The 108,603-nt window shown below is 39.3% G+C and overlaps 11 protein-coding genes across 17 annotated transcripts; 8 read left to right on the plus strand and 3 right to left on the minus strand.

The window, feature by feature from the left end:
• The first annotated feature begins 7,344 nt into the window (after positions 1-7,344).
• On the plus strand, positions 7,345-14,064 carry LOC140943139 (uncharacterized). Of its 4 annotated transcripts, none has more exons than XM_073392195.1 (2): positions 7,345-7,410; positions 12,461-14,064. In XM_073392195.1, exon 2 carries the CDS (start codon positions 12,493-12,495, stop codon positions 13,030-13,032), a length of 540 nt encoding a protein of 179 aa, XP_073248296.1. In that variant the 5' UTR covers positions 7,345-7,410; positions 12,461-12,492; the 3' UTR covers positions 13,033-14,064. The 4 variants fall into 4 exon arrangements, with proteins under 4 accessions (XP_073248296.1, XP_073248297.1, XP_073248295.1 ...); XM_073392196.1 differs by lacking the exon at positions 7,345-7,410 and adding an exon at positions 11,666-11,814; XM_073392194.1 differs by lacking the exon at positions 7,345-7,410 and adding an exon at positions 11,977-12,333.
• A 10,018-nt stretch (positions 14,065-24,082) lies between these two features.
• On the minus strand, positions 24,083-27,408 carry LOC140943277 (uncharacterized). Its single transcript, XM_073392350.1, has one exon. The coding sequence runs from the start codon at positions 25,982-25,984 to the stop codon at positions 24,932-24,934; it is 1,053 nt and encodes a 350-aa protein (XP_073248451.1). The 5' UTR covers positions 25,985-27,408; the 3' UTR covers positions 24,083-24,931.
• Positions 27,409-35,053: 7,645 nt separating this feature from the next.
• On the minus strand, positions 35,054-43,417 carry LOC140942681 (regulator of microtubule dynamics protein 1-like). Its single transcript, XM_073391635.1, has 10 exons — positions 43,030-43,417; positions 42,719-42,836; positions 42,411-42,522; positions 41,399-41,459; positions 41,023-41,098; positions 39,504-39,581; positions 38,890-38,988; positions 38,286-38,339; positions 36,220-36,300; positions 35,054-35,711 (listed from the first exon to the last, which is right to left on the minus strand). Exons 1-10 carry the CDS (start codon positions 43,383-43,385, stop codon positions 35,664-35,666), a joined length of 1,083 nt encoding a protein of 360 aa, XP_073247736.1. The 5' UTR covers positions 43,386-43,417; the 3' UTR covers positions 35,054-35,663.
• Positions 43,418-43,447: 30 nt separating this feature from the next.
• LOC140942683 (GTP cyclohydrolase 1 feedback regulatory protein-like) lies at positions 43,448-46,407 on the plus strand. 3 transcript variants are annotated; one of them, XM_073391638.1, is made up of 5 exons: positions 43,448-43,585; positions 43,713-43,807; positions 44,514-44,672; positions 46,053-46,093; positions 46,211-46,407. In XM_073391638.1, the coding sequence occupies exons 1-4, from the start codon at positions 43,550-43,552 to the stop codon at positions 46,054-46,056; spliced, it is 294 nt and encodes a 97-aa protein (XP_073247739.1). In that variant the 5' UTR covers positions 43,448-43,549; the 3' UTR covers positions 46,057-46,093; positions 46,211-46,407. The 3 variants fall into 3 exon arrangements, with proteins under 3 accessions (XP_073247739.1, XP_073247740.1, XP_073247741.1); XM_073391639.1 differs by having other exon boundaries at positions 46,053-46,089; XM_073391640.1 differs by lacking the exon at positions 46,053-46,093.
• A 1,688-nt stretch (positions 46,408-48,095) lies between these two features.
• On the minus strand, positions 48,096-54,180 carry LOC140942682 (dnaJ homolog subfamily C member 17-like). 2 transcript variants are annotated; one of them, XM_073391636.1, is made up of 8 exons: positions 54,096-54,180; positions 53,377-53,593; positions 52,786-52,862; positions 51,584-51,715; positions 51,089-51,166; positions 50,060-50,140; positions 48,944-49,093; positions 48,097-48,275 (listed from the first exon to the last, which is right to left on the minus strand). In XM_073391636.1, exons 1-8 carry the CDS (start codon positions 54,156-54,158, stop codon positions 48,141-48,143), a joined length of 933 nt encoding a protein of 310 aa, XP_073247737.1. In that variant the 5' UTR covers positions 54,159-54,180; the 3' UTR covers positions 48,097-48,140. The 2 variants fall into 2 exon arrangements, with proteins under 2 accessions (XP_073247738.1, XP_073247737.1); XM_073391637.1 differs by lacking the exon at positions 51,089-51,166 and having other exon boundaries at positions 48,096-48,275.
• Positions 54,181-54,299: 119 nt separating this feature from the next.
• Positions 54,300-56,496, plus strand: LOC140943163 (glucose-6-phosphatase 2-like). The gene is made up of 3 exons (XM_073392224.1): positions 54,300-54,523; positions 55,041-55,141; positions 55,691-56,496. Exons 1-3 carry the CDS (start codon positions 54,306-54,308, stop codon positions 56,434-56,436), a joined length of 1,065 nt encoding a protein of 354 aa, XP_073248325.1. The 5' UTR covers positions 54,300-54,305; the 3' UTR covers positions 56,437-56,496.
• Positions 56,497-57,585: 1,089 nt separating this feature from the next.
• On the plus strand, positions 57,586-63,204 carry LOC140943156 (disks large homolog 4-like). Its single transcript, XM_073392215.1, has 5 exons — positions 57,586-57,653; positions 57,733-57,835; positions 58,743-58,879; positions 59,873-59,986; positions 60,339-63,204. Exons 1-5 carry the CDS (start codon positions 57,648-57,650, stop codon positions 60,552-60,554), a joined length of 576 nt encoding a protein of 191 aa, XP_073248316.1. The 5' UTR covers positions 57,586-57,647; the 3' UTR covers positions 60,555-63,204.
• A 2,771-nt stretch (positions 63,205-65,975) lies between these two features.
• LOC140944562 (alpha-N-acetylglucosaminidase-like) lies at positions 65,976-73,106 on the plus strand. Its single transcript, XM_073393686.1, has 7 exons — positions 65,976-66,403; positions 67,898-68,116; positions 68,978-69,242; positions 69,575-69,818; positions 70,080-70,241; positions 70,921-71,320; positions 72,195-73,106. Exons 1-7 carry the CDS (start codon positions 65,976-65,978, stop codon positions 72,775-72,777), a joined length of 2,301 nt encoding a protein of 766 aa, XP_073249787.1. The 3' UTR covers positions 72,778-73,106.
• Positions 73,107-74,833: 1,727 nt separating this feature from the next.
• LOC140942949 (alpha-N-acetylglucosaminidase-like) lies at positions 74,834-81,781 on the plus strand. Its single transcript, XM_073391971.1, has 7 exons — positions 74,834-75,375; positions 76,324-76,542; positions 77,077-77,341; positions 77,861-78,104; positions 78,952-79,113; positions 79,417-79,816; positions 80,422-81,781. The coding sequence occupies exons 1-7, from the start codon at positions 74,894-74,896 to the stop codon at positions 81,002-81,004; spliced, it is 2,355 nt and encodes a 784-aa protein (XP_073248072.1). The 5' UTR covers positions 74,834-74,893; the 3' UTR covers positions 81,005-81,781.
• A 6,281-nt stretch (positions 81,782-88,062) lies between these two features.
• Positions 88,063-90,549, plus strand: LOC140944563 (uncharacterized). The gene is made up of 2 exons (XM_073393687.1): positions 88,063-88,515; positions 89,251-90,549. The coding sequence occupies exons 1-2, from the start codon at positions 88,063-88,065 to the stop codon at positions 90,547-90,549; spliced, it is 1,752 nt and encodes a 583-aa protein (XP_073249788.1).
• A 4,785-nt stretch (positions 90,550-95,334) lies between these two features.
• Positions 95,335-97,871, plus strand: LOC140944564 (alpha-N-acetylglucosaminidase-like). The gene is made up of 3 exons (XM_073393688.1): positions 95,335-95,520; positions 95,828-96,227; positions 97,289-97,871. The coding sequence occupies exons 1-3, from the start codon at positions 95,343-95,345 to the stop codon at positions 97,869-97,871; spliced, it is 1,161 nt and encodes a 386-aa protein (XP_073249789.1). The 5' UTR covers positions 95,335-95,342.
• Positions 97,872-108,603: the final 10,732 nt, after the last annotated feature.

The following is a 108,603-nucleotide window of genomic DNA, read 5'->3' on the forward strand; positions in this document are numbered from 1 at the left end:
AAAAAATGATACGTCCAATCAGAATCGCGAACGATGTTTTTTCACGTGTGAGGAAAATGATACGTCCAATCAGAAGCCACAGAGGTGTGTGAGTTTCGCGCCAAAATTCCCGCCTTTTATTGCAGCTTGCAACGCTGCTTCGCACACATTCAACGAGAAAAGTTTTACTCAAAGAGTTTTTCTCGCTAAAAAAGTGAAAAACATTTCGGAAATGGAGTGGAATAGTTTCGTTTGTTTCACTGTCGATAAAGAAAACGGTAGAGAGCCGGCGAAACAACAGCGGAAAGGGAAAAACAGAACGAGACTTTTGTTGTGCTTTTTGTCGGAGCTAGTTTGCCTTTCATTTAAGCTTAAGCTTATATTGAAATTTGCCATTTTACTTAAATTCACTCATTTTCAATTGTGCACTGAGAACAAACAGTTAAGATTACTTATAGTTCTTGGATTACCTCATATCCTTACCGTCATTTATGTTTTTAACAAACGTTTTTACTAAAAAAGCTGATGCTTCGTTTTCGTTGTCGTTTTGCGTTAAGTGCGTAGCGGCAAATTTTAGCATTTTTGAACGATTTAAAATAAAACGGCCGCCAAAATGATGAATGTCTCAGTATGTATATAATAAGCACAATACCACATGGAAAGTGCTTTGTACGGTATTTACGCTCTCGTTGTTTTTGTATCAGAAATCTTACTCGTTCGCTGCGCTCACTCGTTCGATTTCTGATACGTCAACAACTCGTGCGTAAATACCGTACGCCAGCACTTTCCATGAAGTATTCTCTATATACGCGGCAGTTTATGATACATAAACCACAGCATCATGGTCAGTTTGTAACTTCCATTTTTTATCATTTTTTCATTCCTTTTTTTACCCTCTAACGCATTTATTGATACGCCTTGAGCAGCACATGTAATGATGAATGGATAATTATTAAGTTTCCCTATCACTTGTGTTTTACTGTTGTTTATCTCTACCCCTAAAAAGCACAATGTAGTTTCATGTTAGCTTTATCTACAAGAATTGTTTATTTATTTATTACAGCTATCATTTGTTTATTTCCTAACTTGAGAAATTGTCACCTTAAATCTGACGTTTGTTGTTTGTCGTAAACGTTATTCTTTAATTGCATTCCAACCACCCCCGTTCTTTGGGGTGAATAAGGACTGCGTGGTAAAGTAAATTCCCAAAGGTCAAACAACCTCTAGGCATGTTGCGTCCATAGCAACATTTATGTTACCTTGGATATTCATTTTGGAAATTAATAGCAAAAGGTTGTTTTCAACATATATAAATACTTCATTAATTCAAGACAAAGAACATTTCCTGACTTTGCCTTAGGTAAAATGAACAAACACTGAGGCACCTGTTCACGATCGTCTGTAATGATTGAACAGTTCGAAACCAACGCCGTATATCAATAAGGCGTTAGGGTTAGGGATAAAAGAAGGAACAAAAATCGTGACGGTGTTTTCTGTTAATATCTGGATTGGCACCTAGGGATTGGTAACTCCACAAATGAACAAGCAACAACGAAAATCGCCTTTAAAAGGTACCGGTTCATAATAATATAATTTATTTCAACCTTATTGAAAAGAAGGGGAAAATGAAAGTGGTTTGCTTCAAAAATCGATGGAAATCATTTTGTATAATTGTGTATATACAACGAGCTGTTGAGGAACGATCCAGTTTGACAGAATAATTAAAAGAGTGCAAATTCAGGACTCCCTTTTAAAATCTTACAAGATGTAAGCCAATTGATTTATGTTGTTACTCATACTTGCCCTATATGACGTTTTCTTAATAATGACTAAACCGAGGAGTTGTGGGCATAAGTTTCCGCATTTGAAAACGTATCGCTAATGTAGTTTATACCTATTCAAATTAACTCAAGCTGTAACCTGCGGCTGATGAAATCAATATGTTATAGATCATTAACATGTAAGCAGCTATGCAGTAATTTTCTGTTGGAAAATGAATCAATGTAAGATGTTTTTAAGAGGTTATGACAGAGAATCAAATACGAATTTGAACTGAACTTAGTCTGTTTCAAGCAATGTATTTCTGACAAAGCCGTCAGGCCTTACCAAACGGCACACGTAAACCTTATTCCAAATACTTCGAGACTGCCCTTATTGTTACTGAAAAATCTTGTCCTAAACGCCACCCTCGGCTAAAAGATCCTGAATCCACTACCAATCATTTAGTTGTTGAACTTTCAATAACGACGCTACTCCTTGCTGCTCTTGCACGCTGTCATGGAATAACAAACTAAATCTTACAGTGGAACTCCAGAATTCTGAAACTCAGTGTCCAAATTCAGCTCAGTGACGTGTTTAACTTTAAACGTAAAGTGAAACGAGACTCAGATCGCACTTTTTTTTGGATCGAATATTCTTTTGAGACAGAACTGATGGAGGAGACTCATTGATATTGAATAGCTTAAGCTTACAGCCTCACAGTCCTGAAAAATCGTTTTCCTACTCGACTTATACCGATCGCATTTCAATCTAAAGGTCCCTAGTCTATGGAAATAGGCTCGGAAAGCAAGTATACAACGGGTTCAAACTGGAGGCATATTATTTATTTACTTAAATGTTTTTTTTTTTCCCGAAGAGAGTCACGCTAAAAGACAGCCTAGTTAATGGTGGTCATTGGAGAATAGGAAATAATTCGCTCCTATTCGTCGGTCACATTTATTTGCAACTGCATTAATTTCCAGTTTGCCTACATTTACGTACGGCTCGTTTCGCAGGAGCGGCATAAATGCTCAGTCACATCTAAATCTTGGAAAATTTTTTCCTCTATGATAACGACAGTGTTACAGAACCGTCGCCCTAAGGAGGTTTTGAGGTTTCTTTCGACAATTAAAATTACTGCAAGAAAAGCAAGAAAAGGTATCTTTTCAAGTCATGAATTAAAAGGATGAAAGGCGTTGACTCAAGTTAACAGTGACGCTGTTAAACGTAAAATTATAACGGCGATCGAGTAGTGGTTAGTGTACCAAAACTAAACAGCTCTTGGGTCCGTTTCTACAGTACATCCTGCGTTGCAGTCGGCCCACGTATTGTATAAACCACTGGTATTGTCGGTGGTTTATTCATGCTGTTGCAGAGGAGTCTGTGATCGACGCAGGCTAGCCCGTTTCAAACGTTGTGCTACTGCCGTTGTAAGCTGGCTCGACTACAGCACGACTCTAGCATGACTGTAGTTGGTTTCAGACGTTGAATTTAAATCAGGAGAACAAAATATACTGCAGCTGTTACCCAAAACAACGACCTAAGTTTGAACAACGTTTAAAATGTATGGTCATGCATTATGAATTGAGTTCGGCATGAAACCAAATCATGCCACAGACATGATTAAGTCGAATATGATGATTCGATCGATTGATTTTGGCACGGCAATAGTTAGCGACATTTTTTAAACAGACCAGGGCCTATATCAACGATCATTCAGCTCCACTTCCGTTATTCTTGGAGAGTCATTAAGACGCATGAGCAGGAAGATTTTATTCTTATTCTTAAATCTTTAATCATTAAACTTAATTAATGAGTTTGTCTAGCTAGTCAGAAAATGACTACGCTAAAACGATGTTCTTAGACACGTTGATTTTATGTGACGTCAAAATCACGCAATGATTTTAAATCGCCGCCATCTTTGACCAAAATTATTTCACAAATCAGCTGACAAATTAAAATGTTCATAACAAATACGGTATTAAAAAATTCTAAATGTTTGCAAAAGTTACCGAAGCCACGAACTATTTGTTCCACTGGCCTCCTGCTAAGGAAGGCAAAAATCTGGGACAAAATGTGCAGATTATTGGTTGTCATTTCCAAACATCAAAGATTAAACACTTAATGACTGGTCCAGGCGAGAGGAAACAGTTAATTTTGTTTCCTGAGAATCTCAACATTGAGGTTCGAGGGAAACAAAACTAACTGTTTCCCAAGGGACCAGTATTTTTAAATACTGATCCCTATATAACAAATTAATTTGTTATATAGCTTGGAATTTAGAAGCTGGAAATTCATTAAACCTCGCTGTAACGGCGGTCGTCGGTCAACATTCGTGCTGTTACTTTCTGACGTCATAGATTTTGCAATGTTGCTCGCTCAGTTATTTTGGCGGGAAACAGTTTCATTGTCAGATCCGAGTCACGTGACCTTGAAGTAACCAATGAAAGCCCGCGCTGTTGGAAAAAATTTCAAGCTATATAACAACATAAATTGTTATATTCCTAGACTTTCACTGAACTAAACAGGGAATCCCATTGGTTGATTCTTGGTCACGTGGCCTTGACTAAAATCAAATGTATCCCGTTCGTGATACATTAAGCAATGTACCCCACTCGCGATACATTATAGCACGTGATCAAAGCATGGTGGAAAGTGGCGTGACGGAAGGCCGGAAAAACACTGCCAGTTTTCTTTTTCGTGAATGAACACAACAACACAACCAGGAAGTCTCAAGCTAAAAACGATTTTCAAAGTTATCCTAGAAGAGAAACAGCTGCTAGTGCTGGAAAAAGATGCAGATAATATAAGGAGAGTACTATGCAAATCATTCATTCAGTGGTTTTGACAATTAAATTTGTGTTCTTGAAAGTGCCGAGTCGACTGGTTCGCTCCGGTTATTCTTTTGCTGCTGTTGAAGTGAAAGTCCAGAAATATAACAAAACACTTAATGTCAGGTCCTTTGGGAAACCAGTTAGTTTTGTTTTCCCTCGGGATCTGACATTAAGTGTATAATATTAACTGTCACTCGAACAAATATCTTGATAAATTTTAAAATAACCCTTGAAAGTTGATTTTGGCGCAAAATTTACAGTTAAGATCAAAGTTACAAGTTTAACGCATGTGGTTCCATTCCTCTCTTAAATGCATCTTTTATTATCAAATATCCTCAAGGTCAAAAAAACCTAAGGCAGAGAAATAAATAAATTCACTGCAACTTTTATCAAGCTTTAAAAAGGATTATTCCAATTCTTCCCTCCAAAAAAAAGGACTCAAAAAAATTCTCCAATACGGTAAATAAGTTCACTGATGCTACTTGAGTAAAACAAATTTATGCAAATAAAAGTTTCTTCAAGATCTACAGAACCCCTTCTCACCAGCTCTTCAGCTCTTTGCCTCGGCTTTATTGACAATATATTCAATCTACTCCTACACCACTTTGTCCTTACCGCTAGCAGGCGCGGATCTAGGATAAATACTGAGTGATTTCCTAAACGAGCGCCGAAGGCGCAAGCTTCTAGAGGGTCCAGTGACAGGCTCCCCAAGGGGAGTTTTTGGATTTTTAACTCCTTTAAGTCCTCTTTCCTGCATCGGTTTCCGAGTCATTTGGACGGGATATTGGCCAGAGTTCAATTTGGAAAGTGTTTTATTTAATTTTTGTTGAAAATATATTTATTATGAAAAATCTGACCGATTTCCGTAAAACGCTGGAAGCCGGTGTGGATCCGCGCCTGGCTAGACACTATCTATATAGTTGCAAACTACGAAATACCTTTCCTAATATGCTACAAATGTACACTCAGTAAGTTATACGCTTCATGGAAATTGAGAAACCGATTGCTTTCAATAATAATGACTTAGCCTCCTTTAGGAAGAAATGGGCCACTCTCAAACAATGCCTCTCAGAAAAAAATTTAATCTAAACAACTAAACAAAGTGCAAGTAAGAGACGGGCAGATGGGGGAGGGAGGACCAAAAGGCAGGCAACCTTCTTGTGATTGTCATTGTAGTCCTTTTGTGGACTTTGTCTTTCTTTTAGTTTTATTTTTTGCCTTTTGTTAAAATTGTTATATGTTTAAATGTAAAGTAAAATTAGTTACCGATAATTTGACTTAATTGTAACGAACTGCGACAGTATGTATAAAAGAAAAAAAAGAAGAAAGGATCTACAGCACCCAGTTGTCTGCGTCATGATTGGTGAATTTCCGCAGTATTGAGTGCTTTAAAGTAATACTACTAACTCCGTACAGAATAATTGATCAATAATGGAAAATTCGTGTGGGAAAGTTACATTTGAAAGCCCATATCGTCCCTCCTACAGCAATATCGCTGACCACGAGATAATGTCTTAAAAAGCTGAAAATGACTGATGTATACCCATACCCATAATTATGATTTAATGTGGGAAGCAGCCAAATCAAGTCAGCGGTATTTCTGATCATATTGTGTTGCCTTTTATATGAAGGCTGCTATTTCTAGAACATTTATTAAGATCAAATATGAAAAGGAAAATTTCTGAGCTCTTCAATGCATGATTTATATTTTCTTTTACCTCAAGAGAGGATGACTAACAACTTCTGAGAAATACTAAAAATAAGCCCAACTAGCGTCGTCACTAATGTTCATGGAGCAAATCTAGTGTGCGGACACTAGCAAATCAGCGAGGAGAAGGGAAAGATAGAAATATCATTACAGGATTTAAACAACTCCCAAATATGCAGTTAAGTTTCAAACTTGACACATTTTTTCCTATCTTGATTCGATCTCTCGTTAAATGTAAACATAATAAAAGGTGTTGGCCAACAGAGTTTTTTTCCTGATGTATTATCCTTACATCTCCTCCTTCTTCTACAGTTTTTTTATTTTATTTTTCTTTTATTTTCGACTTCGCAATCCAGCAATGTGTTTAAGCAGCCGCTTTTGAGTCACATGACGGAGACAGTCGAGAATCCTGAGCGTATGACAGTGCACTAAGTTTTCCGGAGTTTCTACAACTGTAGATCGTTATAATACACCAAGGACCAAAGAACTTTCTCATTTTCCGAGGTCATTTTGAAGGTATGCTTTTTTTTTTAACTATATTCTGCTTACCCATTTTCGTTACAAGTGCCGTGTGCTTTTCGCCACAAGTGATGCATTTTCTACAAGAGCCATCACTTACGAAGATTTTATTACCATAACCCTTCGTATCCGCGGGCTCTTTAATTTAATGGAAAATACCCCTTTAATCGCAAATTCAGTTAATCTATAGGGTGCCCCAAAGTCCTTATTGGTGCATGTCGTTTTTAACATCTTAAAAGCCATGACAAAGCGTTTTTGAAGTACAGGACCGTTGGCGTATTCAACTGAAATGTTTTTATTGGGAAATTGCGGAGACATTAATTAACGTTATTTGAATCCAAACATCGACTTCACATTATTGAGTGAGTTTCATTGGCTAGTGGTCACCACAGTTACCAATTAATGTTGAGCACGTAGACTAACATAAATATTCGCCGAATCACGAATCCTTTTCTTAAAGCTTTTTATACGTGTAACCTTAACATATAAGGCACTCCACGCGGACTTTGATGTTAAACGCAGCTTCGCAGAAAGTTCGAGTACAAGAAACTATATTTTTTACAAGTCAGTCAATCAGCGAACTTTGAGCTCCTTAAAACTTTAACCGACAAGGTAAGCCGTAATTTTTATTCCACTGATTGCAACTACAGTTTGATGAATCCAAAAGTCCCAAAAATCATGTTGAAGACCCTGACCACAACTGCGCATGCTCTTGAAAATGCATGTTATTTCCACGATTTCGTGTTGTCGCCTTGAAAATAAAAACAATATCAATATGAATAGAGTCACGCGCATCAATCTCTACCAACTCCAAAAGGTCTTAAAGCACTGAGGAGGAAGAAATATTAAAAAATAAGCGATTAATCCTACTTTTGACGATAAAAACAAAATGGTGAGAAGTAAAGAATTAAAGAGGAATGATGGAACTGGGCGAGATATAATGAAAAACTGTCAAGCACGTCCAACACTATAATTTGATTTCTACGGTTGAGCTTATTTGCATAAAAATAGCGATTAGTTAAAACCTTGGCCAAACTGCTGCGAAATGCTCCTTGTTTGTCTTCTAGTAGAAAGATTCTTACTTCAGAATCTAAAACAAAAATATTTCCACTATACGTAAAACAAATGTAACTAGCCATCTGAAAAAAAAATGGAAGAAAGAAGAAAACTGAAAACAACGGTGAAAACAAAAAGATTATTATTTCTTATGACTGAAATTTCTTTTGTAATTGGAGGAAATGTTATGCTGAAGTTATGAATACGAGGACTGATTTTGCTTTTATGACATGCAAATATACACCGTGGATAAAAACTTATAATTGCTTCAGTAGGACTGCCTCTAGGCATAAATCTCCTTAGAAGATCAAGAAAACATAATTTAAAAATGCTTAAAAAGTAATCCAGATGTTTGCAGTATTCCAGGGTTAGGTATATCAAGCTAAGTCGAGTTAGGTTTCACGAGAGTAACTTTCTTGCTTTAGTTTTTAAATGATCGAATGGAAAATCGCTCATAACCAAAATTACTCTGATGTTGCTAACAACAATTTTTTAAGATCTCAAAAAATTAAACCGCTTCGGGCTATGCATTGTCATGGTTATTATGAATAAATACTATTACAACTTAAACTGCAGCAGATGGAACAACCTTTCCTTTTGAGGTGAATCGTGGAATACATGTACAAACACATAATCTGTTGCTAACAACAGAAATAATTATAAAAAAAACAAGCCGAAAACAGCTTTATCATTTGCGAAAAAAAAACCTAGTATATGATATAACTTTGCTTGAAATCCTCTAATAGGATTAAGATTTATTCGTTTCACACAGTTATTTTAGTGGATTAAAACAGGAAAAATCGCTGACGAAAGATCTATATTCTTGCACCTAGCAGCATGCGGAATCCTTACAAAACATTTAACATCTCAGCTCTTTTCCCATATGGAAAAACTTAGTTCTTCCATAAATATCCTATTCAATCAAACTAAAAAAAATCGTGACTCCGAAATATAAAATAATAATAATACTTCTAATAAAAAAAACACAAAGATAGTTACTATACTGACTAAGAAATATTCTGTAACAACGTAAAAAAGTTACTCAAGTAACGGTCAGCACCAATCCAGGGTTAAAATGGGTTATGAAATCAGTTTACTTCAACAAGTTTAACATTGTTTTACATTATCAAATGTTAACCCTTTCGCTGTTAATAGCGAGCAAAAGAAAATTTTCAAAAAAAAAATATTCAAAATTGTAAAAACTTAAGATTTAAACAGTAGCACGCAAAAGTTCTGTCAAAGTGGTTTTCGATTAGAATGGTAACACCATGGGATTTCATATTTTATAGATGCAACAGTTAGAACTCAGTTCCAGTTACATATTCGAACACACACTAGGTTTAACTACTATCGTTTGAACAACTCGGAGCCTAGTTAGAAGAAACCAAAGCCAAACGCTTCACTATTTTTGTTTTTAACACACGCGACAATAATGTTCTAGAAACAAATATTAAGTAACTTTTACTTGAAGTTATAGTTCATGACGGCTTGGCTTTAGCGTTCGCTGCAAGCAGCCAAATTAAATGAGTGAATTAAACTCAGTGGTTTTTATTTCAATATTTTTCATTCATTTAGAAAGCTTAAAGCTTTATTCCCTCCGGGGGACGTTAATTATATTACAAGGTTAGAGACTCCTAGTTCGTGATTAACTGCCTCGAGCAGCATTTGACTGATTTCTCCGCGTGCATGCTACAGCTAGAGCACGTGTGTATTTGCTGATAAATCACGTATCACCAACACAAGTACATAACACTCTTCAATCGCCCAATGAACTTCTAGAATTTCGTATAACGTAAGAAGCTGAAAGATTTAAAGACAGGTTAAAAACTTCCTCAGATGTTAAAAAGTGATTTTTCCCCACTGGCTTGCTCCAGCTATTGATCGTTATTGGAAACTAACAGATATTCTTCATCTGAGGTACTTTAAGTACTTATAGCGTTTTTCTTCTAGAACTGTATTAAAGTTCTTTTTTAAGAACGTTATGAACATTTTGCAGTTTTTAAAAGGGCCGTCATTTAAAAGAAGTCTTACTACGTGACAGCGTTGGCTAAAGACATGATACTGTTGACTTCCATAACAGTGTTTATAAAGAAGTTATAGCCTGCTTGCCCCCTGCCCCCATACAGTCATACTACTCACAACAAGCAGTCTTTAAATGCTACGGCTAGAAAACTGAAAATGAATGGAACAGCATTTGTTTAAGTCTAGTTATACTCCTGAGCATTTCGATATTTCGTGACATCTATCATTATCTGGACGATCAGGCCTATTATACAAAACATTTTTTTACCCCAAATATATTCAACTGCAGTGTTTAGAATCTTCGATTTCTTTTTTGGTTGTTACGGCAAAACGTCCTTCAACTGAAACCTATAGCGACAATTTGAACCAGTTTAAAAACACAGAAACGTCTTTAATTCATAAAATCAATTTCATGTGGAATAGTTTTACGTCAAGAACAACTCCTCAAATAATCCTGTGTAAATTCTGTACATTTTCGCGAATAGTCGTGTACTATAAATTCTGTAAATTTTCCCCGAGCATGCAAATGGCTCGCAAATGTGAATATTTATCATTTGTTATATGCAAATCTAATTCGAACGATTGCGTGTTATTACCGCAGACAAGCCATATTGTCACATTGGTGGGCTTGTCAACATGGTTTTTGGAGTGGCTTGAAAACGTGCTAGACAAACATGCCGTTTGTATGACTGAAAAGAAAAGGAAAATTTTTCCGCTTTTAATTCTTTCAATTCATTATTTGACTTATGTTAATTCAGAAAAACTGATAACATTCCCTAGATTAAGTCAGCAAAAAGATTACTGTTCAGAAAATCTCCTTCACCACCAATGTCTATATTTGAGCTTGAATGCTAGAATACTTTTATACCTGCTTCCAGAAACTTTTTTCGAATCAAAAGTTAATGTAAACGTTTTATAATATTTATTTCATGACTATGCATGCAAACGGCTGGTATTGAAACTCGAAAATCGCCACCGTCAAAATTAAAATGTGAATACCATATCAGTCAAATTCTGGACTCGCGTTTTCGTCAAACAAAATAAGAAACGAAAATGGTACTTGCATATCCCTAAGCCCAACAAAGATCAATTAAACACGCCTAAAATTGTTTGAAAAATTTTTTGCGCAAGACGTGGTCCTGTAAGAGTTTGAATTTTCTAAAAACCTTGTCCTTTTAAACACGAGATATTGCTTCATATTCAAAGAATCAATCTTCGAAAAGAAAACTCGAGCCATCTTTTCAACTGTTAAGAGAAACACGACAGGGGTGTAGAGGTAAATTTTCGCGCAGGTGCGCGAGATTAGAACGTGGTCCATCTGTTACCTGACGCTCAGCTCTCGCTAAAAGAGCGATTTATCAAGCGTTTAAAGCAGTGTTAAGGGCCACCAGCACGGTGCCGTTTTAAGGTCGGTACACACTAGGCGACAAGTTGTTGCAACACGTCGCGGCGACACATCACTCCATGTGTACAGGTCGGGCGACTAGTTGCAGCAACAAGGTGAGGCGACACGTCGCAGCGACAAATCGCTTCGTGTGTACTGGAGAATTTTTGTGAAAATCTTTGTCTCCGCAACAGAATTTTGTCGCTGCAACAAGTCGCAAAAAATCAAATCAGACTGAATCTGTGCGACTTGTTGCGGCGACAAATTCTGTTGCAGCGACAAAGATTTTCACAAAAATTCTCCAGCACACACGAAGCGATTTGTCGCTGCAACGTGTCGCCGCGACATATTGCTGCAACTTGTCGCCTAGTGTGTACCGACCTTTAGTTTTCAGCAATGTTTGTAAACAAAACTCGCGTTGCTAACGAACAGGAACTTTAAAATATTGATGCGACAATTATTGGCGACAGTGTTTTTCTGTAGATTCGTGAAAAATATACATTTGTGATAAATGTGTCAGACGCAACACAGAGAAAAATCATCCTTGGCTTAAGGCAAGTGATGCGAGATTTTTTTTGTTGGGTTTTAATAATAAATAAGCGGAGGAGGCAGAAATTTTGATATAATGATATTTCAAGAGGGTGTCAAAGTTCTCTGACTTTTAATCCTTACTAATTCTTCTATTGAGAAGTTAGCAAGCTAAAACAGTTCAGTATACAGAAGCTGCAGCCAGACCGCGTGGCGGCTTCAACTTAAAATTATCATTTTCCTCTCGTGTGGCCTTTCTTGCATAGAACAATAATACGGAAGAGTCTTTGTCATAGTTATTCTAATTTACACGTGTTTAAGGCCATGCTACGATAGCGGGAGACCGAAAATAGATGTATTTAGCCTCTCTTTGATAAAACGCAATTACGTTACTCCATCGTATTGACCGTAGTTGTATTCGTTTAAGTTTTGCGGTTGAAGCAACGTGCTTTAACAAACTGACCAAAAGGGAAATAACATAACAGGAAAATTGTTACAAGTAAAATAGAGCTTAGGTTGAATTTACTCAACGAGAAAATATTCTGGTAAGTTCTTTTCCCCTACGGACCAAACTGTTCGATGAAAGGTTTTATTTTTTACAGGCTGTTTTCGATAACGTCTCGATTTTTGATGTTACTATAACTACAATGGTTTATTTGTTACGCTCCGCAGGCAAGGCACAAAGTCTTCTAGACTCATCTCCAATGAAGCAAATTGAGAACAGCGACAACCACGAAAGCGTGAATGGCGCAATGGAGGCAGCGACGCAGATTTACCCCCGCGTTCCAAGAAAGAAAACGTCGGAGCAGCAAGCCGTGGTTGATGAAATCATGGAGGTTGTTGCCGATCAAGGCCGGCGACTTTCGCTTTCAAGGACTGACTATAGAGTTCAAAAGCGAATCGAGATTGGCTTAAGGCGCCAAAAAAGAGTAACAAGCGACGGATCAAGCTTTGATGACTCAAGCTCCTGTGCAAGTTCATCGGATCTTTCAACCTCGCCTCCTCCTTCTCGACAGAGCAGTGTTTCAAGCTTTTCAGACGAAGGCGGAAAAATATTCGAGTTCAGTAGCCGTCCACGGACTCTTCCTCCCTTAAACCGGAGTAGAACACATCGGCCTTGTCGGCCAATGCCACCTAAATTTGATTTTGATGAAGAAAGAGAAATTAATTGTACAAGCAGATTGTCAAGACCAATGTCAGCTATGGGGCACCGCACACGCCCCCAACGAGGTTTTACACTTTAATTCAGGCCAAAGACTTTTGGTTTATTGAGATACATTTAGCATTTAAAACAGATGCATGTTGTTAATACCACAACTAACCGTCAGCTGATCAGCTGAACTGTAGCTTGGTTTTGACTGCAATTTCTGTTTTCTCCATCATCAAAACGTTTTTCAGAAACACACCACGGCAAAAGGAACAGCAATATAAATGGTGTCGCAGTGACGAAGTTAGGCGATATTGCCAAACGGTTGATCCCTGGACGAAATATTTACTTAAACATCGAACTTGCTTGATGGCATTTCTATTGAAAGTTAGAATAGCGGATAAAAAAGTAACAAGGGGGCATTATTAGAAGCAAAAAAGGAGTATTGTTAAAGAAAAGGAAAGCTGAGGGGGAAAGACGATGTCAACGTCTGATATTTAATAAGCCGCCAATTTAAATATGGCAAGCCAATATCAGAAATTACTGAGCGAATGTTGTGAAAGAGTTACTCCAACAAGAGCCAATCTTGGATGTTTGTTAACAAACGTTAATTTTTTAGTCGGTGTTAAATTAAAGACTTTAGGCTAACGACAGAAAAAAAAGAAAGAAAAACAGAGAATAAAAAATTTTCAATCAGGAAAATTTGGCACTCACTTTTCAACTCGTATTGTGATGCTGAAAAGAACTAGAAAGGAATTAACTACAGGATATTAATTTAACTAAATCCGCTGCGCTACCTTTATTAAAATAACTCCAACCGTACGTGACAGCTCACAGTTTTTTTTTTTGAAAGAATAGTACCAGGGAGGCAAAAACAGATCATTCTCAACGCAAAACAAAAACTGTCGAAATGTAAATTTGTTCTGATATTACATTTATTAGCTTTCCTGAATATATTGTCAAAACAATAAATATGTATATTATATCACAGCTAAAAAAGAAGTGGAATAGATTCGCGTCTTAGAGTATTAAAATCAAGGGGGTTATGAAATGAAAGAATTGTCAATACTCAATAGAATATTTGTTTATAGTAAGTTATTTCCCTAAAATAAAAGTAAGCGAAGCAGCATCGTTTGTATTTACTGGACGAACCATGATGTGAATGCTAAACAGTCGGTTAGACAAATAGTACACAATAGTCTGTTATGTGTGTTCTGTTAGAGATAACGTCGGTTTTTCTAATTTTTGTGCGAAAACTGAAGAAAATTTTCAGTCTCGAAGGAAAGTCTACTCATCGGTGGAAAATTAGGGAACTAAAAACATTACATAGACAAGCCACTTGATCAAAATGCTGGAGTTATCGTTCTATTGACACTAGCGTGGTCCTTGTTCCGTCACTACGTGTTAGAGCGAAAATTAACAAAATACAGCTGGTGATGTTTATCGACCCAAATGCTTTAATTGACTCGTAATAAGGCCGCAGTACTCGAGACAATTCACCTTCCACCGATTTTTTTCTCTTCTAGAACGTTAATACGAGAATGTTGTTGTTGTTGTTTCTTTTTTAACGGCGACTCGGCGAAAACAAAATCCATGCTCATTTAGATCCCCTTTCCATGAAGCTACACAGGCAGCACCCAACGACGTCTTCCTCCTAAATACATTGAAAACACTTTTTAGGCTACCCAGATTACTTTTAGATCTCTAGAAATGCATTCTAAGCGGCGGTATAAAATTTGTATCTAGTCGGTCATCCAAGGGCAACTGAAGTCTTTTCGAAATTATTAGGGCTTCAGTATAACTTTCCCGAAAATTTTGGATGAAATGTGACGTTTTACGAGAGTGAGAATTTTCGTAATTCCTACCTTCATCGGATTGTTGAATTCGAAAATTTTAGGTTTCCTTTTTACTACGAAAAATAGTCAAACCTGGGGGGTGAAATGTAAAAAAAAATTAAACTTCAGAAAATCGTAGGGAACTTATTAGATAAGTTTCGAAAATTGCAAAAGAAGGAACGGATACCTAGAAATTTTTAGCCATCCTAATAAGTAATAGAAAATTCTAGGCAATATTTGCTTCTCCGAACAGATATTTAACAGAAATAGTCGCTGGGTCCCCCTGGCTACACGCGATTTGGTCGATTGTAGACACAACTGATGTGGCAGTTGCCCGTCATGCATTTTCGCTATGTAAAACACTTGTTGAGGTTTTCTATTCAAACACAAATTTCTCTTTTGTCTGCCAGCAACGATTTATATTATTCACTCAATATTTTTAACATGAAAGAAATTCATTATACATTTTCACTATTGTCGCTGCCAATCGACCGACAAACCCAGAGGGCCCAAAGCATTTGTCAATCATTTTTGTACGTACGGGGTCGATAGAGCCAACACATGCGCATGCTTAAAAATTATTTAGATAAGGAGTAAACGTAAGCGAACTCTTTTGCTTTAATTAACAAATAGTGCTTGCTGTCACCTTATTATGACTGTTCTAGTACATGATCAGCAAACAAATAAATATTTCAATGCCCCATTCACAACAAAGCTGTTTAGTTTAACACGGTTTAATATTTTTTCCTGACAAGTTTGTCGACTGCAGGTTGAGCGGGAATTGAATAACAAGTTTTAGTAAAATCCAACCAGTGGTCTATTATCAATGCTACGTTCTGATTGGCTGAGCTACTACTAGGCTATATGTTATAGCCCACTAGTAGCGAAAGGCGCGAGCTTTTTGGCGGCAAAAAAGGATTAAAGTCTAGCTTTAACTAGCTAAAAGTATTTTATTCCCTTCGGCCTCATGGGCTATTGACTCAGAGCCCATTCGGGCTCTAGGAATAACTGTTAAAAAGTAGCTTAAAGTACAGTTGAAATATGCATGGATTCATATTGAATATAATTTAAAGACTATAGCCAAAGATCGTCCTTTTACTGAGCGTTCGATGTTTCTGCGGCCCTTTATGCTATCTAATAAACGATTCCGCTAACATTTTTTGCACTTAAATGAACGTTATGGAGCAGAGCAGAGAGCAGAGCTTGGTGCTGTCTTTATGAAAACCCTGCAATGGCAAAATGACTCGTGAAGTTGAGTGGTTTGATGGGTTGGCAACTCACCACTGGACTTGAGGGTTTTAAAAAAGAATGTAAAATTGACATAGTTTAGAGGTAGGTCAGTAGACAACTCGCCAGTCTCCTGGAAGTTTTTAGAAAAGAGGAAGGAATATAGTTTAGGGGCTTAGCAGTTTGCCTGCTAGCAACCTCAGTAGGTCTGCCATCACGCTGTATTATACAGCTATTTCGAGAAAGGTTGTCGGAAAAAGTGCAAGCGACAATCCCGAAAAGTATTCTGGGTAGTTTTGAGTTCACTGTTCTTCAAAGAAATTTGAAAGAATGGCACGAGAGGCCACGGACATATGTTTGCGAGTGCTAAAAGAAAGCAGCAAAAGTAGGTTCGACAGCTACAGTGTCAGGAGCAGTGTATTGATCATATCCCATATTACCTTTCGGGATTGTCGCGTGCACTTTTTTTTCCGACAACCTTTCTCGAAGCTAGTTGTACACATGTAGTAACATATCTCTTTTATTAAGCACAACACAAGCTGAGCTCCCTCAAATCATGCATGCTGTACTGAAGCCCAGCCGGGAAGGGTTCCGCCTATTTTTTAATTTCATATTTGCCTTTTTTTATATTACGACGGTTTTGTAACTGATAGCTAGAATCTGAACTCTTCATTATAAATGTAGTTTTTAACTTAAATATCATCCAAAGTTAAACAGATGATATTTCTGAGGCGTTTCCAGCCATGCAACAAGACCCTCGTGACAATGTAAGTGGCTATAGAGTAAAACCCAGCACACAAAGAGTCGAGGCTGTTAAAGAAAAAGACAGGCGTGAAGTTAACATCTTTTAATTTCCACATTATTTGTTTTCAACCTTGGATTCTTTTACCGGAAAGAAGGGCAGGATAATTTAACCTCGAGACGTGTTACAATTTAAGAGGAAATGGTGTCAATCGCGTTCCCAAATTTAATCTTAATTTTTATGAGGAACTCTTTTACATACAAGTGCGCCCAACTATGGAATAAACTTCCAAAAGATGTCAAGCTGGCCGATAATGTTAATATTTTTAAGTCTAAGCTAAGGTCGACTCAGCTGTAATTTTTTTATTCCTAATTTTTTGGGGGGAATTTTTATAATTTTTATATTCATGTGTACATAGATTATAGATTGTATGTATATATATATATATATATATATACACCCGTTTTCAAAAAGGTTTTCATACAGAGAGATATATAGATAGATATAGATAGATATATACTTTTGTTCTCTTGCACGTGCGCCCGTGTGTATTTTTCACTTGTTATTGTCCAACTTGTGAAAAACTCGGTTCGACGATAAATTTTTTCGTCGTCGGGGTTTTTGTTCCAATTTGAAATGTCGTTTTGATTTTTTTTTTTTTTAGAAAAATACATGCCCCCCTGCGATACAAACTTGCAATGGCGAATTATATAGCTGATTTTGGGAATGAGGAAAACATCCCGCGAAGCAGCCGATCCGCGAGTTATACGGCGTCACCAAATTGGTAGGCCAAATACCATGGCATCTGTAGCAAGTGACGAAGCATTTTTATTGATGGAGTGTATTAAAAAATGCGCTGTCCATGGGCATGCTTAAGAGAAACTGTAAACTAACTTGAAAGCATTTGTGGCCGAGAGTTTATTCTGTCTTCCATGAGACGTTGCCTTACAGGCCGCGATTTTACACGAAAAAAGGTGAGACATTAATATATATGACCCGCTCATCATGGTTATGATAAAATCTACGTCTATGAACCTAGTCAACGTCTTGCTCCGTTTTAATCAACTGCTATAATATTGTTGCTCCTTCCCACATATTCAATATCGATATTCCCCGTCACATCTTCCTTCTCAGCGGTTTCGAAAACACTTTTTTTTTTTCATTTCATCTGCGTTTTTCCCCTTATCCTGTAACGACAACAATGATATGACCTACAAGTGACCGAATTCCTCATTCTTTAATTTTCAAGAGAATGCAAATCAAGAGAATTGCAGACAATATTCGTGTATTATTTTTTTTAATTGACAAATTGCAACAAAGAACCTGACGAAAAGAAAAATTATTGTTGAACCAAGTTTTTTCACAAGTTAGACAATAACAAGCGTAAATGCACACGGGCGCACGTGCAAGAAAACAAAAGTATATATCTATCTATATATCTCTCTATATGAAAACCTTTTTGAAAACGGGTGTATATATATATATATATATATATATATATATATATATATTATTATTATTATTATTTTTTTTTTTTAACACTAGATTTTTATTATAACTATAGTTTTAATGCACGTGCGTATTTTGAACGAGCACTTGTGCTCTTAGGTGTTAACGTGGGTAAATAAATTATTGATATTGATTGATTGATTGATTGAACCTGTTCTATTATGATATTCCCGGACATAAGGGGCCAAAAGAGTTCGGAATTGTATAATGGACCTATCAAATTGAAGAATTGGCTCCACTTCTCGTAAGGGGTTGAAGCGTGTAACTCGCGTTTAATGCTCGTGAATATTCACCTTTCTAAGTATTATATTTGGAAACCCTCGCTGCGGCCTCCAAAAAAGCAATGGGTGCAAAAAAAACTTTGCAAGTGCATCAAGCTTTTTTGTACATTTCTTTGCCGTCACTGCACGACTTCGACTAGAAAGTGCCTAGTTTTTCATTCTGAACTTCGCTACTTTAACAGTCTACAATTCAGCTCCAGAAAACAGCTAACATTTGACGAACTGAACGAGATGGGAAAAGCGCGATAAAGTTTGAAGCTGCGAGCATTCACTTTTTTTAAGTGACGTTTTCGTAGCCGTCGCCGTAGTTGTAAGGGAAGGTGGAGTAAAATTACGTCACGTCGTTTACGACCTTTGATTGGTCAGTTGTCTTTTCTTCTCGTTCCAGATATAGTATCTGCGAACTCAAGATGAATATTCACGAGCATCGGATAAAGCCAACATATGAGAGTTACACGTTTCAACCCCTTATGAGTTTCTGGTTTGACATAACTTCACTGCATAATAAACCCCATTAGCAGGCGGGAACTCTTTGGGAGATCCTCTACAGCTTCTTCACCCTGCGGAATAATGTTTGTAATTGCGCAATTTTTATATTTTCATCTTCATTTGCCTGAACAATTAATAACAACACTGAAAATTAAAAAGACCTGTTTCAACCCCAAAGTGCCAATTCTGCCCTGCAGGCCAAAGCATGATTCAGCCCCAATCAAAAGGCTATTCCAGCCCACGCCGGGGCCCATTTCAGCCCTTCGGTCCAAATCAGCGCTAGGTAATTGGACTGCATTGGTCCTGATTATGGGAGCCAAATTGGACCCAAAAATAGGACTGTGCTTTACTCATCGAAACGGGCCCATTTTTAGGGCTAAAACAGATCTTTCTGATTTACATGCACTGAGGCCCTAATGTAACAGTAATATGTTGACTCTGCATCAGAAAAGGGGCCTCGACGAAGAAAGAATTTGAATGAAGGCAAAATATTCAACGCTCGTATCATGGGATATCCATAGCTAAATATGGATACATTTCTTGTGAAATGGCATTCGTTTTGTTACTATTTATAATTTGGTTCATAACGTGAGAAATCTAAATGGTTCTGAAACTTAATTTCCTTCCGCAAAGGAATCAATTTCCTGACCCTCATTGACTTTATGCCCACGATTATGGCCGGAGGGTAGAATTGATTCAGCTATTCAAATATTGCTCAAGAGTTTCAAAGTCCATTTTGCGCAGAAAAAATACAACTTTGCACTTTTTGCAATTTGAAAAATACAACAGAGCGTTTTCAACGCGGTTTAATTTAGGTCTCCCTAGACTTTCAATCCAGTTACAAATAACATATTGGAATTTGAAGCATGAAGAGCTATGAAGCAAGCAGAATAGGCTAAAACGGTAACAGCACAAGTGCATGCGGATATTAGAATTCTCTTTTATTTCAAAGTACTCAATACAAGTTTGATAGACTGGAACATGTGCGGTGTTCCTTAACCAAGTCAGGACGTCACGTATTAGATAACTAAGCCGCAGGGGTTTTTCACATTTGTATAATTTTACTACTTTTTATTGTTACAAAAACACGTTAAGTGCATGTTTAATGTTTAGCTCACAGTTGGGTGTAGAGCTCGAGAAGTCCGCTTACTTTGTCAGTTTTGTGCATACATTTTAAAAACAAAGTCTTTACATGTTATGGTTCAGCGTTATGCTCATTATTGTGGGTTCTTCAGTTAATGATTGTTGCGGAAGGCTATGGCCATTTTAACGAGAATGTCACTGATTTCATTGACAAAGAAATGTCGGAAAGGACCCGCGGGAAAGGAGAGCTTAGAGAGACCGGCATTTCGTCAACGAGCTCATTTTATCAGCTGATTGTCAAGCAGCTGACAGGAGCTAATAACAGAAAAAAATTGAATTGAACGATACTAAGAAGACTAAGCATACAGTGAAACGACCAACATACCGGTGATACAGGAAGCCTAAATTAATGTATAGAAGTTTCCAGAAGAGATGTGCATGAGTTAGAAAACTTAAAAATAGAAAAAAAGATAAAGATCTTAAGACATAAATAGCTAGCAACATAAACAGCACATGGCTGTACATTTGTAGCTATGGAGATGTATAAACACGCAACACAAAGTCAAGTACCCGCGAGTTATACCAGCATCAACAGTCCCATTCTCGGTTGTTCGTTGGTATCTGTTATATAACAATGGAATTTCGACTATGCCGACAATATTATCAGATTTACTGAAACAAATTCATTAATTATTGATCGACAATCCGAGAAAAAGTGAAATGTCTTTTAAAAAAAGGAGAAGTTCAAAGTTTGAAAAATTGCAGTTTTAAATAAAAAGTCAAAACGCCTAACATTACACATTTTACATTGAAGCAGCAAAAATGACATACTTGAATAGATGGATTACGAATGGATTAATGATAACCACAAGTATTTACTAAAATGTTGCTTTGTAGTATGGTTTCGTGTGTTTCTAGAAAAGCGGAAACTTTTTGTTTCTAGAAAAGCGGAGACAAAAGTTTCTAAACTTTTGTCTCCGCTTTTCTAGAAACACACGAAACCATACTGAAACAAAGCGCTCAAGTGCCGCGGTTTATTATGGTTTTACTTGCTGTGGCCCGTGGTAACCTGTGCGCACGTGCTGCCTGCCGCTCGACTCTATTGCGAGAACGTTAACTACAACAAGTCTGCACGTGCATCACACTCTTATCGTCAATGAGCTACTACGGCGTTAAACTTCCTTATTTCATGCAAAACGTAAACACATGACGACGAATGTTTTTTCTTTTTCCTAACTAGGATAAGGTCCCTACGGATTTAATTCCAGAAAAATTCGACTTTATTCTAATGCAAATTTTTACTGAGTGAACTAATCGGAATGAAGTTTCCAAACGCGAGAGTTTCAAAAGATCGACTTGCAGCTAAGTCTAGAAATATCCGTTAGCTAGAAGTATGGCGAACAACTCATTCTGGTAAGGTTAATCTCAACACACGCCTCAAAAGAGTTGTCACCTCATTGTTGTGGCTGGAAAACAGAAGTCAGCTATTTCATGTGCATGCAGCTAGTACTGATTTTAGGTAAACCTAGACTGCTTAATGTCCCGTACTACAGGTTAAAACCACGCATTGCTGAAGCGAAAACCTTTTGGGCGGTTAATTGCAGTGATGACCATTCAGTAATAAGAACAATAACAAAAAAAGTAACGACAGCAACAACGAATAGGGACCATAAGCAAGGATGACGACGTCGATAAAAAAATGAATCTGCGTTCTTTTAAACTTAATCTCGTCTATTTGGACCCGCTCAATATGTCAAATGCAGGCGACTTTTCCTGGAGTTGAATTCTTAAGGATTTTATTCAGGTTCAAAAAGAAGACGGAAAATTCGTCGTCGTATGTCCACATCAGGCTCCATAAAACGTGAAATTAGGAGGTTCATGTCGTAGTCGTGCAGTGGACGTCAAAGAAATGAACTAAAAAGCGTGATGCACGTGCAGAGTTGTTGTTTTGATCATTAAACCTATTGTTTTTTTTTGAAGTCGTCCTTGTGGTCGTCGTCGTAGTTGCTGAAGCTCCCTAATGACAACGACGACGACGACGAGGAGGAGGAGGAGGAGGAGGAGGAGGAGGAGGAGGAGGATGATGATGATGATGATGATGATGATGATGATAAGGGGTTTTCCAGATTTAGACATTGCCCACAGACTAATTGTTATGCAACCGTTGTGGCTACTATTTCAGTCTAGGGCATTAAAAAGTTTTCCTGTCATAATATAATAATAACACTATGCAATCATTTCTATTTCTTTATTCTCACAGAGTTATGCTCGGTATATATTAAACTTCCAACGAATGTCCATCTTATTTTTGTATTTTAACTTTACAAAATACCAATGCCCAAAAAAGGAACAAACACCTTTTACCTCAAATACCCTTGATCCCTGTGATCATTTTCGTTATTCTCATAACTTTTATGTTTGATTAAGCGGTGCATATTTCAAGGGGAAATTAGATGCTGGTTAAACAGGGTTTGAGTTTACTCTGCGACACTAGACTCTTTAAAGTGCCCGATTGTTGCGTAAGTTCGTCGAGATTTAGCACTTACGCATTAATACCATAACGAGAGGCCATCGTGGGGCGCTTTCCATTCAACCAAAACTTTCAACAGTTTGAAAACACAGGCAAATGGTGGGGGAGGTAATATCATTATAAATGATTCCTACAAACATTTCCCGGAAAAAAATTCTAGAAATTCTGGGAGCAAAGTTGAATGGAAAGAAAACTTCCGAGAAACTTTGTTGGAAAATTGGGGTATACCTCGCGAGGTTGTCCTCTTTTTTTGGAAATTTTGGACAATTCTGTTCCATTCGCTACTGGAAGTTGCCGAAAATTTAACCGGGCGTTTAGGTTGAATGGAAAGTGCTTCTGGTTTCCGAAGTGGTTTGGACGTTCCACCCGGGATTTGAAGCTATTACGGCCGCCGGTTATAGCAAGCGCTTGATTTCGACTAACCTGCGATCAGACTTTTAAAAGTTATTACAGCAAAACTGTATTTTAGTTTCTAACTATAGAGAGTACTAGGGAGGGCATGATCACAGGCTAGACCTCGATGATCTTACAGACTAACGAATTCACAGGGTTACCAGTGAGATATCACAAAGTTATCCCAACGTAATATCATAAAAGGTGGATGAAGACCGCTCGCTCAAACTGAGATCAACAAATGAGATACCAAACAAAACGTATTTGTCCCCTTTTCGACAAACTCAAGTATATAAAAATAATTACAAATAAAACACACACTTGACTAGTGTGATCATTTTGCAAGTGCTATTCATCTTGCCTGTTTGGCTTCGTTTTAAACCAGTGAATTATGTACAACAATTCCATATTTTTTGCCCTCTAACTCATCAGGTTTCCCCCTTCAAAAAAGCTTATAAATTATTATCATTTTAACAAATTCATGAAGTTATCCTTTACTTAAGCCCACTCATTTAAAAACATAAAAATATTTAATAGCTGCATGTATAAAAAATTAAAAGTCGAAAAGAAAGAGAACTTTGCAAATAAAAGAAAGAGTTTTATAATTAATATATTTTTAAAAAAATTAGAGTTTATCCAGTCTTACATTGGAGCAATCAGCTTTTAGTTTGTGTAATAACAAAAAGACGATTCTAGGAAATGAAAACCATCACATTGAGATGATAAAAAATACATGGGTAATGACTGAAATATATTAAATACATTACACCACATGACATTTGATTTTTCCACTCCTATAACAATACTTTAGATCTTGTGTCAATAATGATTTCTAGTAAAATTTCTGCAATGTGCAACATGTCAGATGAAATCGAGGAAGGCCACCGAACAGTAGTTATCTCTCAGTGATAATATTATTTTACTATTCTACTGATTGGCTCTGTGTATGGAAGAATAAGCACGACTAGTCTGTCTCAAAAATACAAATGTGACCATTCAGATGAAATCTTTGTCTGCTACTACTAGCAGAAACTTTTTCATTTCTTTCGTAGGTACCAGAGGCCCCTGGTCAGCGCTTGGCTGGCATTGTTGTAACTGATTCACACGTAGATTTTGGGGTGCGTTTGCGCTTGCGTCGCTCGTATGGACCAGCTCTAAGCTATACAATTGGACGAGTGTGGTACAAGCTGGTTCTAGCTTTCGAATCTGTGGATGAATGTGAACTTGTAGAGGACATCTATAGAGCTTAATAATATTCTGTTGTTAAGTAGTACAGAAGGGTACAAGTGAGTTTCGAGCAGTACTTTCCTGTGGTTTTGTATATTACGTCGTCAAAACAATAGAGAAACAGGGAATAAATTAGTTCCAAGTTTTACCTTCTTGAGGAAGAGTGAAACCGTCAGCCTGCCCTGATGTGTGAGGACAGAGCCTCACATGGTAGATGGTCCATTTTTCAGTATTTCTGCAGAATTTTCGCTAAGACACTGAATAACAGACAGGCGATTTTCTAAAAGTTTGAAGACATTTGTATGACGGCAGACATTTTTGCACCTGAAGTGTAGAACTTGTGTACTAGAATACATGACTCAAAATTTTTACTTAGCTAAATCCACGATCAAATATACGTGACTTTCCAACTGAGTTAAAATTTCTCTCTCAGATTGTATCTATCCAAACTAAGTCAAACAATTAACCGCCGGGGCATAGTTTATTTAGGTACTTTACAAAGCTACCCCTTATAAGGCAATTGTTTTAGTAAATGAATCCCTTGTCTGACCATTCGCATCAACCCTACTGAGCGGGCAGCACGACCCCGCGCGCTTTTTGTGGTTGCCATTTTTTCGAGTTACAAGTAAGACATTTCTTATTAATACCTTGGTTCATTTAAAAATTCCTCATCCTTTTCATTAACTGCTTGAAGGCGCGGGGCCCTCGCATCCAATGGGCGGCACATGTACTAAGGCGTACGGTGCACTTGAAGATGCCGCCGAGTTGCTTCTATAAAGCGGTAACTCAGACGGATGGACTTGTTCCAGCTCAAGCGGCCCCTCCAAGGCGATCTGCGCGTCCAGTCTGTTGAAATTAATATAAGTTCTGCGCCGCGAGTTCCGGTGCACTTTATTGGCGTACGAGGGCGGCCTTGTGAGCGACGAGGCATCGCAGGAGATTCGCTCGCACTCGCTGGCCGATGAAATTCTGGCGGTCAATATTTCACCCGCTCGTACGCGCTGAAAACTTTGGCTTGATCGAGGACGAAGAGCTTCCGAATGATTATCGATTCCCGAAAAGTTTTCCAAAGGAGTGTTGTAATAATACGGAGTCTCTCCAGTCGCATAGACGGACTTTTTCCGGAAAGGGATGAAGAGTTTTCTGGATCCGCGTGGCCAGGAAGCGTTTAAATTCACATCCGAACACGAACTATCGGCGGTGCTCGGCAAAGTATTATCCATTTCGGTTCTTGCTATAGATTCCTGAGCGATCAAATTACCGGTGTTAAAATGCGATTGTTCTTCTTTTACGCCTCTAGGAGTAATGTTATCCACCGAAGACTGACGGGATAAATTTCTCGATACTGATCGCTTACGGCTGCCAAGGCTTCGTGTACGAGGTCGTCCCGATGGCGGACGCGGGACAATTATACTGTCTGGACCACTAGATTTTCCCGCGTCCAGAGTCAAAGCTGATGTTTGTCCTAATAGAGATCGGGGATCATTCTGTTTAAGCTTTGCGCTGTTATCAGAGCTTGTTAGTTTTGGTTCCTCTCCCTTGACAACGAGAGCTGAATCTATTAAATCGATGGTTTCGTCGTCAACGATTTTCAAAACCACTTGCGAAGTTTGCAGAGATTCTTGATCTTTCACGAAACGCAAGACCATATCACGCTTCGCACTGGCTACACTCTCTGTAAAATCAACATCTACGCCAGGATCACTTGATCCACCGGCGTCTTTTGTAGTCATGCTCAAAATACGGTCGGCGAGAATTGTGTAGGGAAGTTTCGCTCATTAAAATACATGAATATAAACCATCAACACTTCACTCTCTTCGCAAAGGATGTCACAGATGAACACATATTAATCTCCGCTCTTGTAACAAAACGATAAAAGACCAACTTGTAGAGTTTCAATACAATCGGTTGTTGTATTTCGTCGTACACTTGTCATCCAATAAACAGTAAACTTGATTTCGTCTCTGTCTGGCTGCAGTGCAAGTTCTCCGTAAACACAACGAAAGTTTTCAGTGGTTAAAAAAAAATCAAAATTTCACCTTCAACGTCACTTCAGAAATTCGTATACTCTGTACTCCGTCCACATGAACACATAAATGATCCTTAGTACTGAGCTAGGAAATACGGCCTACAATTTCAGTAATATTCCACGATGTATTTCAGTGTTTGTTCCTTTGTGCCCGTAGCTAACAAATACGAACGAAAGACGGTCGGCTATTGGCTCTAAGCAGTAAACAAATGCTTATAAATATTCATCGATCTAGGATAAGATCAATTCCAAATGCAAACTAATTAACAAGTGTAACTACTCGCAAAACACTGATCCAAGTCGAGGTAATTTTGTAAATATGATGAGAAATTTTGAGGACATTTCAATAAATTCTTATAAAAAGAGTTCCGGATTATTTCGACTGGGTAATTCAAAGCAACCCAAGCATGCCACAGTGTAAGCAAGTAATTAGCTCTTTTAATTTAACTTTCAGAAATGTACACATTTTGCATCGATCCTTTGTTCCACTGAGTACACTCACGAATTGACTGGCAATCGAACTCAAAAGCCAAGCCACACTTCTGAAGTCCTTAACAAGACGCAAATTGTTTATAACGTGTGTAAGCACTCAAACTCTTTGGGTGCCTATTTTAGAACTGGTTGTCATTTCATCGAGGGTCCGAGCCCACTTCGTTTTCCGATTAAAACCAGCTTTAAGTGCCACCATATTGAGCTAGCTTGGTCCCAGGTGGTTTTCCAAACGCGCAATTACCGATTCAGACACACTGATTGAACGAGGCCTAAGGTATTGACGTCATAACACATTGTGAAGTTAATCCTCTTGAATGAGAGTTTAAGCCCGCATTGTGAACAGCAGATAATACAATCAAACAGTTATGTATTCTATGACAATTCAGTTTGGCAGCCAAAGTGATAATTAATTATGAGACATAAAATATAGCAAAGAATAACTCTAAACACACGAGTTTTGAGTGTTAAAAGCGTGTGATACCCAAACTTACGAACCAAGTTTCCAAAGGTTGATGTTAAACGACAAACAACCCTCAAAAGACGCAGAAGTATTTTTTTGTAAAGGTTATCCACCTCGATAAAAATGACACAAAAACCTTTCAAGGAATATTCTGCGCGAGTTCTGTCTGGAGCAAATGATATTCGCAAAAGTATAGTTCAAGCATCCAAAACTACACTTGTTAATAATTAACTACTTCACTTCAGCTTTTCTCATCGTACGATTCTGACTCAAGTTTGATCTCGTCATGACAAACAAAACAAGGAGAAACCACTTTGAATCATAAAATTTGCAAATGACCTCACCGTCGGCATTCAGAGAAAAAACTTTACACTTACTGCTTCCAGTTAATAACAGCTGGAATAAACCCTTTACTGAGTGAATATTTTTTCGCAAAATATTAGTTCCAAGTTCAAAGGTTTTTGATTTACAACCTATGAGAAAGGCAACCATCTCGAGAGCAATGAGGACTGGGGGCACCCCAATCATCTTTAGTCTGAGTAGGCTAATCGGCTCCTGGTCTGAGGTGGTATTTTTATTAGGCCTTGAACTTTGCAAACATCAGAAATTAACTTGTTTCATCGAAGGAAAGTCATATATATCGACATATAATAGGTAACGTCACAAAAACAGGTTTTCTTGGAAATGGGTACATTTGTAGCATAAAATTTACAGCTTTTTCCCAATTAAAATGATTAACAGGTAACAACAGCTTTAAACGCGGTCGCAATATATGCTGTCAGTTATGTTGATACTTATTACGTAATGTGACCAATTGTCTTAATTTGAAGCTTCCGTGAATAAACTGAAATCAGGGGCACCCAACGTCAATCTTCGAAAAATATCTGTTCGGAGGACGATTTGAGATGTAGAATTTTCGGAACATTTGTTGTAAGATTTCTTGCTTGCCTGCCTCTCCTAGGATTTTCGAACATCTAAAAAAATGGTATAATTGACCATTTTTAATAGATTTTTGCCCTAAAAAGGTCACCTAGCATTTTCGGGAGCCTTTTTCTGGCTGAAATTTTCGAAAAGGTAAGTTTTGATCGCTATAATTTTCAGATTATTAGACTTTCAGCTAGGAAATCCGAACAGTTAAAAAATTTTTAGGGGATAAAAATATGCCTATATCTACCGTTTAAATACTAAAATACGTTTAACAATGCTATTTTTAACTGGTTTTGAACTATATTCTCGTTGGGTGCCTCTGTGAAATGGTCTATTAAAATCCTTAATAAGAGCCTTGAAAAAATAATGATAAATAAATACATAAATAAATAAATAAACAATGATTTTATCACTTGATTTTGTTTTCCTCATTTCCTTTGAAAGATTGTAGCTGTTTTTAGACAAGAGCAAGCCACGTGACATAGAGTATTAAGGAAGTTAGTCATATTGATGCATGTCAATAGTAAAATGCTTGCTAGGTTTCTCAAGGATCCGAGAAAAGCTTGTCGAAAAATTTCATCGGGTCTCACGGGTGTTACAGTCAGGGGCACCGAACAACTGTTTTCTGTAAAGTATCTATTCGGAGAAGCAAATATTGCCTAGAATTTTCTGTTACTTGAGGACAACTTAAAATTTCTACATGTCACTGTTCCATTCATGTACAAATTTCGAAGCTTTTGTAGCAAATTCCCTAAGACTTTCTGATTAATATTAATTTTTCACATTTCACTGCCCAGGTTAGGCTATTTTTCGTTCAAAAAAGGAAACCTAACATTCTCGGATTCAGAAATGTGATAGAGAGAAGAATGAGTAAAATTATCACTTTCGTGATACATTAAATTGCATCTAAAATTTTCCGGAAAAAAGCCCTAGTAATTTCGAAAAGACTTAAGTTCCCCTGTGATGTCCGACAGGCACAAATTTCATAGCGCTGCTTAGAATGCATCTCTAGAGGTCTAAAATACTCTGGATGGCCTAAAAAGTTTTTTTTTGTATTAAGGAGGAAACAGTCGTTGGGTGCCCTGTGCAGTGGTGAAAGCACCAGCCTCCCAACAATGTAGCTTGGGTTCGAATCCCGAAGACGACGTCATATTTGGTTTGACAGTGTTTAAGTTCGCTGCTGGTTGTTGCACTGGCTAATAGAGGTTTTTCTGCGGATATTACGCGGTTTCGCCCTGTACATTAAAAATTAAGACTTCTAAAGTTCGATAGGCCCATTGCAGCTCGGATCATGTCAAAATTGCAGGATACAACCCTAAAAAAACACAGATCGAAAAAGCGTAAAAAATTTAGTGGGTCTGCCAAGTATAAGGTTTTATCAACCCTTATAGAGCGATATTATGGTGGTTTGAATAACGGAGAAAATACTCTATGCAAAAATGGAATAAGTTGGCGGGCGGTCACGAATGTGTTGCCATATTGTAAACCCCTACTGCGCTTTTCAATAACACGCCCACGCTGAACTTTAAAAACCAGCTTACAATGCCGTCAATCATAATTACGATCACAAGCAACGAACCTTGAAACACAGAATCACACAAAATCGATCGAAATCCACCAATCACAAATCACAGACCATGAACTTTTGTACGTGTTGAAGTTAGCTTCGGTTTTCTAAGAGGTCCGCTAATATGATTGACGGTAGCGAAGAACGCAAACGTTAGTTGGCTTTTGAACTTACAAAATTTTAGTCTTTTGGTCAATTACCTCAAATTGGCTCTCCAGCGACTAACCTTTCTGTTCCTTCCATCCATCATGGTTAAAGTAGGTCACGTGACTGCGAGTTGCAAAGGGCCTTTTCGATCCGGAAATGCGCGAATGCTTTCAAACGAGATCATGGGGGACCCTATAAGTGTTTCGATACATTTCTAGTTGCGGACCTCTTCTTCAACGATTTTTCTCACGTCTTTTTTTTTTTGGCGCCAGTCATTATCATGATAATGACTGGCGCCAAAAAAAAAAGACGTGAGAAAAATCGTTGAAGAAGAGGTTCGCAACTAGAAATGTATCGAAACACTTATAGGGTCCCCCATGATCTCGTTTGAAAGCATTCGCGCATTTCCGGATCGAAAAGGCCCTTGAGGAAAAATGACACACAGGACCTTGTTCCAAATTTTAGTAGAACTGATGGTTTTAAATATAGTTTTTTTAACCGTGTTGTAGATGAATGGAATGGTTTACCCAATCATATTAGAGAATCAAACAGTATTGCAACTTTTAAAAGAAATTTGTTAAGCTTTATTAAGGATAACTAGAACATTTATATTTCTATTTGTACATATTTTTCTTATATGTTAATTAGTGGGGGCATCCCTAGTATGGCGCATTGGTGCTTTTGGTTGTCTCCTTCTCCACAAATTTTTTGTTTGTTTGTTTGTTTGTTTGTTAAAGTAGTGTTAGCTTATTTCATTTCATTATTTGCTTGTTATGCAGTGGAGTGAATCTGTAATAAATAAATAAAACCTGACAGCAGAAATTTAAGCCAACGAATAACAGCAAAATTTTTCACTGGACGCGATATTCTACAAAAAGTAGGGTCTTCATTAGCTTTGAATTCGCAACAAATCTTTATGACATCGGTCAATTTTTTTTTCATATTACTAATTAAAGAGAGTTAGAGGTTTTCTCAAAGTATCGTAGCCGTCGCGTTGAAACCGAAAAAGTTAGTAGCAAAATTTTGTCAAAGATCACCGCCCCTGGAATAACAATTCGGCTACCGGCATTTTGACTGCAAACTAGCATAAAACAAGCCTTCATATTACTGAGAGTCTCGCTTTCCATCAACCATACACACTTTCCTGCAAATTCTGACTACATATGACATGAAAGAACAAGTTCCTAGAGTGCTCCACTTTACAGGGGAAATAACTACATAGTTCTTGACTTCAGAGGTAGTTCATCGCTTTATTGCGGGAATATTGTTTCGTATGGTCAAACATGACCACACTCATCAGGCTTTGAATACAAGCTACAGGCTGTTGCTAGGTAGTAGTTGTGACACCTAATTCTTAACGTTTCGGACTACATCTTACTCATGTTTCTGAGGGGGCACGAATTTGCTAATTCATTGCGCTTATCTAGGGTGCACAGATCTTTTCTGTAGTTAATTACAAACCTTTCATACAGACATAGCCTATGTCTCTATGAGAAGTGTGATCATTTAAAATATATATGTACTTTCCCGTATGTATTCATGCGGCTTCAGGGAGGACCATTTGTGGTCGAGTTGTAATAAGCACGTGAAGACCCAACTTTTCACAAAGTTTAAAACACTCTTGGGAACACTAACATTTGTTTGAAAATCTAAGGTGGCTCAGAACGCACCGCTTTGAATTTTGTTTAATTTTTATGACAAGTCCAATCTTAACATGCTAATTCCCATTAAAAAGTAAGACTAGTGCTGACCGGACTAGTTTTTTTTAGTTAAGATCTATTCAAAAATTCTTAGCCATTTGTTTTTAGCATCATTGCTCTGGTAAAGCAGTGATCCATCGATGCTTTAAGTGCATCTAGTAAACCAAGCAACGAACTGAGTCTAAACGAACGACGCAGCAATAGTTGCAGAGATGGTCTTTGGAAAAACATATCCCCCAATTCACTTTAGTTTAGCAAGCAAACACATAAACGCAAAAGCACTTGCATTTTCAAGAAGCCTGCAGTTTTTAAGTCCTGTTTCCATCGCCCAATATCTTAATCATGATACTTACAGCGTTCAGTTAAATATATTGAGGCCGACCAAATGTAAATCGAAAATGGCAAATTAACCGACAGTCTCGAAAAAATTATCTTTCACAAGAAAATTAATTTTCGTTTTAGCCATCTTTAAAGCAAATATTGTAACTGCTTCTTTGCACAATCAACAGCAACAAACATAAACTCAATCTTTCACTTTTAAATGGATGCTTTTTTCAGGTGCGAATTTTAATTTTCTCTACAGAAGCCACAGAATATTTTAACGCGCAAAACAGAGTAATATCTACATTTAAAGTGGGTGTTATTTTATGCTTAAGTAACCCAAAATACTTTGAAAGTGCGCCAAAAAGACGCCTGTTTTATTACAAACCCCATTTTCGTTACCTATATTTTAACTAAATATAGCCGGAATTCGATGTGACACATTTACTTGAGCAAAGAAATAAGGAGCTCCTACTATGCGGTACCTGTTTTAAACGTACAATCGGATGTCAGTATTTTTTATTATGTAGCTGTCAAAGTCTTAAATGCGCAGACAACAGAATTCTATTAACGAGCCGACAGCTGCTGGGTTCAGACAAAATTATGTCAACTCTCTGTTGAGTTAGGAGAGTAGAGAAGCCGCTTGACTAATCCGGAAGGAAGATTATTCGGGTTCGAGGATTTGTAAATTATTGAAAACAAACTCGTCACACAAACCGATAATTCAAAGGCGGTGGGAAATGTACGCTATAAATGAAGAGGACAGCTTTCTTCCCGCCATTCTGAGCAACAACCCGACGAAACAACTCGCGCAAGTTCGAGGATTTTACGAGCGCCAACGAGAGCGTAGTTTGACGCTCGACCGAAATTTGGAAGACATAAGAATGGCGTATTGCACAAGGCTTTGCGCGGAGAAACAGCGACTTAGTAAGTCTTTGTGGGAGCTGGAAATGCGAAAAAGAAGGTTGCTGCATCAGGTCATGGAGCCGCAAACAAAACGAACTTCATCATGGAAACGGAAGAGTGTATCAGAGGCAAAAAAGCAACGCTTTAAACAAAAAGAAAAAGCAAAACGCAAATCGGAAAGCAAATTGACTTCCCCGAAAGATGAACACTCAAACAGGCAAGAAGGGAATACCAGACAAAACAAGGAAGATGACAAACAGGAAATCGAAAAACTAGAGATACCAACATTTCTTTTACGCTGAGTTCTAAATATTTATAGTGCATCCAGTGGGGTTGCTAAGACACGGCGACAGACAATTTTACATAAGACAATCGGATAAATAAGGAACTTGTAATTACTTGAATACTTTCCCTTAAGGAAAGATACTTCAACAAAGCGGGTCATGATCAACGGCTTTATACGTTTTAGCACAAGAAACCGAGTAACGTTTGCAAAGGTAAAACCTTAGGTCGATATTTATCAACAAACTGCTTCAATATGAATTTGCTTTCGTTGTTAAACAGCTGGGTACTCAAAAAGTTTAAAATATTCGTAACGTGCTGTTGCTAAAACTGATCGTAGAAAAAGGCGTTAAAGACATATGCGTCGGCTTAACTATTTTTCATTAAACTAGGTTTTAATGTAGAATTTAGAGAGGTTAAATTCATCCAGTTTTGTTTACAAACTAAAATGAGTTTTATGCCAAAAGTAAACATCTTCTACATATTTAACAGTCATATTAGCCCGATTCATCTTTCACTATACTTTCGATTCATAAATTCCGACATAAAGTCAACAATAAGAAAAAAAGTAGTGCCACCCTGTCGAACTATGACATTAACTTGGCTGAGAGAAAATGAAGTGTATAAAAACATTGAAGAAGAAAATGATGATTCAAAGGCCAAAACAAAAAACGCGTGTATAATACCAACCCCAGCTGAGAGGGATGGGTGAATGAAAATGACGACTTTTAGTATTCGTGATGCTAAATATCCCAGTGTTAAAAACTTAATTGACAAAGGGTTTTCAATGACAAAATCACGTTTTTTGCCATTGTGAGTTGACCCAGCTCCTCTGCGTTCACGCTGTGTAGTTTGAACAATGCGAAGAAAAGGAAACAGCGCAGAGCAGAAATACATTGTACAATTACCTACTTCAACGTTACTTTAAATAATACATTAGAATAAATAGACAAAGAGATCTAATTATTACTTTTTAAAAACTGCATTGAAGATATAATTTACAATAAATTCAGAAGATGGTAAGGTCACAGTAAATGTTTCAATTTAATCATTTCTTACTAGAATCGAAGATTAACGTGTTTTAAGCAGCGCCAAGAAGGCACAGAATAGGAGGAAAACAAATAACTTAAAACAGAAAGAATATTCCATGCTTGAAAAACCAACAACATAAAGATCTGTAATTGATTTTTATCCATGCTATTATTAGGCGTTGTAAAAACTTGCAATTTCTAGCTTTTAGTTCTTTTCGTGGTCCAATATTCACTAATTTAGCTTGCGTGCAAGAGGGTCTCTTAAGAACGTTACGCACAACAGATTAAAAAGGTTAGAAGGCAATACTCGGAAAACGAGAAAATACTAAAATCTAAGTATTATTACATCAGAAGATCTGACACAATAATACTAATCTAACCCGCTTTTTACAATAAATGCTATCTGTATTAAAACATTCCGTAACAGCGCAAAAAGTAGTGCAGCTACAATCAACATTTTTCAAAGTCACCTTTTCAGATTTCTGGGAAACTCCCCACCTACCCCTCCCCTAAGCCAACATTTTGCCCTAAGTGAGGAGTAAGTGATAATGTTGGTTTAGGGGAGGGGTAGGTGGGCAGTTTCCCAGACACCTAAATTGCTTCGAATATTTCATGCAAAGCCTTATCGTGCCTTAGCTTTAGAAAGACCACTGACTCAACTAATTAAAGCACACTACCCTGAGTGCATGATCACCGATCGACATATTCGGGCAAAAGAGAGGCGTTCAAGTTGATAGTTGAGCATTTTTTAAACAAAAATAAATGTAAAAACCACTCGAGCCATTTACCCAAATAAGCGCGAACAACTTGTCCCCATTGTCCCTCCGGGGCCAATATTCTTCAAAAGAAGGGACCTGGTAAGGACATTTTAGTGGCACATTTAACATTTTACCTCAAATATATAGTTCGAAATTCATTTCAAAGTGTTCGTTTTTATTAGTGAACTCGACTGATCCACACATGTTTTAAAAATGGTGTCTTTAAGACTGTTAACTTTTATTTTTATACGATTAATGATGATCAATGAAGACCAACAACATTAAGGACAGAATATTTCGTCTCAATAAATAATTTTTTGTCAAACAATTTGACAAATTCATTTCAGAATGTAGCGATAAAACGCTCGAAAAGAAATTTATGTCGTTAAACTGTTTATATAATTTTACAGTATAAAATAATATTGACTACATAACAAAAAAATAGAGCAAACTAAAAATGTGTAAGTTACATTGTACCTATAGGATAAAGAATAAAAGTTAAAAATATTTTAAGACAAAACCACTTACTCTTCCTAAACAACAGAGGAGTCGAAAGGCCAAATAAGACAAAGTTCGTGGTTTAAAGTCCCTTTTTGCAAAAGCGTTAGTGTTGCGTCATCCTCCAGATGGTGACCAAAATGGAGAGTACTGGTAACCAGATCAGGTGAGATATGTGGGCAAAACAGGTGACGTAAACAGTGTAGCCAATAGAAGGATCTGTTATAATGTGCTAAGTAGCCGAACACGTGAGATAATCAGTCGCAGCCAATTGGAGGACCTGTTATAAGGATCTATAAGGTACTAAGAAGCTGCTGTGCTTGGTCGTAAGATTCTTTGTCCTAATTTTGGGTTAAAAAAGAGAACGACCGTGATGTCAATTTTTCAGGTGAGAGACCGAAGAAAAGAAGGGAGGAGAAAGGAAGGGAAATGGAAAGAAATTCATCTGCAGTGTGACGAATATTTTGAGTTTCCTTTGGCCAAACCGAAAACAACTAAGGAAAATATTGGGATGGGAAATAACCTCACAATCCTCGGCCAGACTGCCGTTTTTATTGCGCGGTTTTGTACCGTACCATTAATGAAATTTGACGTCTTTAGACAGTCGAAACGCGAGGAAGAAAAATGGATATCGAACAAATTTCGCTCTTTTATCACGAAACTATGTAGGTTCAAACAGATTTTCAGTTGGTCCATCCTTAATGATAGCAATAATAAACCGCCTGGTAAACTCTGTTTAGTAGAGAAATTTTTCTACTAAACGAGGCTTAGCTTAGCTTAGCTGTCTTAAAAGACAGCTACCTAATTTATTTACTTCACTATAATTCATGTAAAAGTAATTTCACTCACATCTTCCGAGGTTACAGGGAGAGATATTGCTTTCTTCAGCCACTCTGATGCTTTTGCTACATCGCCATTTTGCTTGTAACACTACAAAAGAAAGCAAAAAAAAAAATCAAAGGCAGGTCGTGGGCGACTACTATGTCGTACTCCCCACGATCATTATTTTATTGAAAAAAATTAAGAAATCCTGCTCTTAAGGTGAATCGACCCAGTTTTTTTGGGGGGGTACCATCCTACTTTGAAGCTCTCTGGTATCCCCACCTTTACTTTTATCGTAAGTCTAACACATAGAATGGATAACATATAGATCAATTTACAATATAACATAAAATTTTTGACGATCGGAGTAAATGTCACGTGGTTATAATGCCACGCCCCTTTGAGGTCTGAGTCGAAAATCTGCTGTTGCCGGCATTTTTTCGTGAAAATCTCTCGGCTACACATAGTGCGCATTAGTGCCTTACGCTGAACAGAGTTTCACTAAAATCGCAAAGACCCAATTCGAGAAATTCAGCGATTTCCAAATTTAGGTCATAATTTATGCGAAAATGATAAGCAAACTTTACACGGATTATATCTAATAAACTATGAGATTCATATCTTTATTTTGGGCATCGTTATAACAGATGGGTCCTTGCAAGTCAGCAAAACGCTTTAGGGCCTTGTAAATGCGCGCGATTTTGAGCAAAGCAAACATATAAAAATTATAGTTTACGCTATTTGTTGACATTTGTCGTTTTTTCTCAGCCAAAACGTTAAAAATCTTCAATGTTTACTCAAGTTTGGGCTTATAGAAGATAATGTCACAGTTTTTCAATCACCATGAAATTCAGAGTCCGGGTAGTTAGTTAATCAATTGTGGCCCTGAAAAAATTTGAAGGAAAAAAAACTACGAATTTTTAAGAAAATGCTTTTTTCGTGAGAAGGACTCTTAAACGCTGACAAACGTCAACAAATAGCGTAAACTATAATTTTTATATGTTTGCTTTGCTCGAAATCGCGCGCATTTACAAGGCCCTAAAGCGTTTTGCTGACTTGCAAGGACCCATCTGTTATAACGATGCCCAAAATAAAGATATGAATCTCATAGTTTATTAGATATAATCCGTGTAAAGTTTGCTTATCATTTTCGCATAAATTATGACCTAAATTTGGAAACCGCTGAATTTCTCGAATTGGGTCTTTGCGATTTTAGTGAAACTCTGTTCAGCGTAAGGCACTAATGCGCACTATGTGTAGCCGAGAAATTTTCACGAAAAAATGCCGGCAACAGCAGATTTTCGACTCAGACCTCAAAGGGGCGTGGCATTATGACCACGTGACATTTACTCCGATCGCCAAAAATTTTATGTTATATTGTAGATTAATCTATATGTTATCCATTCTATGTGTTAGACTTACGATAAAAGTAAAGGTGGGGATACCAGAGAGCTTCAAAGTAGGATGGTACCCCCCCAAAAAAAACTGGGTCGAGTCACCTTAAAGTATCCCAGCAAGTGACTTGGGTTGCCTGTGCAAGTCGAGGCACTCACCTGTACGCACAACGACGTTCAGACTATTATCAATGCGAATGAATAGCCACTAGTCTGCCAAGCAGGGCGCATAAGAGCAACATATTGATGCAGCTTTAAGTTGCCAGACTTGACGAGTTTTCTTCACAAGTACGTGTAAGGTGAAGGTAACAAGTAAGCAAGAAACGGCTTTTAGTGATAATAAAAATAAAGGAATAAAAAAGTAAAGATATTTACCCTTTAAATCCTAAGAATGGCCTAAGGAATTTAATAAACAAGATTTTTTTAAATTCCTTTTTGTTTAATCCTAAGAAATAAATAGGACCATGAAAAACGTCTGCCAAAAAGGTGTAATCTGATTGCTAACATCAGAGCATTTCGCTCACAGATTTTTACAAAGTTAGAGTGGCAAGTCGTCCCGCCATAACTTGGTTGAAGAGTGATGTATATGTATCTTCAATACTGAACAAGATAATAGTGAGCAATAACACTTTTGAATAAGTTTTGCCGTGGATTGACTGGTATCGGTCTATGCAAAGTGCAAACTATCCTTCCTCTTGCCTTTGCTATCCAGTATGAGTTTGAAAGCCAGAATCCTGGTTTGATTTCCTCGGCCTGTAGGAAGAAGTCACTTGGTCAGGGAAAAAAACTGTCCAGAACAATTCTTGTGGATAAAACTGGAGTGAAACCACTCATTTTTGTGTAGAAGTAATTAACAGTAAACAACTTACAATTAAAACTTGGTCACGGGGTACAAATTCGCGTTTGCCGTTTGACGTCCTCCCTTCTTGAGGCAAGAGAGAACTCTGGTTGCAAACGTGAAAAATGGCGGGAAAATTTATCACCAAGTCACCTCTGCCGTTTGCAGCAAACGTTCTCTAATGTCAGCAACTGTCTAACGATAAATTTGACTCCTTTCCTACCGTCGAAACTCCTCTCGTAAGCTACCATGCACCTTTCCAAAACACCAGAATTTTTCTATCGAATTCACCGTAGTTGGGGGAATTTCCATCGTTCAAATAACCTACTGTACGCGACCACTGGACACAATCTGATTATTTACTACGCAACTCTGACAGAAGAGGAACTTCCTCGTTGAACAAAGATACGTTTGAAAGAATTTAAAGTTACCGATAGCAACTGAAATGAGAAATGGTTAACTTACCTTTAGAAAATTATTTAGCGCTTCTTCTACTGTAGATGACGGTGGTGCTGCCACGAACGCTGAAGCAGCTTTCCTTTGCCACCACGAAAGCATAGAAATCTAAGTTTACCGAAACAATACATACGGACGAGTTACAAAGAAAGTTACTCCAACTGACCGTGAGAGACACAAAATCAGATATCACAATCTATCACAATCAAATGAAAAATGAACAAAAAAATACCTTTTCAATACCAACAAAGCTCAAGTTCAAGTTTATTTATTCAGTATTTTAGAGGCGAATTTACAAGCTGCTCTTCCCACCGATAGCAGGGCTAATCTACGCAGGTAGGGCAAATCAGCTAGTTTTAATACATGATCAGATAGTTTTAGACCACGAAGTGACCGAGTTAGTTTGAAAATGGAATTGGTTCGTTATGCTCGCACAATTGACGGAAATTTTTTTCTATCCATTACTTCCAGAGTTGAGGGAGTACAAAGCACAGCCTATTCTGCTGAACTTGCGACGGAAATTTGGAAAATTTTCAACTACAGGAATTGACCATGTTCTACGGGTGTAACGATCATCGAAATTGAGCTTTCGCAGCCCCATTGTGCACAACTCGTGCCATTACCTCATAGCACCACCTTCCTAGGAGATGATAGCTTGATGGATCATTCTCATCAAGGTTAATAGCTTGTTCAATGTGCTCCTATGAAAGAAAAAAAAAAGAGAAAGAAAGAAAGAAATACTGTGTTAAGGACTCGCTTTCTCAAGACTCAATTCTCTTACAGAGAGAGCAAACGGTGCAAGAATAAGGCTCAGTAAAGAGCTTAGAGACTGGTTATCCACTTCAAATATTATAGAGATCTTCAGGCTGACAAAAAAGACCATCAACGCAACATAACTTCGAACACACTGTGGTAAGTAACTGGAGTACTCTACTGGGCCCCCTTTTATGGAGAAAATGAGAAGGGTCACCCACCTACCCACCCTGGGCAAGCCAACTTTTACTACAGTCATTTTCTTATACATATGTAAATTACCATTTACATGAGAAACTAAAACTTATGGCCTGAGAGGGGTGACCCGCATAGCCAGGTTACCCTGTCATGATGATAGGGTCACCCTCTCAGCCGGGTTAACTTTTCTCCAAATTCACCATTTGCGCATCTCCCATAATATACCTTGTTTGCCCCGTACCCACCCCCCCCCCCCCAAATTTTGCATACCCTTTGTTTTTTATTTCTCCTGGATATTACAGCCTTCCCAAGGGAAAATGAAATCAATGCTTACGCAAAATTTTTAGGGCCAAACAAGGTGCAATTTGGGGGATGCGCAAGTGGAGAATAAACACTTTAGCTTGGGACCACGACCAAGTTTAAAAAGAGAAAGAAAAATTTGTTATCACATGTCTAAGTCCTACATACAACTTCACAAAAGGAAATTTCATGTCGTGGTCAAGCAGAGATGGCAAAGAGATATACCACTGAAAAAGTGTGCTGCACGTGTACGTCTTGCGAGAAGCGAGTAAAGATGGTTGTATTTGCTTGCCCCATGTTCAGTACCATACAGTTAAAATCCTCCAGACGCTAAACCTGTTACCATAGAGTTGCACTGGCGACTACACAGTCGACCAGTGCAGCGAAACCACTCTTATCCTGTGTAGACCTCTTTGCCTGCTCAATGGAGACATTTAATAATTTAGCAATATTAATTTTATCCAAGGGTGCCATTTGTATGGATGCCTAGACTTAGCAAACAGCATCTTCTTTGTCAGCGTAGTGTTTGGACAATTGCAAACATGACCAATATATTTTAAATTTATTGGCTCCTGATCACATTTCTGAGACTGTTATGTTTTGTTATGTGTAGAATGTCTGTAAGGTAATCCAGAATCCTGGGCTTTGGAATCTGGAATTCAGCTCAAGGAATCTGGAATTCTTCAAATGAATCCTGAATCTGGATTCCATATCCAAGTTCCACTGACGAGAAAAAGATTCCAGAATCTACAGCATGGAATGCACAATTTAAGACTGTCTTGGATTAACTTACAGGGATGAATTCACAGGCTTAAACCTCCCTTACAGTTACAGAAAAAACAACCCTGGAAATGAGGGCAAGTGGTCAAGAGAAAGTTTGGTACACCGTACCTTGTATTTAAATCCAAGCAATATTTGATTTTGTAAACTTTCATAGTCCGTTGTACTTCCAAGAATTATAGCATACCTGAAAAATGGGAATAACTTGAAATTGTAACAAACTGTTATAGTAGACATTACTGTCGTTTTTATTTTTCAAATTTGTCACTCGAGTGAAACACACGAATGCGCTCCTGGTTGGTACATTATTCCCCTTACACAAGTTACCAGTAGGTGTCAAAGTTTTCTGTGAACATTTAAACTCATGATGTCACAAGCGATACAAGGGATGCCGATCCCCACGGATGGTAACAGACATTTCATAAGTGAATGGATTAAGTCACTTCTTTCTTTGGGAACACTTTTTATATTAAAACCATATATTTACCATTTATGTGCAATTGCACTATTTCTGTCCCATTCAATTGCTTTCTCTGCTTTTGCTACACCTACAAAAATTAATGGATTATTCACCATCATTAGTCTACATAACAAACAGATCCAAATACTAAAATGTATCAATAAACTACCTGGTATTATCATTGTTAAGCCCGGTCCTCACTAGTGATACAAGTACAATTAACAAACATAAGACAGTATGAGAACAAGAAGCTTGTGCGCAAGTAAGGACGGGCTTAACACAAAGAGGAATAATTTGAGCGCAAAGTTTTGATATTCTTGTCTTCATGCTCACGTTGTTTATTTATGTTAAGGCCATCCTCACTGTCAAGTACATATTAAGCTTCTTATGCACATGCTTATGCTTACGCTTGCGTTATGCTTACTCCTATGCTTAGTGCTTGGGTCGATAGTGAGAATCAAGTGTAATAATGATAACAATACCTGTGACTAACTACTACACTATCTAACCTACTAATCTACTCATCAAGTGTTACATGTAATACGTGATCATTTTTGGTGTTTAAAACATATAAAACATGTTAATATTGGTGCATGTGTTACTTTTGCTGAACTAACTAACTAATCAGTACTGGTACTAGATCACAGAGATATGCATGCCAATTTCTGGAGCTCTCAAATCTAGAGACTCTTTTTTTGCAGACGTAGCCCTTCCAGATACCCCTCCATCTATTAGTACCCCTTCCATATCAAATACCCCTCTGTATCCCTCCCTTCTGTTTTCACCAGAAGGGAGGGTACTTGATACAGAAGGCAGACGAGAGAGTCACCACATTTTAGACCAGCATTTGTGAGTGCTGGTTAGCCATGTGCCCACTTCCATGTGCCACATGTTTTTTTAGTTATGTGTACTTTGTTATTATTATGTGCATGTACAGCAGCTGTAACTAAAAAAATAAGAGAATATATGTACACGCTTTCTTTAGGTGAGTAAAAATTAATCCACATCCAATTCTGAATGAACAGTGTATTTTGGGTACCTTCATACAATAAACTCTTTTTGCCCTCGGCATCTCCACTCTTTCCTTTCAACAAAGCAATGTCATAACATGATCTTGCATATCTCCAGAATAGCTCACAACTTTGTTGGTGCTGTGTTGTCAAAGAGTTTACAAATCAGTCACTCAGGAACATGAAGGTAATGACGTGATAAATCATAGAACGACCATGTTCCAAGGCAGTGCACGAGTTTTAAACTCAAATAATAATATAAAATTATAGAAACTGTTTGGACCTTGAAATTCAGTGCAACCAGAATAACTGTGCAACGTACTATTAAAATGCTTACCATTTGCGATGATTCCTCTAAGATTTTATGTATTTTATACTTGTCTTCAGTATTGTTACTTGAGTGAAGTCCATCCACTTCATCAATGACTTCTTTGAGCTGGTCGACTACTGGAGCACTAGTTAATAAACAAAAATTAACTATCATAAGCAAACATTTTAAACTCATTTTAAATTTAAGAAAGAAAAGTGCACATGGCAAAATGGCTAAAAACTTAGAGTCTGGCCACTGATAAAAGCTTACTAACCTGTCTACTGGTATTGAAGAAAAATCAAAACAAAAACATATTAAAGATTAAACTTGAAACAGACCTTGATAAAGGCTCAGATTCTCCAGACATCTCATAAAACTCATCTTCTTCTGTCTCCTCTTCGTCACTTTGTAGAGCAGATAACTCGCCTTTCAGCGGTACTATTCGTGTTGTTCTGGTCTCAGTGAAGCAAACTTCAAGCCTCACCATAACGCCACGAAGTTCTTTGATCTCGTTGGTCAGCTCCGCAAAGTGAATCACAAGTTTTTGATCTTGTGTTTGCAAAGGGAACACTTTTCTTGACGCAGCTATTCCTGCACCTATTCCAATCCCTATACCTAATCCAATGGAGACTCCGACGAGCACATTTTTCCCCAAGGAAAAGGAGAAATCAAGAGATGAGAACCAAGACGCCATCTTGGTTTCTTGCGTGACAAGAGAGTGGTCTGGGAACAAGATTGAAAACCGCTGGAATCGGAGGAAATCACGGGCGCATTAGAATAATTTTACTTCTCTTCTGCTCTGAGTTTGTTTTTGATCGGGAACTTCATTTCGAAAACAAGCTATAAACGGCGATCAACATGCCGTACGTCTTAATTAGTGCGCAAATTAGGCTGGTAAGAACTTCCTTGGTGAACAAAATAGCCAGTGATTCGGCACTCAAATCACTAGAGTTAATCATGCTTTTTTAATTTTATTTTTGACGTAGTCACGTTCACTGGTTATATTTGTGTTGCCATTCAGGCCATTGGACCAACAATGTGTGGTGACGAATGGGCAGATCCAGAAGTGATGAAGTATTTGAATGCAGAGCTAATACACACTTTTGGGAATAATTTGTAAGTTTACAACCCTATGCGGCACGGGTGGGGGGAGGGCGTTAGAAATTTTTCGGTTAGGATGTGCAGTTGTCGTGGTTCAGGTGAATTTTGCAATCCCTGGACTGAACCCCAAATTGCTCCCCATCCTAGAGCCGCTTTTTTATAGAAACTTCCGAGGTTGACGCTTTCTTTGCTATTATTTTTTAGTTGTGTGTAATTTTGCCAATTTCATATTTTTGAGTGTGGACAAAACAATAATCTTGTTTTCTGCAGAGTTTGTATCCAAACTAGCCTGCAGAACAGGTGTTGTTATTGTTATTATTATTATTATTATTATTATTATTATTATTATTATTGGGGGGGGGGGGGTCAGGCAAACAAAGGCAAGTGCCAAGCAAGTGAGGAGCACTAGTCATGTGTGACAGGAGAAGTTGCAGAAAAACTGTAGACCCGCCTTCCCCTGTTGTGTGTGTCTGGCACTCCTTGCTCGTTTCACACCTGATTTTGTTCCTCTTAAAACCCAAAAAGAAAATTCCATGTTCTACAGGCTACATGGAAACAAGAGTTTAGTTCACAGCACATGGAAACACTTTGTTCATTTGAACCAGCATGGTGGTTGAGACATCAACTGAAAACCAGCAATATTTGCTCAGCTATTTGCTTGGCCTCACTTTTCCTTGTGCTCTACATACCAAGGGTAAATAAAGATTTTATTCTTTTGTAGCAAAGAGTACATATGTTCAGACCCCCCTCGAGTTGTGCTTGACAAGATGGAAAAGATAGGTTATAAAGTCATTGCCAGCACTGGTGTTGGGCAGACAATTATCTGGACACTCTTCAAACCAGATGGAGATGCTCAAAATGGTGAAACTGCATCTGACAGGTAAACAATATGGCTGCAGAGCTGTAACTCCAATTGTGAATCAATACCATTGACTGCCGCTTATAAGCCCTGAGATAGCTTATACATCTTCATAAGGGGTTTTAGAAGGGCTCTAATAAAGGGGCGTATATCTGGGGGGGGGGGGGGGGGGGTAATGTAACCTGAATAGAAAATGCAATTTCAGATATAAGCATTAAATACATTTTGCATTTTAGTGGTTTTTGATTAACCCATTCGCCCCTGAACCGCCCGTAACCGCCCGTGCGGATCCAGGTCCTTTCTACCCATTGTGACGTCATCAGTTTTAACGTTCAAGGACAACTTTCTTCACTAACTTGTGCAGAGTGAAGAGATCTTTCAAACCATACCAGAATGAGCACAATTCAGTCAAGGACACCGGAGAAACAAGCAAAAAACCACGTGACATTGACCTGAAAATCTCCATGAAAATCTTGTCCCATTACCCACCTACCTTTCCTTTCGCCTAATCCTAAGATCCTAAAAGCTTTCCTAAAAACTCTTCCCACCAAAATCAAGCCTACTAAATGCCCAGCAAGAGAAAAAAAAAATGAGGCAAGAAAAGCAAAAAAAGAAGGGAGGAGAGAAAGCGAAAAGTAAAAGTCAAGACTGCTGTGTCACTTTTAAACCCAAAAACTATGTCGAAATTTTGCTTTCTGCGCATGCCCGAACTTCGCAAGCTGATATTTTGCATCTGGATCGGAAGACCGCGAAGTGTTCGACCTGTAAACCAGTTTGTGGTAAGTTTTAGCTCTTTATAGCACGACAGTGACCAGAAAACCACTCGACTAGCGTCAAAACGCGTTTTTCGGCAAAATCTCTAGGAGCGAATGGGTTAAACTTCAAAATGTCATAATAAATCAAATTCATCAGAATACAACCTAGACTAGAGGGGGCCCTCATATCTGGTGGAGTTTTATAGCAGAGCTCCATGCACTTGCGAAGTGGAGCCAAATTACTACATTGCTTAGAAAAATTGGTAATCTATCCATCCAAGAAATTTTGGTTATGATGTCAGCATATAACCTTCCATCCTTACAGATGCTGGGGGAGGGGGAAGGGAGTCTGACATCAGCCCGACTGGAGGTAGCCTCCCACGCAGGCTTTTTTAGGGGAGCTCGAGGATGAGCTCCCCTAAAAACGTCTGCGTGGGAGGCTAGACTGGAGGAGGATATGTCGTGTTTTCTTGGGGGGAAAACGTGCTTTTGGGCAACCTGCATTTTTCTATCTCCCCTAAAGTTAACTGATTTGTCCAGACTACACGTTTATTGTTTGATTTAAATTATGAATTTGGTAGCAGGAGCTTTGCTTTTACCCCTGGCTAAATCTATATATTAATTGGATGCATTTTTTTGTTTACAGGTAATGGGGCCTATAACTTGTGGGACTTATATAAGTGGCAGGTTACAGTATTTTCTTTTGTTGCCTACATTGTGTGATCTGCACATGTATAAGAAAATAATGTTTTGTTACTTAACTATAAAAGTGACTTAATCACTGTTTTCTTCCTTTATCTGCAGATAAACAGAAGAATATGAGCAGATCAAGTGAATGGAACAAGAAAATAATAATTATTATATTTTTATAATAGTGACTTGTAACAGTATTTAAATGAATGACCTCAAAATAGTATTTATTACCACTTAAGCAAGGGAGGTCAAAGTCCATTCTAACTTATCTGCAGTATTGCTGGTTGTTAAAAAAATAAAGAAAGAAAAGGAAAAAGGACTTGTTGCCATTCACTTTGCTTACACTTGGCCATGTCACAAAAAAACACACGAGTTTAAAGTTAATACCATTATTATCAGCACTTCCATGACACCAAGACTTTTGTCATGATGATCGCTTTTACTGCCAATAGATCATTAAATCACTTCATACTGCAGCTGTACTGTACCTAAACCAAAACAACAGCTCTGATCATCACCATTGTTACAGCTTGAAAAAAGAGGCGACATTTCATCATGCCAACATTGGTTTCCCTGCGAAATGACATCTGATGAACTACTCAAGAAATTCCATACTGATGACATGTCACTCTGAGACCCAGATCCTGGTAGCGCTTCTGATTAGGGTTGACTATTGGGTAAATTTAAATTATTGCATTATTTTGTCTCGCAATAGGTCACATGGATATTGTGATAGTATTGGTATAGTGGAGGTACTACCCAGATTGTGTAATCTGGATTTCAAGTGACAGGGATCATCGAATGGGGGCAAAAATCAAAACCAAAAAAACTCCCTAGGGCTTCAAACAAAACCCCCAAAAAATCCTTCAAACCCCCAAAAATCGGCCGAATTTCTGAGCCATAAAAATTTATTGACGGAATTACGCCACCGAGACATGTAGTAACTTTCACAAATCTTTAGATTGCTTTGAATACCCAAAAAAATATTGCCAAAATTTTTCAACCCAAAAATATCCTGAAATTGAAAATTTCAAACCCACAAAAATCCTTTGATTATTCCTGTCACTTGAAATCCAGAAGCATTGTGGCATGACCAGTCAGAAGCACTACCCAGATGTGGGTAGTGACAGGTCATCAGTATGGAATTTCTGCGCTCATTTCTTAGATGTCATTTCAATGAGAAACCAGTAGTGGCATTGCAGTGTCATCTCTTTTCTCAGGCTGCCATTGTTACCATCACTAATATCACCATCCAACAGCGTTGCCTTCATTGCCATCATCATCATCATCATCATCATCACATCACCATTATAGCACCATCTCCAGCCACATCACGACACCACCATCATCATCATCTTGCCATCATTGGTGCCAATATCACCACCATTACCATTATACCATACACAGCTACAATAAAAAATGATCAACTTCGTTCCCTTTGTCTTGGCCAAAAGCCCAACCATCACCACACCAACAACAGCAAAGCCATTATTATCATGATTATAAATAATATTACCCATCCCTGTCCCCTCCAACAACACCATTACATGGAAAAATATTGCATTTTGACTGTCTTAGTTTCATCTTCATTAATTGAGTCACTTTTCTTCTGCACCACTGTCACTGTCATTATCACTGCTGCCCCAATCACCTTCTTCCCATGACTCCCATCATCATCACATACACAGCCCCCTTTAACCTTCCTCATCCCCCATGACATGCTCGTCCATCTCAAGGTTTACATCCTCTGGACCAATGATGATTTTATTGTCTGGGAAACTCATATGATGCAAAAACCATGATTGAACTGCTGTAACAATCCTGAGACTAACATTCCAGCATGTTAGCCAATCAGTTCTTCAGTCCTGCTTCTTCCTGGCTCAGCTACGTCAGCTGGCACACTTCACGAACAGCAAGGACGGCTGGTGACTGTCAGTGGACCATTATCAGATGTTACCAAAGCAATCTGTCTACAAACAGTGAAACTTTTCAGCTGTGGGACTAACAGATTTTTCTCCATGGCTTAACACCTTCTGGAGTTTTATGATTCATCTTCTTCCTGCATTTCTTTTATCAGTCTTTTTCTTTCCTCAAACTGTCGAAGTTTCATCAGCACAATACTTTCATAATCTTTGTCTGATATGGTGCTCTCTGATGGACAGGGTGGCTCATTAAGCTGAAAAGTATGTGCAAAGTGCTGGTCAGTGACAGTTCAAAGAATAAGGGAAATAAAATCCCTATTAATTAAATATGCGTGTATTTTGTGAACAAGAAAAGTAGCCTGTTGCTTTCAGTTGGTAGTTATCTCAACTCTTGTCCACCTTCTGTAGAGGTGAGTGTCTGGGACAAAGGCCTTAGCTATGTGTAGGTTGGCATTACCCTGGCCTGCTAGCAGGAGGTTTCCTTCCAGCCTTCAACTACCATAAAGTTCCAAAAGTGACAAAAAAACCCTTGTTACTTTCAGATTTAGCAGTCTTCTTCTATCACTACTTTTAGAGGGTCATTACCTTCAGGTGGTCACTACTTTCAGATAGCTAAAACATGTACTGTACATGGGCCATACGAAGCTAAGGTAATAATATGGTGACAAATGTGACAACATCCCAACTTTTTATTTGGAGAGTTCTATTTCAGGTTACTGATCTTTACATAAAAATTTGAAAGAGTTGTTTGATTATGGTATTCACCGACGAAAGGATGACATTTTGAAAAAAAGATGTACCTTACAATGTACCTTAAAAAGTTACAAAAAGAACTGTTTTCCATAAACATGATTTTAAATCATACTATTACCTAACAGTTTACAGGGATTATAATTTCACTGACATTAATGTTACACTGTACCTTAGATTCAACCATGGCTTCTTTTGCAGAATTTGATGCTTCAGGGACAGTTTCAGAGTTTGCTTTGTCAGTTGCTGATGTTGGCACCTCCAACCATGAGATTTTCAGAGGGTTGTCAGAGGTGCCTTGCTCATTCTCCAATGCAACTTTCTGCAACAGATATATCCATGTTATTGACTGTCTCATGCTACAACACAGGGGTGGATCTGGGGGGGCCACCACCCCCTCTTATTTTTAGATTAAAAAAAAGTCCAGAAGGGCCGGAAAAATTATTTTTGAGACTGTCCCCCTGCTTATCTCAGGGTCTGGATGACCCCCCCCCCCCCCCCCCACCCCGTATCTGAAGGCCTGGATCCACCACTGCAACATATACACCTACACGTCATTGAAATTATGTTGTCATAAAAAAAAACAACAACAACAACAAAGAAAGAAGCAAAATAGGAATTAATTTGCCATGCATATTACTTGATATTGTAATTTTTGATAACCTGTGACAATAAACTATTGCAGTTTATAATACTCCAAATTTATTTGAGTTGAGAGATGAGAAATTGTAGATGTTTTCTGCTTCATTTTTTCTTCAGACCAGATCTGTGAATGTGGTGTGACTGCCTAATTTATTTTTATCCAGCTTTCTTCAATTCCCTCTCTCTCTCTCTCTTTTTCTTGTTTTCCAATGACAATGTTTTTGCAATTAGGTGTAAATGGCAGATGTCAAAATCATGTCTGTTTTTTTTTTCTGAGCATTAATTTTTTGTGCTTTCCTAGTAAAGTTTGGATTGCGTCCTTTTCTTTATCCATTTAGCCTGGAACCCAACTCCATAGTAAGGGAAAAAGATGTGCAAAGCGAGCTGAGTGGTAGTCTAGGTAGGGAAAGGATGGCAGATAGAGCCTTGACTCTGCAGCCCGGCCATCCCCCTTTGCAGTCCATCACTTGGCTCGTTTTGCTCACTGATCAATATTTGTTTTTTGCTGTTTCACAAAGTTTTTTTTGCATTTTTTACCCCTTGCGAGCCTGGTCCTAGTATAGGGACTTGTATATTTTCGTAAAGAATAGGTTGGAGGTTCAACTCCAGGGGAGACTATTGCTATAAAAGAATTGTATCAACTTACTGCACTGGACAATGACTTGAATTCCACAATTGCACTTCCTTTCTTTTTAGATGAGACAATCACATAACTTACTTCACCATACTATAAAGTTAACAGAAAGCAAACATGATTGTATTATTACATAAAAAAGTAATGTACATCTACTAGTTAGTTAACAATTAATTTTTGTGGTATAAGCTTTGAAGAGCTACACTGTAGATGAATGTAAATATTGTATCAATGGTGAACATTATAGTGTTGGAGAAAAATGGGAAACCATAGAGAGAAAAATAATAAATTAATAATTATTATTAATTTATGGTTAATGGAGGAGGTTGAGCATGATAGCAAGAATTATTAAGGCCGGGGGTATAATAGATTTTTCTAATAATAATAATTATAATAAAAATTAAAGTGCCAAAAATAAATGTTTCTATTAGAGGTCAAACGCCTGATCAGATCAGCACCGAGATCAAATTCTTTGAACTGTACTTCTTGCAATTCTGTATTAGGTGGTCACCCTGTATTAAGCGGACACTTAGCCATTTCCCGAGGGTCACCGCTTAATACAGGTTCAACCCTACATGTAGTGCCTGGCAGAATTGTTAGCCAGTCAAAATTAAGATAGTAATGGTGCATAGTAATAAACAATTATTGGATGAGGCTTTTGTGATATCCGCAATAATCAAGGTCGAAGTAAGCTTATCAGCAGATCGGAAGGCCAAGGCTGATAACACCTACCGAGACCTTGATTATTCCGGATATCACAAAAACTGAATCTAATAATTGTTTTATTATACATTGTTTTGAAATAATTAAGGACAAATACACCATCGCACAGAACCTTGCTCTTGGAAATCATGCATTGCGTGTGCAACCTACAGATTATCAGTTATCTGCTAGCAGATAACTAACTAATCTGTAGAGTGCACTGATTTCCAAAATTAACTGTAGGATCTTAGCTAATAAGAAGATAGATAGAGTGTACAAAGCACAATAACAAAAATTATCAGTTATTTCAATTATCAGGTAGTATTATATGACTGGCACCTTTTCAAACAATGACTGGAGAAGCTCTTGTGAGTATCCTCCGTTTAGAAGATCAGATTTCTTGCTTTTCCACCTCACCTAACAATAAGTCAATATTTATCGTCAGTGCTCACATTATTTGATAATTATTATTCGCACCATTTTAATTAACTATACTTAATGTTATCATTTTCTATAATGGTCATATAAAAACAGTAATTCTGATCTTCTTAGTACTGTAAGTACACGTACATTGTTGATTCAAATTAATACAATACACATTTTTTCATAGTAATAATTATCATAATAAACATTGAATCATTCTTTCCAAATCAAGAATTTTGTCTGCTTTGACAAAATGACAAAAAATTTCATATTCAAAATGAAGACTGTCGGATAAACTGTCTGAACAGTATTTTTATTTTGCTATTTTTTAAATATCAAATCAGACAAAATAACAAAATTGAAATGTAGTTACTACTAGGAACATGTAAGATGAACATGAGGGTCACATACCTTCAATTTTGGGGCAACATCTTGATTGGAGGTCTTGTCTAAACTACCTTCCTTCTCTTTGTTTAACTGTTGTTTAAGAAGTTCTTGCTGTTCTTGTAGAAACTTTGATCCCTCCTCTCTGAGCCTCTCAATCTAATGCAAATCAATAACATGAGTTGATTGACATTCCATATGTACACAGTTCTGTCAACTCTCCCAGATAATCCAGGAGACTTCAGATTTTGGACCATATCTCCCAGTCTCCAGATTATGGTATGAAATTTCCCGGATAATCATCGAAGTTTACCATTTTTTGTAGACTCAACATTCCGACTATAAAATTTCAAATATTTTGCATTATGTGTGCTAAAATAATGTTATCATCGAACGTTTCCTCATAAACTCTGGTATACTATTGTGATATAATAATAATGTGATTGGTGGTAAGTAAACCAATCAGGTCAAATGTTACAGTGCCAACAACATCTTTTTCACACATTTTGTGACAGTCATTGCAAATTCGGGACAATCAGAGTCAACAAGTATTTTTGGAAGAGATGACGCCATGTCCCGTGCGCTATGACATCATCTATCATCCCCTCCCTACCAATTGTCAATATTTCAAGACATAGGGGGGTTGACAGCCCCAGTACAGTACAAATGACATATAAGCAACAAAAAAACATTCAGACATGTTGATACACTGTAGGTTGTAATCACTGAAAAAAAAATAGGGGCATATGCCTGTTGTGCAAACGTGATTACCCCATTTACTTGTCATATTAAATGCATAAAAAAAATTGAACCAAGAGCAAAATAAATTGAATCACAACACACTAATAAAACTGTACAAGTGTGAGTTGCAGTATTACAGATGTAGGAACGTAATATTTTTATGTGTCTCAAAAAGGATGAAATTAACTTGGGGTTAAATTTTACCTTAGGTAGATTCTCTGTTTCCTAATGGTTGATCCTATGTTTAGCAGACAAAGGAAACTGAGAATCCAACTAGGTTTAAATATTTTAACGTGAATTAATATTTACTATGACCTATAATAACATTAAACAGTGACATTTGTCATGGCCATGCCATTTAAAGTCTAAGTGGAATTCCAGGCCTCTTTTTTATACTTAGCAAGTTCATTAGAAGCATAATTTCAGTGGAGAAGAGAAGTGTGTTATGGTTGCAGCACTATGCATGTATATCATATTATTCAGCTCACCTCAGCCTGTAAATTTTTGGCAGCCATTTCATCATTTTCTTTATTAACTCTTGCAGCATCCTCTCTTTGTTCTAGATCTACAAAACACAAAACATTAAGTTTGTAAGAATGGCGTAGAAAACAAACGTTTTAAAAAATTAAAATAAAACTCTGGTTCATTGCAAGGGTGGAGAGGCATGGGGGTGTCTGGATTCCAATATATCCAGTATGTGCCTAGTCTGAAATTCAAATATAGGCGTTTCACATTTTGAGGAGTAGGCCATGTCTCTGTCTAGATTTAACCCAACTTTATGTTGCCTTTTCACCTAGTCCTATGTTGCTGTTTCAAGACCATGTCACTTGTCAGAATTTTTTCCTAACAGGGCCTCATTTATCTATTCATTCATTTACGCTGGTCTAATGCAAAAGATGTAATACTTTGTTTGAACTTCTTTCTCTTAGCACCGGCCTAGCACCTCATATATCTATTCATTCATTTATGCTGGTCTTATGCAAAAGATGTAATACCCTGTTTTAACTTCTTTCTCTTAGCACCTAGGCCTCACTTATCTATTCATTCATTAGGCTGGTCTAATACAAAAGGTGTAATACCCTGCTTGAACTTCTTTCTCTTAGCATCTAGCGCCTGTGTGCGTAATCTTGCTCGTTCTTTCGCCTTGAGAACAGCATCATAAGCAGCCTTAGCTTTTAGATCAGTGAGCACCTCCAAAGCCTTGGACAGTTCATGAAACAGTTCAACTGCTGCTGGATCATCTGGATTCTTATCCGGATGGCATTTTAGAGCCTTTTTGCGATAAGCTTTCGTGATCTGTACAAAAATACAAAAAAAAGTGAAATGAAGTGCAATAAATCCATTTTAGCGCCTTTTTCCGATAAGCTTTAATTCTGTGATCTGTACAAAAACAAAGGTAAAAAGAAATGAACTCTTAAAACGTAATTAAATTCGAGCTTATGGAAAGTTTATTTCCACAATTTTATACATTGGCCTGGTCAATCATGGGAGCCAGGAAGTTGACAGTCAGAAATTTTAATAAAGACAGAGAAAAGGATTATTTAGTTTATTGTGTCTTAGTAAATTAGGTATTTTCGCGGATGCCTCAGTGGACACAATCGTCCCTTAGACTTAAACATGTCCATGGTAAATGCTTGTTTAAAAACATTAGAGTTGCGCTACGTTCATGGAACGCTTACCTAAAATTGTAATAGGCTCAGATTGATCAACAGGGACCGAAATTTGCCCTACCTCGCATCAAAAATGTATCTCTGCACTTAAAAAGACCCACAAAGGAATCATAACTAGCCAAACATACCTCCTTTTCGCTGCTGTCTCGCGACACACCAAGAATTTCATAGTAGGTAAGTTTGTCTGCCATGTTGAATATTCTTTATTTACATTTCGTGTACCGTTATATGAAGAATCCAAAATTACTTCCAATGGTCCTTCCGCTGACAATTTCTAGTACTCAGTTCACCCAGTTCGTACCCAGTACTTTATCGTGAGTGATTTGGTCAAAAACAAAATGGAGATTGTTCTCGACGAAGGGGTCCGATTTATTTTGACATTGCAGAAGTCTTGGGATGGATGGGAAAAAGAGATGCTTTTCCTTTCAAAAGTTGGAGACCCTAGGAATTCCTTCCTGATCTATTTTCCTCTTGCGTACCATTTCAATCACAATTTAGGGGTTAGCGTTTTGTGGACAACAATCATCTCGGAGTGGCTGAATCTTATTTTGAAATGGTAAGATTATGGACACATTGGTGTTTTGCTCTTTTAAATCTACAGGTTGTTAAGAATTTCCAGTAAATTCATTAAAATCTTCCGGGTAAACATGACTGAAACATTTTAGGTTTAACTACGTCAATAAGCCAGTAGGCCTTTTGCATTAGTTGATCACGTGATCAACTTTCGTTAAACACGAAAAAAGTTCGCTTTTGAAAAATTTTGTTAGCACGAGCTGAAAGAGCATATTAAACTTAGGTTACCTGCAAATTTTCAGCTCGTACTAACAAAATTTGTCGACAGGGATCTGTTTTTGTGTTTACCGAAAGTTGATCACATGATCAACTAACCTAAAAGGCCTATTATGAGTAATCTAGCCTTTTAATGAAAGCTAGGCTCCTGGTTTCTTTGGTTTTATGAAATTTTTGTCAAAATGAGGTCACCTCCAGCTGTGTTTCCACTCAGGGCAAGAATGCTCAGTACACAACTGTAAAATAGCCTGTTACCTGAATAGTGCATGTGCCTTGTATTACAGGGTATTAAGAGGAGATAGGCCATATTGGTGGGTGTATGAGTCTGCTAAGTGGCAAAATGTGACCATTCAACAGTATGAACTGACTTGTGAGACTGGACCAGGTAAAGAATAAATTAACAAGAACTGAAACTAATTTGCATGCGTTCATGTTGTTCTCAACCATTATCTTCTTGTCTTGTGACTTAAGATGAACAAGTGATCTTATTACATGACTTGCCGAGCAAGAAAATCAGCTTGTCTTGGAAGACCGAACCATTACAACCATTTATTCCGAGAAAATTTTTGCTGTGAGGTCCAGACATCTGTCCTCTTCACATGTCAGAAGGGACATCCTCTCAATAGTTGTGTATGCATTCAAAATAATGATCCTCTCCGCAGACCATCTGAAAAAAACATGTCATAATAGTAAATAATAATATTTTTGGTTGATTAGCCTTTGATTAAGTGATCTTTTTGCCTGAACAAAAATGAATTCAAATGTACCCTGTGCTAGGTTTAAGAATCCCAGTTGCTGCTGAATGTTTGTTAATCTTCAGCTTTATGTAACATAACAGAGAATGTAATATCTAGTCCTAGTTTTGTTTCCCTGCGGGCATATATCATTATTTGATAATAATATTACCAGTAATTTCCTATTTTTTTTTTTTCAGGATCCCCATCAGGCCATTCCATGATCACATCTGCTGTTCTCTGTTTGTTAGTTTCCTGGCTATTAAATTCACTAAGAGAAAACCTTTTATGCAACATGAGTATTTTAGGCAGATTGATTGTTACGCTGTCATTGTGGGCTGTCTTAATGATAGTTCTTATATTTGTCTCAGTGTCTAGAGTCTTCATAGCCACTCACTTTCCTCATCAAGTCATAATGGGCACAGTAATTGGACTTATTGTTGCCTTAGTAGTGAAGAATTATAAGACAGTTCTTATAAACATGTCTGGTTCAGTGAGATATTGTGCCCTTTGTTCGTTGACACTAGTTATAACAACCTTGGCATCTTATCTCTTTCTCTCATTTCTTGTCTACGACCCATCCATTTCAGTCACTAAAGCTCAGAAATGGTGCATAAAGCCATCTTACATCCACCTGGATACAACTCCATTCTATGCCATGGTTCGTGATTCAGGAGCGACTTTGGGATTAGGAATTTCTGTAGGAATTGTATCGTCAGCTGTAAGGGGAGGGAATTGGAGAGGTTTACGTGTAGGTGTTGGTCAATTATCGCTTCTTTCAGCAAGCCTCAAAGTCATGCTATCAATTTTGCTATTACAGCTATTAGAGGTCATATCTTTGCCAAAATCAAGTGCTTTGCTATTTTATGTGGCTGGCTATGTTCGATGTGCATTCATTCCCATCATTGTCATTCTTATTGTCCCAATAATTGCAGTGTGGCAGTGAAGTAATGTAATGATAATTTATATTTTTGAAATAATGGAACGTTAAGTAATAAAATTTTATGAATTTGAAGAATTAAGTAGTATTTTTTTTTATGATTTTCCTTTATTTCAGTATTCACTCTTGTCCCTTAACCCATTCCTTCTTTGCACATTGGATTCTTCCTAAGAGTCAAGCCAGCTACCTTCTTGGCCTGGGGGCTGGGAGAGGTGACTCCCAAATGGATGGAGTAAGGAATGAGAAAATTAGATTAGACACCGATTTGGGTGGGGTTCAGGCTTTATTTTAGCTCTAACAGAGTCATAAAAAAACTCCATAATAGCAAGATGTTGACATTGAATGCTGTCTTTGACATGTCAAGGAATAAGTGCGTTTGGTTTGTTTTACATAGATATTATACTCAAAACCTTAAGGGTACAGGAGCTGATTACCCATACAGTGCCGTAGCCAGACCAAACGGCCAACCGAGGCAGGCGGGAGTTGCTAGGGGGGTTCGGGGGCATGCCCCCCCCCCCCCCCCAAGAAATTTTGAACTTTAGTCTCTCGGAAATGCGATTTGCAGCATTTTCTGGGCCTTTCGGTAACTTTTTTTCGAGTTAATTTAAGTGGAATTTAAAAAGCAATAATCAGAAACAAGCTACATAATCTGGGTGACCGTTAACCTCGCCAATGGTTTTGATCAGTATTTGTTCAAAAAAAATTTGAGTTAACGTACGTAGCCCCTTGAGATCGATGATATGGTAATTTTTTCATAGTATATTGACTGAATTACTGAATTCTTTGTAATATCATGATGCGTTAAAAATATCCGATGATCGCTTATGTAAAATAAAAATGATCGGCGAAATTCGTCAAAATTTTACCGAGGCGAGTGCCTCGGTTGGCCTCATACTAGCTACGGCGCTGCCATACCCCTCCTGAGGGTAAAAATATTGCCTTTCTGTCCCATCTAAGCGAGACTAAAAATTAATGTGCAATTTGCACTCTCTTCCCCTAAGCAAGACGACAAACACACTGCCATCTCCTCCAGGCTTCTGGATAGCCTAAAACTAGTACTTAACGATCGCCCACCCAAAACGTCCGTATTATTGAGTGACATTGTGTGCGTGACATCGTGCTTGCGCGGGAGGCTTGGATCGGAATGCTGTAATTTCGATCCAGTGCCTCGAGACGCCTTGAATGGTGTGTCGGTGCTCGTGAAATACACGCAAGCGATGGATGTAAGTAGCCCAAAAGCTTTCTTCATATCCATAGAAACCCTGCTCGAGAATTCACTGCTGTTTGTTTATACTGACACAGGGCCACACGGGTGATAATGAGCGTAAAAAACTGTGGGATGAATTAAGTAGAGGCATAGAACATTCGCGTTTGGTGGTTGTACATTTGACGAAAGGCAACGAAGGTGAGCTTGGACACGTTTTAAAGCTTTCGTTCCCTGACTGTTAGTAATTAACTCTGATGAGTTTGGCAAAGAGAACTAAAATCCATCTATTATCCAGATCGTAGTCTCTTTTCCATTCATTCGCGAGGGTAGCGCTTTGTTTTACACATGTGCGTGTTTTTGCGGTTTCAGAGAATGAAGTTCTATTTATAGAACTTATCTCTCATTAGAAGGCAAAAGCTTTGCATTGAAATGAACAGGTCAGCTTGCGATGATCTGATCTGACTGTCAGCGATATATATTCTGCGTAAATTAAGGTTTCGATTTGATAATATTGGTGAATAGACTATTAAGTCTTTTTGTTTAGAGTCTCAAAATGACTACACTTTTAATCCACTTAGATAATAATATTTTGCAATCCAAACAATCAGCATTTTTTACTAAAATTTATTGCGGAAGCTTTTAAATCATGCATTTGTAAACAGAAATGAAAAATGATTTGTAAGTTAGGAATAGCTAATATATCATTGTCACGACTCATTCCAAACCTCAGTCAAAATCATTAAAAACTCATTAAATCATTTTTGTGGTGAAAATTGTTGGGCTCTTAATTTTTAACTGTTTGCTGCCATTTGAATTTTGTGGCAAGTACATAGCCTGAGTTTCAGCCATCTTTGCGAGTCGCAAACTCTCTTGGGAGTTTGGGACTCATTAAGAGTAGAAAGGTGGTGCCATAGACCTTTGCCGCATTCTCGTAAACAAAGGCACCATCTCAAGACTTGGGTTGACAGATTATGGTGGTTTGTAGTTTAGTACCCAGGTGTTGACCTTGTTTCATTGTGTTTGCTCGGTGGAGCAGAATGTGTGATCAACTAACAGTAAACCATAAAATGGCAAAAAGCAATAACTTGTTGTGTTTCATTGTCAGGCTTCGGTTTTAACATTCGTGGTGGAGTGGATCACCCTCACGTTGGCTCAGACCCAGGTATTTTCATAACCACAGTCAAGGCTGACAGTGTAGCAGGCCGAGATGGGAGACTGGATCCTGGTGACAGGATATTGGCAGTAAGCAACAATTTTTTTATACTTTTAAATCAGTTGTAGTTATAGGTACCATAAATGATCTAATGGATGCCCACTCTCAAATAAATGCCTCTTGTATGTTTAATCCCTCCTGTACAATCTTAGGTTTATATTGGACACCCCGAGCTCTGATAAATGCCCCCTCAGGGTGCAAAGAAAGTCAGTTTTACAGCTTGCCATTTAGGCAAGCTGTAGCTAGCATGTACTAGCCTAAGGGGCATTTTAACTGTCCCAAAAAATCTTTTTGACAAGCAGGATCAATTACAATAATTTAATTTAAATTCCCCAATAAAACTTTACTTACCCATTGGGCAAGTTAAGAACAAAATCTACTAACCCAAGCAAAATCCACTAGCCCTGGACTATCAGACACTACTTTCTTTGCATGCTGCCCTGTCTAATAGACACCCCCTATGGCAATTACTCCAAAATACTAGGAGTTAGCAAAAAGGAGCAAAATCATTCAATTTATTCAGTTTTTTGACTGATTAACAAGGGGTCGCATAATTATTATATCTTGTTCAATGTCAAGTTCAGAGTAAGGAAAGGCCAACGATGACAACACAATAACACTGAATGATGATTGTGACATTTTGAGATTTGAAAGAGCGATATGGATCTCTAGACATCCTAGAGATAGATAGATAGACTGGATATTCCTCTATTTTTAAGCTGTCTTGATATTTTGGCCGAAAGCATATAAGTTTTGTTGAGCTTCTAACAGTTACGAGAATAAATGTCTCGCTCTATTAAATTCTCCCTATCTATTAAACGCCCCCTTTTGGACCCCTAAAATTGAAAAAAAATGCCCCAGCGTCTATTAGATTAGCTATTATTCAGCCATCTTGACGCAACAAGGGGGCAATTCAACAATGCTAAACAGATTGACCATCCACCACAAACAGTGAATGTAAGTGGACAAAGCAGGCTGGGCTAATGTGGCCTTTTATAAAAAAATTTTTTGCTCTTTCACAGCTAAACGATGTTAGACTGGATTATGTGACGCATGATGTGGCTGTCAATGAATTTCGCAAAGCAGATGAAACTGTCTCCTTACTGGTGGAAAAGAATGCTGAGGCTGTACTACTGGTCAGTAAAGAAATCATGTAGTAGTTTTAAGTTTTTTTGGCCTTTTTTTGTTTTGTTTTGTTTGTGTTTGTGTTTGTCTTTTTCACTTCTATATGCATATATTTCTAAAAGAATGTGTGCATCAAACTTCAGTTTAAAAGGTAATATAAGGGCCTCTTTACATGGAGGTGGAGTCTTCAGGCATTTGAGGTAACCTGCTCTAGTGGGGTACAGGTGTACATATGTAAAAAAGTAATCTAATCAATTTTTCTACCCTACTAACTCGAAATCCATGGGATAGTTAGTCTTTGAGGTATTTCCAATCAACGTAAATAAATTTCTAAATTGGACAAATTGGTTCTTTACTCCACAGTCACCACGAAGCTCAGGACTTGACTCACCAGATGTATCCTGGGAAGATGGGCCCATTAGGCTTAATCCTGTGAATGAAGAATCAGCTAAAAATGAACTCTTTGGTCTTTTAAGACGGTTTTATGAATCAGAACTAGGAGCTTTATCAATTGGGTTAGCTATTGGTGGTCTAGCTGTGTTCGTTGCCCTTAGAATATATAAAGCCAGTAAATTGTGACCGTAATGACTAGTCAAAGGCTGTGCTTTAGCAGAGCCCGGTGGCCCATGGCGCCTAACTTTTGTTCTCGGGCGACTAGAAAATCTTTGCTTTTTCATAGAAATCATATGCTGGGCACACTGGATTTCACAAGATCAGAGCACTGGGCTCCCTTTAATTTTTCTTAGAGCACAGCCCTGTAGACTGTCTGTACAAATATTATGCAAGGCCAGAAAGACAGGGCAAAGTCGAGGTTGTTATAAAAATCATACAGTTGAACCTCTCCACAACAGCCACCAAAGGTCAATGTATGGATTATTTGTTCACCAAGACAGAAGAAATGGTCATTGTAGGGAGGAGGAGGATGTGGAGAGATACCTGTTAGTGGAGGTTCAACTGTATTTCTTAGTTTACACCAACTTGTGATAGATATATTTAGGAGAGAGAAAACTTTTTATTGACATGCATTACCATCTCAGGCAGTTCAAATCAGGTTTGTGTAAGACTGAGGCTATAAGTGAAGGAGTGTGTGGATTAAGTTAGTGATTCCTCTTCCTACTAGGTTTAACTACTCCCTTTGATTTTTAAGGTCATACAGACCCTGTTAATACGGACACTGAGGGGGCCATATAAAGTGTCTGTATTAAGGGGGTTGAATTAATTTAGAGAGAAAAATGAAAGATTTATAACACGACATCTCGGGCCTCATCACTCCCTTATTAAGTAAGATGTGAATAATATTACAATCGCACAAATGCAAGAAAATGGATAATCGAGTCATTAACAGTCTGAAACGTTGTGTTATAAATCTTTCATTTTTCTTCTTGGTTGCTTGTTTTAACAAAACTCTGCTTATAAAATTATTATTATTATTATTATTATTATTATTATTATTATTATTATTATTATTATTATCTTTATTAGAATGGGGTATGGTTTTCCAGGAACTGATCAATTGGTTGAAGATTTTAGTCTAGACTAGAGGAACCTGAAATTTACACTTGAGAATAAAAATTGAAACCCACAGATTAAATTTTGCCTGCAATAACTTTGATAGCGAAGAAAGCATTGACTTTAGTAGTTTCAGGAAACCAGCGACTCTTGGATAGGGATGGAGTTTAGAAGTTAGTTTAAGCTAGTATAGGATGGCAAAATTCAGCTATTAGGTCTGCTATAGGCTAAGGGTTCTAAGGTCCCAGCAGCACATCCCCACCCAAAAATTCCTCATTATCCATCAGCTCATAGGTAGTAACTAGAAGAAAACCCTTTCCTGGCCATCATCATCATCAGTCCCTTTTATTTCTGATGGAACATAGGTCCTCCACTAATGCTCACCATCTGGCTCTATTTTGAGTAGTGATGTTTACTGTGTACTTCACACCACATAAGTCCTCTCGGCTCAAATCATAGCATCCTTGTACATCTGCAAGTGTGTTGGGGTCTCCCCTGTCGGTTCCATTCAAGAGCTCTCTTGGCCACATGCTTGTCAAGTTTCTTGGCCAACAAGTACAAAAAAAATCGCCAACAAGTTTTCTCTTTGCCGAACTGTAAACTTTATGGTAGACTTGAGACTACATGTAAGACTGTTTATTGAAAGAACGTGTGAGTGTTATTGTTATTTTATTTTAAGTTTCTGTTGTACTTCACCATTTTATCCGAAGAGTTGAGTGCAGTGGTATGTTGTGGAGTTCTAACATTTGAGTCTGTGTTCCCAAACCTTATCAGCAGGCTGATTGTAGCATTCAAATTCATGAAACTTCTGTTGGATTTGGATTTGGATTTTCTTAAGGTGCTGGGAGAAAACGGTTCAACTTAGAGTAGATTTTTTTCCGTGCGTCAAAACTTGTTCTTTTCTCATTCTCTTGTAAGGAACTGTATTTTTAATTCAAATTTTGTTTTAGAATTTACTCCCAAATCCATGATTCCCTGTTGGTATAAACACTTCACCAGAAAGCACCATCCTAGTTCTGATTTTTTGTAAATAACGTGACACCTAGATATTGTTTCATGCACAATGCAGGGGCACCCATTACGACTGTTCTCTCTAAAATATCTCTTCGGAGAAGCAAATATTGCCTTGCATTTTCTATTACTTAAGGACGGCTAAAAATTTCTAGATGACTGTTCCATTCGTGTACAATTTTCGAAGGTTATGTAGTAAGTTAATTTTTTACATTTCACTGCCAAGGTTAGGCTGTTTTTCGTAAAAAAGGAAACCTAAAGGAATAAGAAAAATTCTTTCTTTAGTAATACGTTAAATTGCTGTTTGTAATTTCGAAAAGACTCGAGTTCCCCTGGATGACCGAACAGGTACAATTTTTGTAGCACTCCTTAGAATGCATTTCTAGAGATGTAAATTAAGTACCTAGCCTAAAAAGTGTTTTTAATGTATTTAGGAAGAAATTGTAGTTGGGTGCCCCTGACAATGTTTGATAGCCTGCAAATACAGCCATCTCCCCTTTTTTTCCTCGCCCTTAAGACATTTCGCAGGAGAGATGTTTGCGCCTCAACCACAGAAATTCCACACTGAACGGTGAAACGTGCCTAGCGGTGAGGAGAGATGGCTGTATTCGCAGACTAAATGTTCAATATTTGTAAAACAGACAACAGATTCCATAGAATTTAAGAACATTCATAATATTTTGAGAATAAAGAGGCAGACACTTATCATTGTCTTGTGTTCTTAATTTTTCCTTCACAGAAACTAAACTATATGAACATCGATTCGTCTTTTCCCTCTTACAGCAGTTGGATGATCTCTTTTAATTATTTTTTTTCTTCAGGCGCGGATCCACACCGCGTTTCCACCGTTTTACGGAAATCGGCCAGACTTTTCGTAATAGTTAAATTTTAAATCAATTAAAAAAATTCTCCAAGTTGCAAGGCTTCATTCAAGGTGAATTATCCTGTCTGAAGGCTTGAAACCCAGGAAAGGGGAATTAGGGAGTTAAAATCTGAAAAAATTTCCCGGGGGAGCATGACCCCGGACCCCCCTAGAAGCTTGCGCCCTCGGCGCTCGTTTAGAAAATCGCTCAGTATTTATCCTAGATCCGCGCCTGTTCTTTGCTTATTTTGTGGTGAGACGGGGACGTTTTCTTTCCTGGAAAAAAAAATGATAATGTTTATTTCAACCAAGAGAGGAAAATGGAACAGGGAGGCATTCTTCGGGCGCTTGCCGCGATATGTAAATTTAGGTAAAGTTATTTTCAGAGGTTGTAATTAAGTGACGTCAGCACATTTGTACCGATTGTTTAAAACGTCATCAAGTCCACGCACGACTGCCTCAAAGCAAACAATGAAGAATATTGTAATTTTGAATGTTGAATTCTCTCTTGACAAAACTGATTAAAAGTTTGTGGACCTCTCGGGAAATCAACTTCCGATTAATTTCAAGACTTGGTCTAAAAATACGTTTGGTGAAATTCACATGACCCAAGGGCTAGACTGGGCGCATCCTTCTCTGTCACATCATTCTCTCTTGTTAAAGAATGCATGACATAACTTCAAGGTTTAAGTTGTAAGCTGGGGCTAAAGCCAAATTTACGCCAGTAACCTTTTCCTATGAAACGCTCATCGTTGATAACGAACTTGCTCTCTCATCGATGGGAAAACTCGACAGGTAGAGCATTTTTGCCATTTCCATTTTTTTAAAAAGCCATTTTCAATTTTTCCGACTTATAGATCCTTATACAGAAAAAAGCAAAACGGTCCACGAAAATCTTTCTCATATCAATGCAGAGTTAGGCTTTAGTACGACCTTTTTTGTCTTTTCTTATCAAGAAAGCTGTCACGAGTTGCCCTATTTTTCGGAATAGTCTGTTGTCACTTATGCAACCAATCACTTCGACTCCCCTAGTTCAGACTTTCGACCTGAAGAAAAACTGCCCGCACTCGGTCTAAGGGTACAGTAAAAACCCGCCACTAAGTACCTGGTATTTAAGAACCTGTTAGGCTAAAATTTGCCAGTTAAGCCCCCTCTATACATGAACCTGTGTCGCCTAAAATTCATTGAAACAGGTTCATAATTTTTATAAAATCCATATAAGAATTCTGTACAATTGGGAAAATATAAGATAAGTCAACATACAGGATCCTCTTTGGAGACATAAGTGCCTTGTCACTGCAAGGAATGTAATGGTATGCAGATTTTGTATATGGAAATAAGCTGAATACCACTGAATGCTCTTACATAGCTACAATGTATTTTTTTTCTTCTGAAATTAAGAACCTAGATAAACTAAATTTATGCTCAGAATTACCATTTACGTAAGATCCTGTTTAGGCTAACTTGGGAAAATGTAGGTTCTTAGTCGCGGGTTTTTACTGCATGTCTACTCCATAACGGACAGCCTTTTTCTGTCGAGTTGAAAAGCTATCTCGTACAGTATGAACGGCAATTGCACAGAGCTGGAACAAGTCTTTCCCATACTGAGCAGTCGGTGCACCAAGTCCCAATCCTCATATCTGAATATTTACTTCCGTCTCCTCGTTCTAGCTTATTCACTTCCACTACTGTCTGAACACCTGTCCACAATATGATGAACTAGTGGCAGAAACCTATCCAATTAGTGACTATGTACTTTCAAGACCTGCGCGGCGCTGCTTCGCTTCGTTGCAGAAATCGCCGATATTTTTTCTATCAATAGTCATTATCATAAATTATATTTACTATCATTTGTACTTCTTTCGCATCACAGAATGTAGTGACAATAGCTCCTCTCGGATCTCAAACCCTAAAAAATGATCATTGGTGGAAATCTTGGCCGTTTCAGTTTTGACCGGAAGCGTCGCTAAAACAAGTGATAAGCTTCGGTCCGGGGGAGGGGGGGGGGGGGGTACTCAACAACGTTTTATACGGGGAAGCTCCGCCCCGATGTCTAACCCCTTACCCTTTATAAACCATTTTTGACAGAAAAGGATACCCCTTTCTTATACCTTCTATTGACAAATGGTACCTCTTTCACATACCTAGTACAGAACTTTGCATCCCCTTTAACTTCTGTAAATGCTGTCTCTAAAATATGAATGAGTCACAAAACCAGATTGTTTTCTCGACTTTTTCATATCCTGTTCCAGGAGTTCAGATAGTAGAGCGCGGCGGACAGTGCCGGGAGCGAGTTAAATTGTCTACTATCTGAACGCCTGGAACAGGCTAACTTTTTCACAGCCATAAAATGCATCTGCAAGGAGCATTGCGTGACGGCACAAAAAACGGCTGTGTAGCAGATTACCCTTTTGGACCTTTTTACCGACGAAATGACAGATTTCCTTACCCTTTCTTAGACTTCAGCAAGTGAAATCCCCACCCTTTCATATAACTGAAGCTTAAAAAAGATACCCATTTCAGGCAAAGCCTCCCTGTATAGGCCATTAAAGGGAGTACCCCCCCCCCCGTCCTCCCGGCTTGGGTCACGCACGGTTCAAAAGAATTCATTTTCCACCATGCAATCGACAGGCACTTTTGCCCATCTTTTAACTTTCCCTCTTCTGATTTGTTTTTCCCACGAGTTAAAACTTGATCACAAGAGGCTCTACGAATTTGATCACATCAGAAGTAACGCATCTTCAAACGTACAAGCTCAAGCAGTTAGAGACCTTATAACTCGACTTCTACCTGAACATTCTTCGAAGTTCGATATCGTCGTCCAGCTTCCCTTGAAATCGCCACATATGGACGAATTTGAGTACAAAACCACTGCAGAATCTAAGCTACAGATAAAGGGAACAAGCGGTGTAGCGTGTTCGCTAGGTCTGCAACATTTCTTGAAGAATCATTGTCAGGGGCAAATTTCGTGGAGTGGAGACCAGTTAAAGATGCCTGAACCCTTCCCTATTGTGAAGGACGTGTTAAGGATAAGCCTGCCGTACAGGTATTTTCTTAAATCAGTTATTGGACTACAAATAGCACATTTGTCAGGTCCCAAACGTCAACCCGGATTCCGGTATCAGGAACATTGTTTACGTAGAGTTTAATTAGAGTAATACGAATTCACCCGGAAAATATGAGACAGCTGTAATTCAAAAGTTGAAGCCTGGGTTGAAATATATGGCCCTTTTTGGGGTGAAAATAAAGTGATACATTTTACATGGCGAATTGAAATAACCCATACATTTTACATGGCGAATTAAAATAACCTATACATTTTGCATGGCGAATATTAAGTAACGCACTCATTTTACATGGCGAATTAAGTGAAGCATGCATTTTGCATGGCGAAATATGCAAGGCTTGATATATCTGCACGACGTATGAAAGCTTGACAGTAGCCGACATTTTACTTGGTTATGATAAAAGTTACTTAAAATTTTATCAGTATCGCAGGAGAATAGGAGAATTTTTGGCTATAGGCCGTCGTCTGGGGCATCATGTAGCCGGCCGGGTAGTGGAAACAGCAGAGGGAGAGGAAGAAGGCAGCCAGCAGCATTCTCGCCATATTTCCATCGCAAGAACACGTGGACGAGAGTGTTCGTCGGTCCGACTTTCAGCGAGCAAAATGCGCTTCCTTCCACGAGAATCACTCTTACAATAAACGGCCTTGGCGAGAAAAAGCTACAATTTCCATGCAACGGTAATGCAGCTCAAGTCCAAGAGGTAATAATCGATGCCTTTCCCGCCCTTCAAACGGCTGGCGGCTACGAGGTCCTTCGAACTGCCGATGGCAGGCAAAGGACCTCATTTGCATCCCAACACCTGGAAGTGGAATATCCGTAGCATTTTTGAAGAGCGTGCTGGGTCAAGCCAAAGGCTTTATTAGGCCTTTTTGAGAAGGATATTTTCATCCGCATCTTAAATACACGCTTATCTTATTTCGCCATGTAAAATGCATACGTTACTGTTAAGGGAAGGTCCTTTCCATTTGATTTGACTGAAATTTTCGGATTTGGGTTGAATGGGAGGCGCCCCTAATGAAAAACAAATTGACGAGGAGTCGGAAACAGAGACGAAAGAACAAACCAATCTCGATGCACAGGAACAATTGCATTTTGATTGGTTTATGATTCTGTAATTCTGACTGCGATCCCAACAATCTGGTTTTCACTACTGACTGTAAACGACGGAATCATAAGAAGAGCCGGAGGAAAATGGATAAAGGTCTGATAAGTGTAACTACAATTCCATCGAGCTTAAGTCTCCCGACCGCTAGAGGCAAACTAGCCTCCCAAGCAGACTTAGTCTAGCCCCTAAGAACGTCTGCGTGGGAGACTAGAAGAAAAACAGCCTTTAGAACCCCCCGCCACCACCGCCACCACCACCACCACCACCAACCACAAAATTTAATTTTTTTTTCTAGCCACTAGCCACTAACCACGCTGCCGTAGCCACCCACGGCCGGTTCAGGCAGCTATATCTTTCTTTTTTTCAGATTTCGTTACTACCAGAACGTGTGCACCTTCAGTTATTCATCTGTCTGGTGGAACTGGACTCGCTGGCGGCGAGAAATTGATTGGATGGCACTGAATGGTATCAATCTTCCACTTGCCTTCACTGGACAGGAAGCAATATGGCAGAGGGTGTACCGCAAAATTGGACTCACACAGCAAGAACTAGATACTTTCTTTGGAGGTCCAGCCTTCTTGGCATGGTGAGATAAGATGTGATGATGATGATGATGATGACGGTGATGATCATGGTCATGATGATGATCATCATCATCATCATGAGAATGAGAATGAGAATGCTGATGATGACAAAACGGTTGAAGGTCTTTTACTTTTGTTTTACTTCTTATTAATAGTGTCACTAGCCGAAAAGTGGCTGTTCAAATGGCACCTGTAAGAGTAGCCTCCGAAAACAGCCAACTCTCCTCACCTTTTGCACCAGGGGACCTTCCGAAGTGTCCCATTGCGTTGCGCAGATGGAAAACTTACCTCCGCAGCACTATGGGGCAACAACGTGTCAGAAACATCGCACTTATTAACATATTGAGAAGGCATATGCCAACTCTGTAGTCAACAAAGACATGGATCGCGATCGTATCATTATTATCTTCGGCCGTCGTAATGGCAGAGGCAGCTATTTCTTTTATGTGCTTTAATTTTAAGCTCATATAAGTTTCTTTTCGACGGTTTCGTAAAAATTTGGGCATCTCGGGAGAGTTTTTTGGGCAAATGGTTCACCGCGCCCCCTGGCAAAAATTGTACGTACGCCTCTGAATGCACCTGAATAAATGCTTTCGAAATATATAAAACAACCTGTAAAACTGACTAAATGGATTGCAATTGGGTTTTTTGAAAACGAATCCTGTATTAAACAGACAGTTTTTCAAGTTTATCTCTGTGATAGTAAATAGTGAGGCATTTGTTCATTATTACGCTGTGATGGGCGGACAGCAGCGACTCTTGGCAATACAAAACAAAATGCACTAGACAGTCATGACACAGCCACTTAAATTGAGACTTTTTTTTTTTTTGGTGCAGTTAGCTAATGAGCTCTTTTTGTTTAGGGCAAGAATGGGGAACATACGTGGGTGGGGAGGTCCTCTTCCGCCATCGTGGTATAAGATCCAGCTTGATCTACAACGCAAGATTCTTACAGCGATGAGGAATCTTGGCATGGCTCCCGTTCTCCCTGGATTTGCTGGTTTTGTGCCGGATGGTCTAAAAAGAGTGTATCCACAGGCAAAATTGTCCAGAGTTAGCCGCTGGGTTGGATTTAACAACACTTACTGCTGTACTTATCACCTTCACTCCACTGATCCCTTATTTAAGGTACTGGTAAGCTTTTCAGCGATTCGTGCCTTACCAGTAAAAAATTCATGTTGAGGATAATCCTACTGTTTCACAGTCTAGATCTATCTTGGATTGCCGCCTTTTCTCCTCCGTTTCCCGTCATCCTACCAATCTAAATAGTGCCTCTTTCATAGGGGAGAGAGGGAAAAAAAAGCGGGAAACAAAGGACAGAAGGAGAAAAGGCTGTATGGGATGGAGACGCTAAACGCCATACCCTGGCCTGCAGCACGTCTTTGTATAGGTCAAATAAAGAAGTGCCTTTCCCTCACCTCTCAGCTTATTTAAATCTTATCTTATTTCTTTGGCAACAGACCATAGGGTCCCTCTTTATCAAGGAACAAATATCCGAATTTGGCACCAATAACATATACAACGCTGACACTTTTAATGAGATGACTTCCACCCCCAATGAAGCCAGCTATCTTTCTGGGTTCAGCAATGGTATATACCAAGGAATGGTAGCCGGTGATCCTAATGCTGTGTGGCTTATGCAAGGATGGCTTTTTAGGCGCATCGAATTTTGGAAGCCACCACAGGTCAAGGCATTCTTACAAGGTGGAGTATGTAGCTAAGGAGGATTATGATGATGGTAATAAGTCCTTTTACTTCCTCATCTTGGTTTCGTCACTGAGATACTGAGATAATATTTTCTTCTGAGTTTTGATACTTTGTGACCTATATTCAGCATTATGCATTTGTCATCATCAACATTAACATCAACATCATCATCATCATCATTGTCGTCATCAAATCAATGGAAAACCAATAAGCTGTACAGCTTCTGAATAACATTTGTGCATATTACCCTTTTCTTAGGAGTTCCTCGAGGACGCATGATTGTCCTAGATCTAGCGGCAGCTATCTACCCTTTCTGGTCGCGCACTGAATCGTTCTATGGTCAACCGTTTATTTGGTGTATGTTGCAAAACTTTGGTGGAAATTTGGGTCTGTTTGGAACAATACAGAGCGTCACAGCAGGTAACGTGCTTTATAATCAAGGAACACTGTCAGCTATTGTAATATGTTTGGGAGAAGGTAAATTTTATCCAGACGATCAAGAAAATCTAAACCAAAGGACATCAGTAAGGTTTTAAATTTTGCCGTCTTTATCATGTAATTTGGCCGTTGCAGTTAACTCCAAAATAAAGATTTGAAATGAGTACACCAATAAGTAAGTTAATTGATTCACGTATCGTCCCAGAGCGCGATAAAGAATGAGCGTGCTAATGGAGTCTTAAACTTCTGGAGGTGACGAAAACGCACTGAGGACACAACAAGGCAGAAATCTAAGATGGGAGATCGTCCAAGATAGTGACAATGCATTTGAATTTATCAGCGAGTCACTGATTTGGGTCTATTTTGCCCCAATTTGCATGGCTACCTCTAATATTATGGCGGTAATTTTAAAAACGTTTCGAAATACCTTATTAGGTAAATATCCCTTCATAGTTCAGAAAGTTGATTGTCATTATGGCTCAGAAAATCTTAAAATCTTACCCTAAAATAGGAGGTGTTAGATTGACATCCGATTTTGTTCTTTAATAACCTTTCATGTTGTATTTTACGGTTCTTCAGAAACAATCATATTATTTCTTCGTTGAAATCTCTCGGGTGTTTTTGATGACGTCATAATTATGTTGTTGTTATATTATTTCAGGGCCGGTTGAAGCATTCAACAGCCCTAATAGTACAATGATTGGCACTGGCTTAACACCAGAAGGGATAGAGCAAAACGACATGATGTATGAGCTGATGAACGAAATGGGGTATCGGATAAAAGCCCTGAATTCTGTGGAGTTAGAGGAGTGGATAAAATACTATGCACTTCGAAGATATGGCGGAGCTAACGATAACATAGTGAAGGCATGGAAGTTGCTTATCCACTCGGTCTATAACTGCACATATTACTGTATTGGTTACAATCACCAGTCGGTTTTCGTCAGGAGACCAACTCTCAGGATTGCAACACATATATGGTACGACCCGGAAGATGTGTTTAAAGCATGGGACGCACTGGTCGCGGTGGCTAAGGATTTTTCCCACTCGAAAACATTTAGGTAATTTATCGCAAGGCCCTGCGTCGAAAATAACGTACAGTTTCTAAAATACTGAGAGGGAACCAGCAAGCTTGTCACGCTGGGTATTTTTTCAAGTTGAGCGGCCAACAGATTCAGTGGAGGCGTGATAGGCACAAACATTTTTGGAATTTCCTTCCTCTAAAAGCATATTACTGAAATAAATACAGGCAACAATACTTGCTTCCAGGAACATTTTGGACTAGTCATTTCTATGGGTACCAGTCACGTGACCCACTAGTGGCCAGTTAAAACATCAAAACTCCAAAACGTTTCTCCTTTAAAAGTATGTAACGCAAAGCTCCGGGGGGGGGGGGGGGCACTCAAGGGAAGTTTGGGTAGAGGTGTGCCGCCGAGGCCTTCAAACCCCGACCCTGTTTAAGACAAAAACTTCTCATTTCGCTACCCTGTTTAAGACAGGAGACACCACTTTCTGCTTTCTGACCCTGATTTGTTTTCTTTTGCATACAGAATAACGTAATTTTTCACACTAAAATACTGGAAACAGGAAAAAAAAATATTGGTATTGCAAATGTAGACCGCTCATCGCAAGTCTTCACACTCTTTGAAAGGCTTCCAGTCCAAAAAGACACCCTGTTCAAGACGCTTAATAGTGAAATTGTATACCCTGCTTAAGACTCAAGACCTTGAAAACCATACCCTGTTCAGCGGCACATACCCGTATAGGCCAAACAACGTAGCGCCCCCACCCACTTCCGGGGGCGCAAGTGAGAACACGTTACTATAATTCATTGGCCGCTCCATATCTGATCCAGAGAAGATGATAAATATGCACCCTTTTACTTGTTTCTGCATAATGAACTATTGATGAGTTTTTAAATTAATTTTTTTCTAGATATGACCTTGTTGACATCACAAGAGAAGCATTACACCTTCTAGTGATTCCGGTCTACCATGACCTTGTACGAGCCTACAACGCCAAGTCGGCTCTTCAAGTTGCTCAAATCGGTATCAAACTACTTGACATGTTCGATGACCTGGACAAAATACTTCAAACCAATAAGAAATTTCTTTTGGGATGCTGGCTCGACTCCGCCAAAGCCGTGGGCACAACGCCAGAGGAGGTCAAGCTTTACGAGTATAATGCGCGCCTTCAGATCAGTCTTTGGGGACAAACAGGGAGGATTAATGACTACGCCAACAAGATGTGGAGTGGCTTGGTAAAAGGCTATTACAAACAACGATGGAAGCTTTTCATCGAAGAGCTTGTTCTTGCTGTTCGCCAGAAGGTGAAGTTGGATAATAATGAGTTCGCTAAAAGGTTACTTGAACGAGAGACTGCTTGGACGCAAGGTAGAGAAGAATATCCTTGCCGACCAGTGGAAGACAGTGTTGAGGTGGCGAGGTTCCTGCATAGCAAGTACCGCTTATATTCACGTCGGAGAAGGATTGAGGTGGTTTGTATTAAGGAAGATTAGGACGACGGCTGCAAAGAACTTTAATATTTAAGGTATTTTATTTGTTTTCAAATATGGCAAAACAATAAACTTGAACTTGAGCTTGATCCCGGAAACCAACCTCAAGAAAGTCGCTGAAGTCTACCTACAGTCTCAGCGATCCGTCGTTCAGTTGCAGCTATCGTTGCAATTGACGTCAAACAGTTGTGTCGTTATTATTATTATTATTATTATTAGTAGTAGTATAATTTTTTATCTATTAACGATGATAGGGAAACCAGCCTCGTAAATAAAGTGATGAAGACTGAGTTAACGATCTGAACGATTAAATGAAGCATTATAAGGTCTGTGCCCTTTTTTGTCTGTTGCCAGTTGCCCCGTGACGTTGCCTGACTTACAGCAGGCAGAGCGATCAAAAAACCTTCCAGTCATAGTTGTTTTCAAGGTATAACTTTTTAATCATGTTAAAATGGCCAAGAATTTTTCTTCAGTTTAAGTAAAAAGATCAGAATTTTACAGAGACAAAGTGTCTCGATTCGTGTACGGTACCGCAAATGATCCCCAGACCGCAAGTAATCCCCAAAATGGACCGCAAATGACCCTCGACCGCAGATGATCCCTAATTTCGACCGCAAATGATCCCATGAAAAGTTGAGGAATGGAGTGGATTTTAGCCATTGATGAAGAACGGTGCTGAGTACTTGAACAACACGTAAGACAATAAAATAAATAAAAAAAGATAAATACTCGCACTACTTCTTTTGGCAATTAAAGTTTCGTCGCTGTGAAAATTGAAGACAGAAAGGACGTCAAGCAAGAAACTTGTCCTTTTAGAGGAGCTGAATTGTCTGGAAATAGAAAGCCAGACACCCAGGGGCGTAGCTAGGGGGGTCCTGGGGTGCCCGTGACCCCCCCCCCCCCCTGCTAGGCCTTCTTTTGAGCAAACAACCTACAATAATTAGGTGGCGAAAACGCCATGACAATATCTTGGCCGTAAAAGCCGTTATTGAAAAGCCCACTTTTTCAACGGCTCTTGTCTTAAGTTAATATGAGCGTGGAGGTCGACATGACAATCTGGTGAGTAGCCTCTGTAACCCCCCCTTTGAAAAATGCTGGCTACGCCCCTGACACCTTGTACATAGCAGCAGCCTGGTGGACAAATGAATGGTTTATTTTAAGAAAATTTAATTTTATTTCTTTTCTGAAGTTTTAAAGTACACTTCAGAGACTATCACGGATCTATACGGGACCCTATATAGACAGAAGTCAAAATGCCGGAAGTACGGAAATACGTTACGACTTCTGATTATCGCTCTGTGCCGGGTTTCAGTTAACGTTTCGAAATATACAGAGCTACGTACAGCTCATGAAAATGTTGCGACTTGTCATGTGGACGTTGTCGACGCTAGCCTGTGTATTCATTCCTTGTGCCTTTGCCGCTGGAGAGAGTGACCAAGAAAATCAGAAAATAACAAACGAAAGAACCAACAAGCGGATATTATGGTGCTTGTTAATAAAGAATATTCCTATTGAAGGGGGTTCGCAAGTGAGTAAATTATTCTCTTTGATTGGTCCGATAAGTTTCTGTTTTCAGAGACTATCGTGGTTGCAAAAGTAAATATTTTCTCAAGTTGACATTTAGGGTCGCGGACAGTATCCGATAGATCGATTTGGGAAATTGCTTGTATAGTATGTTAAAGTTCTGTTCAGGTTAGATTGATGTTAACCAGTAATTAAGCAAGACACTGCATTGCTTTTAATGTGATTTTTTAGTTCAGGGAAGTCCTTTTATGCATTTATTTGAGAGGTAAAATTTATTCAGTTTAATACTTTTTGTTTTGATTAAACTTGATATACTCAAGTAACTTGAGTTCAGGCCATTCCAATTTTCCTCTCTGGATCATTTGCGCTCACCAATGGGGTTCATTTGGTTCGAGGATCATTTGTGGCTCATTTGAGGGATCCTTTGGGGCCTGGGGATCATTTGCGGGAGTGATTCACGTTTTACAAGCCAGGAGCCCGTGATCGTGAAGGCCTCCGGTTACATGTCACGCATCGCCTTGCTCAATTATAATACTGACTTGAAGTGAAAGCATCTCTAAAACAAGGAAGTTAATACGTATTGGTCATCGAGTTTATGACTTTTGAATACGTGTTGCCCATCAGTGACAGTTCCAGAGTTGCCTCCACTATGCAGTCAACAAGCGCTTTTGCCCATCTTTTAACTTTTCTTTTACTAAATGGTTTTTCTATTGCGATAAAGCTCGATCACAAGATGTTCAACGAGTTTCATCACATCAGAAGTCACGCATCTTCGGACGTACAAACTAAAGCAGTTAGAGATCTTATAACTCGACTTCTACCCGAACATGCTTCGAAGTTCGATATCGTCGTCCAGCCTTCCTTTGGACCGCCATATTTGGACGAATTTGAGTACAAAACCACTGAAGAATCCAAGCTACAGATAAAGGGAACAAGTGGTGTAGCGTGCTCGCTAGGTCTACAACATTTCTTGAAGAATTATTGTCACGCGCACATTTCGTGGAGTGGAGACCAGTTAAAGATACCCAAACCCTTTCCTACTGTGAAAGACTTGACAAGGATAACCCTACCTTACAGGTACTCTAATGTACACCGCAGTTCATCAGTTGTCAGGCTCACGCCCTGTGTGCCAGAGGTTTTCTAGTTTGATGACTGATTTGCATGGTTTGACACGTCACGTTTTCCGTATAGGATTTAAGTATTAGCATACAGAAACCTTTCGAAAGATAAAGTCCAGAATCTGGGAAATGAAAGTAGGAAAATGTGCAAAGACCCTCGCCAAAATTCAGGTCAGAGGAACATTTCGCATACGAGATATTCGAAGAAACGTTTTACCCAAATTTATAGAGATTTGTATGGAGACGCCATCCTGGTGCTCATCAGGATAAGCTCCAACATGGCGGACGGAAACCAACAGAAACATCTGTTACCGAGTTTTGCTACAAACGTGAATTTATTCTTCAAAGAACTCATAAACATTAAAGTAATACTTTTTCTAATACATGAACTGTTAAGATAGGAAAATTCCCTGAAATAAGTTATTTTTTTAACCTACATGACAGCTCCTTTGGCCGTCATATAAATGCCGCGTCACGCAAAAGCTTAGAAATTCAAGCGTACTCTATCACAAAACCAAGAACCCTTTTGCAGCGAAAATTTGTATGAAAATTAGTTTTCAGCTGCTCTAATACATCATGAAAGTAAAATCTCGGCAGGATAGATAGTTTTGTAGTTTGAATTTTAGTGGCGTCATGAGAAAACCAACAATTGGTCTGAAACAGGCAGGGTTTTCATGAAGTATGCTGTGCACCCCTATCCGAATTTTCCAGGTGAAATACCCAGCGGGCTCACTACAAACAAATCGATGTTCATTCCGAGCCCTTTACTACCTTCATAGAGGTAAAAATAGATATGAGCTTGGGGGGCGGGGGGGGGAGGACACAATGTGACATGCAAATACAGTACACCCGCCTGTTATTGCTCCCCTTCGCGAAACTTTCCATTGTCTCTGTGTTTCTCTTTCAGATTTCGCTACTATCAGAACGTGTGCACCTTTAGTTATTCATCTGTCTGGTGGAACTGGACTCGCTGGCAGCGAGAAATTGATTGGATGGCACTGAATGGCATCAATCTGCCACTTGCCTTCACTGGACAGGAAGCAATATGGCAGAGGGTGTATCACAAAATTGGACTCACACAGCAAGAACTGGATACTTTCTTTGCAGGCCCAGCATTCTTGGCATGGTAACCTGTGTTACTTTTGAAGGACCAGTAATCATTATGCTTAATGCTTAGCAGTCTGGTTGTAAAAAAATCTCTTTTCAGCATGCAGAAAACTTATACTTTTACTTCATATTAATTTCCTTGGTCTAACTTTAATAGCGCTCTAAGGAATTGAATAGCCATGCCTCAGTGTTTCAGTGTTTCAGTAGTGAAGTCGTGCATTAAAAAGTGATGCGAAAAAGCACAGAGGGTTTGGGATAGCAACTGCAAATTCATTATTAAGTTTGTATTTGGATTTAAGGAAGTTATACCTTCAGCTGTATGCCGGAGTTCTAAGCAAATACTTACTACAATAGCTGACTGTCGGTAGCCCAATATTCTTCTGGAAAGGTTCCGAAAAAAAAGGCAAAAATAACTTAACAATGACCGGCGGATTCTTACATTACCTATCACGATTCACTTTGCTGAGACCTCTTACCACACTTTACAAACCTCTTCAATTTGTAACCGCTAAGATTTCCTTCCACAGTAACGTAATCAAGTCTCTTCTTCCAGGGCAAGAATGGGGAACATACGTGGGTGGGGAGGTCCTCTTCCGCCATCGTGGCGTAAGAATCAACTTGATCTACAACACAAAATTCTTACAGCGATGAGGAATCTTGGCATGGCTCCCGTTCTCCCTGGATTTGCTGGTTTTGTGCCGGATGGTCTGAAAAGAGTGTATCCACAGGCAAAATTGTCCAGAGTGAGCCGATGGGGTCGATTTAACAACACTTTCTGCTGTGGTTATCATCTTCACCCCAATGATCCCTTATTTAAGGCAAGTCACTTGTATATTTTTTTACACACTTTAAACTACAAATCTAAATAAAAAATTCTGAAGCACCGTTTAAAGGAATGCGTCTTATGAGCATGACACTAGTCTCGTAGAGCTGTTTGACGAGGCCTACCGCTTTTAGTCCTTATCCGAGAAGTTTCAAAGCAAAGGCAGCACGTTCAGATCAATTTAGGCTTCGGGGAAACTGCCCACCTAACCCTTCCCTAAGCTAACATCAATACTTACTTCTCACTTAGGGAAAAATGTTGGCTTAGGGGAGGGGTAGGTGGGTAGTTTCTCTTGCAGAAACATAAATTGACCTGCACGTTCTCCTCATTTTAGTGTGAAGACTCGGGAATCGAGCCCGGAGCCACTGATCGTATCTAATTCTGGCACCCAACCTTTACATTATAGCCGATCGGTGTTTTGACAGTCTTTGAGTTGGGTCTCTGTAAAATGGGTGGTTCGTTTAAGGCTGCTCGGTAGTTACTGGTAATCTGTTTTATATTTCATTTGCAACAGACCATAGGGTCCCTCTTTATCAAAGAACAGATATCCGAATTTGGTACCAACAACATATACAACGCTGACGCTTTCAATGAGATGAGGCCCACATCCAAAAAACAAAGCTATCTATCCGGGCTCAGTAGTGCTGTATACCGGGCCATGGTGGCTGGAGATCCTAATGCCGTTTGGCTTATGCAAGGATGGCTTTTTCGGGACACCAACTTTTGGAAGCCACCTCAAGTGAAAGCACTCTTACAAGGTTTGTAAGTAGTCATTAAAGACAGATTAAGGAAGAACGTATAATTCTGTAAAAATATATAAACCTGCGAGTGAGCTCTCAACTTGAAAAGCTACAAGCGAAGGCTCCAGTCTTTTGTGGCTTTCACACGCGCGTGACTTTCGACTCTCGTGCTCTCGCGAATGCTCGCATGCTCAGGTAACGGCACGGTGTTGTATATATAGATGGGTCTCTTCAATAATTAGCTTAAGAGGTTTCGATGAGTGAACCACTTCACCATTGAAAACCATATGAACTGATTACAAAACTTAAAATGAAGCAGGAACGGCGAAGTCCGTTAGTGTTAACGAATCAGTACTCAGTCGCTTGGTTCTCACACTGTGATAGCCCTACCTCTTTATTTCAATTGAGTTTGTTGTTGGCTCTCTGCCATGTCTCACAAGAAAAAATATCTTCAAAACAAATTTGACCAGGGATTCGACGAAGACTTCAGATTATCGGCTTAAAGGCATGTTACATGCATATGCTGTCCTCGTAAAATGAAGTCCATGATTTCGTTGATGATGATGATCATGATGACTACGACGGACAATGGTAACTACTTTAATTTATTCTAGGTTTTGTTACTATGTCGCCTATATATCTAGCAACAGCCACGAATGTACTGATGGTGGTAATGATGATGACGATGACGACGACGATGATGATGATGATCATAATCATCAACACCATCATCATCATCGACGCCACCACCACCACCACCACCACCACTATCATCATCTCCATCATCATCATCATCATCATCAAATCAATTAGAATCCAACATTGTGAGAGCTATTTTGTAAACGAACAATGATTCTCTTTTTAGGAGTTCCTCGGGGACGCATGATTGTCCTAGATCTGATGGCCGATATCGAACCTTTCTGGTCGCGTACTGAGTCATTCTATGGACAACCATTCATCTGGTGTATGTTGCAAAATTTTGGTGGACAATTGGGGCTGTTTGGAACCATACAAAGTGTCATAACAGGTACAATGGTATAAAACTGTTGAAATACATCAAGTAATATGCTATACAGAAGAGAGACAATTATGGTGGGCGTAATTTCCACGACATATGACATCATATGAATTAAGTCTCATATTATCTTGTATATTTTGCATTACTCTCAGAGCTCTCCAAAAATTCTCAAAATAAGAGGGGTTGCATTTATATCTCGCATTATTGTTTCATTGTCCTTTTCTTCTTTGTTGAGTTCATTTTCATTTCATTTTCGTTTTCATGTATTCTTCCCCATTAGTCAGACTCCCCATTATGTGCTTTGGTTTTCAGGGCCAGTTAAAGCATTCAACAGCCCTAATAGTACAATGATAGGCACTGGCTTAACTCCAGAAGGAATAGACCAAAACGACATGATGTATGAGCTGATGAACGAAATGGGTTACAGGATAAACGCCTTTAATCCTTTGGAGTTAGAGGAGTGGATAAAATACTATGCACTTCGAAGATATGGCAGCACAAAGGATAACATAGTGAAGGCGTGGAAGCTACTTATCCACTCGGTCTATAACTGCACATATTACTGTATTGGCTTCAAGCACCAGTCGGTTTTCGTCAGACAACCAACCTTTAGGATTGCTCCACATATATGGTACGACCCGGAAGATGTGTTTAAAGCATGGGACGCATTGGTCGCGGTGGATAAGGACTTTTCCCTCTCGGAAACATTTAGGTAATTTAACGTATGAGTGTATAAAATGAGAAGAAGAGCCCTTTGATTAAGTGTATTTTAAACATAATAGAGTTAGATTTTTTTGAAAATACATTGTCGGTACTACCCATGTAGACCACACATTGCCAACTTTCACACTTTCGGCTTTCCAAAAAGAGTGAAATTGTATACTCTGTTAAATTAGGACCTTGAAAACCATACCTTGTTCAGCGGCCCATATACGCCTTGGCCAATAGGAGAGTGAACCCACCCCCTCCCCTCCATGGGGTTACATGAGTGAAACTGAATTGTTGGTCGATGACCAAATAAACAATGCTATTAAGAACAGGGCCTTCAAGAGCCAAAGGGATAAGTATTCATTACCGAGTTTTAATGAAAAGCCGTGAACGAATCAAGATAACGCAATTCACGGACTGTTTCCCTATTGTCGCAGAATTTACGAAAGTAAGAAAGTGTAATCCGTCTCAACCATTAGAAGTGCTTGTTTTGGCCAAAAAAATTCTGAGCCGAAATTCAGCGGTGTCTGCATCATACTTTTTATAAACACTCTAATTTTTTCCTTTGTACTTCCTTCATTGTTGATGAGCTTTGAAACTTCTTTTTAGATATGATCTTGTTGACATCAGCAGACAGGCGTTACACCTTCTGGTGATTCCACTCTACCATGACCTCATACGAGCCTACAACGCCAAGTCGGCTCCTCAAGTTGCTCAAATCGGTATCAAACTACTTAACATGTTTGATGACCTGGACAAAATACTTCAAACCAATCATAAATTTCTTTTGGGATGCTGGCTAAACTCCGCGAAAGCCATGGGAACAACGCCAGAAGAGGTTAAGCTTTACGAGTATAATGCGCGCATTCAGATTACTCTTTGGGGACCTACAGGGGAGTTTGACGACTACGCCAACAAGATGTGGAGTGGCTTGGTAAACGATTACTACAAGCCGCGATGGGAACTTTTCATTGAAGAAATTGTTGACGCTATTCGACAAGGAAAGAGGTTGGACAATAACGCGTTTGCTAAAAGGTTACTTGAAAGGGAAACTGCTTGGACGCAAGGTAGAAAAAAATATCCTTGCAGACCAGTGGGCGACAGTGTTGAGGTGGCGATGTTCCTGCATAGGAAGTACCGCTTGTACTCGAGTCGAAGGAGGATTGAGTTAGCTTGTATTAAGGAAGATTAGAATGACAGCCTTGTAATGAAGTGAATAGTATAATATTTATCCCTATGGGGAATCAATCTGATCTTCCCCAAGGCACTAAACTGTACATCACCGTATGAGGACCCAATCAACGCGACAGCGCTCTCGGGAACCGACCTCTCTCCCCTTTCCTTATCCCAATCCTCCAAATCCAATGGAAAAAGTTGTTGTGAAGTAATTTTGCGTTTGTTTTAAAAGTCATTATCATTAAGATATTTAACGATAGTTTCTTTGTTCCCGAGTTTTCGCTCGTGCTTAGGGTTTCGTTATGTTTAGGTTTTAAGATCAAGGTTAATCCGTATTTGTGTTATCAGGTTTTGTTTGATGTCATTACCTTTTTAATGGGTTTGTCGACATAATCGACATAACTGTCTTTTATCTGATCTTGAGGTTTAATTAAGCTTGATTACCAGTCTTTGTGGGTTCGTTTTGGGACCATAGCTGACCTTGATTGTTATCTACATCGGAGTTCCTGTTTGGGTTTAACTTAGAGCCTTGTGGGTTTAGTTGTCAAGCCAGTTTATTGGTTTCCTAGTGCTTGAAGGTTCAATCTTATGAGCTTGTTTTTACCCACTTTTGTGATCAACAGGAAGTTCGCATAAGTCACTAAGAAGGGCGTTCGTAAACTCTCATGGTCAGCAAGCCTGAACGCACCTACGTTTTACTAATATAAGTTGCCAGTATTTGGCACAGGTCGCTATTAGTTGTTGAGCTGTAGTAGTTGGTGACGGACATTAATAAAAGAAGGAAAGTATCCAAGTTTTGTCATAGTCCTGGTATACTCCTGCTAGTGAGGTAACCCCGTCAAAGAACTCCCTTACACTACGTTACATTTATTTCTTTACTATTACCAACTTAACACTCCTCACGATTCGAGACTTTTAAGTTACATAATACACTCTGTTTTTTTTTTCTTGCTTTTAAGACATTCAGCCCAGAAGGTCTGATAGAAACCCTTTAAAGTATCAAAGCGTTTGTAGCCCTTACCAGTATCAAAACAAAGATCTGCCAACTTGGCAGCCGCACCTGCCAAGTCTACCACTTCTTTCAACGTGATGTAGGCCAAGGCTACGTCGCTTCTTTCCGGCCAACAAGATCCATAAAATTCATGGAGATGTAGACCCATAGAAGCCATTGAGATTGCCACCCCTATGCGGAACCATGAGGCGTGAAGTGTTCACTTGCTAGCCGTTGGCGTAAGGCTACGGAGTACACATTTAGCCTGTTTTGGGCAGCCTGTGAGGTCATGCATTGACGAGAAACTTTCCCTATCGTTGTTACAGGGCGGAAAAGATATCCGAACCAAGCACTATTCCCATAAGACAACAACTCCGAGCCGGAGAACGGTCGATAGAACAGGAAAATATCTACGTTATGACAGACCCAGCCGAGGATCTGCCATCGGGGGCTTAAGAAACAATTCCCAGGCATGTGGATTTTTCTTTATGTAGGCCACCGGTAATGAACTCATCAGGAACCCTTGACCTTAACGCCCCAATCAGAGGCAAAACATCCGTCAAAAAAACATGTTTCCAATACACATTCAACTCTCGTTTCCATCCCAGTCTATATTAACCAACGATTGGGATATTTTAGATTGCAAATACAGGAATTGCCATCTGACTTAAGTTTCCTCTTTCCTCTCCATTAATTAGCACTCTTATTCGCTCTCTTCCTTAACCTAAGAGAAGGGAAACGGAAACAAATAGATATCCCACAATAAAGAAACAATCCGGAAGAGAAAAAAATAAGGTAGACAAAGTTCCTGACCAGGAGGGAGTGAGATTGTATCAGGCATGTGAAGTTGCTGCCCCACAAGCAGATAGGAAACAGGCAAATATCGATAGAACAAACTTACTGCCCCACAGACAAAGATGAAACTGCATCTGTACAGCCCCACAGGCATAAATCGACTGTTAATGTTACTGCCTCACTAGGAAATACCAGAAGCCTCACAGGCAAAGTTCGAACTGTCGCACATGCATAATTCAAACTACAAAAACGTACCGCCAGCAGGTGCAGCTCAAAACTACGTCAAAATCGTTCGTCTTGGGTCATTGTTAAACGAAAACACTTGTTTCCGACGGCACTTAGCCCGCGAATACAGCCGTTTTGTCCTTCCTGGCAAAACGTCCTTAGCGGCAGGGAGCTAAGAGAAACGGCTGTATTCGCAGGCTAGGCAGCACTAGTTACCGAGTAAAGTTTTATAAGCTTGCATACCCCGTGATGCCTTCCCTTATGTTTTTTCGTTCTGGGGCTAGCAAGTCTTTAATTTCTGTCAATTAAGATGTCGTAAAAACAGAGACCAACAAAAACACCATTCATTCAAAATTTATTTTGGGGCAATTTATGTTTCAATATAAACTCTATCTCTGTGGAGTTATCTTGCGAATCTGAATCCTATCAATATTTTCTCATTGGGCAAAAAAAGCCACCGTATGACAATTCATTTATTATAATAAAAAAAACTGGAAAGTCGCTTCGTAAGGCACTCTATTGGCCATAGATGTCGCCAAGGAAACTCTCTAGCCCTTTTATACGCCCTTGCAAATAAATTCGCTCTCTCCTCGCAAGTCTACTCAACAAAGGTTTAAGCAAGTTTCCCCACCCTCCTCTCCTTCAGTGGCGCTGGGATTTTCTCTATCAGCTCCCCCTACGCCTTATACAAAATTTTTTCATCCATAACTTATTCATCATTGGGTAAGGGCCGGCCGCTCTAATGTTAGTAAATTTTATAAGTACCTAGTTTACCCTACTGCAAGTCCCCTTGACCAGTAATTTTTGTCCCTTACATACAAAGGAATCTTTTTGGTTTCTTTTATTTTATTGTTACTATTATTATTATTATTATTTTGCATTTTATTTTTACGGCCCAAAAAGGGAGACTAAAGTCCCCTCATGCCTTCCTTCTACGTGGTCTCTGACTAAGTTCCCTATTCGGGTGTATTTAGAAATGTTGTTTTAGTTGCGTGATCGCAGAATTATTAGCGCGCGTTAAATGAGGTAATAAAGTACCGAAAAGACCTTCCTATAGACGATAACAGGTTCTAGTGTACTCAACTCCAGGCTCTTACCTGCCCCAACATAACTAGCGCTTTCTGATTCTCTCCGTTTTCTCAATAAATGTGCCAAAATGGATGTCGCCTGAAGAGGCTCTCCATTAGGACTTTTGGGTTATGTAATGATCATGAGGTGTCCAACCTGACTTAAAAGTACCATTCTCAGGGTCTACAAATTATTAACATGCATTTTACTGCATATAATACAGCTTATATGTAGCTGAAAGAAAGATGACAATCGAGGACCGTTCTGTAACTACAATGCACGAGACAGTACTGAAAGAATTAAAGATGTTAAGAATCCCTAATCAAAATAAATAGTTAAAGACCCCCCTTTGTTCCTCCAGACTTAATTTAAGACGACGAAAACCTAATCAACGGTAACCACAATAACGTTTTTCCAAACTGAGGGGATGCTGTCGTAGAGACTTATTTCCAAATTAACGAAACTCTCTCCTTTTCATGCGCGCAAAATTTATGACGCTTTTCTGAAGGCAAATGATACTAAGTAGTAAAACAACCGTATCAAGATAAAACTGTAGTGATTTTTCTCGGTGCTTAGTTAATTAAGCAAACGTCAGTTGGCTTTTGAACTTCAAAGTTAGCGCGTTTTTGAAAAGCGCATCAAAGATAGTAACGATTCCAAATCGAAATAAATGTACCAGGGAAAATCTGAATTCTGTAAGAACATAGAATACTCATGCGCTGTGTTGACAACCAGTGACTGTTGCGTGTACACTCGCAGGCATCAATCGAGTTTGCTTACAGTCATTGCAGAGAAGAACAAAAATTGCACGCGTCCGATTTAATGCATTGTTGCTAGGTTTTCCCGTTTAGTATAACGTTTGGTAACTTGAAAAATCGACTTCTGGACTCACTTTTCAACATCCAGAGACAAAGCAGAGTGGCAAGGACAAAATTGTTGGCAGGAGACTGTCGGGAAGATCGACTTAAAGTTTTCCATTTTCTTCGTCGATCTTGTTAGGAAGCTAATTATAAACAGCATCTTTGGGGTAAACATGATCCAAACAACGTAATGTAGCCAAGAAGATACTGAGTGTGGTCATTTTAGTAGTATTCTAGTTTATTGTTTTTGAAGCTGTTCTAGTACTTAGAGAGTATTGCTCTTCTTATCCCTGCGACGATCGATAGCAGTGCACATGCAACTATTCCTTTTTGAACTTACGCGTTGAGCGGAGAAATTATTGTCCGGAAATATCGGGTTTCTCGAAAGTAGGTTCAATCCAAACATAGAAAATGAAATCAAGGACCCTGATAAAAACTGAAGTAAGCTTTCGCGGACTTAATAACAGTATATAAATACCTACGTGTTCCTTTCAGCAGTCGAGGAAATTACTGAAAGGTTAATTTTCAAAAAAAGTTTTTAATATAGATGTATATATATTTCCTACAAAGTATAGAGCAAACAAGAGTACAGTTAATTGAAGGTTGTGTGCATGCATTTTAAACCCAGCCAATTCCTAGGTTTTGCTGAATTGAAGGAAGTATATTCCGTCCAAAATAGAAAGCATAATTGAGCGAGAGTCAACACAGGCAGACCATCCCCTGTTCGTGTGGTCGTTGTTGTTACTGAAATCTGAAATCGCTCTTTTGTAGTCAGGGGCCCCCAACGTCAATTTGTGGAAAATATCTGTTCCGAAGACGATTTCAGATCTAGAATTCTCGGAACATTTTTTGTAAAATTTCTTGCTTGCCTACCTCTCCTAGGATTTTCAAACATCTAAAAATTGGTATAATTACCCATTTTTAACAGACTTTTACCCTAAAAAGCTCACCTAGAATTTTCGGGAGCCTTTTTTCTGGCTGAAATTTTCGAAAAGGTAAGTTTCGATCCCTATATTTTGGGACCTCTAGACTTTCAGCTAAGAAATCCGAACAGATGAAAAATTTTTAGTGGATAAAAATATGCCTATATCTACCGTTTTAGTACTAAAATACGTTTAACAATGCTATGATTAAGTAGTTTACAACTATAGTCTCGTTGGGTGCCCATGTGTAGTCAATAGAAGAAATACAAATGAACATTACAGCGACTACAATTTGCTCCAAAACAATTCGCTGTCGTGATTTTTATCTGGTTCCTCTAGAGTACAAAACACCGATTCTCAGATTTCAATAACAACAACGGCCACACGAACAGAGGGTGGTTTGCCTGTGGAGTAATTATGAGGTATATAGTAAAGTAACTTTTCGCCGAAGTTATGTATTCGATGTTTCCTTCAGCAATCAGGGAAACAGCTAAAATGTTACATAAAAGGTTGTAAACTACATTTAATAAAAACAGATAACAACCTTTTCATTCCTTTTTTTGTACCAAATAAAGAGCGAACATGAGTATAAGACTCTGTTAAACAAGTCATATTGAGCCCAATATCTAGATCTTTTGTTAATCCATAAGAATTTTACCATCTATCCAAATTGATTTCTTTGACTGTGTGTTTATTTCATGTCAGTAACGAAAGGTGACCTCGTTCGAGCTTTGACCTGTCTGGATGATACAATTGTCATGTTTCCAGTTACTTGTTAGAGCGGAAGACATGGAGCTGAAAAGCAAATCAGTGTTTAGCGGAACTAAGATTCACAATGAAACAGATGAAAAACAACAAGCTACTTCGGCTTTGGCCAACTGAATTTGAAACAAACCGAAAGTAGAATAAATGTTTGCATCCTGGAATAACTGAGTACACGCATAATTGAGAAACTGAACCGTGAATCTTAAAGTTCATTTTTTAATCAATCAACACTTTTTAACATGATAGTATCAGTTTGTAGTTAGACTTAAGGATTTAAAGCTTAAAGAATATCCACATCTCACTCCCGTGCAAGCATTTCCGTATTTGGCCGAACTCTTGGGACATTCTACTGACTGGGTATGGGTTTTTGCCTCTATGACCTCAACGAGGTAACTTATGCGAGTGTCTCAGCCAAACAGGCGAGCCATGAAATAACTTTTGGTGTATTCAGTTGTCATTTGTTCGAAACAGTTGCTCTGTAAGCAAAATTATTCTTCTTATTTACAGGAGATAGAACTTAATTAGACTAAGATGATGAAATAGAAAATTTACTCTGGAAGTGCTAATTCAGGTGCTAGAAAATATATCCTAAACCACCGACACGTTAACTAGTACAGAGAATAAGGGAATCAAGCACGGACAGATAAAAATATCTCTAACCTCGGTGGAATCCTTTTGAGCCCACTCGACCCCGTATTAGACCCACAGTAAGTACCCTTCAAAACAAATCTAAGTTGTCTAGCACAAGGAAATAGCTGCCAAAGTTAAAAAAAATACATTTTCTTCCTAGTTTGCGATGAATTGATTCCGCAAAAGCTTGGTCTTAATCAAATTTCAGCAGCACAGGAAGAACGAAAAGTACACGTATGTGCGAACCGTGAGTATAAAAACCCTTGTAAATCCGAGATAGCCAGTGTTACATCGTCGACTTTCCAGTTTCGGTAGGACCTTTAATTAAAGAGTAGTCGAGAAGTGTAAGGTAAGTTATACAGTATTATCGACTCGTACTGCGCTGTATGATTAAAATAATTGCTGCTGACATTAAATTACCGTAAAATATATATTAGGCTCAAGAGACTTCGAGGATATATTTTATAAACTCGCCCGGTAGTTCGAAGTTCCATCTAGCCCAAGTTCCCGGCAAGACTCTTATTCTCATAGCCGAAAATTCCGGAGACTCGGTAAATACTAACAGTAGTTTGGGACACTCACCAGTTTTGCTAGACCGTCCTATGCCCGGACAAGTATAACATGAAGAACATATATCCTAGCTCTACATGCCATTATCTTTCTTTTTGTGTATACAAGTCGTATATTTTTGTTGGTTGGTTTCTTGATTGAGCTTGTTGTTTGAATTATTTGTTGATGAATTTATTTCTTCATTTATTATCATTATTTAGCTTTACCCGGAAAAAAAAGTAAGTATAGCTAAAGTACAGTGTGAAAGATGGCACAAGCTCACCTAAGCTTTCTTATCGTCGCTGTCTTTGCATCCACGATAACCGCCATGCATTTGCCGTATGAAGTTCTCGACACCATAGTAGAACTCAGCGACATCGATGACCACAAAGACCTCAATCGAGTAAATGTATCTGATGACCGAGGACCCACTCGTCCAATCTATCGACTGGACCTTGACCCAGAATACATAGCCTATTACGAAATTGACACCGGAAGTGAGTACATAGTTTTGTCTTCCGGGCGTAAAACTGGAGATTTTCGAGAGGTTGAGAGTGGACCGGATCCAAGACCAACCGATGTGGTCCTACAGCAGGCTCAAGAGAACGGTCAGCAGTGCGCAAAGTTTTACCGGCTATCACCAATAGGACTAATCATTTGTAAAAATGACAAGGGAACTGTAGTCGCTGCAAGTTACAACTGGACGGCTGATGTTGCTGAGGTAGGATTATTACATTACAAAAATACAATCGACCTAAGAGGCTATGTCACCGCGAGTTTTCTTTATTTATGGTCAAAACTGAGTTCGCCCAAAGTTGGCTCACTCTTTTGTCAAGTTACATTCCATTATATTTCCATTTTGGACATCGAAAGACAAAATTCTTAATTTTCATGCGTGGTAGAGTAGTACAGTAATTTTAGAATCAAAACACTAAACCATTATTTCTAGTTTATCTCTGATTGTAGCAGGTCTTTAGGGTTGTTAAAACAGTAAAAGCTAAAGGAATTGTGACACAGCTCTCCTTCCATCCTGTTTTCATGACAATGAAAGGCAGTAGGCTTAGGTTGTCTTAATCGGTGACGCTGTATAGCGATTATGTATCAAAGTGGCGGAGTGTAGCCCCATGTTCCTTTGCTCTGGGTGGAAGTTTTTTTACTGATTAACTTCCAGTCCTCCCTATCCCCTGCCAAAGAATGGCTGCTTAACCAAGAAATAACAAAAAAGAAGCTGACCCCTTATTCTCAAGGGCGTGACCCCCCTTCATCCTTGATCCTTTTATCAAGGTGCAGCAACATGAATTTGTTTCTGAGCGCGATTGAAAGGAAGTAAAACATGTATAACTAAGCTGTAATTTCTTCACACATTTCTTCACACATCCAGACAAAGAAAAATCCTTTGTCTACAATCGTATATTTCAATAGTCCTAAAATCAAGGCTCCGTCTTGTTTAAAACAGATTGAAGACTGGCGAAAGCTGGATCAAATGGTGAGAGAAGATGTCGATATCTTTAAGAGGCTGTGGAAAGAGAGGGCAACTGAGAGAAGAACAAAGTCAGATTGGGCCAGTACTGAAGTTCTCTCCGGGGTCGGGAAACTCCATCGTAAAGAAATTGACGAGGAGATGCTTACAGCTGGCTCCGTCGTGTCAGTGGCGATTGGTGAGTACGTGCAATCGGTTGACGTCTACATTACAAATGGCGGTAACTCGCCTATCCCTCTTAACACCAGATCAAGGTGGCAGCAGAAACTCTGTAAGGTGCTTGTTCACGTTTGTCAGCAGAACGGAAGTACCAAGGTAAATCCATCAGCCATAAAGAAGACACCCAACAATCTGATATACCTACAGTTGAGGGTCCATGGCAATAACACCTTCGTGGGAAACACATTGCAGTGGCGGGAAATTGGATTCATAATCGAGATCAAAGGACGCCAGAAAGAAATGGTTAGAAAGTATTTTGCAATTAACTTGCATTCCCAGCGATTTCGACGATCAACAAGTTCCGAGCCTTGTGAAAAAGCGATTCCTAGAGAAAGTGATTTTCCTGACTATGATCAACACAAGTGTTGTGGTTGCGTGAGCGGATGTAGTCCTGTGGCCTGGGCCCAAGTGTTTGGATACTACGATAGACTTGCCTCCAGTTTTAGTTATTCACCCTTCAGTAGACTGATATATGGCGATATGTACACAACGGCCCCAATGACATTGGACAAAGTTAAAAAAGACCCAACAACAATGAAGGTCAAGGCTTTCGTGGAGGACATTCGATCAGAGGTCGAAACATTCTGTAAGAATGGAGAGGGTTTGACCACCAACAGCAAAATGCATTTGATCGCCCCATGGTTCCGCGCCCGACAAGGTTACATGGCTAGAATTGTCAGCTATCTCGAAAAAAGCAAAAAGAGGAGTGTCAGCGATGCAAGAGTTGAGTATGGAAGCAGGTCCTGGATTCAGTCCAAAGGTGTTGAATGGCTCAATGAGGGCTATCCAGTAGTCTTTGGCTTTCCCGTGGAAGGTGGGGGACATTCGGCTGTCGCAACGAAATGCTGGAAAAAGGTTAGACGTTATCGTCATTGCATCAGCAGGCAAAATGGATGGCGGCGGGGGTCTGTATGCTCCTGGAGAAACGCCTACGATTACGAGTTCTTTCTACATTATGGCTGGGGACGTTCAAATAACGGACGGAAAACAATTAATCCCTGGGATGCTCATGTTGCCTATCTAGGCGACGAGCACTTTTCGTTTCTCCCTATGTAAGATAATCCAAGATTCCAAGCTGTAGATTTCGGATTCCAGATACTGGAATCTGGATTCTTTGTCATCGGAACATGGATTCAGAATTCCCATTGTTAACAAAATCCGGCTACTTTTGGCAGAATTCCAGATTCCAAAGTCCAGGATTCCGAATTCCACAAGTAAAATTGTCCCGCATTCCCGAATCTGAATTACCTTTCATGGGGCGCCATTAATGCTTTCAAGTAAGATTAATGCCTGAGTCTTTCCACGTTTCTCATAATTTTTAAAGGGGAAGGGGGGTGGGGGGGTTGGGGGGTGGATGGTCTAATGTAAAGTATTTTTAAGATATTCCATGACTAATATGTTGGTTTTGACATGACGTCACTAAAATTTAAACTACTAAACTATCGGTCCTACTAAGATTTTACTTTCACGAAGTATTACAGCAGCTGGAAACTAATTTTCATACACATTTTTGCTTCGAAAGGGTTCTTGGTTTTGTGATAGATTACGCTTGAATTTCTAAGCTTTTGCGTGACGCGACATTTACAAGAGGGCCGAAAGAGCTGTCATGTAGGTCAAAATAGTAACTTGTTTGGGAGAATTTTTCTATCTAAACAGTTTATGTATTAGAAAAATATTACTTTAATGTTTATGAGTTCCTCGAGGAATAAATTCACGCTTTTGTAGCAAAACTCGGTTACATATTTTTCTTTTAGTTTCCTTCCCGCATGTTGGTGCCCATCAGGATGTGCACCAGCATAGCATCTCCATACAAACTTTATACATTTGGGTAAACGTTTCTCCAGATATCTCGCTTACGAAAAATTTTGTGACCTGAATCTTGACGAGGGTCTTTGCATGTTTACTTCCTTTCATTTCCCAGATTCTGGACTTCATCTATTGGACCGTTTTGATTTTCATTTTGATCTATTTTGAATGGCGTGAAGCTGAAGACCAGCAATAACTTAAGGCCAACCATAACCAAGAAATCTTCCAATTTGATTTTAGGACTAACACTAGTCAAAGAAAACCAACTGCACCAGCCAATTGTAACGTTTCGAACCATTCCGAGTTGATTTCGTAGACACTTTGTAGGGTCAATTTTTTTATACAGAAAAACTGGAGCTGCACGTTTGGCAAGTGGTGGGAACCGTTGGTTACAGTTTTCGAACAATAGAGGGCGTGGTCGATCACGTGACCAGTTAATTGTGATTTTTTTCCTAAGTTTTATTAAGTTCAGATTATCTTACCATCTATCATTCCTAGTGGATGTCTTCAACAATGGGGTGAGGAAAATGTGTATAAAAACCATAAATGACTTAGACCTAGACCTTACTCTACTTGAGCAGGTGCCTTCTTGTTTATTTCTGCCTCATTATGCATGATAGTTATAATAAGTAGTATGCATAAGATTAACCAAATGCTATAAGTTTACAATAAGTAAGGCAAAGCTTTCTTTAACTATAAAAATGTTGTAGGAAGTTGAGTAGAAACTTCGAGTCAGCAATATGTTAACCGCTTACAAGACTGTAAAACCATTTTAGCAAAACAAGTACAATAAACGTGTACTGAAGAAGGTTTGTTTCAGTCCCCTTGAATACCATGCCTCGAGTTCCTTGGGTTTATTCCTTATAGCTAGAAGTAACGCAATATACAAAAACAAACGAAACGTTAAGGAGCAAGCGACAAACGAGGAGCGTAAAACGTTGGGGGGGGGGGGAAGGGGAAGGGGGAGTGGTTAAGATGCGGAATGCGGCTGAATGTCATGCTCGTAGAATAAGACTACTGCAATCTCATGATTATTACTAGTTTAGGGACTGGTCATTATTTATCGCCGTTGGGGGGGGGGGGGGGGGTGGAGGAAGGATTTGGGGCTAAACGAGGTGAAATTTAGCCCATCCCCCCTTTGAATGTTACTTCACTGAAGTGATCCCCCCTAATAACATTTGATGACTTTCGCCCCCCCCCAACATGTCTTCATTTTTCTAAATCAAACGGCCTTGCGGATATTCCCGCACGTCTCCTTAAGGACGCTTCTGGCGCGATAGCAAGACCCCTGACTGTGCTCATAAACAGGTCCCTCGCTGAAGGCTCAATACCACTGGAGTGGAAACATGCGACTGTGACGCCTGTGCATAAATCTGACTCTAGAACGAATCCAGCTAACAATATATAGACCGATCTCAGTCCTGCCGGTCTTCAGTAAAATTCTTGAGCGCGCAGTGCACAAGATGATATATACATTCTTGCAGCAACACAATTTGCTCTCTGTCTACCAGTCCAGCTTTCGTAGTCTCCACTCCACTAGCACGTGCCTGACTGATGTCACGAACACCTTGCTTCAGAACATTGATAAAGGTCAACTCACAGGCCTAGTCTTTTTAGACCTTACTAAGGCCTTTGATACTCTTGATCATAGTATATTATTGGATAAGTTAGCATCACTAGAGTTCAGTAAGGCTTCCGTGATGGTTTAAAGCTTACTTGACAGATAGGACACAAAGCGTTGTAGTGAATGGATCAACATCTGATCTCCAATCCGTTTCGTTTGGAGTCCCGCAAGGGTCCTGATCGGTCCCTTGTTGTTTATAACCTACATCAAGGATGTACCTTCGGTAGTCGCATTGTAAAATCCAATTGTATGCAGATGATATCCTCCTATGCGATATCAGTATCTCCATCTCCGAAATAGAATCTATGATATCCGAAGATCTTAAGCATATAATAGAGTGGCTTAATAATAACTTCCTCTACCTGAACTATAGCAAAACTAAGGTAATGTTGACTGGTACACATCAGAGGCTTTCCCTAGTTGATAGTTTCACAGTCAGGGCAGGGGACGCTGTCCTGTCACAAGTCTATCAGTTGAAGTATCTTGGCGTTATGCTGGATCCATACCTCTCGTGAAATGACCACATAGACCACTTCGGGCGCAAAATATCGATAACGCTCGGAATTCTTCGTAAAGCGCGCAAGGTCATTCCGCGTGAGTCGTGTTTAACACTTTTTTATATATAGACACGAGTGTTTTACTGGAAAATATACCACTCGTAACATTCATAAAAACTACATCCGGGACCCGAGTGGTTTTAATTATTTTCCATAATCTCACAAGTGAGTTTATCGATGACGTAATTTCCGTAATATCCCTTCGAAATTTGTACTAAGCGTCTTGCGTCTTTTGAATTTTACTTACACATTTTTCATGGCTTTGCTTATATTTTGTCATTGTAAAGCCCTGTTCAGCTCAGTGTTAGATTATTGTAAACAATGTCTTATATTGCTGTACTGTAAATTTGAGCCGTCACAATTACTTTTTGGCGAATAAAAGTCTATTATTTTATCGATGTCTTTTGTCTATATAATAAAAAGAACATTACACGGCGGCTTGAAGATATGAATTATATTTTCGAGTGGCAAAAACAATACTCTACTCACTCGCTGCGCTCGTTCGTAAAATATTGTTTTGCCACTCGAAAATCAAATTCATATCTTCGCGCCAACGTGTAGTATCCTCTATATAACGCCATGATACTTCCAGTATTCGACTGTTGCGCTGTTGTATGGGACTCCTGCAGTAAGGATGACCGAGAGTTCTTGGATAAGCTGCATAGGCGTGCCACCAGTATTATTGAAGGCTACGCAGTCTCACAATCACTGATATCTTACACTTTCGGTTGGCCTACGCTCCAGTCCCGCCGGGACTATCTAAAGTGCATGCTTCATGGTCTGACTCCAGCATATCTACTTAATGATATTAGCCACGCGCACGATTTCCCTTCATATAACACGCGCCATAGAGATTTGCTCCGTCTGCCGCTAGCTCGGACAACTAAGTACCAGGGCTCCTTCAGGTTCAGCGGAGCCAAGATCTGGAACACGCTTCCTCTGGCCCTGATCATGATTTAAATAAGTCTGGGTTTGGCCTATAAAGGCAATTTAGATCCAAGCCAAATTGAGCCTCCAATACTTTCGTTATACTTAGTTGTTCCAATTTTTTTATCTGTTATTGTTTTTTGTGTTGTTTTTTCTTTTCATCAGGGCCCCATTTAAACCAGCCTCGCTGAACTGGCTCCCCTGAATAAATATTGTTCAAAATAAATAAATAAAATAAACAAAACTGTTGTGGCTGTGAGTTACAACTGGACAGCGGATGTTGCCGAGGTAGGATTATCACATTACAAAACTGTTATATTCCTCGACTTTCACTCAAATAAACAGGGACTGCCATTGGCTGAGTTTTGGTCACATGGCCTTGACTAAATTTAAACGTTGCTGGTTTCACATGACGTCATCAAACATTCAAACTAAAGAATTGCGATACTCCTGAGTTGAAGAATTAGAGCAACTAAACAGCTGACTAAAAACAAACAAACAACCAACAAAAAAATATTCAGAGAAATTTTCTATTCGAAAGGGTTCGTTTTGTGATACGCTTGAATTTACTTATTTATTTCCCTCGGGAACTGACATCCACTCTAGAAGACTATGACGTCGCGAGTTCTTCCTTTATTGGCCAAGTTTATTTTCATGTTCGGTATCGAAGGGCAAAATCGCTTATTCCAGTGCGTACAATAACTATGTCGCCTATAACTAGCAACAGCCATGAATGTACTGATGGTGGTAATGATGATGACGATGACGACGACGATGATGATGATGATCATAATCATCACCACCATCATCATCATCGCCGCCACCACCACCACCACCACCACCACCACCACCACTATCATCATCATCATCATCATCATCATCATCATGAAATCAATAAGAATCCAACATTTTGAGAGCTATTTTGTAAACCATCAATGATTCTCTTTTTAGGAGTTCCTCGGGGACGCATGATTGTCCTAGATCTGATGGCCGATATCGAACCTTTCTGGTCGCGTACTGAGTCATTCTATGGACAACCATTCATCTGGTGTATGTTACAAAACTTTGGTGGACAATTGGGACTGTTTGGAACCATACAAAGTATCATAACAGGTACAATGGTTTAAAACTGTTGAAATACATCAAGTCAGTATGCTATACAGAAGAGAGACAATTATGGTGGGCGTAATTTCCACGACATATGACATCAAATGAATTAAGTCTCATAATATTATCTTGTATATTTTGCATAACTCTCAGAGCTCTCCAAAAATTCTTAGAATAAGAGGGGTTGCATTGATATCTCGCATTATTGTTTCATTGTCCTTTTCATCCTTGTTGAGTTCATTTTCATTTCATTTTCGTTTTCATGTATTCTTCCCCATTGGTCAGACTCCCCAATATGTGCTTTGGTTTTCAGGGCCAGTTAAAGCATTCAACAGCCCTAATAGTACAATGATAGGCACTGGCTTAACGCCAGAAGGAATAGACCAAAACGACATGATGTATGAGCTGATGAACGAAATGGGTTACAGGATAAACGCCTTTAATCCTTTGGAGTTAGAGGAGTGGATAAAATACTATGCACTTCGAAGATATGGCAGCACAAACGATAACATAGTGAAGGCGTGGAAGCTACTTATCCACTCGGTCTATAACTGCACATATTACTGTATTGGCTTCAAGCACCAGTCGGTTTTCATCAGACAACCAACCTTTAGGATTGCTCCACATATATGGTACGACCCGGAAGATGTGTTTAAAGCATGGGACGCATTGGTCGCTGTGGATAAGGACTTTTCCCACTCGGAAATATTTAGGTGATTTAACGTAAGACTGTATAAAACGAGCAGAGAGCCCTTTGAGAGATGTCTTGGCAGTTATTTAGGTTGCGGCATTGATCTGTAAATGAGCTGTTGCATGAGACAGTTTACTGTATTGTAGCAAAACTTCATTTTGCACCGCCAAAATTACCTCACCTCCCAAGTATCTTGCACGGCTTTAACTTCGTAAAAATCAGTGTGAAATGAAAAAGCCTCTCATCGTCGGTTGCACTTTAAGCTGAACCAGAGACCTAATATTTTAGGTGGAAAGGAGAGTGTTGCAATCCCGAGGAGGGTGGTGGTTGTGTGTGTGGGTGTGTGTGGGTGGGTGGGGGGGGGGGGGGGGGCATTTAGGGGAAGTTTAGGTAGATGGCTGCCGGCGATCCCTTTAACCCTGACGCTGTTTAAGACAGAAATTGTTCATTTCGCTACCCTGTTTGAGACAAGAGTCGTACTTTACAAACCTGACTCGTTTCATTTGGCACAAAAAATTAAGTGTATTTTAAACTAACATAAAAGAGTTAGATTTTTTTGAAAATGCATTGTCGGCACTAACCATGTAGACCTCGCATTGCCAACTTTCACACTTTCGGCTTTCCAAAAAGAGTGTAATTGTATACCCTGTTGAATTAGGACCTTGAAAACCATACCTTGTTCAGCGGCCCATACACGCCTTGGCCAATAGGAGAGTGAACCCACCCCCTCCCCTCCATGGGGTTACATGAGTGAAACTGAATTGTTGGTTGATGACCAAATAAACAATGCCATTAAGAACAGGGCCTTCAAGAGCCAAAGGGATAAGTATTCATTACCGAGTTTTAATGAAAAGCCGTGAACGAATCAAGATAACGCAATTCAATGTTTCCCTATTGTCGCAAAATTTACGAATTTACGAAAGCAAGAAAATGCAATCCGTCTCAACCATTGGAAGTACTTGTTTTAGCCAAAAAAATTCTGAGCCGAAATTCAGCGGTGTCTGCATCATACTTTTTATAAACACTCTAATTTTTTCCTTTCTACTTCCTTCATTGTTGGTGAGCTTTGAAACTTCTTTTTAGATATGATCTTGTTGACATCAGCAGACAGGCGTTGCACCTTCTGGTGATTCCACTCTACCATGACCTCATACGAGCCTACAACGCCAAGTCGGCTCCTCAAGTTGCTCAGATCGGTATCAAACTACTTAACATGTTTGATGACCTGGACAAAATACTTCAAACCAATCATAAATTTCTTTTGGAATGCTGGCTAAACTCCGCGAAAGCCATGGGAACAACGCCAGAAGAGGTTAAGCTTTACGAGTATAATGCGCGCATTCAGATTACTCTTTGGGGACCTACAGGGAAGTTTGACGACTACGCCAACAAGATGTGGAGTGGCTTGGTAAACGATTACTACAAGCCGAGATGGGAGCTTTTCATTGAAGAAATTGTTGACGCTATTCGACAAGGAAAGAGGTTGGACAATAACGCGTTTGCTAAAAGGGTACTTGAAAGAGAAACTACTTGGACGCAAGGTAGAAAAAAATATCCTTGCAGACCAGTGGGCAACAGTGTTGAAGTGGCGATGTTCCTACATAGGAAGTACCGCTTGTACTCGAGTCGAAGGAGGATTGAGTTAGCTTGTATTAAGGAAGATTAGAATGACAGCCTTGTGATGAAGTGAATAGTATAATATTTATCCCTATGGGGAATCAATCTAGTCTTCCCCAAGGCATTAAACTGTACACCACCATATGAGGACCCAATCAACCCGACAACGCTCTCGGGAACCGACCTCTCTCCCCATTCCTTATCCCAATCCTCCAAATCAAATGGAAAAAATTGTTGTGAAGTAATTTTGTGTCTGTTTTAAAAGTCATTATCATTAAGATATTTAACGATAGTTTCTTTGTTCCTGAGTTTTCGTTCGTGCTTAGGGTTTCGTTATATTTAGGTTTTAAGATCAAGGTTAATCCGTAATTCTGTTATCAGGTTTTGTTTGATGTCATTACCTTTTTAATGGGTTTGTCGACATAATCGACATAACTGTCTTTTATATTGAGGTTTAATTAAGCTTGATTGTCAGTCTTTGTGGGTTCGTTTTGGCACCATAGCTGACCTTGATTGTTATCTACATCGGAGTTCCTGTTTGGGTGTAACTTAGAGCCTTGTGGGTTTAGTTGTCAAGCCAGTTTATTGGTTTCCTAGTGCTTGAAGGTTCAATCTTATGAGCTTGTTTTTACCCACTTTTGTGATCAACAGGAAGTTCGCATAAGTTACTAAGAAGGGCGTTCGTAAACTCTCATGGTCAGCAAGCCTGAACGTACCTACGTTTTACTAATATAAGTTGCCAGTATTTGGCACAGGTCGCTATTAGTTGCTGAGCTGTAGTAGTTGGTGACGGACATTAATAAAAGAAGGAAAGTATCCAAGCTTTGTCAGAGTCCTGGTATACTACCGCTAGTGAGCTAACCCTGTCAAAGAACTCCCTTACACTACGTTACATTTATTTCTTTACTATTACCAACTTAACACTCCTCACGATTCAAGAGTTTTAAGTTACATAATACACTCTGTTTTTTTTTCTTGCTTTTAAGACATTCAGCCCAGAAGGTCTGATAGAAACCCTTCAAAGTATCAAAGCGTTTGTAGCCCTTACCAGTATCAAAACAAAGATCTGTCAACTTTGCAGACGCACCTACCGGGTCTACCACTTGTTTCAATGTGATGTAGGGCAAGGCTATGTCCCTTCTTTCTGGCCAACAAGATCCATAATTTCATGGAGATGTAGACCCATCAGAGCCATTGAGATTACCAACCCTATGCGGAAACCATGAGGCGTGAAGTGTTCACTTGCTAGCCGTTGGCGTAAGGCTACGGAGTACACATTCAGCCTGTTTGGGCAGCCTGTAAGCTTATGCATTGACGAGAAACTTTCCCTATCGTTGTTACAGGGCGGAAAAGATATCCGAACCAAGAACTATTCCCATAAGACAACAACTCCGAGCCGGAGAACGGTCCATGGAACAGGAAAATATCTACGTTATGACAGACACAGCAGCCAAGGGTCTGCCATCGGGGGCTTAAGAAACAATTCCCAGGCATGTGGAATTTTCTTTATGTAGGCCACCAGCAATGAATTCATCAGGGACCCTTGACCTTAACGCCCCAATCAGTGGCAGAACATCCGTCAAAAAAACATGTTTCCAATGCACATTCAACTCTCGTTTCCATCCCAGTCTACATTAACCAACGATTGGGATATTTTAGGTTGCAAAATTTCCGCTTTCCTCTCCATTAATTAGCACTTACTCTTAATCGCTATCTTCGTTAACCGAAGAGAAGGGAAACGGAAACAAAGAGATATTACACAATAAAGAAACAACCCGCAAGAGAAAAAAATGAGATAGACGAAGTTCCCGACCAGGACGAGCAACTTCACATGCCTGATAACAGTACGTCCGCAGGCTACTTAGAGATGCAAAAGGACCACGGAGCGCAGTACTCACGTTGGATCTGGGGAAAAATTACGACGGAAAGACCCTTACCCCAGGATAAACAGAGAAACCCACACCCAAGCACACGCAAAAGCTCAAAGTAATGCGGTATTCTTTATTGCAACACGCACTGTACTTTTAAGTACAGAGCGTGTTTCCTTACGAACACGATGACTTAAGATTTGTGTAAAAGCCCTTATTAAAAATGTACTTGGCTTTAAACACATAAAACACATAGGTGAATAATTTGTTGTCCCTGTTGTCTCTGTGGTCCCCGTTGTCATTTCTGTCCTTGTTGTTTTTGTTGTCCCTGTTGTCCTGGTTGTCCTAGTCCTGGTCCTCCCTGTTGTTCCAGTTGTCCTTGTTGTCCTGGTTGTCCTAGTTGTCCCGGTTGTCCTTGTTGTCCTGGTTGTCCCGGTTGTCCTTGTTGTCCTGGTTGTCCTAGTTGTCCCGGTTGTCCTTGTTGTCCTGGTTGTCCTAGTTGTCCCGGTTGTCCTTGTTGTCTTGGTTGTCCTTCTGGTCCTGGTTGTCCTAGTTGTCCCGGTTGTCCCAGTTGTCCTGGTTGTCCCGGTTGTCCCGGTTGTCCCGGTTGTCCTGGTTGTTCCAGTTGTCCCAGTTGTCCCGGTTGTCCCAGTTGTCCTGGTTGTCCCGGTTGTTCTGGTTGTCCTGGTTGTCCTGGTTGTCCCGGTTGTCCTGGTTGTCCTGGTTGTCCTGGTTGTCCTGGTTGTCCTGGTTGTCCCGGTTGTCCTGGTTGTCCTGGTTGTCCTGGTTGTTCCAGTTGTCCCAGTTGTCCTAGTTGTCCCGGTTGTCCCGGTTGTCCCGGTTGTCCTGGTTGTCCTAGTTGTCCCGGTTGTCCCGGTTGTCCCGGTTGTCCTGGTTGTCCTGGTTGTTCCAGTTGTCCTGGTTGTTCCAGTTGTCCCAGTTGCCCTGGTTGTTCCGGTTGTCCCAGTTGTCCTAGTTGTCCCGGTTGTCCCGGTTGTTGCAGTTGTCCCAGTTGTCCTGGTTGTCCTGGTTGTTCCAGTTGTCCCAGTTGCCCTGGTTGTCCCGGTTGTCCCGGTTGTCCTGGTTGTCCCGGTTGTCCTGGTTGTTGCAGTTGTCCCAGTTGTCCTGGTTGTCCTGGTTGTTCCAGTTGTCCTAGTTGTCCCGGTTGTCCTGGTTGTTCCAGTTGTCCCAGTTGTCCTGGTTGTTCCAGTTGTCCTGGTTGTTGCAGTTGTCCCAGTTGTCCTGGTTGTCCTGGTTGTTCCAGTTGTCCCAGTTGTCCCGGTTGTCCTGGTTGTCCTAGTTGTCCCGGTTGTCCCAGTTGTCCCGGTTGACCCGGTTGTCCCGGTTGTCCTGGTTGTCCCGGTTGTCCTGGTTGTTCCAGTTGTCCCAGTTGTCCCGGTTGTCCTGGTTGTTCCAGTTGTCCCAGTTGTCCTGGTTGTTCCAGTTGTCCTGGTTGTTCCAGTTGTCCTGGTTGTTCCAGTTGTCCCAGTTGTCCTGGTTGTCCTGGTTGTCCCAGTTGTCCTAGTTGTCCCGGTTGTCCCAGTTGTCCTGGTTGTTCCGGTTGTCCCAGTTGTCCTGGTTGTTCCGGTTGTCCTGGTTGTCCTGGTTGTCCTAGTTGTCCCGGTTGTTGCAGTTGTCCCAGTTGTCCTGGTTGTCCTGGTTGTTCCAGTTGTCCCAGTTGTCCCGGTTGTCCTGGTTGTCCTAGTTGTCCCGGTTGTCCCAGTTGTCCCGGTTGACCCGGTTGTCCCGGTTGTCCTGGTTGTCCCGGTTGTCCTGGTTGTTCCAGTTGTCCCAGTTGTCCCGGTTGTCCTGGTTGTTCCAGTTGTCCCAGTTGTCCTGGTTGTTCCAGTTGTCCTGGTTGTTCCAGTTGTCCTGGTTGTTCCAGTTGTCCCAGTTGTCCTGGTTGTCCTGGTTGTCCCAGTTGTCCTAGTTGTCCCGGTTGTCCCAGTTGTCCTGGTTGTTCCGGTTGTCCCAGTTGTCCTGGTTGTTCCGGTTGTCCTGGTTGTCCTGGTTGTCCTAGTTGTCCCGGTTGTCCCGGTTGTCCTGGTTGTCCTGGTTGTCCTAGTTGTCCCGGTTGTCCTTCTGGTCCTGGTTGTCCTAGTTGTCCTGGTTGTCCCTGTTGTCCTGGTTGTGCCTGTTGTCCTAGTTGTCCCGGTTGTCCTTCTGGTCCTGGTTGTCCTAGTTGTCCCGGTTGTCCCTGTTGTCCTGGTTGTGCCTGTTGTCCGTGTTGTTTTTGGTTGGCCCTATAATTGTCCTGGTTGTCCCTGTTGTTCCTGTTGTCCCTGTTGTCCCTGTTGTCCCGGTTGTCCCTTTTGTCCTGGTTGTCCTAGTTGTCCCGGTTGTCCCTGTTGTCCTGGTTGTGCCTGTTGTCCTAGTTGTCCCGGTTGTCCCAGTTGTCCTGGTTGTGCCGGTTGTCCTGGTTGTGCCTGTTGTCCTAGTTGTCCCGGTTGTCCTTCTGGTCCTGGTTGTCCTAGTTGTCCCGGTTGTCCCTGTTGTCCTGGTTGTGCCTGTTGTCCGTGTTGTTTTTGGTTGGCCCTATAATTGTCCTGGTTGTCCCTGTTGTTCCTGTTGTCCCGGTTGTCCCTGTTGTCCTGGTTGTGCCTGTTGTCCTAGTTGTCCCGGTTGTCCCAGTTGTCCTGGTTGTGCCGGTTGTCCTGGTTGTGCCTGTTGTCCTAGTTGTCCCGGTTGTCCCTGTTGTCCTGGTTGTGCCTGTTGTCCGTGTTGTCCTGGTTGTGCCTGTTGTCCTAGTTGTCCCGGTTGTCCCTGTTGTCCTGGTTGTGCCTGTTGTCCGTGTTGTTTTTGGTTGACCCTATAATTGTCCTGGTTGTCCCTGTTGCCCTTGTTGTCCTAGTTGTCCCGGTTGTCCCTGTTGTCCTGGTTGTGCCTGTTGTCCTAGTTGTCCCGGTTGTGCCTGTTGTCCGTGATGTTTTTGGTTGGCCCTATAATTGTCCTGGTTGTCCCAGTCGTCCCTGTTGTCCTTGTTGTTTCTGTTGTCATTGTTGTTTCTGTTGTCCCCATTGTCCTGGAATAAAGAAAGGCAGATATTGCTCTTTTGTCAACTTTATTCAGATCAAAGTTTCATGGCGGTCATCGTAGGCCGAGGATACGCACACTTGGTCACTAAAGCAACAAGGCCAAATGCGTCTCCTATACCCCAAGGGGTTACTCTTAGGGGTTACTCCTTCTGGGCGAAATCCCGAGGAAGCACCCTAGCAAGTCGCACGTATATTAGGAAAGAACTAACAGTTGAAATATACAGTCAGTATACCAGAAAATGCTTGAACAGGGGCCGCGAGGAATCGATAGGCAATGATGACGTTTCTATTGTTTGCAACCGCATACTACGATCCTCTTTAGCGTTACGTGTTATCAGTGACATTCTGTGGAGCAGTTGCTTTAAAAGTGATGGACCAAAAGACACTAGTTAAGCTCAGATGAAGTTAAAAGATTCTTATAATTGTGTATATATAAACAATTGAAGATGGTTTGGTCGGTGTGAACAAAAGGGGCGCGTCGCAGAGAATTTATTTCCACTTCTTGTACAACTTGGAAAATTAGACAGCGGATCACGCATATGGTCAAAATTGTAAGGAAAGAAAAGACGAAAGACTCTGCGAAAGAAATTGGTGTTTCTTGGCATGAGCAATTATTCTGAAAGCGAAGCACGTTCTATACGTCTTCCGTTAAAACTATACCTTGTAATATTTCTAAATCACTGAGGTTTTTTTAATAATATTATCTGAAAACGTGACTTGTTTGAGCTTAGGCGACAATGTTGGTGGTTTTGCTTTCGCTGCTTTCGCTTGTGGCTATGCTACGGACTCAACACGTGAAAAGAAATATGTTCCTCGCAGCTTGAGGTTCCAACGTATTTTATTGCTAAAAGCCGAAAATAACAACTAGATATCACTCCGACGTCTCGACTTTGCACATCAGAAACATAATTTGACGGAAGGGTGAAAAAAAGTGAGCGATTTCACCGTTCGATCGAACTGTAACATAACAAAAAATCAATTTTGGAATTTTTAAGTTACCTTTCGCTATTATCATGGATTAAACTAACTATAGTATAAAAGTTCTAACCCCAAATTTTGTGCGTGCAACTTAAAAGGGGTTAATGACACGAGGATTTAATACTGCTGTTTTAGGTCAATTCTGTGTTAAAGTCATAACTTTGTGCCTTTATACCCATAGACAAAATGCTTCTGTAGAGTAGTACGGAAAAGATATTAAACAGATTTCATCGGGGAGCGCTAACCATAATATATTTTTGGTGATATTGAAGGCATAGCCTTACAGCATTGCCAACTTTTACGTTTCAGTCCATGTCAATCCTTGCTATTCTTTGCATCAGACAACGGGAAACAATTTCAATGACTAAACATATAGCCTCAAATAACAAAACTGAACCATTAATTTTGGAATTGCGAATTGATGCTAAGACAGGTTTTAGCTTTTTAAAAAGCTAGCAAATAGCTTGACATATCCCCTTTTTGAACGTGATACGGTTTTTCCTGATTCTTCCCATGTTTTTGGCATTATTTAATATTTGTTTATGCAGCGACACTACACGTTGATAACCAGTTAGACTGAACGGAATTAGTTAACTGGTTATCAACGTGTGGTGTCGCTGCATAAACAAAACAAAAACATGGGAAGAATTAGGAAAAACAATGCAAATCATAACAGTAAAAAACATTGTAAATGCAGTTTAGAGATATCCTACCCCAGAAGTTAGTTAGGCTTTTTTATCAATTCAAAAAACGTTTCTAGAGAGTTTAAGGCTAAACAAAAATGTGTACGTGGTACGACAGCAATATATACAAATGAATAAATTTAATACAGCAAAAAAGTTTGAATAGTGTTTTTGAATTTCGAGTTCAAGTCGTCATTTTTTCTTTAAAAAAAGTTTCAATTTTTATTTTCTCTTGGAAAAAATAACTTTTTCGAGACAATGCCGTCGTCTCTTGATAACAATCCCATCGATATCAAAATGATTATTAACAAGAGTACAACTCACTGAGGAGACGTGTTTTTTTTAAGAGTAATCCTCTCACCAGTTTTTGTTTTTAATCAATCAATGGCTCAGGCCATATAATTGCCCCCGCGGGGATCTCGCCCAGAAGACGAAATCCTTCTGGGCGAAATCCCGAGGAGGCACCCTAGTAATTCGCGCGTATATTAGGAAAGTACTAACAGTTGAAATATACAGTCAGTATGCCAGAAAAAATGCTTGAACAGGGGCCGCGAGGAATCGGTGGGCAATGATGACGTTTCTATTGTTTGCAACCGCATACTACGATCCTCTTTAGCGTTACGTGTTATCAGTGATCGGGACATTCTGTGGAGCAGTTGTTTTGAAAGTGATTAAATTAAATTAAATTAATTTTATTTAAGCTTGACAGCGTGAGGAGTGGTTGCCCAATCTCCCGAGCCCGGGACTCATGTATTAAACACTCGAGCATTCCGGATCGAATTGGAATTTAGAAATGTTGGTTTTTGCGGTGAGGGGAAAACCGGAGTACCCGGAGAAAAACCTCTCGGAGCAGAGAAGAGAACCAACGACAAACTCAACCCACATATGACGTCGACACCGGGAATCGAACCCGGGCCACATTGGTGGAAGGCGAGTGCTCTCACCACTGCGCCATCCCTGCTCCCCCCAAAGTGATGGACCAAAAGACACTAGTTAAGCTCAGATGAAGTTATATGGTTCTTATAATTGTGTATATATAAACAATTGAAGAGTTTGCCAGACAAGAGTTCACAAATCTTTGATTGGAAACAATTTTCCAGACACTTTTTCTCTCTCTTTGGGGCAATAAGACACAGTCCCAAACAAGCAAGACGAATAAATCAACGGCTAGCCTGAAACTAGCCAAACGAAGGACGATTAAAGGATTCGCCGACAATCAAATTCTGTGCTGACTTATTCCCTATGCTCACCGATGTCCTTCCGGGGATAAAGTTTTAAAAAAGACTAGAACGCGCGAGCGTGAATTGATCAAACCTGTTCATTTCTAAGGCTTCCTTTTCAGCAAATAAAATGAACTGTATGTAAAGAGTAAAAGAGAAATAACGAAAAAATTCCAACTTCTAATTGAATCTTTTCTTATGGTTTAGAATAAATTATTCTCGAAACTGAGAATGTTTTCAGATCAAAGCTGTGTAAATCGAACTGAAGCAGTGTTTTTACTGTCACCTACTGTATGGAATATGAGATGTGAGAAAAATTATCTTTCCTTCTTACTCATTTGGAATTGAAGAGATAAATACGTTCATACACTCCGTAGTTCCCTCGAAAACCACACCCGATTCCAGACCAAAATGGGCAAGGCGTATTCAGACCAAAACGACGCAAATACCCTACCCGGTTAGGCGGCACATACATTCTTGGCTTTAGTAAGGGAGTACCCCTCCTCCCCCCGCCCCCACTGGGAGTACTATGAAGTTTCATAGCTCATTTACTTTTGCTTTGAGTCGTTGTAATTTCTTACGTTCTCTCATAAGTAGCGTCAAAGGCTGTTTAGTCAAAGATCGTTTGGTCGTTGTGAAAAAAGGGCGCGTCGCAGAGAATTTATTTCCACTTCTTGTACAAAGTTGGACAATTAGACAGCGGATCACGCATATGGTCAAAATTGTAAGGACAGAAAATACGAAAGACTCTCAGAACGAAATTGGTGTTTCTTGGCATGAGACATTATTCTGAAAGCGAAGGACGTTCTATACGTCTTCCGTTAAATCACTGCGGTTTTTTAAATAATATTATTTGAAAACGTGACTTGTTTGAGCCTAGGCGACAATGTTAGTGGTTTTGCTTTCGCTTGTGGCTATGCTACGGACTCATCACGTGAAAAGAAATATGTTCCTCGCAGCTTAAGGTTCCAACGTATTTTATTGCTAAAAGCCGAAAATAACAACTAGATATCACTCCGACGTCTCGACTTTGCACATCAGAAACATAATTTGACGGAAGGGTGAAAAAAAGTGAGCGATTTCACCGTTCGATCGAACTGTAACATAACAAAACATCAATTTTGGAATTTTTAAGTTACCTTTCGCTATTATCATGGATCAAACTAACTATAGTATAAAATTTCTAACCCCAAATTTTGTGCGTGCAACTTAAAAGGGGTTAATGACACGAGGATTAACACTGCTGTTTTAGGTCAATTCTGTGTTAAAGTCATAACTTTGTGCCTTTATACCCATAGGCAAAATGCTTCTGTAGAGTAGTACGGAAAAAATATCAAACATATTTCATCGTGGAGCGCTAACCATAATATATTTTTGGTGATATTGAAGGCATAGCCTTCCAGCATTGCCAACTTTTACGTTTCAGTCCATGTCAATCCTTGCTATTCTTTGCATCAGACAACGGGAAACAATTTCAATGACTAAACATATAGCCTTAAATAACAAAACTGAACCATTATTTTTGGAATTGCGAATTGATGCTAAGACACGTTTTAGCTTGTTAAAAAGCTAGCAAATAGCTTGACATATCCCCTTTTTGAACGTGATACGGTTTTTCCTGATTCTTCCCATGTTTTTGGCATTATTTAATATTTGTTTATGCAGCGACACTACACGTTGATAACCAGTTAGACTGAACGGAATTAGTTAACTGGTTATCAACGTGTAGTGTCGCTGCATAAACAAATATTAAATAATGCCAAAATCATGGGAAGAATTAGGAAAAACAATGCAAATCATAACAGTAAAAAACATTGTAAATGCAGTTTAGAGATATCCTACCCCAGAAGTTAGTTAGGCTTTTTTTTATCAATTCAAAAAACATTTCTAGAGAGTTTAAGGCTAAACAAAAATGTGTACGTGGTACGATAGCAATGTATACAAATGAATAAATTTAATACAGCAAAAAAGTTTGAATAGTGTTTTTGAATTTCGAGTTCAGGTCGTCATTTTTTCTTTAAACAAAAGTTTCAATTTTTATTTTCTCTTGGAAAAAATAACTTTTTCGAGACAATGCCGTGGTCTCTTGATAACAATCCCATCGATATCAAAATGATTATTAACAAGAGTACAACTCACTGAGGAGACGTGTTTTTTTAAGAGCAATCCTCTCACCAGTTTTTGTTTTTAATCAATCAATGGCTCAGGCCATATAATTGCCCCCGCGGGGATCTCGCCCAGAAGACGAAATCCTTCTGGGCGAAATCCCGAGGAGGCACCCTAGTAATTCGCGCGTATATTAGGAAAGTACTAACAGTTGAAATATACAGTCAGTATGCCAGAAAAAATGCTTGAACAGGGGCCGCGAGGAATCGGTGGACAATGATGACGTTTCTATTGTTTGCAACCGCATACTACGATCCTCTTTAGCGTTACGTGTTATCAGTGATCGGGACATTCTGTGGAGCAGTTGTTTTGAAAGTGATTAAATTAAATTAAATTAATTTTATTTAAGCTTGACAGCGTGAGGAGTGGTTGCCCAATCTCCCGAGCCCGGGGCTCATGTATTAAACGCTCGAGCATTCCGGATCGAATTGGAATTTAGAATGTTGGTTTTTGCGGAGAGGGGAAAACCGGAGTACACGCAGAAAAACCTCTCGGAGCAGAGAAGAGAACCAACAACAAACTCAACCCACATATGACGTCGACACCGGGAATCGAACCCGGGCCACATTGGTGGAAGGCGAGTGCTCTCACCACTGCGCCATCCCTGCTCCCCCCAAAGTGATGGACCAAAAGACACTAGTTAAGCTCAGATGAAGTTATAAGGTTATTATAATTGTGTATATATAAACAATTGAAGAGTTTGCCAGACAAGAGTTCACAAATCTTTGATTGGAAACAATTTTCCAGACACTTTTTCTCTCTCTTTGGGGCAATAAGACACAGTCCCAAACAAGCAAGACGAATAAATCAACGGCTAGCCTGAAACTAGCC

The sequence above is a fragment of the Porites lutea genome, chromosome 7 (assembly GCF_958299795.1).
Source record: "Porites lutea chromosome 7, jaPorLute2.1, whole genome shotgun sequence".
Classification (NCBI taxonomy): domain Eukaryota; kingdom Metazoa; phylum Cnidaria; class Anthozoa; order Scleractinia; family Poritidae; genus Porites; species Porites lutea.

Excerpts from the sequence above, each read along its gene's own strand:
- LOC140943139 (XM_073392193.1), top strand. The coding sequence starts at position 12,436 with ATGGTTTATTTGTTACGCTCCGCAGGCAAGGCACAAAGTCTTCTAGAC.
- LOC140943277 (XM_073392350.1), bottom strand. The coding sequence starts at position 25,984 with ATGACTACAAAAGACGCCGGTGGATCAAGTGATCCTGGCGTAGATGTT.
- LOC140942681 (XM_073391635.1), bottom strand. The coding sequence starts at position 43,385 with ATGGCGTCTTGGTTCTCATCTCTTGATTTCTCCTTTTCCTTGGGGAAA. Across the intron at positions 41,460-42,410 it reads AAAGAGTTTATTGTATGAAG|GTGTAGCAAAAGCAGAGAAA; the intron begins GTACCCAAAATA and ends TAATTTTTGTAG. Across the intron at positions 36,301-38,285 it reads ACTCATACTGGATAGCAAAG|TGTTACAAGCAAAATGGCGA; the intron begins GCAAGAGGAAGG and ends TTTCTTTTGTAG.
- LOC140942683 (XM_073391638.1), top strand. The coding sequence starts at position 43,550 with ATGCCGTACGTCTTAATTAGTGCGCAAATTAGGCTG. Across the intron at positions 43,586-43,712 it reads TTAGTGCGCAAATTAGGCTG|GCCATTGGACCAACAATGTG; the intron begins GTAAGAACTTCC and ends GTTGCCATTCAG. Across the intron at positions 43,808-44,513 it reads CACACTTTTGGGAATAATTT|CAAAGAGTACATATGTTCAG; the intron begins GTAAGTTTACAA and ends ATTCTTTTGTAG.
- LOC140942682 (XM_073391636.1), bottom strand. The coding sequence starts at position 54,158 with ATGGCAGACAAACTTACCTACTATGAAATTCTTGGTGTGTCGCGAGAC. Across the intron at positions 53,594-54,095 it reads GAGACAGCAGCGAAAAGGAG|ATCACGAAAGCTTATCGCAA; the intron begins GTATGTTTGGCT and ends ATTTTTGTACAG. Across the intron at positions 51,716-52,785 it reads CCAAAAATTTACAGGCTGAG|ATTGAGAGGCTCAGAGAGGA; the intron begins GTGAGCTGAATA and ends GATTTGCATTAG.
- LOC140943163 (XM_073392224.1), top strand. The coding sequence starts at position 54,306 with ATGGAGATTGTTCTCGACGAAGGGGTCCGATTTATTTTGACATTGCAG. Across the intron at positions 54,524-55,040 it reads CTGAATCTTATTTTGAAATG|GGTATTAAGAGGAGATAGGC; the intron begins GTAAGATTATGG and ends CTTGTATTACAG. Across the intron at positions 55,142-55,690 it reads GACTTGTGAGACTGGACCAG|GATCCCCATCAGGCCATTCC; the intron begins GTAAAGAATAAA and ends TTTTTTTTTCAG.
- LOC140943156 (XM_073392215.1), top strand. Across the intron at positions 57,836-58,742 it reads TTTGACGAAAGGCAACGAAG|GCTTCGGTTTTAACATTCGT; the intron begins GTGAGCTTGGAC and ends TTTCATTGTCAG. Across the intron at positions 59,987-60,338 it reads ATGCTGAGGCTGTACTACTG|TCACCACGAAGCTCAGGACT; the intron begins GTCAGTAAAGAA and ends TTTACTCCACAG.
- LOC140944562 (XM_073393686.1), top strand. The coding sequence starts at position 65,976 with ATGCAATCGACAGGCACTTTTGCCCATCTTTTAACTTTCCCTCTTCTG. Across the intron at positions 68,117-68,977 it reads GGTCCAGCCTTCTTGGCATG|GGCAAGAATGGGGAACATAC; the intron begins GTGAGATAAGAT and ends CTTTTTGTTTAG. Across the intron at positions 71,321-72,194 it reads TCCCACTCGAAAACATTTAG|ATATGACCTTGTTGACATCA; the intron begins GTAATTTATCGC and ends ATTTTTTTCTAG.
- LOC140942949 (XM_073391971.1), top strand. The coding sequence starts at position 74,894 with ATGACTTTTGAATACGTGTTGCCCATCAGTGACAGTTCCAGAGTTGCC. Across the intron at positions 77,342-77,860 it reads CCAATGATCCCTTATTTAAG|ACCATAGGGTCCCTCTTTAT; the intron begins GCAAGTCACTTG and ends CATTTGCAACAG. Across the intron at positions 79,817-80,421 it reads TCCCTCTCGGAAACATTTAG|ATATGATCTTGTTGACATCA; the intron begins GTAATTTAACGT and ends ACTTCTTTTTAG.
- LOC140944563 (XM_073393687.1), top strand. The coding sequence starts at position 88,063 with ATGGCACAAGCTCACCTAAGCTTTCTTATCGTCGCTGTCTTTGCATCC. Across the intron at positions 88,516-89,250 it reads GGACGGCTGATGTTGCTGAG|ATTGAAGACTGGCGAAAGCT; the intron begins GTAGGATTATTA and ends TGTTTAAAACAG.
- LOC140944564 (XM_073393688.1), top strand. The coding sequence starts at position 95,343 with ATGATTCTCTTTTTAGGAGTTCCTCGGGGACGCATGATTGTCCTAGAT. Across the intron at positions 95,521-95,827 it reads CATACAAAGTATCATAACAG|GGCCAGTTAAAGCATTCAAC; the intron begins GTACAATGGTTT and ends TTTGGTTTTCAG. Across the intron at positions 96,228-97,288 it reads TCCCACTCGGAAATATTTAG|ATATGATCTTGTTGACATCA; the intron begins GTGATTTAACGT and ends ACTTCTTTTTAG.